Raw genomic sequence first — 141589 nt, forward strand, 5'->3', positions numbered from 1 at the left:
TTGACATTTTGACATTAACGATAATGATATATTTATTCCAGTTTGAATAAATGTTGAAAATGTTGCTTGTGTACCGTAGTAAATGAAGGTGAAGGTAAGCAAGGCGTGTATTGATTGATTAATTCCCTATTTGTCGAGTTAGGAATCTTGGTACGTTTAGCCAGTTCGATTGCTCCACAATCGATTACGTGGCTTTCTTTACTGCGTTCTGAAACGATTAGCGCTGCCTTTCCGTTACTCACATGTGTTTGTTTGGAAAAATGGCGGCGGCTGAAGTGGAGAGCCGAGTTACAGCGATGAAGAAAACGGCAGGTTGTGACTTTCTCTTTTTAAAGATACCGTTTTCGTAGAGGAACTCACGGGTGCCAGTAAGGATTATGTGGTTGGTTAATACGGTAGCGCTTCTGCGGAACAGCGTGCTGTGGGGCGAGATTAACCGCAGAGGAGTGACAGTTCTGATGTTTTTACATGGGCAATTAGAGAGCAAAACCCCTCATTGACTCGTGTCGACTTAAATCAACGTACCATCGTTTGTGGTAGCAGCGGCGGCAGCAGTGTTAATATTAGTACTGTTTTAACCATACACCAGAAACATTAGAGTTACGTAGTGCACGTGGTGTTGGGATGTATTTTGACTGCAGCTCTAGATATTAGAATATTTCTCTTGTCACAGTTAATGGTCTCAGACTATATTAACTCCCATGTCCCGGTTTTTGGAAGGACGCTGTGGCACGTAGTTGTATGTCACAGTCCTTGGCTGTATTCCTAATTTATCTTATTGAAATGAGCAGTACTGGGTCGTCTGGGATAAGTGATCACCAGAGTCCGAGAAATCATTGGTAACTGATTCATATGTATAACTAAAGAAATAATTCAGCGTCATTCTATGGAAATGAAAGTAAAGAATCCGAGGCTTGTTAAAGATAAGTGTATTCATATGTTCCTGTGGATTTGGGTATTAATTATATTTCCATATTGCTGTGGTTTCAGGTATTATTTGTTGGCCCTAATCAAATTCAAATCAAAGCAAATTACAATCTTCTGAATTTAATCAAGTTGTTGCTTGATTGCGTAATTGAAAGAATTTGACAGGTAGGTGAGCAGGAAAATTGGTGAGTTTAGTCTCCCTAATTATGCTTTCCTGTCATGAGATGGCCAGCATCACAGTAGGAGCTCTGGCTAGTCCACAGAACTGCAGGGCAGTCTGAGCTGGTCTGAGTGATACTGGGCACCTGGCTGCCCAGAGAGGACAGGCTCAGTGACCACAGTCTCGACATGAAAACTGGACACAGGCCTGGCTGCCCAGAGAGGACAGGCTCAGTGACCACAGTCTCGACATGAAAACTGGACACAGGCCTGGCTGCCCAGAGAGGACAGGCTCAGTGACCACAGTCTCGACATGAAAACTGGACACAGGCCTGGCTGCCCAGAGAGGACAGGCTCAGTGACCACAGTCTGGACATGAAAACTGGACACAGGCCTGGCTGCCCAGAGAGGACAGGCTCAGTGACCACAGTCTCGACATGAAAACTGGACACAGGCCTGGCTGCCCAGAGAGGACAGGCTCAGTGACCACAGTGTCGACATGAAAACTGGACACAGGCCTGGCTGCCCAGAGAGGACAGGCTCAGTGACCACAGTCTTGATATGAAAACTGAACACAGGCCTGGCTGCCCAGAGAGGACAGGCTCAGTGACCACAGTCTCGACATGAAAACTGGACACAGGCCTGGCTGCCCAGAGAGGACAGGCTCAGTGACCACAGTGTCGACATGAAAACTGGACACAGGCCTGGCTGCCCAGAGAGGACAGGCTCAGTGACCACAGTCTTGATATGAAAACTGAACACAGGCCTGGCTGCCCAGAGAGGACAGGCTCAGTGACCACAGTCTCGACATGAAAACTGGACACAGGCCTGGCTGCCCAGAGAGGACAGGCTCAGTGACCACAGTCTCGACATGAAAACTGGACACAGGCCTGGCTGTCCAGAGAGGACAGGCTTAGTGGCCACAGCCTTGACATAGAAGACAGATACAGACAGACCTGCACTTCCAGAATTCCCACAGGGGGAGGAACCTCAGTAGAGCTGCAGCCCAATAATAATAATAATATAGGTATTTTTATATAGTGCCTTTAAAAGTGGCTTCTCAAAGTGCTTTAAAAGATCTCAGCCAGAGGAACAGAGAATGATAGTTTTATTTTGTAAATTTTCTATTTAAATAATCAGTGTTCCCAATAAAGTTTTTTAAATGTGAAATTGTGTGGCAATTCTGTCCTGTCTGCCTTAGCTCGAGGACCCAGAAGGGTGGCTAACCAGATCCCCGATGAGATCCTGAAGGACCCCGAGCTGCAGGAGGCTGTCCGTGCTCTGCCAGAGAACTACAATTTTGAGATCCATAAAACTGTGTGGAGAGTGAGGCAGGTCCAAGCCAAAAGAGGTCAGTCACACCCTTCCTGATCATAGTCACCTACACTCTTTTATCATTAGCTCAGTGTGCGTTATGGAGATTATGGGTGATTAACACATGTATTTGCCATTTTCCTGCAGAGAAATTCAATAGAATGAAATGCTCTGGGTCGCCTGGCTCTCAATATTATAGACTATTGCTTTTCTTTATTGAATGGCGATCTTTGTGTTTTTGCTCATTATTCAGTTTTTTAGAGTGCAGATAGAAGATATTTTTCTGGAACTTATGTGTAATTAGCTCAAATGAAACGTCATCAGAAAACAATCACCTTATGCTCTTGGTAAAAGTCACTTTGAGACAGTGGAAGATTGCTTTGTGATATAAAAGATATGTCATATCAGTGTTGGATTACTGGGCTGCTGTGTGTTCAGTCACTCAAAGTGAGGATGCTGGTCTGCTGTGTGTTCACTGGTTTCTGGGCTGCTATTTATTCACCAGCTCAGGACAGGGGCTCAGGGCTAGAGTTTTGGGCTTGAGTATGTTCAGTGACTCAGGGTTGTTGTGTGCAGCAGTAGCTCAGATCTATGGCTCCGGGCTGCTGTATGTTCAGCAGCTCAGGGCTGGGGCTCCGGGCTGCTGTATGTTCAGCAGCTCAGGGCTGGGGCTGCTGGGACTGCTGTATGTTCAGTAGCTCAGGGCTGGGGCTCTGGGCCGCTGTGTGTTCAGCGGCTTGGAGCTGGGGCTCTGGGCTGCTGTGTGTTCAGCGGCTCTGGGCTGCTGTGTGTTCAGGGGCTCAGGGCTGCTGTGTGTTCAGTAGCTTGGGGCTTTGGCTCGGGGCTGCTGTGTGTTCAGTGGCTCTGGGCTGCTGTGTGTTCAGGGGCTCAGGGCTGCTGTGTGTTCAGTAGCTTGGGGCTTTGGCTCGGGGCTGCTGTGTGTTCAGTAGCTCGGGGCTGCTGTGTGTTCAGCGGCTCTGGGCTGTGGCTCGGGGCTGCTGTGTGTTCAGCGGCTCTGGGCTGCTGTGTGTTCAGCGGCTCTGGGTTGTGGCTCGGGGCTGCTGTGTGTTCAGCGGCTCTGAGCTGCTGTGCTGCACTCACACCCTCTGTTGTGTGTCACTCTGACGCAAGCTGTTATCATGGAATCGGAAGAGGGTGCTGCCGGAGGTGGCACCTGTCTCCTCACTTTACTCCGTGCTGCGAGGTGTGAATGAAGCCAGTGCGTGAGACGTCGAGACCCTTCTAATTGAATCTGCTAATAATAAAACAGAGAGTGGGGGGAGGCTGCAGAGAGAAAGGTGTACGAATGGCTTCTTTGGAGATCCCCCCTGAACTGCTCCTCATACGCTGATAACTCCCTGTGTCTGGGCGGAAGCTCTTGAGCTGGGGTCTGGCAGTGGGCGTGCTCCACTGGCTCAGTCTGCTGTCTCATTCGAGTTCGTGGAAATGTGGTGTCCCACGAGAACCACCGACATTGCTACCCCCCCCCAGCCAGGCGCATCCACGACCCATTAAATCTGGGAGGAATTCAAGTGGATCGGGGCCTGTCTTAGATCCAGACGTTGATCCTCCTGGCTGTTGCAGATTACAAACCCATTTCTCTTGGACAGAGGGCAGACAAAGAGCTGTGACCCAGCCTGGGACCTGAGACCGGTATTGTGCAGTCCTGGACTGAGGCCAGCCTGACCAACACCTCTGAGCGCTCCAGTAGTCTGCGCTGCAAGAATGGCTTCATTTCAGCTCCAGGCTGAGGCCGTCTGGAGCTCCCTCTCGGCTTTGTCTGCCTGCGACTGCAGAATTCAAGCAAGGCCCAAGCCAGCGTCCATGGCTGGCAGCCCGCCTGTCTGAAAGCCACGTGCAGCCCAAGAGGTCGGAGGGCGTCTTATCTTGCATCCTGCACCGTGTCCAGCGCTGGTGCCTGTTCCCCCTGCGCGGGGAGCAGCCGGAGCCAGACGCCGGGGCGCTGGTGGGTTTTAAGGAGCGTGGCCTGCTTCACGGGGAAGTCATTCGTTTCTAGGGGATCAGAGTCCTAGGAAATTCCTAGATTTCTTCTAGGGAATCAGAGTCGCTGCTCGGTGTTTAGGACCAGCAGTGATGCTCTCTCCTTTCTCCTAGTCTCTCTTGAGAAGGTGGCCTTCGCAGTCGGCTCCTTTCTTTGCTCCGCAGCCCCGAGGGGATTATATCCGGCTGTCTGTTTCTTCCCCCCTCCCCCCCAGTCGAGGCCGGGGCTCTCCTGGGCTCTCGTCTGTCCCCCACTCCTGCCGCCCAACCCAGCGGAATATCATACCTGTGGAAAAGCAGACAGCAGGGAAAACCGAAGAGGAGAATTTCTCTAGGAACCCATGGCATCCATCTCTGTGTTTCCCCAGGGGACGGTAAAGGCAGACGCGCTCGTCTCCAGAGAGACACACAAAGCCTGCCCGCCCATCCGCCCCTCATCACCAGTCCCCACATGCCAAAGGACAGAAATGAAGGATTTCCGGTTCCATTTTATGATCCATCCCCAGTTTAGACTTCTTGGAGGGATTTGGCGAGGATGCTGTAGAGGTAGAGTCACTGCACAGTGTGGCGCACTGAATCGAGAGTGCGTAGCGGCGTGTGGCCCAGCCAAGTAACGGGCATACAAAATTGTGCTCGAAAGAGAAATTTCGTGATTAAAAATGATTGGGCGGGAGAGTTTTGTACTTGATTGCAGTGGTGGGACTCTGAACGGGTAGAAGGGTTTCTCAGCAGGCATCTGGAATATATCAGCCCCCTCCCCCAGTTTTCAGTTCGCGTTAATGTGGCTCTCAGTCTGCGCTTGTGCTGTTAGTCACTACAGCCTGTCTAAGGTAGTGATGATAAGACTAGTTCCACTCCATTATGTGTTGCAGCAATGCCCTTTTAATGGCACTGATGAGCCATTGTAGCTGTTAATGGCGTTTGCAGAGCAGTAAAAGAAATGCACAGTCCTGTGCACCGGAATTATCTTGCAGCTGTGCTGCGCGGTGGGGCTCTGGATTGATCCAGGTCTCCGCGGGCTGCCCAGTCATTAAAGCCGGGCTCTCGTTCGACTGCTCCTCCTCCCTCCTCCAGACAATCGCATGAGCATCACCCAGCCCTGCTGGGGATCGGTGTTGGCTTTCGCCACCCGGGCGCCCTGGGTGCGCCGCCTGCCCGTCGCCCGAGCGGCGGACACCGCTTGTCGCTCTCGCCGGAGGAGAGGTGTGTGGATGTGCCCCGTCGTCTCGCGCTGCGGGCAGCGGTTCTGGAGGCTCGGGAGGAGAGATTCTGTTGCAAGCGCGCGTAGTCTGGCCCCCCCCCCCGGAGCGCACGTGGGCTCAGCAGAGCGGGGCGGACGGTTGCTGTGCCAGCCGGAGTGAGGGGAGCGAGCTCAGCGAGCACAGTAACCTTTCGCTCTTAATAAACTCGCCCTTTGAAGTTAATGAGCACTTTTGCCTGTCTGTGTCTGTCTCGGTGAGGTGAAGGCGAGTGTTTAACCTTTCATCAGAGATGCCTGGAACTGCAGGCTTTCCACCCCCACCTCTGCACCCTTATCCTGCTCCTTTTCTCTTTGCCCTCCCTGTCTCAACCCCCCCCCGCACCCCAATTCCCTCTTTTTTATGAGAACACCAGGAGAACATAGGAAAGGTCACAGAGGAGATGGGAACGCTCAGGCCATCCCGATTGTTTTTGTTTGAATGTTAGCAGGGTATCGATCTGATTGCTCTCGCCCTTTCCTTCAGAGTTCCAGTCAGCCACCACTCTCTGTGTAAACACGTGCTTCCTCCCGGTTTCCACGTCTGCCCTCAGCTCCCTGTTTCATTCCTGAGCGAAGGTTTCATCGCCCGAACCTCAGGCTGAAACCTCTCCGGGTTCGGAATACTCGTCCAGGTCCTTCCTTACCTCTCCTCCTCGGGAAATTCGGTTCCTTTCAACCGTCTGTGACACTCATGTTAGAGATGGCTTATGTCTGCCAGGAATGCTGCCAGAAGCCTCTCCGTTTGTTTGTTTTTTTATTCACAGGATTTCAAGTCCCTTTTGTTTGAGTCATCTTCTACAACAGGACATAAAATCAAGGATTTTTCATTTCCTGTTTTAATTGCAATGCTGTTGAAGGCCTCGGAATAGATCTTTTATTGGTGGGTTTATTTGCTGGGGCATTCTGTCAAGGATTTTCAGCATCGTTTGGGCATCCTCCGATTTCACTGCTGAAGCCTTGTGCGTGCGTGTGTGTGAGTTCGTGTAGCTCCACATGGAGAGGAAGAGGGGAGGCTGTTGTTGTCGATGGGAGTGGTCCTCCATGGCTTTGTTTGCTTGGGTTCAGGGTACTGCTCTGCTCGCAGCAAAGCCATTATTCACTATGAATTATTTTAAGGCTTTTAATTTGATTTTTTTTTATTTCACTGTAAAAAGAAGGGATGTTTTAACAAGTGGGGGGGGTTTAAAATGGATGTTTTAACAACAAATAGCATTTATAGGTTTGTACCTGGTAAAAAAACAAGCATACATTAAGACAAACAACATGTTGTCATTTCTGCTCTGTTAATGGAAAAAGATTGATTGATGTGTGGAGGTGTGGTGGACAGCTACCCGCCTCACTCGGGCTTTGTCTGGAGGGGGGTCAGAGGCCTGCTCGCCCCTCCAGAACAGAAACTGGCACTCAGCTTAAAGCACGAGCAGGGCGGGAGTATGAAGACCTCTGGCCTGATATTGCAGCTGTGGTGCTGATTTCGTTTCTGGGGTCTGTGTAAGCCCGGCTGTTCCAGGTTTTTTTACAGAAATAGAGGATGAAAAATTTCAGGAGAGAAGTTGAGCCCCTAATGTAGTGTCCTGCTCCAATATAAATACGGGGTATTTTAACCTGTGAACCCCCCGCAGTGCTGTGTTTACGGACGTACGCAGATGGGTCACACAAGTGCAGGGCGTTTTGACCCCCTGGCCTGTTAAGTAGGGAGCAGCTCATAGCTCTCATCCAGCCATTTCTTGAAAGAAGCCAGCCTGTCTGCCTTGCCAACATGGCTGTGCAGCTTGTTCAGCTCTCCTGCAACTCTTGGTGTAAAGTGCCTCCTGGTCTCAGTTTTAAATGCACTTCCTCTTTTCCAGTTGTGCCCCCCCGGCAGCCCCTCAGCCCTCTTACCGTGGGTGGCTCTGACTGCTGTGCTCTCAAGATCAGGTTGTTGCCCTAAGAGGGGATAAACTCACAGACACAGTGTTTTGGGGCTCTTGTCTCAGGCTCCTGGCTTGTGAGTAGATTTGAACAGACAGATGAGTTAAAACAGCATCGCAGGTATGTATGTCTGCATGCTGGCATTTCTGCCTTATGAGTGAAACCAGTATCAGAGTCTGCAAAACCTGGTCAAACCTGAAATGGATTCCTGCACTATGCAGGGTCATCAGTAAGAGGAAAGGACAAGACCCAGTGCGACTGCACTTCCGGCACGGGGAACTAAGTTGCAGAGCAGAGTCGAGGTGAGAGGTGTTGGCTCACAGGCATGTTTCCCCCATAACCGTTTGTCGAGCGTGCAGGTCTGTTGTGATCATCGCCCTCGACTGCCAATTTCCATGAAGTGTGCTGGAGCTGAGAACAGGGCCTGTGAGGATGCTCGGGTGGAGCAGAGCGAGATCGGGGAGGCGGGTGAGAGCTGGTGACTCAGTGTCACACAGGCACAGAGAGAGCTGCAGAGGCACAGGGACAGTGCTGAACTCCTCCTACAGCCGCAGCTGTGGTAGCACGTCCCCGTTGTGTAGTAGGGAACCCATCAAACTGCTGTGCGATAGGAGTCCAATCTGTTTCACCCTTTTATGAACTGAGGTTCTTGCATGAATTGCACCGATGAAGCCGAAGAGCAAATGTATTCAGTAATTATTTCTGCTTGATCCTTGTGCATATTCACTGACTGTGTTGTTACTATGTAATAAGCTTGACTAATACTTAGTGTTGGCTGATAGACCAGAACCAGTAGTTGGTAAAACCTGTGATAGACCTACAGTGCAGTCTGGACAGTGACACAATTTTTGATGTTTTGACTCTGTACTCCATCACCTTGGATTTAAAATGAAACAATTACTAAGAGGTTAAAGTGGAGAATTAAAGCTTTAATTCTAGGGTAATTACATCTATATTGGGTGAACCATATCGGAATCATAGCCCTTTTTATACACAGTCCCGAAAACAACAAAAATTGTGTCACTGTCCAGATAATACTGTTGTGCGGTGGAAGTCTCAGTCTCGTTCCCTGGTACCATCCTGCTAATCCAGTCGTGCGCTATCACATGGCCTTCAGGAGCGAACACATGGCCTTCGATAATGTTAAACAGAAACCATTAATCTTCAGTAGTGGGGAGCTTGTGCAGAGCAGTGCTTAGGGACTTATAACTGGAAGGTTGTGGATTGCCCCAGGTGAGTCTTTGCTGTTGTACCTTTGAGCAAGGCACTTCACTCAAAAGTGCTCCAGTTGACTACCTATCTGGATAGTTTTAAGTGCTAATCCTGTGGGCTGTTGCCAGTGTGAATGTGCTCTGATGTAGCACCACACTGTGATGTCAACAGACGCCGTTCTACACAGCGGATCCTTTGTCCTCTCCTGTGCTGTTGGCTTTGCTGTTATTGGTAAGCCTGCATGTTGCGAGTCTTCTGCCTTACCCAGCGGGTAGGCATTAGCCCATAATCAGTGCACACGCTATACTACAGTATAGCTATATAGTGGCTGATGAACTCTGCATTCGCTGGCGGGTCTTGTAATCTGCTGTACTCAGTAGCTCCTGCGCTGTATAATCGGCTCGTACAACGTGCAGTATCCATAGGGCGTTTTACTGCGCTGTAGTCAGATCTTCATTCTGGCAGATCGTTCTAGCTTGTCGTTGTGTTGTGCAAACGCCAATGTGTTCTTATTTAGCTGTATCTACCGGGCACAGTGTATCCCACCCGCTACCTGTCAGTACTGGCCTGCCCTATGAAAATGAGCATCCCTCTCCCCCCCACATCCCTGTGGCCCTATCCACATTCCCTCACACCCTTTCCTCTCGTTCCAGTTGCTCTCCAGATGCCAGAGGGCCTGCAGATGTTCGCCTGCACTATTGCTGACATCATCGAGAGGTAGGACCCGCTCGGAGTTAACCCTTTACTGGTTTGGGGGGGAGGGGGTGTGAGAGGCTGGGGGGGGGGGGCGGCTGGGACTGTTGGGAGTGGATTGGGGGTTCCTGGTTAGGAGCCAGACCGCTTCAGCAGGAGAGCAGGGCTTTGCCCTCACCTTCCCCAGTATGACCAGGACGGATCTCCCACGTGACATGGGCCACATCTGACTTCTGGGATGGTCGCCCTAGCTTGTGTTACACTGCAGGTGCCATGCACAAAGTCTGCACGTTCTGACAGCTGCCACCCCTCTTGGGTTTCAGCAGAATTTGCTGTTAGTACAATTCTCGAGTCCACGCGGCTCGTCTTTGCTGCATAATGATCTCGTACAAGGTTGCCCCCTTGGAAAACAAAAGAGAGGAAAAAAATCAATCGAAATGTTTTTTTTTTTTTGCACGTGTCCATTGCTATTTAAAACCTGTCATCTTCAACCGTGTGCTGCAGCTCATGCATGAAAGGGATCATTTCCACCGTCTAGCCTGTGCCGTCATTCCCCGCTTATTCCAATTAATGCCATGACGAGGCGGGAGCGGGGATGTCAGGTTTGGAAAGGGGGGGGACCTAGACTCGGGGTTCTGTATGAAGAAATCCTTTCTCCTGGCGACAGGTGGAAGAGGGGGGGTGGCTTTCATTTCAGTCAAAAAGCCTTGATGTACACGGAGGCTGCTCTTGGCTTTGGAGAGCCAAGCACTCCCCCCAGCCCCCAGCCCCAGCGGGGAGCCCTGACGCCCCAAATTCTCCCCGTCCGTGGTGCAGGAGCTGGGCACCCAGGGGCGAGTGAGCAGGGTGGTAAGGTAAGATCAGATCAGATCACTTTACTGGCCCTATACAATTTCTTGCATTAGGAATTTGTCTTCTCGCATACCCCAGCTTGCTCTCCATGAGACACACAGACAGGGAGAGAAGCTGGGGGTCAGAGCGCAGGGTAAGCCATTTATACGGCACCCCTGGACAGTTGGGGTGAAGGGCCTTGCTCGAGGGCCCAACGGAGTAGGATTCCTCTGCTGGCCGCGGGATTTGAACTGGCAACCTTCCAGCCACAGGCAGAGATCCTGAGCCACAGAGCCACCACTCCGCCCCCCTGGTGACAGGAGAAGGACGAGGCCGCGCGTCTCCAGGGACAGATCGACCCCTGGTGCCTGCGCAGGCCGCTGTAGTCAGCTGCTCTTAATTGTTAATGCGCGCTCACTGCGTTGGGGAGGTGCACACACACCGCCTGCTCACGTGGAAGAACACTCATCTGCCTGCTTCAGCTGCAAGGCCCAGTCAGTGCCTGACTCAATTTCAAGTGTTCGGGGAAAAAAAAACATCAACACTCTTTCATAATATCCCTGTTTCCAGTAAGAAACGCAGGAGGATTGTATAACACCATGAAGATCTCATAATTATTGCAATTACAACACGTCATGCCTTTACTCGAAGCACAGACGATCTCGCGCCTGTAAACAGTCATTTATGTTTCAAACACTTCGTGGTTAACAATACGTCCTTGTGATTCTGATGTAATGTGTAGACTGCAGATAGCTACAAATTCAGTTCTCGAGAACAGAAAGACGAGAGAGGAAAGTCATCTGGCTGCTGGAAGAGGTGGCTGTGGGGACCGAGAATTGTAACTTCTGTCCTCCGGCGGTAAAGAGAGCTCTGCCAGGGGAAACGGGCGAGAAAAAGGTTTTCTTCCTCTCATGCTGCTGTATGGTGCCTTAAAACTTCAGCTGAAATGTAGCCTGGACTCTGATTTTACCCTGGTCTCCTGCAGAGAGGTAACCCTCGCCCATCTGTCATTATTAATAATAATAATTATTATAATAATTCCTTACATTTATGTAGGTACACTTGTATCAATACATGGTTTTCTGGACACTCCACTCAAAGCGCTTTACAGGTAATGGGGATCCCCTCCACCACCACCAGTGTGCAGCCCCACCTGGATGATGCTCCAGTGCCCTCCCCACACACCAGCTCTCAGTGGGGAGGAGAGCAGAGTGATGAAGCCAGTTCAGAGATGGGGATTATTAGGAGGCCATGATTGGTAAGGGCCAATGGGAAATTTGGCCAGGACACCAGGGTAACACCCCTACTCTTTTTGAGAAACGCCCTGGGATTTTTAATGACCACAGAGTCAGGACCTTGGTTTTACGTCCAATCTGAAGGACGGCACCTTTTTACAGTCTAGTGTCCCCTGTCGCTATAGTGGGGCATCAGGACCCACACAGACTGCAGGGTGAGCGCCCCCTACTGCCCTCTCTAATAGCTCTTCCAGCAGCAACCTTGGTTTTTAGTGTTGGCAATGATCAGATTGGAATTGTGGGCACTGTGCTTTACTGTTACTTCAGCTGGCGCTGATGTACTTTGCCGTATCCCTCTGGTATTTTACTGTTCTGGAGCCGGCAGTGAGGCTCCGTATTTAGCGGTGTCTTGGAAAACGGGTCCTGCTCTGTGCTGTGCAGGTTTTATCCCTTCAGTCATTCTGATGCAATGTGGATGCTGGGGTTTGTCCATATAGTTATCGTAGTTGTCCTTCTCTAGGTTTGATAATGTTCATACATCACCCCTGTAGAATGGCCAGCCCCCAATAATTAAACAGGTTGGTTGAGTACATGGTCAGCATTTCCTCACTGATCAAGACAAAGCATCAGTAAAAATTACATTAAAAATCATAGTATAATTTACATATGCCTGCCAGTATTTGGCTTCTACCCACCCAGAGCCATAATGGAGACTGGTATCCAGCATGCCTGAATCATCTGTGATGGTCTAGTCGAGTTTCACCTGCAAGCCTCTGGACCCTGGAAAGACCATGTGTGGATCGTGGGCTTAAGGGTTCAATTCAATTCCATTTATTTTTATATAGCGCCTTTCACAACAAGGTCGCCCCAAGGCACTTAACAGTGCAAGTGACCCTACATGTTGTGAATACAGAACAGAAAAGACCAGAAGACAACGGAGGAGAGAAACCAAAAACTCCTTAGTCAGGAGAAAAAAACCCTCTAGGGGTCCAAGGTCAACTGGCTGCCCAACCCCTTTCAGCATGCTAACATTATATAATTTTAAGAAAAGGAAATAAATGAATGGGGGTATTAATCCATCCATCATGTCTTCTGTATGTCAGTAGTCCATGCAGATCTCTGTAGACCAGCAAAATCCTCCTAAACGACAGCTATATCCACGATGTCCCTCTTGGATCCATGGCAGTGATGCAGCATCCAACTCAGATGGTGCCCAGCCCGGGCTCCGTCCGGACAGGTGGGGAGGAGAATAGGATAGTCTGGTCAGAACAGATGTATCTACCAGGTGGGCCAGCACAGAGACACACAGTGGTAGGGACAGCAGCACCAGCAGCCATGGTTGCAGCAGGCTATGATGTGAGCTGTGAGTATGCTAGGCTGAAGTAATAGGTCTTCAGTCTGGGTTCCTTCATTCCCGTTAAAGCACCATCCTAATTCCTGGAGTTTATGTCGTGTTCCTGCAAAATTAAAAAGGATTGCTTACGCAAAGCCGAGAGCTATCACACTGCCTCGTTAGCGTGAACCAAAACCATTAGTCTTGTTAATTACATCTCTTACAGCGCGTTAGCTTGTAGACATCAGTGCACACCCTTTACGCGAAGCAATTAAGACTTTCGTTTCGTCCTTCAGATGCAAGAGCGGTTTAGACCATGCGGCCAAATACAACATTAATAAATAAGACAGCGAAACGTTTTTAAAAAAACATAGCAAGTCCTGGATGAGCAGCGCCATTACTGCGCATAGCAATCGAGGTGATCAGGGTAATAAAAATAATGCTAATAACAAAAAAATGACTTGCTCAGCTGTTTTCTTCTCTTCCTGATAAGACGGACAGGCTGCGGAATAATTAAAAGGCAAGCCGATCAGAATCGTGCGGGGTGGTTTTAATTAAAGTAGCACGAGCGTTAATTAATCCAGGTTTAAGAGACGCGTCTCTGGGTTTTAAACGAAGAAGGGCTCGTTTTCGCTTTGGGGCGATAGCATCGCTTTGGCGGGGGGCATTAATCACTGCGAGAAAGACAGAGCCCAGGGAGGAGGAAATACTGCCCGTCTTGTCCTCTCTGCTTCGCGTCTGGCAGCTCGAAAGTTTTTCTAGTGAGGAAGGCAGTAAAGTTCGGTTAAAGGACGGAGGCCAGGAGAGAATTGTGTCTTGTTGGCCTGTTGGGACGGCAGCAGCCTGATCTTGCTGGGCCTCAGAGGCTCAGCAGGCTGGGCCTGGTCACTGCTGGGGTGGGAGATCACTGATGCCGGCGTCACTACACTACACGACTTTTCCCAGCGCGAGCCCGTTACCCTCAGTTGTGTAGTGTGACACCCCCAGGGACTCAGTCACAGTGCCCTTAACAGCCCCTACGACTTTATCGTAGCGAGTCAGAGAGAATCAAACTGGTTTGATTTTTCTCGTAGCGAATCGCAGGGGTGGGCAGTGAGCCAGATGTGTACTTGTGAGATAATGTGCCCATTATATTACACGTTATAATGTGGTGCTAATTTGTTTACAGTATTTGTTTTAAAGGTGTCTTGTATTTTTAACTCGTTTATTTTTTGTAAATTTGTTCTGTATTTATAAAGAAGAATGATATTTTTGAAGATATTTGTGGAAAACGATGCCTGCGTTACATTTCTGCAGATGTTTACGTGCTTGTTCTCCATGTTGTTTGCTTACTTTCGTGTGCTGCTCCTCTTGTGCTCCACGGTGATTGGCCGCCCGAATGAGGTGACCTCGCGGGACTTTCGCGGCGTAAGACGAGATGCGGAACCGCGATGAAAAAAGTTTGTGAGGGAATGGTGTGATTAGTCACCCCCTGCGGTTCCTAGTCGTATCGTTTGACACCCTCTAGGACAGAAAAGGCGGCGAGTTTGGGCTACTGCAGTCGTTAAATTTGTCGTGCTCTCCGACTAGAAGTCGTGTCATGTAGTGTGACGCCGGCTTCAGAAAAGCTGCTGCTTGTACGTGGTGTTGCTGGACCTGCAGGGGGCGCTCTTCTCTCTGGACCAAAAGTGCCCCAGTACGGAGACCAGGAGACACTTCACTGTAGGAGGCGGTGTCCTTTGGATGAGACATTAAAACAGGGCTACAAGTGAGTGCCTGGTCATTAAATATCCCCAGGGCACTGTTTGTAACAGTAAGTGTGCTAATCCTGGTGCCCTGGCTGTAGTCCCCTCTGGGCTGTGCTCTGAGATCCCTACAGCAGTCGACTTCATCCACCTGGAGCAGCAAAGCTGTACGTAAATCCATGGAATTATTGCTCCTAACGAGTTGTCAGGTGTGTGGAGCAGAAGGAGTGCTGCGGTTAAGGCTGTAATAAAGCCCGACTGCGCCCCCGTTTCTGCTGTCTGGGGCGAGAGCGGCCGACCTCTGTGAGCGAGAGCTTTAAAGGTGGCCTGCAGTTTAAATTCTGGAATCCCTAATCCGCATCTCTGCTAATTCCTGTATTAGAAATTTGACTCCGGTTTTAAGAAGTGATAATTGCATGGAGCTCAGGAAATTAGTTGGCTTATGCAAAGAGACTGTGCATGGCAGAGGAGCCCAGTGGCACAGCGTGGGGAAGGCTCTCCCACAGCCGAGGCCAGTGGGCACACGTCCTGGTACGGGCAGAGAGGGGCAGGGGGACATCACTGGGCTCTTATGTGATGAACTGACCTGTTTAGCTTATAGTAGTTCAGGTGGGGAGCTGCGTCAGCATGTGTAGGCTGCAAAGGAACAAGTAATAGGTTTATTCCATGCTGAAAAAAAGAAGAAAGAAAACACAACGTTTCGGCCGTGGAGCCTTCTTCAGGTGTGAGGAAGACAGGGCAGTAGGCAAAGGTAATGTAGCGGGAGAACAAAAGCTGGGAGGAAGGAGGAGCAGGGGACAGAAAGAGAGGCCAATCAAAAGGTGTGAAGTCAGGATAGGTGTAGAGAGGTGTGAAATGAAACCTACAATGAATAGAGAGAATTGAGAAGAAAAGTAGTCTGTCGTTAAGAGAATGGGGAAGGTGTGATCCTAGCTGCAGGATAATTTTGGTTTCGGTGGTCTTTCTGATGTGTGAGTTCGGAAAACCGTCTTTGAGAACACAGACGGAGAGATTAGAGTGGTCATGGCCGTCGGAGGTGAAATGAGAAACAATGGGCTTGGAGAGATCTTTAATCTTCACAGCCCTAAACATATTCTCTGAAGCGGTCTCCGAGTCTCCTTCCTGTTTCTCCAGTGTAGATGGCTGGGCATTTACTGCAAGAGATACAGTAAATACTGTAAGGTTGCTGGAGGTACAAGATGCCGTCTGGGTGACGGCCTGTCCTGGAATTGTCCTGAGGGGCCTTGAATGAGTGTGGTGTTAGATGTGTACTTGCAGGTGATACAGCAAGCTCTGGAAAGTGCCTGGTGTGGATGGTTGCTGAGGGCGGTCAAGAGAGCTGTGAACAAGAAGGTTACACAGATTAGGTGGTCGGCGATATGAGATGATAGCTTGTTAGCTTATGTAGAGTCTTCCAGTGCACGGCGACGAGGGGGCCCTGTGAAGACTGGACTGCGACCCTTAGCCTGGGCGGAGGGAGAGTGCAGGTCCGCTGGCCAAAGGGTTGCTAGTTGAAATCCTTGTGGAAATGCTGTGGTTGTGTACTTGGCCTCTGCGTCTCTGGTCCACAAGGCTGTGCCAGCAGGTGCGTCAGCAGGGGTGGCGCGCCCACATGGCATAAGAGAGAAGAGAAGATCACTTTCTTGGCCGTATACAACTTCTTGCATTAGGAATTTGTCTTTTCGCAGACCCCAGCTTGCTCTCCATGAGACACACAGATAGGGAGAGAAGCTGGGGGTCAGAGCGCAGGGTCAGCCATTTATACGGCGCCCCTGGAGCAGTTGGGGTGAAGGGCCTTGCTCAGGGGCCCAACAGAGTAGGATTCCTCTGCCGGCTGCGGGATTTGAACCGGCAACCTTCCAGCCACAGGTGCAGATCCTGAGCCACAGAGCCACCGCTCCGCCCTGCAAGAGGAATGGCTTTTAAAGAGAAGTGGCTCTGCACGGCGTGGCTCGCTGGCCTCCCCCTGTGTCCGTTCCGCCATCTTGCAGCTGCCTAGCGCCGGCTGCTGTCGGCGTTGCTGTGAGCCGCAGTCGCTCCGTCACTCCAGCTCTCCTGGCAGAGTTTAAGCAGCCTCTCCAGGGACTTTTAAAAGGCCCCTTTTTAAAGAGAAATGCTTTTATCACTTCATAACAAAAGGAAGATGTGAGAGTTTGTTTTTTGTTGGTGGTGCGCCGTGAACAATACTAATGAGGCTGTCGCGGAGGGAGAGGGGGAGCGCAGCAGGGAGAGAAGGGGTGGGAGCATGGGGGTGAAGGAGTCCAGGCTGGACGGGCGGGCGTGTCTGTGATCTGCTGTCCCGAAGTAAGGACTGTGCATGGACGGGCACGCTGCAGGCTCACCGGGCAGTCAGGAGAGTGAGTGCCTGCAGGGACGTCCCAGGGGTCACCTCACAGACATCCCTCGGCCAGATGTCCACTGCACTTTTGGGGATCCGTGTGAGGGGTGTGATGGGAGTCCGACAGGAATCGAGGAGACAAAGACAACGTAAGGACCTATGTGGTACCTGCTGCACCCAAACTGCCCTGTGCTGCTCGGGAGCCTGCTCTAATGGGGTCCCCTGTCTGGTGAGGGGCCTGCTCTAATGGGGGTCCCCTGTCTGGTGAGGGGCCTGCTCTAATGGGGGTCCCCTATCTGGTGAGGGGCCTGCTCTAATGGGGGTCCCCTGCCTGGTGAGGGGCCTGCTCTAATGGGGTCCCCTGTCTGGTGAGTGGGCTGCTCTAATGGGGTCCCCTGTCTGGTGAGGGGCCTGCTCTAATGGGGTCCCCTGTCTGGTGAGTGGGCTGCTCTAATGGGGTCCCCTGTCTGGTGAGGGGCCTGCTCTAATGGGGGTCCCCTGTCTGGTGAGGGGTCTGCTCTAATGGGGGTCCCCTATCTGGTGAGGGGCCTGCTCTAATGGGGGTCCCCTATCTGGTGAGGGGCCTGCTCTGGTGGGGGTCCCTGTCTGGTGTGGCACCTGGCTGGATTTGGAGGGCACTGCGCCCCTTGTTTCCCTGTCCCGTGAGCCTCCTCTGTTGCTGCCCCACGACTAGAATCCGCGGAAGGCGGGGAGCTCGATCCGTGTGTGAGCTGCTGATCCCCCAGACCTCTCCTCCCCAGAACCAGCGGCGACAGCTCTGACTTGTGTGAGAACTTTTTACTGGCATTCCAGTTCCCCCTCTCCCGGTCTCACACAGCTCCCCGCTGGGCTGCTAATGGCGCGGGCTGCTAATGGGGGGCAGATAAGCTCTCAGTCATCAGGACAGATCTGTTATCTGCCTTTCAGTGCAGAGTGATCTAAGCCTCTTTCCTGTGCCCCTGCTTCAAAACAATATGCCAGCGCGTCGTTCTCATTCGGCTGGCTGATACTAGCTAATGAGAATAATTACGATTGCTAATTGCTTTCTGCATATTGCTGTCAGGATAGATGAGCTGCGTTTGGGCCCTGGCAATAGGCCGCTGATCTGAGGGAGGATAAGTCAGCAAGGAGGGTCAGCAGTGGGCAGCGCTTGTTTCCAGACTGTGAAAGAGTTTGCTCCCTGCTTCTCTCTGCCTCTGCGCTGTCCCTCTCCCCCATGTCTCTCTCCGTCTCAGGACCTGTTCTGCAGGAGGGTTCCCAGCCTGAAGCTCCCTGCCATTCATATCTGTGTCTTTGTGTCTGTCTCCCTGGCTCTCCCCTCTCTCTCTCTCTGGAGAGCATCCTATCGGAGAGCAGCCACCAGAGAGAGGAACGAGAGAATCCGATTACTCCTGGCGATTACAGACACCACTTAACGCAATCAGCTCAGGGCTTTGGTTTTGGAGAAAATGGGTGTGTTTGTATATAGAGATATAAATGAATCCATCTAGCAGATGCTTCTGTCTGAAACCCGGGTCACAGGGCAGGATTTTTTGTAAGCGATCTGGTCACATAGCAAACGCAAACACTTGCTTTTCTTTTTTTTTTAATGAAGAATTCCAATTTTGCTGAGCCCCGTACGGGTTTTTGTTTTGTATATAATGTCTGTAAAGTGATATATAAATAGAGACACACACACAATTTCAGAGCCGTTTCACTTAAAGAAACCGTTCTAATGAAAGGCAATAATACTGCGTCCAGACTCACAGTGACTCAGACCGGAGCAGGGCTGCATCTCGTGTGTCATGCAGGGCCTGACACAGATGCTCACGTAGGAGGCTGGCATTTGTACCAAAGATGGGAAAGTGTTAGGGGAGAAGTGGGCCGCCCACAGTGTTTATGGGGATCTGTTCTGATTAACCATGAAGGCAGCAGTGTGTGTGTGTATCTATCTATTGTGCGAGGGGGCTGGTCGGCTGTCTGTCCTCTGCAAACCCCTGCAGGAACCGCAGGGCGCAGAAGGGAGGCGCTGTGCTGGCCCATGGCCTGGGTGATGACTGTGGTGTCCCAGAGTGCCCTGCAGAGGGAGGGGTGGAAGGACTGGGGTCAATACCTGCAGCCGAGCCCAGGAGAAGTGGGCAGCAGGCCGGGTGAGGGATGAGGGCCCTGCTCCCAGAGCCGTCCTGCAGGGATCAGAGCGGCGCTTATCCTGGCCTTAAGCACTCATCCCTCGCAGTTGGGACTCTTCGCATGCTGGCTGGGTTATTTATTTACGATGAAGTTGTGTTACGATATTAAGACGTTAAACCGCTTGTGGGGACCAGGGTTTACAGCTGTAATGAGTGCAGTCTGCTGAAACCCTGATTAGATAATAGACCCCAGCTGCCAGCTCCTTCCCTTCCCTTTCCCTTACTTTCCCCTTCTCTCCCCCTCTCCCGTTCAATTTCAGTTTCTCCCCCACTCCCTTTCAGTTTCTCTCTCTCATGCTTTCCCTTTCTGTCTCCCTCCCTTCATCGCAAGAGCCTGAAGCCTCCTCTTTAGTCTCACTGCAGGTGTGGTGTGTGCCTGCCGTCTCCACTAGGGAGGCGATAGAGGGGGTGTGCACACAGGGACCGGCTCGTGCAGCTGTCGGTGATCCTGCCTGGCTGATGGTTGATGATGATGATGATGATGAAGACGAGGGTTCCATACTGGGGGAGACAGGTCTACAGAAGGGCAAGCTTGGCCTTCTCGTAGTTCCCCGCAGGGGGCTCTGAACCCAGAAGACCCTGTGTCCGGTTCTGTTGCACCTGGGCTGTGGAATGACCTCCTAGCTCGTATTGGATCTTGCACGTCTGTCAGAACTTGGAAATCCTTAATACCAAAAGAGTTCAAACTTAAACTTCATGACCCTATACTAGCTTTTAGTTCTATTTACTACAGCTGTGTACCTGTCTTTGTTGCCTTTGCTTTGTTTTATGGAGAAATGCCTTGAGATGTCACCCAAGGCACAACAGAAAATCAAGATTGTTCTTATTGTTATTAATAATAATGGTCTGGGGACAATGGGGTTAGTTCAGGTTACATACCCCTTTTTTCAGGCTGATGGAGGAAAGTTCAGGACCTCTTAAATGATCTGTGTTGGTGTCTTACAGAGCTCTCTGTGACCTGCAGGCTTGAGGCAGAGTTAGGCGCAGCGTGATTTATGTCTCTGGGTGCATACACTGGATTTTAACACCTGCACGAGCCTTTGCAACTGCTCCAGAGCAAACGATGGCGATTTATTTACATCTCCACCGACATGCAATTTTGTCACCTAATAAAAAGTCTCTCCTTTGTCTGGGAGCTGGCGAGGTGTGTGCAGATGCCTCATTCCTTTTCCCAAGACTCGTTTTGATCCGGCAGTTCCAGTTCCAATTCAATTAAACTTTTTTTTTATATAGCGCCTTTCACAACAAGGTTGCCCCAAGGCGCTTAACAAACCAAGTAACCATACATGTAGTGAATACAGAACAGAAAAGACCAGAAGACAACAGAGGAGAGGAACCCAAAACTCCTCAGTAAGGAGAAAAAAGAACCTCTAGGGGTCAAAGGTCAACTGGCAGCCCAACGTCTTTGGGCAAGCTAACATTATACAATTCAGAAAAGAAATTAATGAATGAGGGTAATAATCCATCCGTCGTGTCTTCTGTATGTCAGATGACGTTGCACATGCAGCTGGTCTTCCTGCAGGCCCACCCGGGGAGATCGGCTGACCGGGGGCATCTTCTGCTCCTCGGTGAGTCTCCAAGCTGCACCCTTTCCCTGATCGTGCGCCCGTGCCACCCGGTCTTCACTTCTCTGCCTTAAGCACCTTGTGTGGGTGTCGGAAGACAAATCGGTCTTCACTCAGGTTAGGAGATTTTCAAACGGAGATCTTTTATTCAATTAGCTGAAGGGGAGCATAGCACAAGAGTCAGGGTTTCCCCTGGAACTCAGTAAATATGCTCGCGTGTCGGAAGTTACACTTTCCTTTTTATACATTAAATGTAGGCGAGACTTCAACATATCACAGGAACACACAAGGCACAGGACACTGTCAGAGGTCTTTCAAGCACAAACAACACAGGGCTGAAACATGCCATTTGGCATCCTGCAATCTGTCTTATTTCTCTGTGGTTGAGCACATGGGTGTGAAAAAATCACAGGCTTCAGCTGCAGAAAGACAGTTGTCTTAGGTGCAAACAGAAAACCTTTCCCGCGCATAGTCACAGTCTTGACCCTGCTCGAGAGTTCATCTCGCCCGGTCTTCCACATGGGCCTGAGCTCTGCAGAGGGCATGATTCATGGTGTGCCCCCAGTCTGCGTCTCCACCGCCCCCCCCCCCCCCCCGCTCTCAGGCTGTCACAGCTAATAGACTCGGGGTCTCAGGTGCTGCACGGGCAGCCCTGCCGTTTACCTGAACTGTCAGGAAGCACTCCTGTCTGCACCTTGCTGGGCTGCCAGTGGCTCCGGCACTTCGTTAGCACTAACGATGCCGAAGCGGCAGACTCTCGGCTGCGGCGACGGGGTGGTGAGGAGGGTCACGCCTGGCGGATGCGCCGGCAGCGATCAGGCTTCTGTCCCCAGCACCTGGACTCCCTCCCCCACGGACTCCCACTACATGACTTTTCCTTGGATTTTCAGTCGTAACCTTCATTTACATAATCGTAGAAAAATCACAGCGAGTTGTAGAGAGTCGCGCCCGTAACTGTCAGTTGTGTAGTGCGACACCCCCCAGCGACTCAGTCATAGTGCTCTTAATAGCCCCCGGGACTCTCTGCGACTTGCTACGACAAAATCAAACAGGTTTGATTTTCTCGTAGCGAGTCACAAGTTGCAGGGCTGGGCTCGTCGAACTCTGGAGCCAGCACAGAAGTCTGTTCGATGTTTCGTGTTCGTGGTTTCGCGTTTGTCGTTTGTTTGCTGTCGTGCGGGGCACCTCCTCTCATTCCGGGGTGCTCCACGTTGATTGGCTGCGATTCCGAGTCGTGTCGCTTGACACCCTCTAGGACAGAAAAGGCAGCGAGATTCAGCCACTGCAGTCGTTCAATTTGACGTGCTCTCCGACTAGAAGTCGTGTCAAGTCATGTAGTGTGACGCTGGCTTAAGAAAAGCAAAGCTGCTGTTCTACGTGGTGTTGCTGGACCTGCAGGGGGCGGTCTTCTCTCTGGACCAAAAGTGCCCCAGTACAGTCGTGTCGAGTCCTTTAGGGTGACACTGGCATTACATCGACTCGAGCGTCTGCTGAACTACTTCCCATCCCTAGCTGGGCAAGTCTTTGATCTAAGATCTGCTGTTCCGATCCCTACTTAATGAAGTACTAATCAGCAGCCACTCAGTTAAACATTCAGAAACTGATTGCATAATGTCCTGGTTGCAGTCTTGCAGTAGAAGTGCCTGCTCTTTCGTAAGTGTGTATGGGCAGACAGTATTAAAACAAATGGTACCTCTCATTTTTTACCCTCCACTGTTGGATGTTTTACAAGAGCCTGCAGCCTGTAAAACCCGCAGTGGCTCGAACTGCTGCCCCATGGGATTCGTCCTGCCCGCCTCTGCCTGCCTCTGTGCCTGCCTCGTGCCCCTGTGTGTGCCAGCGTGGCTCCGGGTGGGACCGCTGGTGCCAGGAGGCGCCAGGACTGTTCACAGCCTGTGCGGCGTGTCTCGGCAGCACACTAACGCGGGGTGTGTGCGTGACTGCAACCCCTCCTGCAAAGGGCATCTCCTTGCCTGTGTGAGAAGAGAGCAGCCCGGGTCCTCCTACACCCTGGCACACTCATACCCACAGCGCCACCAGCTCTCAGCCACCGTTACACTCACCGACACCCGCAGCTCCGAGCCCTCAATGAAACCCACACACGCTGACCTGCTAACAAACAGCCGAGCTCTTTCCCTTCACTCTGCGTGCCTTGTCTGTGGTTGTATTTGTGTCCCAATCTGTTTCCATTGATGAATTTACCAGAGATGTCTAATATCAGTCCCTCGCTCCCTTTCAGCATGCAGCCAGTTCAGTGCCTCCCACAGCTGACATGAGTAACTGTTGCTCGCAGCAAAGAGGCAGCTTCTGTGCAACATCTGAGGTGTTGGTAGACCAAGTATGGGCCTTCTGTCAGCCCGGCTCTTATATAACACGGCTCTGGCCCCGCCATCCCCAGGGGCAGCCTGGTGCCAGGACAGCAGCGAGGTGGCGACACTTGTGTTGAGATCTTACTGCTAATAGCTAATAGACTTGGGGTCTCAGGTGCTGCACGGGCAGCCCTGCCGTTTACCTGAACTGTCAGGAAGCACTCCTGTCTGCACCTTGCTGGGCTGCCAGTGGCTCCGGCACTTCGTTAGCACTAACGATGCCGAAGCGGCAGACTCTCGGCTGCGGCGACGGGGTGGTGGGGAGGGTCACGCCTGGCGGATGCGCCGGCAGCGATCAGGCTTCTGTCCCCAGCACCTGGACTCCCTCCCCCACGGACTCCCACTACATGACTTTTCCTTGGATTTTCAGTCGTAGCCTTCATTTACATAATCGTAAATGTGTTGAGATCTTACAGCTCGTCAGCAAGACCCCAGCAGGTGCCCGCTCGAGGTCAAAGAGGCCCGTTTTGGCCCGGCTCATATTTCCACTCGCCCGCACATGGGCACAGCGAGGGCACCCGCAGTTTGGCGTCTCGACCATCCGGTGGTCCAGCGCTCTCCAGCGGTCCGGGCCTGTCCCCAGGGGGGAGCGGCTGAGGATAGAGGAAGAAAGCAAAGGAGAGGAGGCCGTCGATGCTGTTTAGATCTGCGGATCCCTCCCCCCCCCCCCCGCCACTGTTTCCTGAAGGAAGCATCGGGACGCACGTGTCAGCGGCGGTCAGTCGTACCCAGCGTGGGGGCAACACCCGCGCGCTGGGTATGACCGGACAGACACGTGTCAGGGCTCGGACAGTTCAGACGCGCATTTGTCGCTGTGGTTTTCCTCTGAGGCATGCCAGCCATGTCAATATTCGCAATTGCACATTTCCATGAAGTAACGGCAGCGTTTATGACGGAAAATTGCCCTTTCAATTACAGTCGCTCACGCGGTACTTAGCAGCGGTGTTTTATTGCTGCTAAACGGGCCTCGTGGGTCGGCCGGCCCCCTCCTGTCGCCGAGCGTTCGCAGGGGGAGCGGCACAGCCCCGCGCCGACGCTGCCTGATGAGAACCTGCCACCCTCTCGGCCCCATTGCCCTCCGGGACTTCAGCGGTGATTTTAATTTAACAGGTGACTAATCATAACGATGTTGACTTGCGCGCGGAGGAAGAAGCGAGGCGCGCGCTGATGCGCTCTCGCCTCTGTAATTAATCCAAATGTTTGTCCACCCCGGCAGAGCGCAGCAGAGCAGCCAGCGGCTTAGCGTGGAGCGAAGGAGCGAGACCCCACGCTCTGTGACCGGACTGGCGGGGGGGGATCAACAGGGACCTGCCAGGGTGTTTACTGGAGGGGGAGGGGGGGTTCGAGCGATTTTGATCTAGAGTGCAAGAGCGGTGCCACGCCAGGGATTCGAACCCGTGACCCCCCTCGGAGTCCCGGCCCCCTAAGCACTGCTCCACGCTGCGAACGGTGTGGTTCAGTAAGTGGGAGGTCTGTTTTTAGGCACGGGGGGCGTAGTCAGGGATGTGAGCTCGGCTGTAGGAGTGTCTTCCATGTGTCTTTGGTCCGGATGGGCACTTGGCCTGCCTGCTGCACCTATCCACCCAGTCCGACTCGGCCTTGACTCGGGCTCGAACCCGCAGCTCCAGAGCTGTGCCACCACTGCAGGTGGAATTGCACTGTCTTCTGCACGTGGTGTGTTTTCAGTTTTGCTAACTGGTTGAAGGGTTTTTCACCTAAGATATTGAGAGAGAGACTGGGGGTTCGAGTTCTTTCTGGTTTCCTTTGCCGGGATTCAGGCGTTTGTCTTGTTTTGCTGTGGGGACGGAGCTCGTCTGATGGATCTGAGACAGTCAAGGCTGTCTGCGAGCCTGCCGGGAGCGCCCTGTGGCAGCGACAGTTACAGCTCATGACACATGGCTCCCCAACACACACTCAGTATCCTCTGTGCTTTCTTTCCGCCTCGATTCTCAATTACTTAATTGAACCCTTAATTAAAATGTTGATTTGTTTAATCAGGCGTTTTTTTTAATCATTTTCAGCCCGTGAAAGGTTGCACATCTGAACTTGCTTATTAAATTTTGTAGTTGAAATTGGCAATTTTGTAGTAGGCAAAAATGATTAAAAGTATCTAATTAAACAAGTTCTTATCTCAATGAAGCGCTTGTTTGCGTGCTGCAGGACTAGGTCTGGTACCTGTCCTGGTCTTACCTGCTCCCTAATATCTGCTGCTTAATCCAAACCTCAGACTTGAAGACTTAGGAGTGTCTTCATTCACAGCTAGAGATGTGGTTCAGCCATCCAGACAGAATACCCTGGGCGGACAGAGGGGTCTGGGGCTGCCTGTACTGCCCATCCTCTTGGCCGGTTGGCTGCAGGACCGAGTGGCTAGGTGGAATTGTACCTGCTGATGTCGCACTTACTGGCGTGACCGCTGAGCTCGGCTTGGAGAGGCGATGGCAAAAGTGGGTGGTGGTGAGTCCGACTGCACTGCCTGTCCGCGTAGTGCACTGGCTTATGGGACTCTGCAGTCCTGCTGCATAGGGGAGCCAAGAGGAACAGAGAAGACTTTCTGAGTTTAGAGGAGAATTGGAATGGACGACTGTTCTGGAGAGTAGAGAATGTTATAGAGGAATACAGAGGGGTATAGAGAGGAGCAGAGGAGAAAAGTGTTTAATAGAGGTATGTGAAGGGGTGTGGAGCAGTACAGAGGGGTGTGGAGCAGTATAGAGGGGGGCAGTGGGGTACAGAGGGGTGTGGAGCAGTATAGAGGGGGGCAGTGGGGTACAGAGGGGTGTGGAGGAGTACAGAGGGGATCTGTGGGGTACAGAGGGGTGTGGAGGACTATAGAGGGGTGTGGAGCAGTATAGAGGAGAGCAGTGGGGTACAGAGGGGTGTGGAGGAGTATAGAGGGGTGTGGAGGAGTATAGAGGGGTGTGGAGGTGTATAGAGGGGAGCTGTGGGGTACAGAGGGGTGTGGAGGTGTATAGAGGGGAGCTGTGGGGTACAGAGGGGTGTGGAGGTGTATAGAGGGGAGCAGTGGGGTACAGAGGGGTGTGGAGCAGTATAGAGGGGAGCAGTGGGGTACAGAGGGGTGTGGAGGAGTATAGAGGGGAGCAGTGGGGTACAGAGGGGTGTGGAGCAGTATAGAGGGGAGCAGTGGGGTACAGAGGGGTGTGGAGGAGTATAGAGGGGAGCAGTGGGGTACAGAGGGGTGTGGAGGAGTACAGAGGGGATCTGTGGGGTACAGAGGTGTGTGGAGGACTATAGAGGGGTGTGGAGCAGTATAGAGGAGAGCAGTGGGATACAGAGGGGTGTGGAGGAGTATAGAGGGGAGCTGTGGGGTACAGAGGGGTGTGGAGGAGTATAGAGGGGAGCAGTGGGGTACAGAGCGGTGTGGAGGTGTATAGTATGGCGTAGAGGAGAGGTGTTGAGCAGTATAGAATAGTGGAGAGTGTGGACTGGGCTGCAGTGGTGTTCGGGGGGGAAGGGGTGACCTGCTCTCACTGACTCCCTGAGATGTGCATAAGGGAATCTGGGAGAGAATGTCGAAATTTGCATTTTAATTGAGATGTTTTTGGAGGAAGTGCAAGCCGCTTTTATTTATTCCCCAGTGGTGCTACAATAAGCCCTGTAAGGCTGGAGGAATTCATTCAGCTGTTATTCTATATAAAAATCCCCATTATGCCACCTGATTCTCTCAGATAAAGAGGCTATTTAGCAGCCGAGGTTCAATTTGTGCGTCTCAGACTCTAGTGTTTCCTGCCTTAGAGGCTTGCTCTCTCCTGCTGTCTCCCTCGCAAACATCCTGTCGGCCAGTGCGCTGCAGTGAGGGCGGTCCAGTCCCCCACCGCAGTCCAGATTCTGTCAGTACCTACCCATTCATTCCAAGATCTTCCTGTTATGCTGATAATGCTCACTCCATGGTTTGCTCCATTGTTACTCTGGGACTCTGGGATTTTTGGGGGAAGTCTTCATGTTCCCATGGCAGAGTAGACTGGTTTCAAGGAAAATTCCTCTGGGATGTTCCAGGCATGGGATTGAGAAACACGACAGCAGGCTGTCTCAGGGAACACAGCGCTGCTGGGGCTCAGCCTGGCGTCGCTCCTCAGATAGTGGTGAATCCCACTATGCTAAAAGGCCGGGCCTCCTGCTGCAGGAGAGGCCGGCTCTATCCGGGTTCCAGAGGCGGGTAACAGCCTCGGTACTGGATGAGTCTTTTGGCGCGTGTGGCTGTCCTGTCTCATTGCGCGTCTTTGTTTCAGGCGGTCCCTAATGAAGTAAGAGCCCAAAGTCCAGGTGGGGCTGAAGCCTGGCAGTGGAGATGCTCAGCCCCTGGTCACTGTAAGCCTGCGGTGGATACAGTGGGTGTAGCTCAGACTGTTACTGCTTGCACAGGGCTGCTGTAATAGCACTCAGAGGCCACTAGGGCCCAGCCCGTGCCATGTCTCTCTTCCATACTGGGGGCAGGGCAGTCACCTGTGCTGGGAGCCCCAGGTGTGCGATTATCAACCTGGCTGAGCAGGACAGTCTTGTAATCTCATTATCTGGCCGCCGACACGCCTGCCACATTCCCCCAGCAGAGCCCAGCTGTGCTTTAATTTGCAGTCGGGCCGTTTATTTTATTTTTACCTGTAATGGGTTTAATAAATCATCCTGACAGCCTAAAGACAAAATCCACCTCGACGCGCGAGCTCTCTTCCTCGGCTTGGTCACACACATTGGGTTGTTCTCTAATCGGTTTTATCAATTTGCTCCTGTCCCTTGCCACCGTTAATAAGAGGCGCGTGGAGCGCTCGTTCGTTCGTTCCGAGGGTAAGCTCGCCTTCGGAAAATCAGGCGCTCGCGTGCTGGGCCGCCCTTCGGAGACCTGGAGCTGTGGAAACGGTTCCCACAGGCAGTGCGTGCAGCGGGAGTCGCAGAAAAGTTGCCAGCGCAGGGAAACCTCTTTTCACGACGTTGAGAGCCAGGCAGGCGAGTAATGAGGAACACGGATCATGGTGGCTTGGGAAGGCTGTGACATTTGAGCTCTGGAGCACTTGCTGTGACAGCAGGATCTTCACGTGGGAAGTGGAACAGCCTGCATTCTGTGTGTGATGGAGAGGCAGAGGGGTGACTATAGCTTGTGATGGAGACCTGCATTCTGTGTGTGATGAGGCAGAGGGGTGACTATAGCTTGTGATGGAGGCCTGTGTTCTGTGTGTGATGGAGAGGCAGAGGGGTGACTATAGCTTGTGATGGAGGCCTGTGTTCTGTGTGTGATGGGGTGACTATAGCTTGTGATGGAGGCCTGTGTTCTGTGTGTGATGAGGAGGCAGAGGGGTGACTATAGCTTGTGATGGAGGCCTGTGTTCTGTGTGTGTTGAGGAGGCAGAGGGGTGACTATAGCTTGTGATGGAGGCCTGTGTTCTGTGTGTGATGGAGAGGCAGAGGGGTGACTATAGCTTGTGATGGAGGCCTGTGTTCTGTGTGTGTTGAGGAGGCAGAGGGGTGACTATAGCTTGTGATGGAGGCCTGTGTTCTGTGTGTGATGAGGCAGAGGGGTGACTATAGCTTGTGATGGAGGCCTGTGTTCTGTGTGTGATGGAGAGGCAGAGGGGTGACTATAGCTTGTGATGGAGGCCTGTGTTCTGTGTGTGATGGAGAGGCAGAGGGGTGACTATAGCTTGTGATGGAGGCCTGTGTTCTGTGTGTGATGAGGCAGAGGGGTGACTATAGCTTGTGATGGAGGCCTGTGTTCTGTGTGTGATGGAGAGGCAGAGGGGTGACTATAGCTTGTGATGGAGGCCTGTGTTCTGTGTGTGATGGAGAGGCAGAGGGGTGACTATAGCTTGTGATGGAGGCCTGTGTTCTGTGTGTGATGGAGAGGCAGAGGGGTGACTATAGCTTGTGATGGAGGCCTGTGTTCTGTGTGTGATGGAGAGGCAGAGGGGTGACTATAGCTTGTGATGGAGGCCTGTGTTCTGTGTGTGATGGAGAGGCAGAGGGGTGACTATAGCTTGTGATGGAGGCCTGTGTTCTTTGTGTGTTGAGGAGGCAGAGGGGTGACCATAGCTTGTGATGGAGGCCTGTGTTCTGTGTGTGTTGAGGAGGCAGAGGGGTGACCATAGCTTGTGATGGAGGCCTGTGTTCTGTGTGTGTTGAGGAGGCAGAGGGGTGACTATAGCTTGTGATGGAGGCCTGTGTTCTGTGTGTGATGAGGCAGAGGGGTGACTATAGCTTGTGATGGAGGCCTGTGTTCTTTGTGTGTTGAGGAGGCAGAGGGGTGACCATAGCTTGTGATGGAGGCCTGTGTTCTGTGTGTGTTGAGGAGGCAGAGGGGTGACTATAGCTTGTGATGGAGGCCTGTGTTCTGTGTGTGATGAGGCAGAGGGGTGACTATAGCTTGTGATGGAGGCCTGTGTTCTGTGTGTGATGGAGAGGCAGGATCTCCACAGAGACATTCTTCAGGGCGGTGCGGTGGCTCTGTGGCTAAGGATCTGCACCTGTGGCTGGAAGGTTGCCAGTTAATATCCTGTGGCCAGCACAGGAATCCTACTCCGTTGGGCCCCTGAGCAAGGCCCTTCACCCCAGCTGCTCCAGGAGCGCCGTATAAATGGCTGACCCTGCGCTCTGACCCCAAGCTTCTCTCCCTGTCTGTGTCTCTCATGGAGAGCAAGCTGGGGTATGCGAAAAGACACATTCCCAATACAAGAAATTGTATATTAAATTATATATTGTAAATTGTATATGGCTAAAGTGATCTGATTTGATCTCAGTTAGGAAATCAGGTGTCTGACACAATTCTCCAGGGTGGCACTTTCCCATTGAGCAGCAGCCTGCAGGCATGTTGTCCCAATGATTCGGCATTATTCAGTGTGGCAGGGATAATAACCAGGCCTCTTGTATGCCATAGCTTAACAGGAGTGACACCTGTACCTGCAATATGTACAGAAAGGGCCATAGGGAACAGCAGGACACATTAGGGGTGAGCACATCATTGTTGCCCACAGAGAGCTGGGGTATGAACTTGCCAAGCACAGCTACAGCAGAGGCTTGCCCTGCTTGTACAGAGTAATGTGGGTGCATGAGGCGTGTAACAGAGCAGCCTGAAGAAAGATCAGCCTATGTCTAGACTCCAGAAGGGAAGGAGACTGGATTGGGCTGGGGAACAGGCCCGTGGGACATGGGTGTGCTGTGACGCAGCTTGAGAAGACATAGTGGATTCTGCTCTGAGGAGCGTGGCGGGTTCTGGACTGGCAGGTTTTGTGGCAGCCCGTTTGCCAGACTCAGTGGTGAAGACGTGCGCTGTTTGGGAAGAGGAGTGGCACGATGGACCAGGGCTAACAGGAGGCATTGAGACCAGGAGCAGTGGGGGCACCTGGAGGAGCCTGGTGAGGTAGCAGTGCATCTTCTCCCCACGGACTAGATCAGCAGAGGCTTGATGCAACAGGAAGGCTCTGTGTCCTGATCACTGCATGGGCATGGACAGCGGGCCGTGAGAGTTTGTGGGAGCTAACGAGTTAAGGGAGTTATTGAGGGCTTGGACAAAGTTGTCTGTGTGTGAAGGAAGTTGGATTGAATCCTCCAAGACAAGGGAAGAGAACCAGAGCTGAATGAAGAGTGAAACCTGAAGCATCCGTTTGCCTAATCTGTGAGTCGATTTGAGAGAGGAGAGAAGGAAACGTGCCTGCTGGGTTCCTGGAGGGGGTCTGGGGTCCAAGCACAGTAACTAGGCAATGGCAGGTCATTGAAAAAGGGAAAGGTCATGTGACCCAGCGAATGTGAGGTTGCAGCCGGCTGAGGGCAAGCGTTGTCACGGCCTCCTCGAACCTCCTGCACAGGCAGACGTAAATAAGACCAGGCTGGTGTTCAAAGCGCTCTGCGCTTTCTTAATGAAAGAACAGTGGCTGTACTGCACGAGGCGTGTGTGTGTGTGTGTGTGTGTGTGTGTGTGTGTGTGTGTGGGGAGCAGGAGAAGCAGCATCACACTCCTGTGGAAAGAATTACTGGAGGAATCTACTGGGATGGTTCTGTAAAATGATTGATTGCTTTTGACTGCAGGCATTTTCAAAATAATCTAATATTAGCTTTATAAAAGGTCTGCCTGCAGGGTACCTGCAGACATCAATAGGAACAGAAACCAGCTGTTACCGTTGAATCACACAATTGGAGGGGAGGGTTGTGGAGACGTGGCCGGACCCCGAGCGTGCCCCTCTCTCTGTCGCCCCGAGTGCTTCCTGCAGCACCCAGCAGGGCGGCGGCGGCGTGCCTCCGGCCTGCACGCGGGATCGGGGCGACACGCACGACCGCATCACGTCTTTGAGACTCTCGCCCTGTCCCTGTCTCTTCCGCTCGCTCTTTCCCTTTCGCTGTCCGACTCGCTCTCTCCTCACGCGCGCTCAGGCACGGGTCCGGAATCGCTGGCCGTCAGACTCGACTCCTGTCCGCGCTCAGGAGAGACTCGAATGACACAACGCCGACGCCCGTTGAGTCCAGGTCCCATCGACGCGAGCCGGGCTCGAACCCGCACCCCAGCCACGTTCCTTCACGGGTGAAGCTATTCGGGAGGCACCTGGGCAGCCTCTCCTGTGTGCGGAGGCAACGACCTGGCCCTGTGCACAAGGCCTGAGCTGTGGGGTGGGGAGGGAGGCCCCATCTCCCGACTGCACTCATTCCACACTTCACCCTGGGGCGCCTGGCCTGTCTGTGCACAACAGGGGAACGCAGGGGAGGAGTCTGGCTTTTGGAGTCTTTTATTTGGAAAATTACACAGAAGTGGATGGAGGGAGTTTCTAGACTGAGTGAGAAACCTGCCTGAGTGGACAGCTACACTGGACAGAGTGGCAATGCTGGGACATTCTGCCTGTGGACAGCTACACTGGACAGGGTGGCAATGCTGGGACATTCTGCCTGTGGACAGCTACACTGGACAGAGTGGCAATGCTGGGACATTCTGCCTGTGGACAGCTACACTGGACAGGGTGGCAATGCTGGGACATTCTGCCTGTGGACAGCTACACTGGACAGGGTGGCAATGCTGGGACATTCTGCCTGTGGACAGCTACACTGGACAGGGTGGCAATGCTGGGACATTCTGCCTGAGTGGACAGCTACACTGGACAGGGTGGCAATGCTGGGACATTCTGCCTGTGGACAGCTACACTGGACAGGGTGGCAATGCTGGGACATTCTGCCTGAGTGGACAGCTAGACTGGACAGGGTGGCAATGCTGGGACATTCTGCCTGAGTGGACAGCTACACTGGACAGGGTGGCAATGCTGGGACATTCTGCCTGAGTGGACAGCTACACTGGACAGGGTGGCAATGCTGGGACATAGTGCCTGAGTGGACAGCTACACTGGACAGGGTGGCAATGCTGGGACATTCTGCCAGAGTGGACAGCTACACTGGACAGAGTGGCAACGCTGGGACATTCTGCCTGAGTGGACAGCTACACTGGACAGAGTGGCAACGCTGGGACATTCTGCCTGAGTGGACAGCTACACTGGACAGAGTGGCAACGCTGGGACATTCTGCCTGAGTGGACAGCTACACTGGACAGAGTGGCAACGCTGGGACATTCTGCCTGAGTGGACAGGTACTCTGAGCAGTGTGGCAATGCTGTGAATTGGGTGAATGTCGTAGTACCTTGTTTTATTGATATTACCAAGTAAACAGCTGTGTGCTGTGGCAGAGACAATGAAGCCATTATTGCCCAGTCTCTTAGTTAATGCTTTTGTTTCCTGATATCATATTGTCGTCTCTGGGGGTTGTGCAAGGGAAATGTGGAGCAGGTTTTGCAGAGCAGTGAAAAATCGCTGTGCTGTGAAGGATGCAGCCCTTTGGAAACGGGGCTCCCTGTGCAGATGCTGGCATTACAGAATGAGCTTGTTAATATTTTCCTCGTTGTCCTTTACTGTGTAAATCCATCATGTTTTAATCTGTGTTGCGCTGGGACGTGGCCCTGCGCCGGTGTGATTAATGTTAGGATATAGTGTTAGAAGTGGAGAATTTGACGGGATGTTATGTTCCAATTGTGCGAGTAAGACCTGATTTAGGGTGTTGGGTGCAATTGTGGACAATGTGTCGCCCAAATGACATTGCTGCTCTGGAGTCAGACCAGGCAATCCCTTGCTCATGTAGCGGATTCAGTAGGGAAACAGGTCAGAAGATGGGGATGGGAAACTCCAGAGGAATGCAGCATCCTTGTAGGATATACAGTAGAGGCCTAGTACATAGGATTCTACAGAGGATACGGAGAACATATAGGCATGCAGGATCCAAGTGAGTCAGGATCATATAGGGATACAAGACCCATGAGTGTTTGGGATCATAGAGGGGTACAGGGATACTGGATCCGTGAGCATTTGGGATCATAGAGGGATACAGGATTGTACAGGGATACAGGATCTGTGAGCATTTGGGATCATAGAGGGACACAGGATTGTACAGGGATACTGATCCCGTGAGCATTTGGGACCATTTGGGATCATAGAGGGATACAGGATTGTACAGGGATACAGGATCTGTGACCATTTGGGACCATTTGGGATCATAGAGGGATACAGGATTGTACAGGGATACAGGATCTGTGAGCATTTGGGATCATAGAGGGACACAGGATTTTACAGGACTCCGGTAACAATCTCGGAGTACTGCCTATCCCCGAGTGCCATGTTTACAGTTTGAATCCCAGCCTCAGAGCAGGAAGACTCACAGCAGCTCTCTCTGCTCCAGGCGTACGAAGGTCACTTTATTAGTCTGCATTAAAGAAAGGGCTGTTGTTTCAGCTTCACATCAGACAAACGAGCGTGCCTCCTGGGCACTTAAATCGAAAAACCATTGGCAGCCAGTGACAATTAAAATTCTACAAAAGCAAAATGCATTACAGTTCTAAGAGATTTCATGCATAAGCACCAATTAGTGCAAACATTCCCATCACCTGTTCGCGATAAATTACCCCTTAGTGCCCAGGATTGTATTAAACAGAATGCGCACAAGATTCTCATTAATTTGCTGATATCGCCAGGAAAGGATGGTGGGTTTAATTTCATTGTCCGTCTGTCCTCTTGCGCCTCTTTCAAACGGCTCTTGTGTGTGCTGGGGGGGGGTCTCCTGCCCAGCCTGTGCCCCCCTGTCGTCAGGCTACCGGCAGTTCTGATCTGAGCATGTGTGTGTGCGCCGGAGGGAAACAGGCTTGTGTGCTTTCTGGACTCTGGTTTCCCCCCCCCACACCCGTGCTGGCTCCGAGTGCACGCTGTGCTCTGAGCCCGGCTGCCTGCTCTGCTCCGCAGGTAAGCTCTGCTCTTCCGAGCCCGTGCCCAGCGCGTGCAAACTCCCAAAACAGATTTGAAGTGAGCAGCCCAGTTTAAAGAGTTCCTGGCCGGTTTTGCGTCTCGGTGACGTGGCAGTGGGGTGATTTTGTGGAGGAGCGAAGAGCAGTAACGCCCAGGTGTGGAGTAAGCTTTATAGGAGCATGAAGGCATGAACCTCCAGATTCTGCCCCTACCTCTGATTAAACTCCTCTACATTACTACTCACACTGCTGTGTTTTTTTTCCTCTTCTCACACTACTGGTCTGACTTGCCTGATCAAGTTGTATGATATTTATCTTGTTGCTGCTGCTGCTGTTCTGTTTGTTTTGGTGCTTCCTTGATGTCTTTGTCTCGGATCATGCGTGCACATACGCATTTCATTGCACTTGTGCACATGACACATAAACCCAGGCCTGTGTTGGTGGGAGAGAGGGGGACATGGTGCGGACACAGACACCAGCACTCCTCTCGTCCTCAGCTCACAGGTTCCTGCCCCGCACTCATCTGAGTCGAGCCCAAGAAGAAGCTCAATCCGTGAACAGGCGAAGGGGGCCCGGTGTTTTTGGCGCAGCCGTGCGAGCGCGGGGTGGGCCGCGACCGCCTGAGTCACCCGCTCTGCCAACTCAGCTGACAGCTCCTCCCCTCCTCCTCCTCCTCCTCCTCCTCCTCCTCCTCGTTCGCACCATCCACGCTGCCCTCTGCGGCACTCTGGGAGCCTGAGCTGACACGACTCTCTCTGGAAGGCCTGCCAGGATGATCACGGCATGCCAGGGAATTCTCCCAGAATGCTTGCTCGCCAGGAGAGGCAGGGGGCCCGGGGGGGGGGGTTGGGGATGCAGGAGTTGGCGGGATGCTCGGCGCCGCGGATGGCTGTGGTCAGCGGCGTGCGTGTGCCCTGTGAAGGAGTCTGCGCTGTCTCAGGGCTGTTAAGGAGGACTGAAGCGAGAGAACTGCAGCCTCAGTGAGATGAGCGGCGTCCCTGCCCCTGCGCAGTTCCCATCTCCCACTGATCCGCCCCTGGGGGGGGGAGAGGGTGTGAGGAGTGAGTCAGCGCCCGTGGGTGCCGCCATGTGCACGGGAGGGTGATGCGGCGGGAGGGTGCTGGAGCTGGTGCTTGTGCGAGAGGGCGTACGCGGAGCTCTGTGACCCCCAGTGCAGCATCACGACAGTCCTCCTGCTCCCCCCTCTGCACCCTTCCTTCCTCTTCTTTTCTTCTGCTTTCACACGGCTGGGGTTTATTTCTTGTAAGAGGGGTTCCTACCCCATCTCTTTTCTAACTGCTTCTTCCGATTCGGGGTCACGAGGAAGCCGGAGTCTGTCCCAGCAAGCAAGGGGTGCACGGCAGGGTACACCCTGGACGGGACGCCAGTCCATTGCAGGGGCACAACACACACAGCAGGGCCAATTTCCCTAGAAGCTAATTAACCTATGTGACAGTGGAGCACACCTCCCACTGCACTCCCTACTCCACGTGGGAATGCGCAGCTGCAGCACCTGAGGCTCATCCAGTTTGCCGTTTAAGATCCCCACAAGATCCCGGTCGGGGTTCAAGCTCTGAACTAGCGTTCTAACGAAACGGCTACTAAACTATTAGACACGCTCGCTGCCTGTCTAAGGGAAAGAAGCGCTCTGCCAGTGCTCAGGCAGTCCACGCCAACAATTATCACAGTATCACAGTCTTTGGAGTGTGGGAGGAAGAGAACATGCAGACTCCACACAGACAGCACCCCAGGTCCAGAATTGTACCGCAGGGCACCAGCTCTGCGAGGCAGCAATGCCGACCGCTGCGCCAGTGTGCCGCACGCGGACATCGTGATCTGTGGGTTCATTATTTTTTTTACTTTCGGGGGTTAACGTCGGCGGCCTTGTTGTGCTTTCCTGCCCCCTCGTCTTTCTGTTCTGCGTCTTCATTGTTTTGCGTCTTCACCTCCCGCTTGCTGCGGCACCGGGCCCTTTCCGGAGCCAGGGGGCGCTCTGTCAGGCCGCGGACCAGATTGGGGGCGGGAGGCGTTCCCAGATAACGAAGAGAGTGATTAATAAATTTAGAGCTCAGGCGGCAGCTGCAATTAGCATATTCTGTCTCTCGGTTGCTCTGGGCGGTCTCCTGCCCTGCGTGCGCCCGTGTTCGAGGGTGTGAAAACTTCACGGGCCCGTTAGTGAAAATAATCCCGAGGCAGCTGGCACTGCGGGCTGTACCGTCCGTTCCCTGCTTCGCCCCGAGAGCACGAGCGTTCAGCTCCGCCCGGCACAGTCTCGCTCCGCACGGATGTGTGCGCTTTCTGCAAATATTTCCCCACTCCTGCTGAATGTGCTCTTGCAGGGGCCTGTGATTCGCAATCCTAATTGTCGAGAGAAAAATATTTTGTCGGCTCCATGCTAGCAAACAGCATCCCACTGCAAACCTTTACTAATTTCTCTTAGTCACTTGTTATTCAGGGCAACAATGACTTCTTTATTGTAAAAACCAAAGCACAGAGCTTTTAATGTGCAGCCTGTTTGCAGCAGAGTGATCTGTAAATAGGACTGTTTTGTAAACATTTAAGAGTCACCAGTAATTTTCTACTTTCTGCCTGTCCAATGTGCGGTTGATAATTATCGACTTGACTGCCTGCTTACAATGCCGTTTCTTAGCAATGCGCATCAGAAAATGCTCCTTTCCTTCGAGAATTAGATGGAAATAATTGTTACTTAGCTGCTGTGTCAACGAAACTGAGGCATTGTAAAAACACAATGAGCGTGACCTAGATCCATTACACAGAGTGTTAACTTGCTGAAGATCCAGCCATTGCAGTAATGTAGTCAGTCTCGGAGTTTCAGGTGGAGCTGCTTGCTGTAAATCTGCTCTCCTCACCGCTGTGGCCCCTGTGCCTCTGGGAGAGTCAGGTCTCGTGTGCCCCTGCCAGGGCCGTTCGCTACTGGGCTAGCCTTGCATCCCATGATGCCTTGCAGGAGCGTGAGCACCAGCTGGAGAAGAGATGCGTCTCGCACTGATGGCACAAGGGGTTCCAGGGGGCGCTGTTGTCCGGCGTGCCGAGGGTGACACGACCACATCAGACCCCCCCGAATCCCCGGTGTGTTCATAGAGTCACATGACACGAGCTCCGCGATTTTGTTATCGCAAAGAATAATTCTGCTCAGCCAGTCGTTATGAACGTGCTTGTTGCTGATGTCAAATTTTGTCGTGGTTCCATTCCTCCATCGGGAAGAGTAGATTTTCTCTGCATCCGGACAGCAGAGGTCAGGCACCTTTCCAGACTGAGCCCAAAAGGGGGTAAGCAAGAGCCCTGCGTCATTTAAGTACACTGCAAGTGGAATTTGCACCTCAGAAGTACTGACTCAAGATGGGGTAGACTGTGCTTCTGGAGCTCACTCAGTCTGGGTGTTAATGTGTGTTTTAAATGTCTTTATATATACTCCTTTATACAGTGCCCGTATATGTCTACTTTCTGTACAGGCACTCCCTCTGTACACACTCAGGCTCCGGCAGACACACGCACTGACTCGCATAACCCTCTAGATTAAGGAATCAAATCTGTTAAAGCAAATATTTATTTGCTAGGCGAGCGCTTCCTCTCCTTTTCCTCTGCCTATTAAGCTCAGCCCGGCTGTAACGTCCTTCACATGAGTCTGAGCAATTAAGCGCGCGCGAGGCAGAAGCACCGCGGCTCCCATACCGATCAGCTCTGCGCCGGCGAGGGAGGAGGCGGCAGAGCTCCGGGCGTCCGGGGCCAATCAGGAGCCGAGGACCGGCTCTGCGGCAGCTTCACGTCCGTGTTCCTCACCGCCGGCCTCTGTGGTCCCCGGCTCCGGCGTTAATATTCATGCGCTGGAGCTTCTCAAGGGTCAAGGGCTCCTGCCAGCGGGGGTGTCTGCAGAGAGACCATGAACAAGTCACGGCACTAATCCTGGTCCAGCGGCAGGAGATCTGGAGCCCAACACGGGCAGCGCTGCTGTTTTAATTACTGATGAGCTTGTCCTCCATCTCCCTGTGCCTGTGATCCAGTCTGGGGCGGGGGGTGTGGCCGGCTGGCTGAGAGCCTGCTGGTTCACTCAGACGCCTGTGTCAGGGCTGTTGTCGCTCTCTCCCTCGGTGTGGCAGCTGCGTCTTGTACGACCAAGCCTGCCCCCCCCCATGGGACCCGCGGCGAAGCCCAGGTGGGGAACTGCGATCTCCAGCCCACCGGGCCTTTGTCTCTCCCTCGGGAGAGCGGGATTCAACGGATGAGGCCCTTCTCTAAAACAAGCGGCTTATCTCCCTTCTCACAGCGGACTACAACAGGCACCGGCCTCCGCTGTGCGCCCTGGGGGGAGGCGGGTTTCTGCACCTACAGCCGGAGCCGTGCTGGGGACAGTGTCCCCCCCCCGGGACGCTGCTGGGCCTCAGGAGGCTGGGGTGCCCTGTCACCCCGCATGGGGAACGAGCTCCTGAAGCCAGACTTGTGAATGTGTCACCGTAGCGCTTCGAACCCACGACTGTCTTGATTGCTTAATTTATAAGTCTTTTAAAAAAAGGCAATTCCTGACTTTTCATCTTGCGTCACCTCCCACAAGATCAATTGTAGGTGTCCTCAATGAATTGGGCGAGTTAGCAGTAATTGCAAGTGAGCAGGTCTCTCCATCAGGCGTCCGCTGGTGAGCCTGGTCTGTGTATTTCAGTCAATGTGAGACGCTTGCTTGAAGTCAGAGGTTTGGCTCCAGACCTCCCGGGCTCTGGTTCTCCAGGAAAGTGCTGTTCGAAGTCGTCGCAGCCAGGGAGAGCAGAAGAAAGACCGGAAGTGGTGGTAATATGCAAATTGCTGTTCCAGTGTTTTGACGTTCAGAGGAAACGTTGGGGGGGGGAGTGAAAGGGAGCTCCTCCAGACGAGGCCTGGAGTAGTTTATGCGGAGTGGCTGGTGTTAATTGGGCCGTTAAGCAAGCGGAGCGTTCGTCAGACATCGGGTCTGATCCGCGCACGTTGCCGTCGGAGCAGCGGAGCGCGGGATTCTGCCGCCAGGAAGGAACACGGGGGCTGCTAATGAAGAGCTGGAGCAGCGCCTGGCGGGTCTTGAGGAGGGAGAGAGCAGCCGGGCCGGAGCTGGGGGGGGGCTCTCCCAGGGTCCAGCAGAGGAGACGCTGGGGAGGGAATGGGTGGAGGGGCAGGGGCAGGGAGGGATGGAGAGAGGAAGGGAGCGAGTGGGGCAGACAGCAGCGCCTGTATCTCTTCGCTCTTCGTGCCAGACTGGGCTATTAATAACTCGCTCAGCCTGGCCTCAATATGTCTGCGCCTCCACTGGGCTGCTTTCAAGCAGCACTGGCAGAGTGCTGGGGGAGCAGGGAAAATAAATGACAGAGGCCTTCTGTTTCTTATTTATATTTTTACCTCCCTATTTATTTATCACGTTGCTTGAACGCGCGCTTCCTCCGGCTAGCAGCCCGGGCCGAGAGGAGACATTACCGGCGCGGTCCCACCTACCGACTCAGGATTTTGGGACGCCTGCTTTCTGCCTCCCCAGCTTTCTGCTCTCAAAGTGACTACCTCCCCCCTCGCCATGGTTGTCAGGACGACCAGCTCCCCCCACCCCACTCCCCGCCCTGTGTGGCTGTCAGGGCAGGGGTGGTGGCACTGAAAACGCTCTGCGCTTCAGGCACGGCTCCAGTGTCTCTCTAGAGGCATCGCTCTGGTCAGTGAAGTGTTTACATAGGTCTTCAAGCCAAATCGTAGAAAATATAAAGCAGAAACACAGATCCGCCGCGATATTTTTTCATCATGACTTATTGTCGAAAGAAAATATTGCAGCTGGCTTTTGTGAACTCCCCGATCTTGAACGCATCCCTGAGGAAGGTTGGTCTCCTGCTGAGGCCCTCGACATCTTTTCCTGCCACAGGCCGTGCCGCTGTTGTCCCAGCGTCGCATGGTCTTGCATTGCCCTGTCGGAAAAAACGCCTCTTCCCGAAGCTGGCATGGCAAAGCCACTGGCACGGTTAATCCTGTTCACGCCGGTTGATCTCTGCGCTAAACCCGCGTCACGTGGCTTGAGGAAAACACCGGGGCTTCGGAGCTCAACCGTTGAGTTGGAATCGACAAAATGGGTTAATCTGTCCTAGCAGCCCTTCAGAAAGCCACGGTTTTAAGTGCCGCGAGTACGGTGAGCTGCCTGAGTCGTGAGGATCACCTGGTTGCTCTCGGCGTGATTGAATTCCTGTGCCTCTTGCCCTCATCCTCTCTGTGGCGACTGTTGTCGTACGGCCAAGCCTGCCCCCCCCATGGGGCCTCCGGCGAAACCCAGGTGGGGACCTGCGATCTCCAGCCCACCGGACCTTCCTCTCTCCCTCGGGAGAGCGGGATTTCATGGATGAGGCCCTTCTCTAAAACAAGCGGCTTATCTCCCTTCTCACGGCGGACTACAACATGCGCTGGCCCCTGCACAGCTGGCACAACTCCCTTCATTACAGCGCTGAGCGCTGAGCCTGCCAGCGACCTAAAGGCACCGCGGGTAAGCTCACGGCCACTCTCCCTGCCATTTCATTTGATGTTTCGGTGTTTGTTAAGCCCTTCGCCGTTTTTCACCGCTCAGAATTACACGTTAATGCAGTTATGTCGCGTGTCGGTTTGCCGTTCCCAATCCACCTTCGCCTGATCCCACTTCACCACGCTGGAGCTGGGAGTTTTTGGGTCCAGGGAAACGCCTCCCACAACTCCCTGCTCCCAGAGCCTGTTTTGCAATGCTAATACGTCCATCAGCTGGGGAGAGGCTGCAACTCTACCCTTTGTTGTGCTGTCTGATGGTCTCTTTTGCCTCCCCGATAACGCACTCTGTTTTCCTTGAGCTCCTGGGTTCTGTTAAACCACTGTGGCATCTGTTTTCCTAATCCGGATTTGCTCACCTCTGGGATAAGCATAATGCTGTGCAACAAACAGAGCGAAAAAAATGATTTTTTTTTTCCTACAGACGTATATAATTCATCTCTGATAATCTGTTAATCCAAATAAGGGCTGTACAATACAAATATGCTTTAGATATCGACGCGCTCGGCGTTTCTTCCTAAAGGCTGCGGTGGTCGTTCAGACCTCGGGCAGATTACGGTTGCCCTGGAAGACAAAGAAATTAATTTTAATTAGAGCTGGTAATTAGGTGCTAGCGGGGATAAGGCTGAAAGCTTTAGAGTGGAGCTCGGCGTTTCCTCTCATCTCATCTCTAAAAGTCTCCCTTTTTCACGAGCGATGCTCTCTGGACACGGAGCCGCCCTGCGTGCGTCTCGCGCCTGAGTAGTGGCCCCCCACAGCGGGGCGATCTTTTAAACGGGGTTTGTGAAAGGTCACGTATGGGCAGGGGGGTACCGGGTGTCCTCTTCTCCTCTTAGGAAGTTTGATTTATGCGCAACAGGTAATGCATTCCCTCCATTACGAAGCTAGTGAACATAATATAGCTTGAGCCTTTCCTCCCTGCTAAATGAACCCAGTTTGTATGGGATGTAACACCTGTAACAGCAGCGTGAGTGGTTTCTGAGCAGAATTCAGCTCTTGCAAAACCTGTTCAAACAAACGCTGCACCTGTACCTTGCTTAGCTTTATCTGAAGTTGCTCATTTCTGAAGTGTAACATCATCTTGATTTTATCGCCAGTGCCAGCCTGGCCAGCCGGCAGGTCAGACGTAGTGAGCTCGCCCGCTGGCCGCTGGGTCCTGCCGGTCAAAGCCCTGCCCCTAAAGGGTTAACGCTGCCAGCCCAGCCAGGCACGGTGTGGAGGGCAGAGCTGCGCTGGCGGGGGAGACAGGGCAGGGGGGGGTGGGGGCTCCTCGCCGGCATCAGTGGTTTATCTCTGGCTGTGTCCCCAGGTTCACGGGCGCAGAGACGCTGGTGATGGGCGACGTGACGTACGGGGCGTGCTGCGTGGACGACTTCACCGCCCGCGCGCTGGGCGCGGACTTCATGGTGCACTACGGCCACAGCTGCCTGGGTGAGTCCCCCCCTTTCGCTCTTCTTGCTCCCCCCCACAGCCAGATGGGCTCAGCACAGGCCACAAGCCTGAAAGCAGAAAGAGGGGACTGCAAGCCCGAAACAGGAGGCACTTCTTTACCCAAAGGGTTGTGGGAGTATGGAGCAAGTTACCCAGATATGTTGTTGAATGCCACAGTTTGGCGTCTTTGGAGAAACGACTGGATGAGATCCGTGGATCGTTAATTATTAACTTCCAAACAGGCTTGATTGGCTGAATGTCTCCTCTTGCTTGTGACTTTTCTAAAGTTCATTATTGAACTTGTTGTCTGAACAACAGTCAGATTCCTCAGTGTAGCATCTGTGGCTTTTGATCTGCTTTCAGACTTTTGTCCTTGCTAAGGAAGGACTGTTTTTAAACTTTCACTGCTTCCCCCCCAGTAACTGCAGTTACTGTACTTTTACACCATTGAAATGACAAAGACGACTCGGTGTTCTGTCTCGTGAAAATGTTCTTCTTGCGGTGTAGTTCTGGACCAAAAAAAAAAAACCCTTGAGCAAACTTTGGTCAGCCTGAAGGTGCGCAAAGACAGTGGGAAGATCACATCTGAACAGGAGAAAAAAAAGATTATTGATATTTCTAAGTTTAGCTGAGGTCAAGAAAGCTTTGCAGAGGAGATCAAAGCCTAGCAAGGCTTGTTGTTCTGGTGTAAGGAGGGGGGTGCAGTGTGGTTCTGTTTGTGTTTGGGGTCTCTTGCTGAGCAGATTATTGGAGAATTGAGCCAGCAGCACGAAGGCGCTGGCCTGGGCTCCTAGTGGTTGGGTGCCCTTTCTCTGCCTCAGCAGGTGAGGAGTTACTGCTGTCCCTGCTTCCCGGGCTGTGATGATAGCCGGGAGACCTGCCAGAGCTCCGTTCCTTGTTTGATGAGTTCATGGCACCGTGTGGGACTCGTAGTTTGGACACCTCCAGGTGCAACACTGCAGCAGCCTGCATTCAGCTCCTTTTGTATACCTCCAGTCTCTTGTCTGGAAACTTTACATAGCAGTGTAATGATCGTCAAAATTGATCATTTTTAAATTCGGGAGGCCCAGAGACAACCCCACAACAAGTGTCTTGGCATTTATAGTGCATCATCTCATCTCCATCATGTATCCCTTGCTGTGCATCTGTGTCTCTCCCCCTCCATGTCCTCCTCTTCCTCAAATCCTATTCCCTGCCATCATCGCCCACGGTCTTCCAGCAGAAACAGTCACAACGACGTTCCTGAGCCTGGCGGTATTGTGTGAGGGAGAGTGATCTGGGCTCACCCGGCGCTGGGTCACGTGGTCTGTAGTCACCCCCAGTCTTGCAGAGCAGCGGAAGACACCCTGCTAGGAACTCCTCGCTTTCCTTTCTGTCTGGGTGACAGAAGCCACCAATACAAGACCCTCAAGATCAGGCAGGTCTGCAGGTAGAGAGCATGGAGCACCGTGCAGCTCGGCAAGGTTCTGAGATGAGTTAATTACAGAGGCGCCCAGGATGTGAACAGAACCTCATTCACGCAACTCTGCAGCACAGCCATTCCCGAGAGCTTTTTCTACATCGCATATAGCAACAAACACCCATCTGTGTCCCCAAGCAAAGACTGGAACGCGGTGTCGAGGAAGAGGGATGCAGGAATTAATGTATTCGAATGTACATTATTCTTAGCAGTAGGATGCAAACCCTTAATGTCCGCTTGCTTACACACATTGCACATTCTTCAAGGACCGTAGTCGGCTCAATAAAAATGCTGAGTTCCAGCTGCTGGCTGGAAGGAAAATAAAGTGTGACTACACTGCAGCTGCAGACTTCAGGAGGCTGCTTGCCCCCTCTTGCTCCTTTGCTTGCATGATGCCTAAAGTCCAAGGACCTTGTCCAGCCCTCTCCTGAAGGATCCCCGGATTGGCATGAGCAGCCTGGGGGGGGGGGGTCTGTTCCAGGCACTTGCCACTCTTTGTGTAAAGAAGCGCCTCCTGGTTTTCAGCCCCGAATGCTGTAACCCCCCGTCATCTGCACGTGGTGTTCCTTTAAGGCCAGGAATGCGCCTGGTGGCTCTTTGAGCGTGTTCCAGAGCTGAGAAATCCACGTGTGACGGGAAAGGTTCCGTTCCTCCGCTGTGTGAGGGAGGGAGCGGCTCTGTGCGCGCGGCTCGCAGTGGCCAGCTGCAGCCGTGGAATCGCCAATTACCTTTGAAGTGCTGCCAATCGAGTGGCAGCTCGGGTGTGCTGCACGCGGACGAGATCCCTTCCCCCCCCCCACCCCGCCCCTGCCCCCATCCCCATCGCGTTAGCCTCCTCTGGCGTGGCGCGGGATGAGACCCCCGATCCGCGGCCCTCGGAGCCAGACCTTTACAGAGGGGCGCTTTCCGCCTGCGCTGCACGTGAAATATTTAACTGGCTTGCCTGCGATGGAGGAGCCCCCGGGGGCCCAGGCAGACAGCGTGCCAAGCGCTACAGCTCTCTCTCTAATTGCTCCACTTGTGTTTGATGTTAGGTGGGTAGAGGGGCAGGGGGAGGCGGTTGAGATAAGGGGCACTTGCACCTTAATCTCTCTCTCGCAGCGCCCCCCCCGCCCCAATGCCTCACTGCCCCATTGACATGGTGCGCGGGGGGGGGGGTGTTAACCCTCTGCTGGCTGACGAGACAGCGGTTCGGAGTGGGTCCCCGTCCCGGGAGCACAGCCCCGGCCCAGCCTGTGCCTCTCAGCCAAGGGATAAACTCGGGTTCTTAATATTCGGTAAACAAGGTTTTTCCGCTGGCAGAAGCCGAGCGCCTCCCCGGGACCGCATTCCTCGGGTGAGAGGGGGGTCCCCACAGCCGCGCAGCCGCGTTTGAATGACGCTTGCGGGATAAACAGTGGCTGGCAAGCGATCAAACAGTCTGTCGGCCGGGGCCGGCTTCAGATCCTGCTGTTTGAGAGCAGCACGAGGCTGCAAACAGCTCGTCTCGGCAGTTTAATATCCAGGAGAGTCTAAATTTCCTTGAAGGAGCCCACAGTCCCGGGGGCCACGACCACCTGACTCGGGAGCCTGTTCCAGACACCCACCACTCTCTGTGTAAAGAAGTGTTTCCTGTTCTCCAACCTCAATGAATTCCCTCTTTGTCTCTAATTGTGATCCTGTGTCCTTGTTTCCCTGCTGATTATGAAAAACTCCCTTGAGTTAACCCTCTCAATACCCCTTAGCAGATTCTTGCAGGCTTGTGCTCTCAGCCTGCTTTGTTCTGGAAAATATTCAGCTCCTTTAACCTGGCCATTCACAACGGTCCCCTAGAAACCAGGAATAGCTCTTGTTGCTCTTATTTGAACTGTTTCTAAGGCATTAGTACCCTTTCAGTGGTCTCTTGACCAGACATGAACACACTGTTCTAATTAAGGTCTTGGTTTCAAGTGCACACTTTGTGCTTTATGGCCAAGCATTCTGCTTGCTTTCCCACACTGTCATGATGGAAATCCAGAAGAAACTGCACAAACACCCTGCGTGGGTCACTTCGCACTTTTCTACGTTCCAATGTCATTCACCGTCTGCCCTGCCCACGGGTTTCTCCCAGCCGCTCTGCAGATGCCCTGCTGCTGGGTCTGTTGGTATCGTCTGTGAACTTATCTGGTTGGGTAATGGTACTGGAGCCTAAATCGCTGCGGCAGGTCAGGAAGATCTATGGGCCTAAGGAGGATCCCTGAGGAACTCCCCTGCTGACATGTGCCAGAGTTCGAGATCACGGCCTTTCAGGTGATACAATGTTTCCTGGTTCCTGTGTCCTACAATACCGTGGAGCCCCCGGCTCTTTGTTTGAGCATTAACCCCCCATCAGGGACTGGTTTGCTTGCCCTCCATTACTATAGTTGATGCCCGGAGCCCTTTCCCATCTGCTCAGTCTCAGGACTGTGCAGATTTACAGGGCTGGGCACTGGAAGAAGATTTAGCAGTAGAATTCCAATCGAGAGTCGGGGGTGGGAACTGCATGGAAGCTGAAGATGGACGAAGCTGCAGACTGGCTTGCTTCCTTGCCCAGTGTGAGCTGACCCGTTCTGGTTTGCCCAGACTCAGTTTGTCCTCCTACGCAGGGGTGGGGTCGGGGGGGTGTGGGAGCATTCCTATTTCACTTTTCGACAGGCAGCTGTCGCTAAGAAGGTCTCGTGTCTGGGCCGTCCCGTGAGGAGGTGCCCTGGACACGGTGACACACGAGCGGTGTTTCCAGGACCTGGAATCGGACCTTCGCTGCCGGATCCAAGCGCCGCTCCAGAGAGCGGCTCGGTTCGGGGTGCTGTGGCCCCGTGCTGCCCGGTCGCGGGGAGACGCTGTGGTCCTGTGGGCACAGGACAGGGCAGACGATCTCTCTCGGGCTCTGAAACGCTGTCCTGTTCCCGGACCCTGCCCCCGCCCTGCTCTGAACACTTCCCGGCCGAAACGTCAATAGGGGTATTACGCCATATTGCTATATTGGGGACGTAACATATCTGGGGGCTCATCCGGGCTCTGAACCCGGGACCTCTCGCACCCCAAGCGAGAATCATACCCCTAGATCCGATAATCCGGGTCACGGCACCATATCTCTAAATTAAGTCTCTCTCTGGATTAGTTGATTGGTTGAAGAGAGCGGTTTTAAAGGCCGGTACGGGACGTCCTGTGGGGGTGGGGGGGTCGGAAGAGAGGTGTAAAACGTGCGAGGTGTCGGATTTGTTTCCTCAGCTGTGGTGCAGGTTGGGATTGTTGTGACACCAGTGTGTTTTTGTTAGTTTTCCGTTGCAGCTTAGTTTAGTAAAGCGTGGAAAGACAGCTTGCGGGAGACTTTTCTTTGGCTTTGCCAGCCTGTTCTCGGGAGGCAGGTTTAGCGGGTGATGCGGCTGTCGAAAAGTGTAGTTAGTTGGGGGGGGGGGTTTGATTCACTTACCCCTGTGTTTCGTTTTTTACTTCCTAGCGTTTTCCTTTATCCTACATGTAGTTGGGGGTGTATTTCCGTCCGTGAAACCCCGGCTCATATGTTTAGTCCCCATTCGCCCCTAGACTGAGCCATATTGGGGGCGTAACACCGGTCATTAAAAAAACACCTGCTGTGGCTCTTGGTTCTCTCCTGTCAGCAAGCTAGGCCTGCTTTGTCATTTTTGGAGTGTCTTTCTCTGGTTCCTTGCAGCGTTTCCTAAAAGTGTCTTGAAAGAGCGTCTCAGTGTGTTGTTACTCTGTGCCCCCCCGCCCCACACACCCCCCCACCCCTCCTTCCCCGGGCGTTTGCTTAGCGCCTGTCTCTTGTCTCTGCGTTGCCACGGTAACGGCAGGGCTGGCCCAGATACGACTACGAGGAACTTTGAAGCCCAAACTTGCGGTGCTGCTGCTGCTGCTGCTGGAGCCGTGTGACAGAGAGAGGGGAGGGGGGGGGGGGAGTAAAAATAGCTTGTCTTAACCCCCTCCTCGCCGGAGCCAGCCCAAGCCAGGCCGGCCGGCACGGCTAGGACCTCAGGCCCAGAACCGGCAGATCCTGGCCTCCAGCTTGCTTTCTGTATCGCGGCTCGATTGCCTGACCGACCCGATTATTAGGAGAAGAAATCAAACCTGTCAGGGTGCGACGCTTGTGAAGTTGCCCGTCCCTGCCCTGCAGCCTTGCCGCAGAGTGGGCTGCAGTGTGGCACAGTGTCACCTACGGCTCTACAGCTCAGAGCTGCGTGTGTTTCTGCAGTGGCCTGTCTGTGGACCGTCCTGCCTCTGAGCACAGGACAGCACTGCACATTTCAGGGGGAAGTAGGGTGGAGCGGTGGCTCTGTGGCTCAGGATCTGCGCCTGCAGCTGGAAGGTTGCTGGTTCGAATCCCGCGGCCAGCAGAGGAATCCTACTCCGTTGGGCCCCTGAGGAAGGCCCTTAACCCCAACTGCTCCAGGGGCGCTGCACAATGGCTGACCCTGTGCTCTGACCCCCAGCTTCTCTCCCTGTCTGTGTGTCTCATGGAGAGCAAGCTGGGGTCTGTGAAAAAACACATTCCTAATACAAGAAAATTGTATTATGCCAATAAAGTGATCTTATCTGTCTTCCACAGTGTAGGGCAATGCACGGTTGCACAGTGTAATATAGAGCAGCACTACACATTAAACTGTAAAACAGTATTGCACAGTATTTGCACAGTGAATTATAGAGTAGTGTTACCCAGTGAGTTGTAGAGCAGCGCTGAGCAGTCTCATGCTGGGTGAAGCAGGATTGCTCAGTGAAATGTAGACCAGCATTGCATCCAGTACAGGAGGAAGCAGTACAGTGCGTGTAGTAAAACCATTCGCCTCCCACTGTCTCCCGTGTGTCATGCCCAGCATCAAGAACAGTCAATACAGCGGACCGAGACGTCACAGTGCATCCGCCACTTCTCCCTGTCCCTCGTGGAGGTGTCCCCGAGCCAGAACTCATCAGGACAATAAATCACAGTACAGTGCAGCTGAATGCCTTGCAGTGCAATGAAAGCCATTCCCCTGCTCCCCAGCCAGCCTGCAGTATCCGGCCAGGAGAATTCCTGGAGGCTGTAGCTGCGGGCTGGTGGAATCTGGGCTGCTTCCTGACAGGCAGCTGTCAGACGGAAAGACGGGGCCTCCGAAGGACGGCCTCTCCGCCTGGAGCTTCGGAATGAGATCAAGGCTGCGCGCTCCGTCCCCACTGTGTTTCATTAGCAGCACCGTCTCCTCTCTGTTTCCTGTTCAGCACGTCTTCCATCCCCCTGCTGCTGCGCGTTTCCTCGTTGGCTTCTTTTGCTCGCCTTCCATTTCAACCCGGCGTTGGCGTGATCCGACCTCGCTGACGGAGAAGAAGAGGCCCTCGTACCTCACAAGCCTGCCTTTCACCCTCGGAGCCCTGCGCGGCCGAGACAGGATTGCGGCTGGGGCCGCCCTCGGCGATTCGTGGCTTTACGGGCCACTAGGTGTGGCTGAAAAATGGAAAATATTGATTCGGCCCCCGCGTTGACGCGCGCACCCGGCCCCGTGTCTGGAGTGGAGGTCACAGCGGCCCTAGGGAGAAGGGAGGGAGGAAGGTTCGAAAGGAGAGGAGGCCCTTTGGCCTCACTTATCCGCTCTGATGCAGCCGTGGCCTGAAGGATCCCAGGGATCCCGCGTCCGTAAGCTGCAGTGTGCCAGACACCTACAACTCTCTGTGTAGAGGCTTGGCTGTTACTGCTGGTTCTAAATACACGTCCTCTAATTTTACTCTTGCCTCTCAGGGTCCCTGTTACAGTTTTTAGTCCAAATGAAAAAAGGATTTTTTCGAGCCCTGAGCCCAGCATAGAGGGTGTGGGTTTAGGTCTGGAGAACTTTTTGCCAATGCTTTGTAGCGTTTTGAAAACTAAAAAGATACAGGTCCTTTAATCTGTCAGCATACAGCTCGGCATTATACTGTCTTGAGACATTGAGTCGATCATATAATCAGTTTTGTATGTATATAGCGCCTTTTCATGGTGAATGCCGTCTCCTCGTGTTGCTTCAAGTAACAAGTAAACAGTTCTAAGTGTCATTGAACCATTATCTGTGTTGCACGAAGCCATAGCAATAATCACCACCCTGGTGCACCCTCTGGGCACAGAACACACAGCTGTCTCTTGTGCCTGTCCAGTTCCGAGAAAGAGTGTATACCGACGCAACAGGTTCTCTCCCTTCAGACTACAAAACTCCTTCCTGACAGGAGCTCAGAGTGTCCTGATTGTGCGAGAGAGGAGATAATGTCACCGTGCGCCAAAGCACAGCACTCTCGGTAAATCTCCTGTTGGGTTCCGTAAGAGATATGGGGGTCGCAATCAATCAGAAGCCTGAGCTTGTTTTTTATGTGTCAGTGTGCAGATCTTTTTTTCCCCTCCTGGGTGAAATTTGCCAAGCTCTCGTCAGAATGAGAGAAATGGAGCTGTGTGTCCCGACACAGAGGGAAGGAGATGGGTCTGAAGGTTAAGGGAAGAACGCCTGTCCTCTGTCACAAGCCTCTCCTCCTCCACTCTGCTCCTGTTCCTGTTCTCCAGCACAGCTCTCCAGTGAGGGCTTTCCCCGGTCTGTAGGGGGCGCTATAACAGGTGACCCTCCCCCCCCCCCCCCCCCCCCCCACTCCCCCAGCTAGATTGCAACGTAGCATCTGTGAATCAGTCTGGCAGTTTAAATAAATCTCATTCAAGCGCAGCAGAATTGTCCTTTTCCTCTGCTTGAGCTTCTGTGTCAGAAAAATAGTCCCACAGAAAGGGGGCATTTATTCTCTAACACAAGCACAGTGCATCTGGCTCCAAAGCAGGGGGTTCCAGGTGCGAATCCTGGCCACAGAGACTGCAGAGATCGGTGAAGGGGGGAACCTTTGATTCTGTTGAAATGGGGGGCTTTTGGTGGTGAACCATCCTCTTATAAGGGGGTCTTTGTCCCAGGCAATGTCTGTGCTGGTTTCAGTCTGATGTTTTCCATGTGCAGCTGTGTATCATACTTGCACCTGTGAAACGTCTCTGGTGATGATCTTCACCGGGATTGATTTTAGGTTCCAAACACAGAACGTTAAGGTTAAAGGAGAGCATCTGATTTCTTCACAGCTAAAAATAATAGTGTGATTTTGCCGAGCGACTTGTACATTAGTTTGTGTTTTTATTTTTTGTTTTTGCCAGTGAGAGTTTTGTGAGTCAGTGTTATTTGTCTGTGCTGCAAGACTGCATCGTTTCTGACGTTCTTTCGTTAGCGCCTGGCTTTCGCACTCGGGAGAGCCGGCGACCCCGTGCGGGCTTGACGTTGCCAGAGCAGGGGAGGCTGGGATGGTAGTTTACTGGGGCAGGGTCTTGCCTATGTCGGAGGTATTAATATAGGTATTAACCTAAACATCAGGTGGGCAGCTGCATCAGCATGCGTAGGCTGCAAAGGAACAAGTAATCTTGTCTATTCCATGCTGAAAAAAAGAAGACAGAAAACACAACGTCAAGAGACACCTGAAGAAGGCTCCACGGCCGAAACGTTGTGTTTTCTTTCTTCTTTTTTTCAGCATGGAATAGACCTATTACTTGTTCCTTAAAATAAACATCTCCTGTTAAACACGGGAAAACTGCAACCTTTATGGCTTCTGCCGCTCGTGATATATGAATGACCACTGTGCACGCGCGTCTGCGTGAGGCCCTGCGCCAGACGCCGATGTGTTTGTGCCTGCTCCCCTCCGTGCTTGGTGTTGTGTCGCGGCTGTGCGGTCTCAGAGGCTGCTCGCCCCCAGTGTGGCGGGACCCCACTCCAGATGCGTAGAGAAGGATGACCAGCAGCCGCAGCTTCATGCGCACTGAGCACCACAGCGAGGGCACTGCATTTCGGTCAAGAGTGGGGGAAATTCGGAGCCACACGCACCCTCCTGCCCTCTGATTGATCTCGGGTGGACGTTCTCTTGTCCCATAGCGGATAGCCATGAGGCAGGGGGGACTAGGCTGAGCTTCTTGCCGAAACTCAAAATAGCGAAGGGGTTATAGCGAAATAGCGCTGTAGTAAGAAGAGGAGCCCACGTTCAGGAAGCACGGCGAAAGCCAGGCCTGTGTGAGAGTCAAACCGCGGCTCAGATGGGGAAGCTACCATATCATTTTGATTAAGGTAGTGCCATTCAATCCAGGATTCAGACAGAGAAAGTCAGATTAATATTCTGCAGGTTATTTATGGTATTTGGGAGCGACAGGCTGCTGCGTGGATGAGATATTGGAGATATTGATTTAGCATTTCTTGCAACTCCATCGGCACTGCAGGCAGGGAGTCTGGGGGGGGTCAGGCTTTGTGTTGAGAGCAGGGGTCCTACACTCCATCAGAGGCTGTCAGGAGTCGTACAGGCATGTGAGAGAACAGCCGTACCCCTGGGAAGTCACCTTGCAACCTCCAGCTAACTCACTGACTACTGAACACACGGCAGCCCAGCACACTGACACTGAGCTACTGAACACACGGCAGCCCAGCACACTGACTCTGAGCTACTGAACACACTGCAGCCCAGCACACTGACACTGAGCTACTGAACACACGGCAGCCCAGCACACTGACTCTGAGCTACTGAACACACGGCAACACAGCACATTGACACTGAGCTACTGAACACACGGCAGCCCAGCACACTGACACTGAGCTACTGAACACACGGCAGCCCAGCACACTGACTCTGAGCTACCGAACACACTGCAGCCCAGCACACTGACACTGAGCTACTGAACACACAGCAGCCCAGCACACTGACACTGAGTTACTGAACACACAGCAGCTCTGTACCCTAACACTGAGCTACTGAACACACTTCAGCCCAGCACTCTACTGAGCTGTTGTATACACTGCCTCCCAGCATTCCGAGTTACTGAGCACTCTGAGCAGTCCAGCACTCTGTGATTCTCTAATGTCCCTACCTGAACACACTGTAGCTAGATGTGTATGTCAGCCACAGTGAGTTACTGAACACACTGCAGCCCAGCACTCTTGACACTGAGTTGCTATATTTGTCTGAGCTGTCTGTGCCAAAATTCCAGATCTCTCGCCCTTTGATGGAAAGTCAGTCTGCAAATCTGAATCGTTTTCTTGAGTTTCCCTCCTTAAGTGTAGCTCTGCTAACAGCCCACACAAGGAGTCTGACACTCAGAAGAGTAGCTGTTGCATTGTGTGTGTGTGTTTCTTCCTTTGCTTTCCTTGCTAGGCTGGCACTGCTAAAGCTGTGGTTGTGCTTTAGCAGATCAGCCCAAACAGCAAACGTGTTGCATGTGTGTGCTGTACCACACTCACGTGCATCCATGATCATTGAGCAGCAGTGTCTGGAAGTGCGCAGTGGGGGAGTGTGGTCTGAGACCTGTGGAGCTCACTCCCACAGTCACAAGGAGAGACGGTACCCCAGTGGGCACCGAGGGTACAGATGGGCGCCAGCAGAGCCATTCACCATGACACCGCTCAGAACAGTACTTCAAGGTAGTGTCTTTTCAAACAGGTGAGCCTAACTTTTCAAAGTCCCCTCCACCCGGAAAAGCAGGGCCAGCCTTTCAGCTGCTAAACCCCCATAGCACCGTTCGGCACTACAGCTACAGCTCTCTGATGAAGGAGTGCTCAGTGAAACATGAGCTCTCGGTGACACACGAGTGTAGTTAATAGTAATAACACTGATTATGCTCGGTGACCTACAGTGTGCCGACCTTTTATGAGCTGCTCTATGGACTCGTGTGGCCGATGGCGTCTTCACACCATCACACAGATGCTTGTTAAGCCCAGGGATTGAAGCTCGAGTCCCAGACCTGCGGTCGATGCCTTCTGTTCTGCTGTTATTCAGATAATTGTAGTGACTAAGTGTTCTTCGCTATGCTGGCTAATTGGATCGGTGTGCCTATTGATTCCAGCGTAGTTTTCCTCTGCTTTGTTGTCGGAAGCAACTGACAGGTGTGTTGTTTTTTTAGAATATCATTTTTTTGCCCTCTCTCTCCGTCTCCCTCCCTCTCTCTCTCCCTCGCCAGCTCTGATGCATTTCAAATGGGCTGTGAAATGAGTGATATTAATAATAATTATATGTCTCCTCTCCTTACGAAATAATAGAGGTTTTGTGGCTCACCATTCACTGAGCCTGCTGTGAGAGCAGTTCTCCACAGCTCCGAGCTTTCAGATGTCTGTTCCTCCATTACCCCAAACACACAATAACAGTTTTATACAGTACATACTCAAAATAACACTAACAGCAGCTCTGACGCACAACGCACTCGGACAATAACACAAACACCAACAACTTCTCCCATACACACAATAGCAGAGACACACGATAACACGCACTCGCATGCTCCCTTTGCATTGAAACTGGTTGCAGTCACAAATCCAGGTTCCCTTCTGGGCTGGTGTGGATTACCCTGCGTGAGCGGCCTCAGAGCTCTGCTTTTCTAATGCCCGAGAGGGGTGGATGACAGGATATGAAATGAGAGGCCATTCGTCTGACCCATCAGTTGCTCTTAAGTAATTAATTGACCTGATGATGTTATTGTGAGAATGTTATTAAGATGTTATTCAGTCCCTTCTTGTCATATCCCATGGAATGTCAACAGCATGGCAGGGCAGCCTGTTCCAGACACCCACAACTCTTTGTGTACAGAAGCACCTCCTGTTTTCAGTCCTTTTCTGCATAGACCAGGGCCCTGAATTTCCTTAAATTGCCCTGTAACACCCAGGACTGGCCACCCAACAGTTAATGGGAGTGTCCTCTAAATCCTGATACTTGCAGACTAGTGCAGGCTGTATAGATGCATTTTATCTACTTGTATTTTCTTCAGAGGTGCTAGCAGGTTTGAAGTGTTTGGCACAGATCTGTCTGCTGGCTGGGTGTGTTTGTTTCCATGGGGCTCTCTGGCCTGTGCTGAACTGGAGCCGTCCCTCTCTCCACAGTCCCCATCGACTCCACGGCCGGCATTAAGATGCTCTACGTGTTTGTGGACATCCAGATCGACACGGCACACTTCCTGGACACTGTGCGCTTCAACTTCCCCCGGGGTTCCAGCCTGGCGCTCGTCAGCACCATCCAATTCGTGGCCGCTCTGCAGGTGACCTCCCACCTCTGACCTCTCACCTTTCTGTCTCCTCTTCATTGAAAGCCGCAAAATGATTTAATGCTTTGGAGCCTTTTCAGGTTTTGTTTTACAACCACATTGATCCGCTTCAAACACACAGCGAAGTCTTACTACGGTATTCCTGCAGTGGACATGTCTTTACACACCTGTGTGACGGCTCTCCTGGTATTCAGATGTCTGCTTACATTTCAGAAGCACAGGACTGTGTGGGATAAAGACTGCAACTAAAACTAAAGTTTAATCTTGAGTTGTTTTCCTTTGCTGGATGCTTTTTATGTAACTTCTTTTATTTTTATTAATACCATTATTTTCCTTTGTCTCCGCGCTCCCTGTGCTATTTTTTGCTGCCGCTCGGTGACTCACGCGTGTGAGGAGGCTGTGTGTGCGCGCGTCTTCTCTCCCCGAGGCAGGGCATTCTGGGAGTCAGTGTTCTCACATGGCGGGTGGGCGGAGATGGGAAGCCGGGGAGGGGGCGAGGGGGGTCAGAGGGTCGCCCCTCTGGAGATCTCCTCAATTGGCCGTCTTGTGCAACGAGCCCCCCCCTTCCGCCCATCTTTCTGGGCACAGCACCAGGTTCTGTTCTTCGCTGGTGCCAGCGCTGGTTAATTTCTCTGCGAGCAGCCAGGAACAGCTAGCGAGTGAGGGCTCTTTAACTCTGTGGGGTAACAGGCAGTCCGGCGATAGTAAACTGAAGCGGCTCTTTGATTTACAGCCGCCAGTCACCCACTCCAGAGCCTCCTTCGGCAGGGCCTTCACAGAGGGTCTCACTCCTGTTTCAGAGCAGTCTGAACCGCTGCGGGTCTCCCGGGCTTGTGGGCTTGTTGGTTTTGTACGGCTTCATGTCCAGGTGTCCAGGACCTGGTGCTGGCTTCTTTGCAAGCAGAGTAAAACCCAAAACGACTCAGGCTGCCGCTCAGTGGGAGTTGGGTCTGGAGCACAGCGGCACGTGTGCCTGAGTTCTGAGGAGGTGTTTTTCCTGAGCCCATCTGTTCGTATTCCACTCTTTGATTTGTGGGTGGAGCTGTGCTGAAAGGGCCTGAGTGCCTTCGGTGTGTTGGAGGAGCTCCAGGCTCAGAGAGAGGGGAGAGAGATCACTTTATTGGCCCTATACAATTTCTTGCATGAGGAATTTGTCTTTTCGCATACTCCAGCTTGCTCTCCATGAGACACACAGACAGGGAGAGAAGCTGGGGGTCAGAGCGCAGGGTCAGCCATTTAAACGGCGCCCCTGGAGCAGCTGGGGTTAAGGGCCTTGCTCAGGGGCCCAACGGAGTGGGATTCCCCTGCCGGCTGCAGGATTTGAACCGGCAACCTCCCAGCTACAGGCGCAGATCCTGAGCCACAGAGACACCGCTCCGCCCCAGAAGCAACCCGAGCCAGGTCGAACCTCCTGATCCGCAGTCAGACGCGTTATCCATTGCGCCACTGGAGCTGTGAGGGAGTGAGGGAGAGGTTGAAGAAGATGAGCGAGGGCGAAGGGGAGGGGATGAGGAAGAGGGGTACAAAAGTCCAAACTGCTAATTACCTTCACCCAGACTAAAACACAGGAAGTAAGCTAGATGGGATACGCTGACGCATTACCGGTGTGAAAGACGGTCCGCAGGCTGTCGGGACTGCTGCACCTGACCCAGTACAGCCCAGTGAGCGTAACCTGGCCATGAAGGAGGGCCGCACAACACGTCCGGACCGGACAGGCAGGCCACCAGCTGGCAGCTCAGGCAAATCAGGACAGTGATGTACTTCCTAACACAGTCTCCTCCACACCGAAAACCTCCTTCCTAAAAAGATCAGTACAGATCCTTCCCAGCCGCCCAGTGGCCTCTCCCAGTGAGACCAGTGAGGGTGAGAGGTGGGACAGGGGCTGGCATGTGTGGGAGACAGGCAGGGAGGCAGGATGTTGCAGGGGTCGTCCCCAGTGATCTGCAGGGAGGACATAGGGGTGGTTGGACATGACTGACAGCGGGGTTGTGGGTAGGGATGACGGGGGGGTAACCGAATTCCAGTCTGCCTGAGCCCATCGTTAGCATTTTTAATTAGTCTGCCCATGGCCGGTGTTTGAAGCTGGAGGAATGGGATTGTGCTCCCAGCTGTGTGTTGGAATAATGAGTTGCGCACTTCAAAACAACAAAGAATCTGCTTTCATTTTGCACGTCCTCGTTAAGGCTCGGAGGATAATTTGGCTAACAAGGGCAAGGTCTTCGGGAGAGGCCAGCCTCTGACGCGCTCTCTCCAGCTGAGGGGGTCTGCACTCGAGCTGCTGGAAGTGGGGGTGACATTTACACAGATCTCTCGGTCAACTCGTAATGGACTGTCCAGCGGACACCTGGACTGCACAGGTGAGTTTTGTCTTAACTGGGCACGGGAGTGATGAGGAGTCTTTCTCTCTTTGCCCAGTCTGCGAGCTCAGAGCTGCGCCCTGACTATGACGTGGTGGTGCCCCAGTGTCGCCCTCTGTCGCCGGGGGAGATCCTGGGCTGCACCTCCCCCCGGCTGGAGCGTCCCGTCAGCGCGATCCTGTGAGTGCCCCCGTCTCCTGATCTCTCTTTCTTCTGTGTCTCTGGCTCCCCGCGGTTTTTGGCTGTGCTCTGTCATCTTCCTTCCTGCCTTCCCCCGGCTCCTGCTCTTCCTCCCGACTTCACTATCCTCTGCCTCGCTCACTCATCTCTCGTGTTCGTGCCGTCTCTCTGTCATTCTCGGTCACACGCCATCTCGCTCCCATTTTATCATCGATTCACTTGCCTGGTATCTTTAACACCAATCCACCAGACCTGGTGCCACATGGGGGGGCGAAAGGAGGCGTCGCCCCCTCACCTGAACTGCCCCGCCCCCTCACCTGAACTGCCCCGCCCCCTCACCTGGTCTCCCCGCCCCCTCACCTGAACTGCCCCGCCCCCTCCGTTGTGGACAAAAGGCTTTTTGAACACTTGCGCTTACTTAACTTGCGCCCTAAAAACCAGTTGCACTTTGCCAATGGTCAGATAACTACACCCACCCGCATTCCCAGTTACTGTATCGGACTGTTTGATGTGCAGGAGGACCGGCACCTATTACACAGTGTCTACGTTACTGGGTGTCGACATTATTACTGTCTTGTTTGCTCAGGTGGACTGATTCCTTGCAGTAGTTTATCCTTATACTTACAGTCGTTATATAACTAGGACTGTGGTTATAGAAGTTCCTGCTTCCTGTTGGTTTTACACCTGTTTTTTCTTAACGATACCTTGTTACCGTCGATGTAGCTGCACAAATGAGCTTGTGTGGTATTTTGTGGCTCCAGGTAAGAATAATTGTAAGAGGGCTGATGAACGTGAAACTGTGCTTCATCGCTCAATACCAGATGCCTCGTCGTTGTCTTCTGTCATGAAGCACTGATCAGTGGCATGGTGGCGAGATTTCACTTGGGTAGTTACAACGGCTCCGTTTCAACCGAAATATCACCACCCTCCCTTAGAATTTCAGACACCCCCCTATAGAGTTTTCCCCTGGCGCCGGCCCTGCCATCCACTATCCCAGAATCCCAGGGCACAAGCGTAAGTACCCACCGGCTCACTGGGAGTACTTAAAGCCAGCCTACCTGGGACGGTGGGAGGAAACTGGAGGAACGTGCAGACTCCGCACAGAAAGTTACCTGGGCAGGAATCAGTCCAGTCCAGAGCCAGAGCTGTGGTGATTTGTGGAATCCAACACTCACATATTTCACAACTATCCTGTCATTTCTGGACGTCTCCCATCCTGGCAGAGCTGTCCTGAATTTCTCAGCCAGACGGAGTCTGGGGGGGTCTCGGCCAGGAGAAGGAAAGGAGACGGGGTGGTGGAGTGGGTGGCGGCTCCGTCTCTCCATCTGTCTGTCGGTCCCCGGGAGGCGTGGCTCTCCTGCAATTAACACCTCGCCCGTCCCCCCCCCCGCCCCCCGCCTGCCTCCCCTGTGAGAACAGTCACCCGTGATGGATGATTCAGAGGCCCTGCAGTTCAATTCCACCGGTTTACTGAGTCATTAAGGCAGGTGATTAATTAGGTGCTGTCGCTGGAACCAGAACCCAAGTCCCTCAGTACCTGTTGCGGGGGGGGCACAGTCTGGGGCGCACGCTCCTGGGTGTGGGGAGGCTGGCGCCGGGTCTTTCCTCGTCAGCGGAGCGGAGCTGGTGCTGGGGATCTCCCGCCGACAGAGTGCGAGTTCTAAATAACACCAGGCTTTAAAGCCGTCAGCCGAGTGTTTTAAATAAAAGCCTGTTTTAGTGAGATTTATTTAATGAAAGCGTGCTGCTGCGCTCTCCCTCAGGTGCTGTAGCGATTCGCTGTGTCATAACTCACCCAGGAACTGCACTTTACATGGAAACTACCGTGCACTCACACAGACTAACACACACACTTTCTCACAATCTCACACAGCATCTCACACACGCACACACCCTCTCATCTCATGCACACACTAACACACACACAAGCACAAACCCTCTCATCACATACACACACTAACACACACACACTTTCACACACTCTCTCATCACATACACGCACTAACACACACACAATTTCACACTGTTACACACCCTCTCATCTCATACACACACTAACGCACACACACTCTCACACTGTTACACAACTTCTCATCACATACACACACACACTCTCACACTGTTACACACCCTCTCATCACATACACACACTAACACACACACAGGCACAAACCCTCTCATCACATACACACACTAACGCACACACGCTCTCACCCTGTTACACACCCTCTCATCACATACACACACTAATGCACACATGCTGTCTCACGCTGTCTTACAAACCCTCTCACTCACACACAAACACTGTTTTATACTCTATAACAAACCCTCTCACTCACACACACACTAACACACAGTCTCACACTCACACACCAGTGACCAGTGCGTGCTCTGCTGTTGTTTCTAGTGTGTACTCCTTCTTTGGTCAAACTCTGCCCTGTCCCAGGACACCTGCCTTCACACTGTTGGTCAGTCAGAGGTCCTAGGCTTCCCCTGTGGTCACTACGGCGTGGTCAGTGGGCGGTGTGGCTGCTCGGCTTGTGCACTGCCCTGAGCTCGAGTGGGAAACCCAGTGATTGGCGAAGCCACGTTTTGAACTTGGGAAGAAAGCAGTGAGTGAACGCTGAGCCTGTATTTCCACAGCGCCTGGTCTGCAGGCCCTTCCACTGAGCCACTGAGCCACAGAGCCCCAGCAGAGCCCCGGCCTGATTCCGGGCTGGCACATCTCCAGCCTGCTCTGTAACCTCCACCCATGGCTGTTCTGATGAACTAATTGTCTTAATGAGCCCTACACTTTCCTGCAGGGTTCCTCTCCGTGATTCAGCTTTTTTGCGGTCCTGCGCCTCGAATCGAGCCGGTCCTTCGCTTCGGCAGCCGTAACAGAGCTTGAAAGAAATGCCGAGAGCGACCCGCGGAGATGATAACATAATCACAGCAGCGGGGTTCGACGGTGGCACCTGGGTGATTGGAGTCCAGTCCCCTGGGGCCCAGAGCAGCGCTCCAGCACAGTCAGGCAGACACGCTCGATGTGATACAGCCCTTTTAATCACATTTTAATAGAATCACTGGGACTGGGAAACCTAAATGGCCGGCTGTTATAGTAAACTGAGGGCAGGACGTTTAAGCAAGAGACAGTTGAACAGCACGAACCCAGGAGGAAGCAGGCAGGTTGCAGGGGAAGATGGGTACAGACTCGAGCACCCCGAGTCTCAGGAGGGGGCGTGAACAGCAGAGCCCCAAGAGGGGGTGGGGGAGAACCCAAAGTCACTCCCCAGTTTCAAAAACTTCATCTGGCCGCATGGAGGGTGAGGAAGGGAGCCATGTGCTCAAATTGCATTACAGATCAATTCTTACAGTCTTACCTTTCTCCTGCCGTTCATCCAGTGAATTGTGAGCTCTGGGGTGCTGTGTTCTCTAAAGTGAGTTTGCGTTGTGCATTGCTGCTAATTTCGATCTGGACTGCAAATAGCAAATATGGTTTTGATGAAACAGATTTTTGTCGATTTTTTGAAAATTTAACACGGGTGGCCTGATTTCTGTTAGTGCTGGTAAATACCAGGACTGGCATCTGGAAAATCCATCCATCACCCACGGGGTACCCGTTCATCACACACACACCCCCGCACACTGGTGCACCCATTGGCAACATGCAGACTCCACACAGAATGGTGTTCGAATTGAACCCACGACCGAACTGTGACGCCACCCATTTGGAAAATCCTTGGGCTTGTTTTTCTTGTTCATCAAAGCTGTTTTCCACATGTACGGGATGCCTTGTTTTGATCTGCAGGCATTATTTAAAAGCTTGTGATGGGATAAAGGGGACGGCATCAGACAGCCAGGCTCCCTGATGGGATTAGAAGGGTTGGGTAAGTGGGAGAGGGGATTATGCAGCATCCTGCACCTTGTGACCATCTCGAATGCCCTCATGCTGCAGGGCCGAGATAGACAACTGCTGGAATTAAGGGTGAAGAGGTGGCAACTCACAGGGGGGTGTTAGTCTGCTGCAGGAGAGCCCCCCCAGCCCCCCGCTCAGGGCCTTTGAGATGCAGGCAGCGCCGAAATCCCAGGGGAGGTTGCGGTGTGAGAGAAGGCGGACGGATTAACAAGGCAGACTTTGATGAGGACTGGCTGGGGAGGGAATCGATCCCACCTTCATCACAGCAAGGCGCCGGGCCCTGGGCTCCCCCCTCGGCGCCGTGGATACCAGCTCCCACAGGCGTGTCTGGGTGGAGTCAGGGTCACGGTCTTTGCTGTGCTTGTGCGCCCTCCTTTTTATGCTTGGCGTTTTGCGTGCTGCGAATTTTAATATGTGTTAGTTCTACGCACTCGCACAAGCCCACCCTTGGGCTTGTGTCTTCCTCAGGCCCGGCACACTCTTTCACAGAGCGCAAACGCAGGGAGAGTGACAGCGCTGTCGAGCTGTGTCTCTATTTATATCTCCGGCAGAAATCTGCAGCTCATTTGCAGGTCCTCAGATCGCCGCGCCTCGCTGTGGCACGGTGCGGCGAATTTGCCGGCTCTCAGGCCTGCAGGAAGGAGCGGAGCCGAGTTCCCTCTCCAGCAGGCTGCGGCGAAATCTGGATTGAATTTTCTGCCACTCGGACGCAGCCCAGCAGGTCTCTTAACTCTCTGCTCCAGGCTTATATTAAATTTCCTCGCACTCAAATCCCCAGTTGTCTCCTCTTCAATATAAAATCACTGCCTCTCCTGACTGACACTCCTGTTAGCTGTCCAAAACAAAAAAAAAAATCTCATCACCTTGCTCTGTGGCAGAGGGAATGCGCTTCTGTTTGGTCGGAAAGCCAGTGGAAGCAGTGTACCAGCATACCCTACTCAATTAGCTTTGGAATTGGAAACCTCCACAGTAGAGATTGCCTGGAGTGTGCGTGTTCCCTGGCTGTAGGTGGGCATGAATGAACTAGCACAGTGTGGCAGCATCTGTCTGTCCTAGTCATACAGCAGGCAGTGAGGGTTTAAGTCTAATATGGCCAGCCTTGCTCAAGGAGGGTGCCAGGGGGACACATCACTTACTCCAGCCCAAGCCCCTTAATAGCCTGGCAGTTGTGCAGATCCCTCTTCCTGTGATTTATAGTGTCAATATAATGCAGACAATATGGACGTTCAAAGATCTATAAATTTTAATTAAGCCCTGACAGCCCTGCCTGACGGGCTCCAAGCTCCCATCCATCGCCGGTCGCTCAGTGTTCGGTTGTCATGGTGAACCTCCGGAGCGTCAGGCTCAGCGTCTTGGGATCCCAGGAGAGGGGTGAAGTCTGGGGCACCTGTGCGGGGGTCTCGTCCCTGCCTGTCCCACGCAGATCAAAGCTCTGCAGGAAGCCGCTGGTCTGCTTGTCTGTTCCGAGGGCTGATATATTATGCATTCAGTGGGGCAGGCAAGCAGATTGTTCTGCAGCTCCTTGGAACTATAACAAGTCAGTCCCAGTGTGAAGGGAGGTAGACAATAGGTTCAGCATGTGGAGCTCTCCCAGCCCCGTCTGTTGCCCTGCTGGGGTAATTAAAGCCCAGCTTTACCCTTCTGGGGTCTCATCAGTGCGGCTGTGCCCTCAGACCCCAGCTGTACCCTTCTGGGGTCCCATCAGTGTGGCTGTGCCCTCAGGCCCCAGCTGTACCCTTCTGGGGTCCCATCAGTGTGGCTGCCCCCTCAGACCCCAGCTGTACCCTTCTGGGGTCTCATCAGTGTGGCTGCACCCTCAGACCCCAGCTGTACCCTTCTGGGGTCTCATCAGTGTGGCTGCGCCCTCAGACCCCAGCTGTACCCTTCTGGGGTCTCATCAGTGCGGCTGTGCCCTCAGACCCCAGCTGTACCCTTCTGGGGTCCCATCAGTGCGGCTGTGCCCTCAGACCCCAGCTGTACCCTTCTGGGGTCTCATCAGTGCGGCTGTGCCCTCAGGCCCCAGCTGTACCCTTCTGGGGTCTCATCAGTGCGGCTGCGCCCTCAGGCCCAAGGCCTTTGCCGTGGAGATACAGGGGTGTCGTTCTCCATTGCTGTGCGTTGCCTGACATTCCACTCCAAGTTCCCAATTAACTTAATTGGGGCTAATTAACAGGCCTAATTATTTGATATACATTTTCCTCTCTGGTGTTTTGAAACATTTCACAGCTAACTATACCCTGAATCAGTTGCATATTCTAAATCATCAAACCTTGGGAAAGAAAAAAAGTCACACAAGTCCAACTGAGCAAATAATTGGTTCAATTAAGTTAATTGAGCAGCTGAAGTTGGAATGAAGGCCCTGAGCCCCTCGGTAACTGCATTCTGCAGCGCTGTTATTCTTTCATTGGAGAAGTTAGAACAGGGCAACCTGGCAGAACAGTGGTGCAGACCACTGATTGATGCCTGGACATCTGTCCAGTTGGTTCCTTTAGGTTTCCCACAGTACTTTGTCCAGCTCGTGTGACCACATTGTGTCTTTATCTCTCTTGATCTCTCTTCAGGTACTTAGGAGATGGTCGCTTTCACCTGGAGTCCATTATGATCGCTAACCCAGATACACCTGCCTACAAGTAAGATCATCAGATCTCAGAAAATATTGCACCCCAGTGCCTCAGCTCTAACCACTAGCCCACACTGCCTCTCTCCCAGTGCCTCAGCTCTAACTACTAGCCCACACTGCCTCTCTCCCAGTGCCCCAGCTCTAACCACTAGCCCACACTGCCTCTCTCCCAGTGCCTCAGCTCTAACCACTCGCCCATACTGCCTCTCTTCCAGTCCCTCAGCTCTAACCCCTAGCCCACACTGCCTCTCTCCCAGTGCCTCAGCTCTAACCATTAACATACACTGCCTCTCTCCCAGTGCCTCAGCTCTAACCACTAGCCCACACTGCCTCTCTCCCAGTGCCTCAGCTCTAACTACTAGCCCACACTGCCTCTCTCCCAGTGCCTCAGCTCTAACCACTCGCCCATACTGCCTCTCTTCCAGTCCCTCAGCTCTAACCACGAGCCCACACTGCCTCTCTCCCAGTGCCTCAGCTCTAACCACTCACCCATACTGCCTCTCTCCCAGTGCCTCAGCTCTACCACTAGCCCACACTGCCTCTCTCCCAGTGCCAGCTCTAACCACTAGCCCACACTGCCTCTCTCCCAGTGGCTCAGCTCTAATTATCCCACACTGCCTCTCTCCTGTGTTATGTATTGGTTGAGTGTGTCAGTCCATTGACAGATCTGGGGGCGGCGCTGTCTCTCTCTGCATTGTCAGGTATGACCCCTACAGCAAGGTGTTTTCCCGAGAGCACTACGATCACGAGGCCATGCGGGCGGTGAGGAGGCAGGCTATTGAGGCGGCCCGCGGTGCCCGGCGCTGGGGGCTCATTCTGGGAACGCTGGGACGGCAGGGGAATCCCAAAATCCTGGAGGTGAGACACCAGGGGACCCAGTACAATCACCCTCGCCAGTGGGTGGTGCGGTGGCTCTGTGGCTCAGGATCTGCGCCTGTGGCTGGAAGGTTGCCGGTTCAAATCCCGCAGTTGGCAGAGGAATCCTACTCTGTTGGGCCCCTGAGCAAGGCCCTTAACCCCAACTGCTCCAGGGGCGCCTTATAAATGGCAGACCCTGCGCTCTGACCCCAAGCTTCTCTCCCTGTCTGTGTGTCTCATGGAGAGCAAGCTGGGGTCTGCGAAAAAAGACTAATTCATAATACAAGATAGTGATCTTATATATAACAGTGTCCCACAGCAGTGAGGGAGAAGGGAGGAGTAGGGTGACTTTAGCAGTAGTATTATTACTAGTCATAATTCATACTAGATTGATCAGTTCATCGATCTGTCATTATTTAGTCCAATTTAGTCTGTTGGACCTGTCGTACCTGTTGCACTAGCTGTAATAACAGCAGGTGCAGTAAGTATTAACGATACTGCAGGATTTAGCCTCAGTCCACTCTGCACAGGGCTCATCTCTCTGACACTGCGTACCGTCACCTCTGAGCCTGGGGGGTAGTAGTAGATTTATTATAACCATTAAAACTACACACATGAGGATTTCTGTCATAATCATCGTCGTCGTCACCAGTAACCCACAGGCCCCTCCTGCTTGACCTGGGTCGTGAGAAAGGTCAAGAGGTTGTCAAGAGGAAGAGGTGAACAAGAAGAGGTTATAAAAGGTGTCCATTACTGTCCATCAGCTCAGGGCTCTCAGACAGGTGTCCAGTACTGTCCATCAGCTCAGGGCTGTCAGCCTGGTGTCCAGTACTGTCCATCAGCTCAGGGCTCTCAGACAGGTGTCCAGTACCGTCCATCAGCTCAGAGCTCTCAGACAGGTGTTCAGTACCGTCCATCAGCTCAGGGCTCTCAGACAGGTGTCCAGTACTGTCCATCAGCTCAGGGCTCTCAGACAGGTGTCCAGTACTGTCCATCAGCTCAGGGCTCTCAGACAGGTGTCCAGTACTACCCATCAGCTCAGGGCTCGCAGACAGGTGTTCAGTACTGTCCATCAGCTCAGGGCTCTCAGACAGGTGTCCAGTACTGTCCATCAGCTCAGGGCTCTCAGCCTGGTGTCCAGTACTACCCATCAGCTCAGGGCTCGCAGACAGGTGTCCAGTACTGTCCATCAGCTCAGGGCTCTCAGACAGGTGTCCAGTACTGTCCATCAGCTCAGGGCTCTCAGCCTGGTGTCCAGTACTACCCATCAGCTCAGGGCTCGCAGACAGGTGTCCAGTACTGTCCATCAGCTCAGGGCTCTCAGCCTGGTGTCCAGTACTGTCCTGTAGCTCAGGGCTCTCAGACAGGTGTCCAGTACTGTCCTGCAGCTCAGAGTGCCACTTGGCTGCTGGAGTGCACAAGTGTGACCATACTGGCCTAGTGGAAGGTTGGGCTATGATGATCACACACCACTGTACCTTATTGCCATGCTACTGTACCTCAGCAGCTCAGTACAGTACAAGAGCCAGAGTCCTGCAGGTGATACAGGTGCTTTCCATTACTATCTACATAAGATCTAAAAAGATCAGACACTCAGTTGTGTGAAGTGACAAGCTTAGACATGGACTGAAATCCAGATAGTATATGCACGGTGCAGAATTTGATAGGTCCCCCCTTTGTTGCCCACTTTTGCCACTTCCTGCCCCATTCGTGTTATAAATACCGGCTTATCGCATCATGGCTAGCTGTGTTTGTGCCTGCTCCATCTCCTGCTACGTATTGTGTCCCTAGCCTGTGATCTCTGTTACCGAGCTGGTCGCTTTAACGCAGCAGTGCCCTGCAGGACTGCGGTCTCGGCTGTTGTTGGAGAAAGACCATGATGCTCCCTGGATCAATAACAGCTCGACATCACAAGCTCCAGGGACTTCAATTCAATCGCTTTCCACTCTGTCTGGTCTTGCTTGTAAAGGCCTGTCCTTGGTTTTCTATTACAAGAGGATACTCTAGTCTGTGCTTAGCGAATTTATTTTTTAATTAAATTATGTTTGTATTGTTTGGGATTGTCTGGCTGTCTGACAGCGCTGAGTGTTTGCTTTGTTCAGAAAGAGCCCAGCGAGCTGAGCATTGCTCTCTCTGGAAAAACCAACACCTACCCGTATTACAGCAACACAGTTGCCAGTACCTCAAAGGCATTTGTTTGAGAGCCTCTCAGTCTCCCTGTCCCGGATCCACAGGTGTAAAAGTGTTTCTCTGAGAGATGTAATGTGTCAGCATCGGCCCTGGATGTCCTGATGAGTAGTAGGTACAACCTCACAGACATAGTACTTGCAGTTCGACCCCTGTTGCATAGGCAGTCTGCTCGTTAGTGAGAGCTATCCATTGGGCAGTGATCGGGATACTGGGGGGGGATATGTCAGAGCAGATGCCATGCCCCACAGGCAGTGTGGCGCAGTGACCCCCAGGCGGGTGCCAGCGCACGCCCTCTCTGGCCTGCGGCAGGTTAACCCTTCGCCCACCAGCAGTTGGCACCCTTGGCACAAAAGGCGGGCAACGTTCGCCTCTGATCGCTGGCAGCTCGGCGCTCTGGGGAATCAGATCCAGCTCTGGACGGATCAGCTTCAGCAGCGAGTCGGGGAGGCGGATCCAGGCCCTCAGTGCTTCTGCGACTGAAGATGACTCAGTCTGAATACACTCCCTCTTAGTTTCCACTCCTCGTGCTGAAGCGGTCCTCGGGGGGTTGACATCATCAGGACCTTTCAGGTGTCCAGTACTGAAGAGAGCGGTCTCTGAAGATGCGGTTTAGTTCAGGTGTATTTTGGGATGGGGTCAACCCTAGGTCAAAGTATGCAGCTACTTCAAATCATGTTGGGTTCTTATATCTCTGCGCTCTTTCGCCCAACGGTCAGCCAATCGCAGTCCAGCTCGCGTGTGGGTGGGTGACAGAGCGTTGTGACCTGGGGGGGGGCGTCCTGTGGTCCTGGGAGGTTGAGGTGGGACGCCCAGTTTAGGCCTGCCTGAGCTGCACGTTCAAAAACCACAGAGCCTCGGATCCAGAACTTCCTTCCCCGTTGTTAAAGCTGAGGTGGAGCAGGGATCCCTCCTCAAGCTCCTGTTCTCTCGCCCGCTGAACGCATCCCATACGAGAAAGGAAAGTTAGGGAGGTTATGGCCGACAGTGAAACGCAGCTGGAATTGAAATGTCTTACCTTTCCCGTGAATCTGGAGTGATTGAAACACAGAAGTATTGCTCGGACGCCCCATTGAGGCTTTGAACCTGAAACTGCAAAAGGCAGCTCGTTTGGTCTTAAAAGAATCACTGGGGGGCTAAAATTTGAAAATGTAATCAACACTTTTTTGATCCAAACAAGCAGACAATTTGCCAAACCAGTGCGCTCCAAACCCCCCCCCCAACCGGTAAAATAAATCTTTTTTTCTTGACTCCCGTGATTTATAACCCCACTTCCTTCCCTCCGGCCTGCGCTGTAGCTCACAGCGTCGCTGGGCGGGAAGAGTGATTGACGCTGACAGCCCAGCGCCGCCTGGGCGCGCGTCCTGTCTGTCGAGCGAGAGGAAGGGTTTCCACACACCTGTGCGCGCTCTGCTCCAGATCCCCCTTGCGGTGTGCTGGTCCTGGCCGGAGCGCAGAACTGCTCCTCAATTAAGCCAGTAATCACTGCTCAGTGGTGTAATTGGGGCAGCCTGACAGCTGCCGTCTTGCCGAGGAGAAGCACTGAATGTCAGCCCTGTCAGTCAATCATTTTTACCTCCTGTTAGTAAACTGAACCTGAATAATTATTAATAATAAGGGTGCGCTGGTTGTGTTTACCGGCGATGTCTGTTCCCAGAGGCCCCTGGCTTGCAGTGAGGACTCTGAAGTGAGCCGGGCTCAGCTGGTGAAGGGATTTCTCACTCCTCCCGCTGATCAGCTCCATGGAGGGAAGGTGTGGGTCCCCTCTCCTGTCTGAAGCGCACTGGGGGTCATTTGGGTGCAAGGCGCTATAACAGTGCCAGGGAGCACTCTTGTGATTGGAGTGGCAGTGCCGTGATGTGCGCACTGGGCAGTGTCCTCTGTGTGGCCCCCATGTGGCCCCAGTTGGGCCCTAATGTGTCCTCTGTGTGGCCCTGGTGTGGCCCCCATGTGTCCTCTGTGTGGCCCCCAGGCCCCTGCCCTCGCCCTGGCTGTGCCGCGGCTCTGCTGTCTATGGGGGCTGGGCCCCTGCCAGCGCTTCCCTGTGATGTGCTCTCTGTCTTTCTCTCCCGTCGGCGGACGTGCTTGTGTTCCCAGATCAAGCGTTTTCTCTTCAAAACAGGTCATTTTCCTCACTTCCCATGTTTTTCAAACACAACACAAAAGAACGATAAGCAAACCCCCCCCCCAGCATTCATGTCTTTGAGTGAACGTGGCTTTGTAGCACCTGTCAGCAGCCAGAGACGTTCGTTAAGTTGGAATAAATTAATTGGTTGAGCGCTGGAAAGACCGACTGACAGTAGGCTGGTCGATGGATGGATGGGTGGGTGATTTAAAAATGCCTTGGATCTGATATTTCCTCTTCTCTTTTATCTGTCGTGTCGGTTCCTTTGTCTCGCGTGCCTTTGATTTCCCTCTGTTGTTTTGTCTTCCTTGTGTTTGGCTTCGTCCTCCTTGTCCTCTCTCCCAGTTTTCCCAGCTCTCCCCCGGTGGGTCGGATCAGTCCAGCCTGCCGGCCCTGCCCTCTGCCCTGTGTCCCCAGCGCTGCGCTGTCCTCGCTGTAGCAGGGACCCAAGTAGTGAGATGAGTTTGCTGGTACCGGTGGCGTGTTAAAAAGCAAGCTGTTACAAGAGCTTAACGAGGGGGTCTCCAGGCAGGGGCTGTACCCCTTTGTAACCGGCAAATCTATCTCGGCTCTCGCTTCGTCGCCCCTCCCTCTGCCCCCCGCCAAGTTACCACTACACCCCCCCCCCCCCCCGTAGGGCGCCACGATAGCCGGCATGTGCCTGTGTGGTGTTTGCTTTTCATTTCGAATGCGGTGAAATAATTCTGTCTGCTCCTCCCCGCGCGCACGCACACACACACACACACACACACACACACAGACACACACACAGACACAGACACAGACACACAGACACAGACACAGACACACCTCTGGGGTATAAATAAGGGCTTCTTGACCATTATTTCCCAGCTGTCCTCTCTCCAGCAGCTTTCCACAACTCAGAGGGGCAGGCCGCAAAGAGTGTGGACAGGGATGGTGGTGCTGTACGGTCTGCCTGTCTCCCCTCTTCTCCTAACCCCCCCTTTCTTTCTCTCTCTCTCAGCACCTGGAGTCTCGTCTGCAGACCCTGGGTCTGCCCTTCGTCAGGGTGCTGCTGTCGGAGATCTTCCCCAGCAAGCTGGACCTGCTCGCCGACATTGACGCGTGAGTCTCTGCTGTCCACACCACACATACACAGACACATGCACACACGCATACACACACACCACACGCACGCAGATACACACATGCGCACAAATCACACGCACACAGACAATACAGACACAGATGCACGCATGCACGCACACCACACACATAGACACATGCATGCACACACACCACATGCACACAGATACTAGACACACAGACACACGCATGCACACACACTCACCACTCACACGCAGACACACACACAGTCACCAAACGCACACAGACACACGCTTGTGCACACACCACATGCATGCACACACACAGACACGCACACAGACGCATGCAAACTCACCACACACACAGGCACACACGCCACACACACAGGCACACCATATGCACAGACACACACGCGTCCACGCTCTGCTTCTGCTTTCTGAAGTGCATCTGAGACCTGTTGGGGTGATACGGGTCAGTGTTTGTCTCTTGAAGCTGGGGGAGCTGGAGCAGAATAACGGGACACAGAGGAATTGCATTGTTCTAAACCGAATGTCCTGTAAATATATTATTTAGCAGCAGACGCAAAGGGTAGCCGTCTCAGTGCAAAGTTAAGCTAAGAGAGAGTTTATGAACCTCCCCCCCAAACCCCATCCACAGTTCGTGACAGCGCTGCGCACGCAGAGATGAGACAATTAAGGGATTCGGCGCTTCTTCATTATTTATGAGTCACAGAGTCTTGTCCTACTTTACAGCGGAGGAGAAAAATAACATTCTGTGAGGTGAAAGCCTGCATGACCGCACAAGAGCAGGGCGGACGCAGCAGTGAGTTAGCAGCCCTTCCCAGCATGCCAGCCCTGTCTGCTATGCTACAGCGGCCGGTAAATGGCTCTTTCCTGGCTCTTTCCTGTCTAACAATGCGGGTTCTGGGTAGGAGCCATGGTGCACACCGGTAAAAGTCAGCCTCCCATTTGAGGGGGGTGGATGCACCAGTGTGAGTTCGGCAAAAGAGGGAGTAGCAAAAAGGGAACAGAAAAATGCACTGCTTGGAACAGCGGCGTCCAGACTGGACTGTCCCTGTTCAGCGGTGTCCAGTCTGGGGAAAGAGAACCGCTTTGAACAGCAGGATCCAGCCCTGGATTGGCCCTGTTTAGCGGGGTTCGGGCTGGAAGAAAAGGAGCCTGAGGCCAGAACAGAAGAAGGCTCAGCCTGCCCCGGCGAATCCTAATTTTCTCTGGAAGGCCCTCCCCTTGCGGGGGTCTGCTCGTTCCTCTGGGGAGGGGCTCAGTGTGTCTAAATTAGCCAGGGCAGCTGTGGTTGCTAAGGCAACGCATCGCCCTCAATCCAGGGTCCTTCCTCCACACTGAACACGCCCTGCGTAATGCCACACCTGCAACGAAGTAATAGGAATACTGGGAATGGGCAGAGGCCTCCTGCGGGAGAGAGACTGTGGCTGCTGACGGATGCATGACATCACATCATCACTGTTGCCCGTTTGTAGTAAAAGCCGTGCACTGCGGCAAAGATCATTGTAAAACGAGATCAAGAAGGGTAAAAAAAAAAAGAACCAGATCCGTGAGGGTCCAGGCCAGAGGGCACCGCGCTCGTGTGCCACCCAGCTGCGACCCCACAAGGGCACGGCTGTCTCGTTATCTGCAGGCTCTCCCAGTGATTTCATCACTCCAGCGATCGAGGCGCCCACTAGCCCCCCCCTCCTCGCTTCCAGCTCACGAGCTCACACCGCTGCTGTCTGCCCGGCAGTCGGAGCCTTGGCGTGCCCGCCCTGGTGCAGAGACGGGCACAGAGGGCAGCTGGACACCCCGACCCCCAGCTCTGCCTGGAGCACGAGCGCGAGACTGAGGGGGGAAGAGAATGAAGCGCGAGAGAGGAACAGGGAGGCGGAGGGAAGAAAGAGCGATGGAGCAGGGAACGCAGAAGAAACAGGAAGCAGGGTGAAAGGAAGTGAGGTCATACTGAGCCCACTGTGCACCTGAGAATTCGGTCCCCCGGGTCCCCTCTGTGTCTGTGCCACACCACTCCCTGTTACGGTACCGGCTCCCTGCCAGCAGAGAGCATCTCGTGCGCAAGGTCCTACCTCAGCCCACGGGGGATAACCAAGATAACCAATCAGACCTCTCAATTACCACCACACCTCCACTCTCCTGAATACTTAAGCCCTTTCCACAGTGCCTAGCTTGCTCAGTATTGGGTGTTACCTAGTGAGCTCAACCTCCGCCTTTCGTGCTGGCGCTTTCCTTGTGTGTCTCCTGGCTTTGAACTGCGGCTTACCTTTTGACCACAGCTCTTGGATCACGTCTCACGGCTCTTGGATCACGTCTTTGGCTCTCCGTTGGATCTCTCATGAAAGTTCTTATTCGGGTTATAACATTATAACATCACTTTATTAACCCTTTACAATTTCTTGCATTAGGAATGTGTCTTTTCACATACCCCAGCTTGCTCTCCATGAGAGACATAGACAGGGAGAGAAGCTGGGGGTCAGAGCGCAGGGTCAGCCATTTATACGGCCCCCCTGGAGCAGTTGGGGTTAAGAACCTTGCTTAGGGGCCCAATGGAGTAGGATTCCTCTGCCGGCTGCGGGATTCAAACCGGCAACCTCCCAGCCACAGGCGCAGATCCTGAGCCACAGAGCCACCGCACCGCCCTAAAAGGATCTCTAGCTGTTCTTCTCAGCAACAACGCCGGGGTTGCGTCTCAGCTGCTTGGCTGGTGTTGTGCTCTTTGCGATCCATGGACTCTAGCTCACGTTTGATTAGGAATCCCGGATCGTGTCCCCGGCTCTGTCTACACCACACGGCCTGAGCAGATATTGCATCTCGCTCACCCAGCCTCTGCGTCGACTTCAATCCTATAAACCCACTCTCACTTGCGTAACACTCCTCACCTCACAGAGCAAGGCCTTCGCTTCTCACGATGCTGTGCCACTCTGGTGGAACAGGGCAGCTTCATAAGCACCTTGTATATACATGTCTAAGTTTTGACAGGCAGGGCTCTGCAGGTTAACGGCAAGTCTGTGCCAAGGAGATCCAACATACAGGCACTGGGTCTATTCACAGTCAATTAAGGCGACGCGTCCTATCGAATTCCTGCCACCTTAAAGATTTCCGGATCGATCGAACGCGCCTGGTGCTAATGTACACGAATACGGCCTGTCTGAGCTCCTCCAGGCACGATCAGTCACATGTGCACGGAAGCGAGCAGATCCGTCGGATCATTACAGCCGCGGGTCGGCGCACGCGGCTGTCGGCGCCTCCGCGGGCCCCGAAGGCTGGCTGAGCTCTCCGGCACTAATGACTGCCTCCCGAGGAGAAACTCCGAAGTTTCTGGAGCAGGAGCGCACAATCGGGAGACAACAGGGCAGGGAGGGGGTGTTGAGTGACAGGGCGGCAGCCGGCCCAGTCTCCCAGCTCGGTGAGCCTCAGAGAGCCCTGTCCCGGGTTCTGCAGCCTGGGTGACGGGTTAACAGTGACAGCGAGGTCCGGAAGGCTCATCGTCTCCCCTCATTTTACAGGCAGGGCGGCACCTGTCACCTGCGATCAGGAACAGCACAGGCAGGGCCAGTGGAGAGAGCTCGCATTAACTTGCACACAGATCAATGCCCGAACACAACCAGGCACTTGAAAAAAGCTGTAGTGAATATTTTTATCCTGACATGCAGAACAGTACAAGTGCTGCTGCATGTAACCTGTGCAGAGTTTCAGTCATTAAATCTTATTCGAGACCACAGAATTCATCAGAAGGAAAGATGATGTGCTGCACCCAGCCTTACAGTGACATAACTCCCCGCCTCATTAAAACCCACTGTCCCCCAATGTGGGGGCCTGAAATAAACTTCTCAAGGCTCCCCTCACATCTGCCACAGGTTGTAACAAGTGAAATGCGATTAAACGGCATAAAATATTAAAGCCCTGTATGTGAACAAGTGAACCTTTCAGTGTCCAAACGCTGGTGAATTCTGTCCGCTCTCACACTTCTCCCATAACAGCACTGGCCAAAGACCGACTGCTTTGAAAACCCCTGCAGATCCACAGGGCAATTCTGACCGGGACGTCGGCCTACTGCGCCCCCTGCTGGTACTGCGCTTTAGCAGGGGCAGTTATTTCAGGCGCCTGGCAGGGTGAGATCGCGTTAACGAAGGCACTTATTAATCAGAGAGAGAAGGGTCGGGGAGGGCGGGAAGGTTGCAGAGGAGGAGGAGAAAGAGGAGGATAGGGGTGTATCAACAGTTTAACCCACAGTCTGCCTGCTCTCTAAGCTGGAGACGCAGGGACAGTTTATACAGCCTGGGGTTGCGATCTCAGTGATAATGCTGTTTACCCTAAGGAAGTATAATCCTCTTTGATATTAGATATTGTCAAGTTCCCCTGACAAAGCCTTCCTGAGATCATCGTGGTCATCAAATCCTGCAGTGCTCTGTGAGCCCATAGCAGACGTTCGCTGAGGCACAGGCAGGTCATGGTAAACCAACTGGCTGATTGCAGTGCCGAAGTCTTAGACACCAAGTTTACTCGAAGCCTCCATTAGTGTTTTCGGTTACAACAGCCCATCTACCAAGCAAACCAAGCAAATCGAATTCCTCTCTTATCCAGCCCAATCCAGCAGTTCCCATTATTGCCTTATTGTGCATTGTGGAAGATCCTAACGAAACCTGAGACACGGCGTCAGTAGTATGTCGGGGGTTGAACTAGAGTATCGTGCTGGGGTCCTGTCCAGTGCAGTGTGGGTGCCCACTGCCGGTGTCCAGTACAGGTGTGATGGTAGGTACAGTGGACCCCACTGCAGTCACACTGTATCTGTTCCCCATCGGCTCTGTCCGCCAGCCAGCTTGTCTTCAAAGCTGATTGCAGCGATGAAGCAGAGCCGCCCGCAGTCCTGATATTAACTCGAATTACCGTCCGCAGACGGAGCGCGTATCAGTTAGAAAGCCCCCAGCAGGTTTTAAATTAAATTTTAGGGCCTATCAAAAGATCAGCTGTAGGAGATCTCAGAGAATGAAAGGGAATATACAGTAAGGCTTTGAAATGAAGCAGTGAAATCAGTCCTCCGCCACAGAGGGGGTCCAGAGTCACAGAAGACCATTGTGCTTCTGCAATGGGCTGTTATTTGTATTTATAACTTACAGTTCAAGCACAGCTCAGCACTTTTTCCCTGTGCCTTGTAATGTTTGCCGCTTATTTCTTTCACCTTTTTGAAATTTGGGATCTCCGGGGCCGCGTGCCCGCGGGCCAGAGGAGTCGATCGCCTTTCTGACCCCGCATAGCGCCCCTCGTCGCTCGGAGACAGGTACTGCAGGCGTCCCCCTGCCCTTACATCACCAGCTGTCTCTTCCCCGGCTGCACAGGGTTGGCTGGGAAGGTCTGCTTCTCTCTCACCCCCTTGATCGGGAAGAGGAGCCTTGCAAAAAGTTGTAGGTTAATGACAACAACACCATCAACCATCTAATCCAGTCTCGTGCCGCGCTTTAAAACTGTGTCCTTTTTTTTTTAATAAGAAGTGCGTGAATCCCTCCCCTGCCCTGTGCCTGATCCTGATCCTAATCCGTGGTTTTAAGGGGCGGCAGATGGGAGAGGCCTCTCTGGCGTGTGGTATGGCGTCTGCAGGGAGGAGCCTCCGGGCTGCAGGAGTGCCGGCGCGGGACGGAGGAGTGTGATTGGCTGCCGTCAGCCAGAAGCAGGCTGGGTAATGACAGGTGCCTCCGCCCGGCCAGCAAGGCACAGGCCGGGGGTGGTTCAGCGGCCCTCGACAGGACAGCTTGGCCAGCCGGCTGCGTGTTTGGAGCCACGGTCTGTTGCGCAGTGAAGAAGAGCTCCGCGCAGCCTGGCGTGTGTCAGCGGCTCTGCTCCGCTGGTTTCCTGTCTGCCCTGGTGCCGGTGAGGTGCATTGTGGGCAGGGTGTGTAAGAGGGAGGGTGAGGGGAGTGTCGCAGACCCAGCGCGCTGTTCCCATGACAAAGGTGACCTCAGCGTCTGCATGTGTCGCTGGCTGGCTGATTAGTCGCGGTGCTGCCTGGAGAGCCGCAGGCGTACAGACTGTGATGTGTTAGAACCCAGGTCTCCTTGTCCTGGAGGGGTGCGGTCCAGAGCCCCCAGGCGTCCTAAAGCACCACGAGCCTCAGACTGCTAGGGGCTGGTTAAACTGATGCTTAACATGCTTAAAAATCACTCCTGTAAATGTACCTCTGGAGCGAAGGGCTTTGAGAATCGCCCTGCTAGTTTTAGAGCAGGGTGTGTGCAGAGCTAGAGGAGAGCTGAGCCGTTCTCCTCAGGGGTGCCTTCTGGCTTCGGGGTGCCCATTTCCCGCCCAGCCTGGCCTCCTTTCCTCCGCATTCCTGCTCCGCGAGCCGCCAGCGCGGAATCGGGAGGGGGGCGCGATGGAGCAGGAGGTCTTGATGGGAGAGCGCGGGATTCTCCTTCCTCACTGCCTGTCGCGCAAGAGGAAAGCAAACTTCAGAGAAAGTGTTAAGAATGTTTTCAGAAAAGCATTAATGGGCAGAGAGCAGGAGCGGGGTGATGTGTAAGCCTGAGGAGGCGGAATATTTGTCGATCCGTGCCGGAGAAGAGGAGGTAGGGGAGGGGGGGGTTAGAGAGGTACGGGTCAGAGCTCGATCAATTCAGAACCGCCGGACCCGAAATAAAGCAGAGGGGAGCAGCTGCGTGGGAGACCTGGGCTTGCACGTGTTGGAGCTGGGTATATTACACGCAGGGCTTGTTTTTGCATTGAAGTGTTGGTGCTCCGACAGCGAACCACACTGGCTGCAGTCCTGGGGGCCGAGCCCATCAGCCAGCTTGTCGAGAGGCGAACCGGGGGTCTACATGTTCCTGGCGCGGTGGAGATCCTGCGAGTGTGACCCCTGAACTGCATAGCTAAGCTTCCCGAGACTCCCAGAAGCCTTATCTGTCAGACTTACAGGTATTTGGGATCCTTCCTGAAAGAGCATCACTCCCAGCCTGGCATCGTTAGCTGTGCTTGCCAGGCGACCCTCATGCCAGAGCAGTGCAGGGCATGACAGGCCTTCCTCCTGTACCACTGCCCTTGTGGGCACTGAGCCCCCCGCCCCGTGGCACCTCCGACATCCCAGGAAGCATGCAGCCGCTCTCTGTCAGGCACAGGGGGCGCCGCACACCGAGCAGATACCAGTCAGCTCCAGACCCCCCAGGCAAGACGGAGCTCAGTTGAAGGGCGCCCCCAGCTGGGGAACGCCACCCTGCAGGCCCAGCCGAAAGGAGAACACGTTTGTTCGTTGGCATTTCAGAGCCACTGTTTGACTGGGAGTATAAACGCGTTTAGCCCCACTGGGGTTATGAAGTCACCACACCCGTGGGAAATACGAGCTCCCTCCCAGGCTGTGTGGTGTTTGAACCCAGGCCACAGGCCACAGATAGCAGAGACCAGCTGTCGGGGTTGAATTTGAATTGCAGGGCGACAGATAGGAATGAGAGGCTGCATCGCGCTGGACAGGAGACACAGAGGCAGGGCAGGACAGGATGTTAACAGTGCCAAACCGATCGATACAGGGGCGCGGTCAGCGAGGCCGGGGCAGAGTGGGGCAGTTGGCGGCCGGAGTGTGAGGGGACTGGAGATGAGGAAGCCGAGGGACCGGCTGCCTGACCCCCAGGGTCACTGCGCTGGACGCATGTGCCTGGCGCCACATTTCCTGCTGCTTGAGAGCCGGGAGCTGTTGTGTGTCGAATGTTTGCTCAGGAGGCCTGTCGGGGGGACGCTGCCTGAGTCCGTGTTCTGTGAAACGAAGATTTGAGAGTGCTTGGCTCAGGGCACTGGGTACCTCCTGTCACACGAACCAAAGAGCCGCTGCTCTGGCAGGGAGGAGGCTGGCGATGGACCAGAGCTACTGTAGGACTCACGTTTTCCATCTGGGCGGAGCGGTGGCACTATGGCTCAGGATCTGCGCCTGTGGCTGGAAGGTTGCCAGTTCAAATCCCACAGTCGGCAGAGGAATCCTACTCCGTTGGGCCCCTGAGCAAGGCCCTTCACCCTAACTGCTCCAGGGAGGCCGTATAAATGGCTGACCCTGCGCTCTGACCCCCAGCTTCTCTCCCTGTCTGTGTGTCTCATGGAGAGCAAGCTGGGGTATGCGAAAAGACAAATTCTTAATACAAGAAATTGTATATGGCCAATAAAGTGATCTGATCTTATCTTATATCTCTGTCTAACATATAGGCAACACATAAAATGTAATTTGGTGCAGCCTTGAGCTCTGCTCATGTATCAGCTGTTTGCTGGTTCAGAACCTTGCAGGTACGCAGGGGGTTTTGAGCACGAGAGCTCGGTGCACCGTGCGGACGGGCGGGCGACAGCGCAGGCTGCCGCCGGCCGCGCTCGTTATTCTCCCGGCAGCGCGGAGGGGGCGGGACTCTGGGGAGCGGTCAGGCCAGCAGCACCGCGCCGTCAGGGACCAGCTCAGCGAGCAGGAAGCCAGAATCGGAGCAGCTCCCCGTGGAGAGCGCGAGGCTCAGCGGGGCTGGAGTCTCTCCCTGACCCTTCGCACACGCGCCCCGGTGGCGTCTGCGGGAGAGCATGGGGGCTCGGCTCAGGCGAGGCAGGTCTCGTCATGAAAGTCTTATCTCCTGCGTGGAGCAGAGGGGGTTATATCTACTAAAATAGCACTGTACCCTGGTCACATATGAGTGTATTTTAGCATTCCAGCCCTGTTCTTGTATCATATTCCTGCCACTAATCCAGGGATTCCAGATACTGGCCTTTCCTTCCATGTCAGATCTCAATTATTTCATTAATCTACATTGCTGTAACTTCCGATGTTTCTTTTAACCCCTTTTCTCCTGTGTTCAGCCTCCACAAAGCTTCGAATTTGACCTACAGCAAAGCAAATGTCCAGCAAATTCTTGCCCAGTGGAAAGAGCGCCACCAGCAGGTCCAGCAGCTGGTGGACTCTTTAACAGAAGCGCTTTGATTTTCCTCGAAGTTCTCTCCTAAAATCTCTTAAACTAGAAGCCCCACTTCTAGATGAAGTGATCTGTCAAGATCAGACGACAGAGGGGGTACCGCTTCTGTCTCTCCTTCTGTAGTAAAAATACTCAGATTACTGACGCAAAAAAAAACATTAATCATCCTCTGTTTTCAGTGCCTAAGGAGACGGATTCTGTGTCTGTGATATTAGCTGTAACCACTTTCATTCTAAACAAATTAAAGCTCCGCGCTCTGTTATTGCAGACGTCGCTTAGCATACCGAGCGATCTCGCCGTCCCTGTCTCGTCTCGCGGCCCTGGGGGCTGGGGTTCGAGCGCAGCGCTGAGGACGCATCCACGTCTCTGCTCACGTTTCCTCCCAGCTAATTGGCTGACCCAGGCCAACGCCGGGAGCCCTCGCCGGAGTCCCGGAATTCTGCACCGCAGGAAGAGACAAAAGCCAGTGGGAGCTTGAAATGCGAAAGCAATCCGTGGATTTTTTCTGGTTTCGTGTCCGTTGTCTGGAGAACGGGGCCGGAGTGAGACCCCAAGTCTCCCCCTTCCCTTCCTCGTCAGGGACGTGACACCAGCTGCGGTGCGTGGAAAATGAGGGGGAACATGATGAGCCCCCCCAGGGGAAGGAAAGGAGTTTGTTATTGGATCGGGGGGGAGCTTGTTGAGTGTCAGACCGTGCGGGCGTGTTGGGGGGGTCTCTCCTAGCTGGTTACAGCCAACAGCAGCGCATCTCTCCTCTCTGCTCCTGCCTGCCTGCCTGCAGATTCCTATCTTCCTATCTAGGGCAGCTCCAGGGGGACCCCACCCTGGAGAATCGGGGCGAGCTCTCACACAGACTGCAGGGGAGGGGGGTTTGGGGTGCAGGAGGGGCAACATGTCCCCCTTGCTCTTGGTGTCGGGGGGCAGGCCAGTCCAGTGTGAGCGAGCCGGCCGCAGTGTGGGGGGGTTCCAGTGGGGTACAGGCCTGTCCTGTGTGAGCGAGCCGGCCGCAGTGTGGGGGTACAGGCCTGTCCTCTGTGAGCGAGCCGGCCGCAGTGTGGGGGGGTTCCAGTGGGGTACAGGCCTGTCCTCTGTGAGCGAGCCGGCCGCAGTGTGCGGGGGTTCCAGTGGGGTACAGGCCTGTCCTCTGTGAGCGAGCCGGCCGCAGTGTGCGGGGGTCCCAGTGGGGTACAGGCCTGTCCTCTGTGAGCGAGCCGGCCGCAGTGTGGGGGTACAGGCCTGTCCTGTGTGAGCGAGCCGGCCGCAGTGTGGGGGGGTTCCAGTGGGGTACAGGCCTCCATGGCTCGAATGCAGCACCTCTGCCCTGTTCCTCACCCGTGGAAGCCCGGTGTGCAGCCCTTGATCTGTCTCTGTCTCCTGCTCCATCTCCCTCCGTCAGCCTCCCTGTCTTCCTCCTGTCTCTTCTTCCTCCTCCACCGCTCCCCCCTCCCCTGTCTCTCAGATCCAGATTCCTGGAGGCTTCTTTGCTGTATCAGGAAAGCCTTTAAAACAGCCCCAGCCAACAGTAACAGCCAGAGGGCTCCTTTATGGACAGTAGCACAAACCGCCCTGTCCTCTGTGTCTTCCCAGGTGGGTGCAGATTGCATGTCCTCGGCTGTCCATTGACTGGGGCTCTGCCTTCTCCCGACCGCTGCTCTCACCGTACGAGGTACAAATGCCCTCCGGCCCGCCGTCTGCTCGTCACGGCCGCGCGCTTCAGACGCCAGACAGCTGCCTGGTGTTGCTCACAGCGCCTCAGTCTCGTTGTGAGCGTTTGTGTAAGGCCCTGCATGCTGCAGGCGGCTGCCACACGTCTGAGCTGGCTGCATGCCTCGCGGCTGGCGCTCGCCCTCTGTGTGTACCCCATGGTGATTTTTAGCTGGCAGGACTCTTGTCCGCCCTGGTTGCGTTAATCAGGAAGGGACAGGGGAGGAAGGGGTTAAAGCAGGCTCTTCCCAGGCAGCGTCCAGAGGGGAATGTAATGGATGCTTGTGGTCCAGATGCAGAGAACCCACGGTTTTAAAAGCCCAGATAATGGAATTTGAGCCTGGAACTCATTCCGTCCCCCGCTGTCCGGTATGGATCGGCCTTCGTTATCTCAGGTGTAATTAAGTAGTGTAAACACTACCCGGCGATAGAGGAAGACGCAGGCAGAAAGCGGTTATCCATGAAAGTCTGGCAGGAGACGAGCACGGCGCGCACACGCTCCAGCACCACTGCTAATGCGCTGTCTTGGAAGAGGGAGGATGTGTGTTTACCGGACTTATTTTTGCCATTTGTTTTGGAGTGGCGGAAGGTAATTATCTGGAGCGCGGAGACAGAGGGAGGCAGCGGGAGTTTTAGCAGGGGGTGGGGGGGGGGTGAAAATTGCATAACCAGCAGCAAGAAGCACAGGAGCTGTGCCCATGAATAATACCCCCGAGGACTTGGCAGGAGAGGAGACTGGGATAACTCCATGGTAAACGGGCCTCGGATCAGGTTCTCTCCCTCGCCTCAAGCCTGTCCCATCCCCAGCTCTTTGCAACCTGCTGCTTCGTGAGCCAGGCGCCTCTAATTGGGTTGCAGGAGCTGTGAGTCTCCCCGGTGTGTGCTAGCCAGCAACGGGGCTCTGGACGCGAGTGTGTTGAGCAGCAGCAAAAAGATTCTGAGAATCAAAATAAAATATTTATAATGCGAGAGAGTTTGAATGGTTATCAACATCAGCTTAATGTAAACTGGGAGAGAGGCAGTGTGGGCTAGTGGTTAGAGCTGAGGCACTGGGAGAGAGGCAGTGTGGGCTAGTGGCTAGAGCTGAGGCACTGGGAGAGAGGCAGTGTGGGCTAGTGGTTAGAGCTGAGGCACTAGGAGAGAGGCAGTGTGGGCTAGTGGTTAGAGCTGAGGCACTGGGAGAGAGGCAGTGTGGGCTAGCGGTTAGAGCTGAGGCACCGGGAGAGAGGCAGTGTGGGCTAGCGGTTAGAGCTGAGGCACCGGGAGAGAGGCAGTGTGGGCTAGCAGTTAGAGCTGAGGCACCGGGAGAGAGGCAGTGTGGGCTAGCGGTTAGAGCTGAGGCACCGGGAGAGAGGCAGTGTGGGCTAGTGTTTAGAGCTGAGGCACTGAGAGAGAAGCAGTCTGGGCTAGTGGTGAGAGCTGAGGCACTAAGAGAGAAGCAGGGGAAAAGTGGAGCCTGAGAGGAGATACAGTCTATAGCCATTACCTCAGGGACAGCTTGCTATCAGTTATCCCTTCTTTGCAATTCTGCCAGCACTAGGCGTAAACAATGCTCTTCTTCAGAACACCTGTATAGCACCCGAAGAGCTTTTACAAAAGAAGTGTGAGACATTTTTATCGCAGCAATGCGCTGCACTACAGCATAACTCTCCTACTCCTCCAGTTTGACAGGGGAGATTGACTATAATGAGCCTGAGCAGGAACACACAGTGCATTTTCCGTAGCATGTAAAAGCTTGAAATAGTATAAAAATAGATATTAAATCATGTGCCCTTATTAATGTATAATGAGACAGCAGCTCTTCCCCGTCTCTCCTAGCAGCAGGTACATCGCTGCCGAGCTGAGCTCTAAAGGGGACCAGCTCCCCCTGCTGGTGATAGCTGGGCATTGCAACAGCAGCAGACCAGAGAACTTCTTACCTGTCTGAGGAGCCCAGATCAACCAAACCCAGAGCCACACTGCGTCACCCGTGTTTTGCAGTGTGATGGAAACAAGTAGTCTTCTTGTCAAACAGGCACTATGAGCTCTAGGGCACACACGCTCTCTGGCAAAGAGTGTTTTAATTTGATGGTCCTGGCATGCATCTGGTCTGATCTGACTTTCCAGATCACAGGATCAAAAACAAACTGTGGAACTGTGTTGGACACGTGAATAGCTTATTGTCAAAGGGGCTCTGTGAGAGAGGTGCGAGTGTGCACCTGTGTGACAGCTCTGCCCTGTAGAGAAAGAGTATTATTCTCAGGCGGAGCGACCTGACTCCTGGGCTCCTCTGGTGCTGGGACATGAGAACAGTTACAAACCAGACAAACCATTTGGCCCATCCAGTCAGCTTGGCCGCTGGTAGCTAATTGATCCCGAGATCTCTGCTTGTTGAAAGGAGCCAGAGTATCGGCGTTACCAATGTGGATGGGCAGCGTGCCCCTGACTCCCACAGCCGTCCTGATGAAGAAGAGCTCTTGGTTTTAAACGTACTTCCCGGTAGTTTCCGCCAGTGGGCCCTTTTTGTATTCAGATTTTGAATACTTGGATCAGGTCTCTTGTCCTCTCCTGTCTTCTCTGTTCAAGACTAGAGGGCTCGTCTCCTCCAGCCTGTCAGTGTGGGACATTCCCCTGAGCCCCAGAACGTATCTGGTGGCTCTTCTCTATAACATGGCTACCGAAATTGTATGCAGTAAGCTAAATGAGCTTTAATAATAATAATTGCTTACAATTATATAGCGCTTTTCTGGACACTCCACTCAAAGCGCTTTACAGGTAATGGGGATCCCCTCCACCCCCACCAGTGTGCAGCCCCACCTGGATGATGCGCCAGTCCTCTCCCCACACACCAGCTCTCAGTGGGGAGGAGAGCAGAGTGATGAAGCCAGTTCAGAGGTGGGGATTATTAGGAGGCCATGATTGGTAAGGGCCAATGGGAAATTTGGCCAGGATGCCGGGGTTACACCCCTACTCTTTTCGAGAAATGCCCTGGGATTTTTAATGACCACAGATAGTCAGGACCTCGGTTTTACGTCTCATCTGAAGGACGGCGCCTATTTACAGTCTAGTGTCCCCATCACTATACTGGGGCATTAGGACCCACATGGACCGCATTGTGAGCGCCCCCTGCTGGCCCCACTAACACCTCTTCCAGCAGCAACCTTAGTTTTTCCCAGGAGGTCTCCCATCCAGGTGCTGACCAGGCTCACACCTGCTGAGCTTCAGTGGGCTGCCAGTTGTGAGTTGCAGGGTGATATGGCTGCTGGCTTTGTTGCCCAATGTTAATGGAACATCTGTTGATTTAAAATATTCTGCACTTCTTACTACTGTATATATCCTAACATTCTGCCTCCTTTACTGCCTCCAGAGCTCGCTGCTCTGTCCACATCCAGCCCCGCTCCTGCTGCTCGGAGTGACTCTCTCCCCTCTCTGATAAGAACTAGCAGACAGCAGCCACGGAGTATTTAGATGTAAACTCAATATTCTGTGCAATACTGATAGGCTTCCTTCTGGGAATACTGCGTGTCAACAGACAATTTCCAGGGTGGAGATGAGCTCCTTCAATCTGCAGTGAGACAAGTGCAGTGTTTCAAGTAGGCGAAGGCGAATCGCAGGCAGGAGAGAGGATGGAGAGAGGGAGAGATGTGCACGCGCACACACACACACACGCCTGTGAGTACAGAGGCACTGACTGAGGACAGGGCTGTCCCCCCTGACAGGGATGGCGCCTGGCTGTGCTTTGACGTTGGCCCTGGACTGGCCAGCAGAGCGGCTCCCTGTGCGCTTGGGCCCTGAGAGATGGGCTGTCGTGTCGGAGCCCGCCGAGGAACAAGGAAGGGGTGGGATCGTACCCCTCTCTCTCCATCCCGGTTTCCCACCCCCCCCCAACCGCCTCTTCCCACTCGGACTGGGAAACAAACGAGTGCAAGTTAGCGGGGGGGCAAATCCAGCAAAACTGACCCCCACCCCCTCCTCTTCCACCATAGCCCTGGTACTTGTCATCCGGTTTCCATGGCAACGGCACCCTCATTTCTGCCTGCATTGCACCCTCCTTTGTTTATCGCCCCACCTCCCCCCAAATCTGTCCTTGGATCCCCCCACCCCCCCACCCCTGCCGTCAGAGAGAGAGAGAGAGAGAGAGAGAGAGAGAGAGAGAGAGAGAGAGAGAGCGCGCGCGCGTGTGAGAGGAAGGGGCTACCGGCTTATTTCCAGAGCGTCCCATGTGAAATTTCTGCTTCCCAAAACACGGCGCGTCCCTCTTGGAGCAGACTGGGGACGAGTCCGAGACGGCGTGAGGAGGGGGGGGAGGAGAGAGGAGTCCGAGTGAGACGCAGGCAGAGCGGAGCCCATGTGAGTTAGGAACCTGGGGGGATTTACAGATTAAACCCCCTGAACATTTAACGAAGATGAGCATTTCCATGTTTGCTGGATATTTTTGTAATGAGGGAATTTGGCTGCGCGTGTCCCTGGGTTAATCTCCGTTGGGCTTAGTGTTTCAGAGCTCCGACATGACTGGGGGGAGATTGAGCACAGGGACCCGGACTGCACCAAACGAGGATTAAATGCCATCGCCTGGCATTGACCGTCCGGGGGCTCTTTTTCGTTTTTAGTGTGGCGGTGGGCATCATGCTGCAGCGTGGGCACCTCGTGTCTCAGCAGTTCTGTTATAGTGCTGGGGACAAACTCCCCAGCTTCCCAGTAGGAAAGGAAAATGTTGTCCAGTTTTTCTGCGCTTCTCGGTATAGACGCCGGCCTTCTGCGCCAGCATCTGCAGCAGACCCTGCGTGACCCACGAGCGGCCCTCTGTGGCTGCCGCTGGGACCTCCGACCCAGCTTGAGGCCTGCGAGGAACTGCTCTGGCCAGACCAACGTCGCCGGCCGGCCGTCTCGCCCACAGAGGGACTTTGCTGACCCTTTGCTGACCGGTGACACTCGGTCAGTTTCACAAGCCAGGGCCGCCGGGCTGAACCTGCCCACCGGGCGACTCTCTGGCGCTGCACTGCGAGCCTGCAGTCCGCCAGTTACAGTACAGGCATTTCCAGCACTCTCCCACCCACGCAGGGAGACGCTCAACTCGTTCCGATCAGCCCTGACTCCCACCGACAGGAAGGATGGGAGCCTGGCAATGATCTTATTTGCTTCATTCCAGCTTTCCAGGAGTATTTCCGAGAATCAATACTCTCTGGCCCGGGTGAATAGATAAAACAGTCTAGATTCAGTACCCAGTGGTGCTGACCGAATGCATCACTACATCCATGTTCGATAGATTGATATATTTATTTGTGCAGCTGTATAGATTAATAGATAGTGCTCCCCTTGTGAACTGTAAAAGCCTTACATTCATTAAAGTGCTTCTTTACTGCTAGCAGTTAAGATAAGATCACTTTCCTGGGCACATACAATTTCTTGCATTAGGAATTTCTTTTCACAGACCCCAGCTTGCTCTCCATGAGACACACAGACAGGGAGAGAACCTGGGGGTCAGAGCGCAGGGTCAGCCGTTAATACGGCGCCCCTGGAGCAGTTGGAGTTAAGGGCCTTGCTCAGGTGCCCAACAGAGTAGGATTCCTTGGCCAGCCGCGGGATACGAACCGGCAACATCCCAGCCACAGGCGCGGAGCCACCGCATCACCCCTTTATGTCGTGAAATCTGATGGCTCAAGGAGAATAAGCAAAATCTCACAAACTGCAACTGCTGAATCTGGACACCGGGGGGTGCTATTTGCTATGCAAGAAAGCTGTTCTGAGGCGAAACCTACAGGCACAGAGTGGGAGCTTTGTTTACCACTTTCAGAGACCTGCACGAGATTTTTATTAGCACCGTCGAAAAAGAAATCAGAAGAAATCAGTGAAATAAAATGAAAAGGCTCAGGAAGAATAGTGAGATTTCTCCGGGGAGCTCTTTACAAGAATGATAGCTTTCGTCGTGTAATCGATTTTTTTTTTTTTTTTTTGCTGCCTCTCTTTTGTTAGAGGTTACAGCTTTGAAATTACTGTCATTAAAGCGTGGAGTGGCAGGAGTGTCTGTCCTCTCTGGGGACCTGCCACTCACTAACAGCATGCATGTCCCATTCAGCAGAGCCCCAGAGAGCTCAGCCAATCAGTCCCATCATCAGCCAATCAAGCGTGATAAATCTGCGTGCAGGATACAGCTCGTCCTGCGGTACGGAGATTCTGCTCTTGGAAAGACAGGACTGAACGCTGCTTGCTCAGATCCTTCCTCTGCCTCACATCACACAGAAAGCTGCTGTATTTAGTGCACACGCTGGCGTGCGTCTGTGTGCGTTGCATTATGTCATTAATGAGGTGTAATTTCTCCAGCAGCTGGCAAGGGCATTTTTGGAATCGGCTAAAGGATTAAAACTCATTTTTTAGTATTATGCGCCAATCGGTTTGTAACATTCCTCTTCTCTGGGATTAACTGATTTGGGAAAGTTCTTTCGTCGCTTTTACAGAAGAGATTAAGAGTTTAACATCTTGCGTTGCTTATTACACAGCCCCAGCGGAGAATTATCTGCCCCTGCGAAGCTGTCTGTAGTTTTAATGAAAACGGGGCTGTTTGCTTTTCCAAATCTCCGAGAATTAAGTGACAGGAATGTCTGCGCCGGCACTGAAACACGACTCCCGCCCTCATATCCCCACGGCTTTTCCCTGTTTCTTTTTTCCCCAATCTTTCCCTCTCTCTCTCCCCCCCCCCCAATCTCCCCTCTCTTCCTTTCCCCCCTCTCTCTGTCTCGCTCCCAGGCTGCAGTGGCTCTGCAGGAGCTGGAGTGGCAGCAGACCTATCCTATGGACTTCTACTCCAATCACAGCCTGGGACCCTGGGCCGTCAACCATCCGGCCAATCGGCCGCCACGCCCGGCCCTGAAACCCACCCAGGTCAGAGAGAGCTCCAGGGGCAAGCAGGTGGATTCCCGTAAGGATGCGTGGGCCTGATTAAAAGGAAGCAGGCCAGACCCCTGGATTGGATCCATCCGGGGCTGGTCCAGGGACTGTACAGTTCAGTCCTGTGTGAGTGCGCGTGAGCGTGGGCCTGCAGCGGCACCTAGTGTTGGAAGGGTGTTACTGCAGGCTGAAAAATCGCCAGCCCATCTTGGTCTGCTATGGCAGCACTTCTTAATAATAATAATAATTTCTTACACTTATATAGTGCTTTTCTGGACACTCCACTCAAAGCGCTTTACAGGTAATGGGGATCCCCTCCACCACCACCAGTGTGCAGCCCCACCTGGATGATGCACCAGTAGTCTCCCCACACACCAGCTCTCAGTGGGGAGGAGAGCAGAGTGATGAAGCCAGTTCAGAGATGGGGATTATTAGGAGGCCATGATTGGTTAGGGCCAATGGGAAATTTGGCCAGGACGCCGGGGTTACACCCCTACTCTTTTCGAGAAACACCCTGGGATTTTTAATGACCACAGAGAGTCAGGACCTTGGTTTTACATCTCAGCCGATGGACGGCGCCTGTTTACAGTACAGTGTCCCCGTCACTATACTGGGGTATCAGGACCCACACAGACCGCCGGGTGAGCGCCCCCTGCTGGCCCCACTAACACCACTTCCAGCAGCAACCTTAGTTTTTCCCAGGAGGTCTCCCATCCAGGTACTGACCGTGCTCACACCTGGAGAGCTTCAGTGGGCTGCCAGTTGTGAGTTGCAGGGTGACATGGCTGCTGGCACTTCTTGCAGTTTCAAACTGCCAAGCCAGAGAACTGAAGTCCACTATCTCAAAGAATCTCATTCATAAGTCAAAGACTTGTAGCAGCAAAAAGGGACACAGACTATTCTCTGCACTGCTGTTTTTGTTTGGCTGAGATGACTGAGGCCTTTACCTGGTTGCATCTTTGCTCTTCTGGCTAAGAACTTCCTCTATGGCTACAGGTGTCCTCTGACACTGTGCTCACTCTTTCATGCCTGGCTGCTACACAGTACTTCCCTGTTATCTCTTGTCTCTCCCCTTTTTCTGAAAAAAGGTGATTATTGAATGCCAGACTCCTGTTAGAGAATTAATTAATTATCGCTGGAGCCTTGACTGCAATGAGTCTCCTCCCACCAATCACTGTCTTTCTTTCCGCAGAAGAGCAGGCAGCCTGACGCTCCGCCGACAGAGGGGTGTGGAAAATCAGAGGGGTGCAGCACCTGTGGGCGCCAGGAGGAAACCACACAGCCGTCCACCACAGCCAGCCAATAAGAAGCCACCGCATATCCCAGCCCACTACAGTCTGGCCAATGAGGGCCTGGGCCACACCCACTTTATAAAAATGATTCCAACCAATGAGGAGTTAGGACAGGCCTGTTGAGTCGCCATCTCCAGCCAATGGAATGTTGGGAACTCCCACTCCATGTGCCTCACTGGCCAGTCAGGTGCTAAGAATGAGTTGGCTGCTAATTGTGAGCCATTCTGAAAAAACTGCCAAGGCTGGGCAGAACAGACAGAAAAGACCTTATAATTATAATGATAAATTCTTATAATTCCAAAGAATTGTGGACTTTTGGTTTCAGAACCGCTGAATAAGCCCATTTTTGTTATTCTGTGTAGACTGGGATGTTTTTTCGTAGCTGTCTTGATGAGGTCGTGAAACTCTACCCATCTTTTTACTTTACCTAAGCAGAGCACAGTGTGCGAAACATATTTATTGCAACACACAGACTGAGGCATTGTGCTTCAGTCTGTGCCTGGCCGCAGGGCTGCAGATTTAGACTTCTCTTTGTTTACTTCCTTTCAACTTTGAAGTGAGTAACGGCAGATACTTAAGGAGGAAAATGGATTCCAGAGCAGGGTTTTCAAACGAGATAAGAGCAGCAGTCTGCTCCCCCCCCCACCCTCCCCACAGAGTTCGGGGCCTTTCTGGGTGTTTGGTTTGTGGGAAGGATTTACATTTGACAGATTGCAATCTTTCAAACCTAATAACTCCGAACGAAAGCTGCTGCCTGGGCTAAAATATCTCTGTCAGTACAAAAGGGGTCCGTTCGCGTCGGCATTTTTTTTAAGTGCCCTTCTTTGGGATCTGAGAAAAAAGTCCCGCTTAGCCTCCTTTTTTGCTTTAAGCGATTAAAAGTGGCTGATGAAAAGGTTGCGTTGCTTTTGGGTCAGTGTATTTTCATCCCTGTGAGAAGGAAACCTGTAGCCCATGGCGGAGGGCAGCGGTCTCCCAGCAGGAGGGGCAGAGCGTGGCACCAGCTCAGCTCTGGGCGCGGTCTCCTCCGGGCTGCCAGGCACTGGTCACCGCGGCGACCAGGACCAAGACCAGCGCTCGTGGTCGAACGGCTCTGCCCTCCTCCAGTGCTCGTCTCGCAAACTCGAGTGCACGCGCGGGCCCAGAAGGGTCATCGGCGAGGGACGGGACATTGGGATGCTTCCCCGGAGCTGACAGATCCTGGGATATTGCACCCTCATTCCATCAGGGATCCCAGAGGCTGGACCGGGCAGCACCTGGCACTGTCCTGGTCAACGAGTTCTTCTTACATGGCGGATAAACCGCAGCACGCTCCTGGGCTTGAGGGGGCGCGTTCCTGGGGAGTCTGGGCCGTGCTTGCTGTCTGCAGGGTGGCTGAAGTGGCTCTGAAGAACTGGGGGTGTTTTGGGGGTGACAAGTCACTGGTGGGCTTTAGCTGTTCCCTAACAGAGAGGGGCATGCATAGTAGAGCCATACAGAGTGGCATTAAAAACCCAATTAACTACAAAAGCCTGCAGATCACAGTCTCATCTCTGTGAACACTAGCCTCTTGCGTGTGAAACGCCTCCAGAGTGACTCGTGTTGGCACACAGTTTCTGCCTCTGTCTCGGAAACAGGTATAGATAAGGTTATTTAGCGCATCGGGGGTATTATACTGTTGCCACATCTGCCTACAAGCTGAGACACTGCTCTACATAATGAGCCTCAATGGATATTTTGACACCGTCAATATATTTAATGACATTATAAGCCGCCAGCGCAGCCCAGCAGTTAGCATTGCTGCCTCAGTGTTAGGGCCCTGGGTTCGATTCCACCCCTGGGGTGCTTTCTGCATGGAGTTTGCATGTTGTCCCCGTGTTTGCGATTAAAACACGGGTCTCCTCCCACACTCCGAAGGGTAATTAGTTTCTGTAAAACTCGGCCCTGGTGGTGTGTGTTTGTGTCTTTCCGTCCTGTGATGGACAGTCGTCCCGTCCAGGGTGTGTCCTGTCTTGTACCCGTTGCTTGCCGGGATAGGCTCCGGCTCCCCCGCGAGCCTGAAGTGGGAGGCGTTTAGAAAACGGATGGTGGACAAGTCGCCTCCCGGCTGCCAGGACTGGAGCGCCCCCTTGTGGAATATCTCTGGTAAGTGACACCTATGCTCTGAGCCCGCGCTTGATCAGTATAGGAGCTTTTGTCAAGAAACTCCAATGCAAATTACCGTTCATTTTAAAATATTGTTAGCATTAGGTTTGCACCTCTGAGGCGAAGTTTACAAGTTCTTTAAGAATGAAGATATGAGGAGACAAATTGTTTCTATAAAAGCGTCAGCTTCTCCCGTCACAAAAGCTACTGCGCCGTCGAAAGGTTTAATAATAAAGATCAGGACGTTAGCAGGTTTTCATTTAAGATAATATATTACATTTTTTTCGAAGCCTTTTAAATGTGTGAATTTATCAAATGCACGCAATGCAAGCTGCCTGGACACGCGTGTTAAATACCCGACAAAGGGAACTCGCAGCGCAGTTTCACAGTCGCCGGTTCAACGAAAAATGTTTAAAACTAATCTCAGTCAAATACAATTGACGGTATTCAGAGACTGATCATTCTCCTTTTCTGAACAATGCTGCACAACTGTTTGAGGCGTACAGTTAAATAATAAAATATAACTTTAAAAAACTCGCTATGCAGTGGTAATACGGGTTTATAGCGTGCAGCAGGGACAGGGTACAGTACTCGCTTGTCAGTACTAGTTGTGGAGCTGGTACTGTGTAGTGTTAATTCTTAAAACTGTAGGCTGAAGAATAGAGAAGTGTGTCAGCGCTCTCGTTGGAGTGACGCACGGAACCAATAACACAGAGCTCGGTTTTCTAGCCGGGAGTGTGAGGGGGGAGGACAGCTGCAGGTACTTGAGGTCCTCATCTCGCTGTGCACGCTCTCTGTCCCGAAATAACAACAACGTGTTGGCGAGCCCGTGCCCGCTGCCATGGCCTCCTCGCCCCCGAGACCCCTCCGGATCCTGTGTATCCATGGCTACTGGCAGAATGCCGACACGTTCCGGGAGAAAACCGGCGCGCTCAGGAAGGCGCTGAAGAGGCACGCGGAGCTGGTGTATATAAACGCCCCGCACCAGATCGGGCACCGTGGCCCGCCCGGGTCAGGTAGGACACAGAACCGCGCCGGTACCGGACCTGCCGGCTCACACGGCCTTTTCATAGATCTGCTATAAGTGTTTCCAGACAGAACCATCACAGTGACGGACTGCTGAGGTTGTGTTATCATTGCCGATTGAACTATGAAGTTATTGTTGTTATTTGCATTGTATTGTATTTTCTGGACACTCCACTCAAAGCGCTTTACAGGTAATGGGGATCCCCTCCACCCCCACCAGTGTGCAGCCCCACCTGGATGATGCGCCAGTCCTCTCCCCACACACCAGCTCTCAGTGGGGAGGAGAGCAGAGTGATGAAGCCAGTTCAGAGATGGGGATTATTAGGAGGCCATGATTGGTAAAGGTCAGGGGGAAATTTGGCCAGGACACCGGGGTAACACCCCTACTCTTTTAAAGAAACACCCTGGGATTTTTAATGACCACAGAGAGTCAGGACCTCGGTTTTAAGTCTCATCTGAATGACGGCACCTGTTTACAATATAGTGTCCCCGTCACAACACTGGGGCATTAGGACCTGCAGACAGCAAGGTGAGCGCCCCCTACTGTCCCCCATAACGCCTCGTCCAGTTTTCCCAGGAGGTCTCCCATCCGGGTACTGACCAGGCTCACAGCTGCTGGGCTTCAGTGGGCTGCCAGTGCTGAGATGCTGGATGACATGGCTGCTGGCTGGAGTAGCCTGCTGGAAGCAGCTTTCCAACTGGAGGCTGCACTGGTATGCACCTCAGGTACAGGAGTGGAGGTTCCTGTGATACAGTACAGCATCAGAGCATGGGAAAGATTACGAGCTTGTCGGGTGGTCATAGCTCACTGATCTCAGGGTCTCGCCCGGCATTTCCTGAAAGAGCTTCAACAGCAGGGCTGGGCAGCTCGTTCCACACCCCCACCACCCTTTGGGTAAAGAAGTGCCCGCTGTTGGCTCTGGGGAGGTCCGCTGGGTCCACATGCCCTCCTCTGGGCTTGTTCCCATGCAGCGATGCTGGGCTTTGGACGCAGCGACCGCAGTCGAAACCCCAGTAACTCGATCTGCGGGCTGCCATGGGGTCGCAGCCCGAGCTCGCGGACACCCTCTCCCCTCTCGGGGGTGTCTGACAGCGGGCCGGGGTTCGGGCTCTGCTGGACCTGAGGGCTCGTGTTTGTCTCCGCAGCGCTGGCGGCCCCTCTGCCCGCCGACCCCCCCAGACCCGCCGCCCCAGGGGGCCCGGGTGAAGACGGCCGGGGCTGGTGGTTCTCGAACCCCCGGGACCGCAGCTTCAGCGCCGAGGAGAGCTGCGCCTCGGACCTGGGGCTGGACGAGAGCCTGGAGGCGGTGCGCCAGGCCGTGGGGGAGCGGGGCCCCTTCGACGGCGTGCTGGGCTTCAGCCAGGGCGCCGCCCTGGTGGCCATGCTGTGCGCGCGGCAGGAGCGCGGCCAGGAGCCTGGCCCCGGCTTCCGCTTCGCGGTGCTGGTGGCCGGCTTCCGCAGCCGCTGCGCCGGCCACGCCCCCTTCTACGCCGCCCCGCCCCTCGGCCTGCCCACGCTGCACGTGCTCGGGGACTCGGACCGGGTCATCCCCGCGCCCCTCAGCCGGGACCTGCTGCCCGTGTTCCGGGACCCCGTGGTCGTGACCCACCCTGGGGGGCACTACGTCCCCGCCGGGGCGGCTCAGAAGCAGGAGTACATCCAGTTCCTGGAGCAGTTCACGAGCAGCTGAGCGCTCGCCCGCGGAGGGGGGGGGTGCAGCCGTCGTCATGGTTACAGCCTTGGGTGGGGCAAGACCGCGGGGAAAGGGGGGAGAGAGTGTGTGCTCAGGGATCGGCCGCAGGAATATCCCTGGTGTCCGGGCTGCCCTCTGGGATTTTTTAAACAGCCGATTGAAGGAAACCTCTGACTCGGATCCCGGAAGTTAAGCGTCTCCTGGTTTTCCCTCTCGCCCGAGAGGCCAATTAAACAATTAACCGCATCGTCCTCCTTCGCTGGAGACGCGTGCGGTTTTCCCGAAGGTCCGCCAACAGGCACGGGTGCCCCCTAAACACCCGAGGCTGGAGAGAGGGGTGATTGTTCGGTTGGAGCTCTGGGGCAGCAGGACCCCGAAGACACCAGCCCCCCCACCCCCTCGGGGAGAATGCGGGGCGCTCAGCGAACAGGTGCAGCAGGTGCCAGTCGCCCACGGCAGCCTCTTAACACAGCTGGACTGATGGGCAGAAACATCGACCCCCAGCAGCTGGATTACGTGACCATCTGGTTTTTCAGAAAACACTTTTTATTAGTGTATCAAAAAAACAGTGGAGGTTTAATGACGGGGAAAATTCCATTGCCCTGCTGAAGGACACCAGTGGGACTGAGCGTCTATAATCTTCTAGCACAGAGGGCGGGCTCGTCTGGTCTGGACATGCTGGGCAGCTTGAGTGGAAAGCTAGTGGGAAGTCTGGATCAGGGTTTGGGATAATAACCCACTCAGCTCAGGGAGTTACTTTAATTGAATCGGTCTGTGTCCTGTCACTGCTAAGGCTTTTTGGCCAGTCTTTTGTATCCGTTTTATTTCAAAACCTCAAAGAACCAGTTACTAAGGTAGTAGACAAAGGGGCAGAGAGATCACTGAATAAACTGAAGTTTTCGCAACAGATTAGTAATTGAAGTAAATTAAGGCAGTCGAAATTTTCTGTGTGTATCACTCAATAAATCTAAAACAAGAATTCTAATCATGGGACTGTTCCACTTTGTTCGTTACTGTTTGGGAGACTCTGGGAGAATGAGGGCTCTTTGACAGGAGAGCCTGTCCCACCCTCCTCAATTTCCCTTCGGGATCAATAAAGTCTTATCTATCTCCTGCCAGCTGCAGAAACTGCTCCAGCCAGCACAGGTGACAGAGCTTAGAAGATCTGACCACTAGGTGGAGCTGTTTGACTAGCTTTCCAACCCTGAAGTCCCGCAGTGCACGCTGTGCCTGAGCCCACAGCAGGACAACGGTTTTGCAACGTTGAAGGCATGTAAGGGGTTTTCACGTTATATTAGCTCAGAAGCGACGAGCTAACTGAAACACGTCAGAGTCTGCGGAGTTATGTGTGCCGTAGGCGTGTCTGTCTGGAGGGAGGCAACGCGCCTGTGATCGCCTGTGGCTCTGTGTGTGCGTGCTTGGAGGGAGCAGAACCCTGTGTTCCTTTGCAGCGCAAGTGTGTGTGTGTGATCCACTGCTGATGGCTTCCAGATGTTGAGGGAAAGTGACGCCCTCCTTCACTCCTGCTGTCCCTTCTCAGCCTGTTTGTGTGCGAATGTTTTCAATCCTCTTCATTTCCGCTGGCTTTTCTGCACCGGCTGCCCACTTCCTGGCCAGGAATGATGGACTGAGGGGGAAGGAATGTCCAGAGGAATGGGGGTGCACCACCTCCCCCTTCTTCTGTCTCCTCCTCTTCCTCACTCTGCGCTTTAAATTACTGCCACCGTCCGTGGCTTCTCCTTGTCTTGCTCTCAAAAATCAACTCCAAAAATACCCTCTGGGCTCAGCTGCGACCAGTTAGCAGCTCACTGAGGGTGCAAACGAGAGGAGGGGGCTCGACCCAGGCGCTGTCTGCCTGCCCCCCCCCCATGTTATTCAGCAGGGGGACACTGATGACTTGTTTTTCTTGGCTTTCAGGCTTGCACCTGTTGTCCTGCAGCACATATGACAAACAGAATGTTAAGATGCAGTTAATTACGCTAAGTTTAGACTTCCTCAACAAGCTACAGAAAGTAGGAGTGAGTGACCCTTTTAATCTCCTGGGTTTCGGCTTTCCGATTCTCCTTTTCCTCTGGTGATGAAGAGTCTAGGGGCTGAGGGTCGGAGAGCCTGCTGCGTGTGCTCTGCTTAATTAATGGGGCTTAACTGATCCATGTCCTGCACTTGTGGCCAGATGTCTGTTTAGAATAAGCAGCTGCCCTCAGAGTTGCTGAGTGAATCAGCCAGAAGGACTTTTGTGATTTTTTTAAACAAGTTTGTGTGTTTTAAAGACTTTGCTCTGGGGCCCAGGGTGACCCCCAGCAGTTGACGGATCCCCGGTTCGAGTCGGGGCTCTACCGGTAGTGGACTGTGGGGCTGCTCTCCGGGCAGCAGGGGGCGCTGGAGCAGCACCAGCTCTCCTGCAGCCCAGTCCTGGCGTGGGTGCGAGCCCAGGTCTCCTCCAGTGGGACAGCGGCAGGCTCTGAAAAGTGGAGCAGGGTTCTCGTCGCCCTGAATTATGCGAGGAAAAAAATGGCATTTTTGGGGGGGATCCAGATGTTTTCGTTATAATCATTTGTAATGATTGCATTGCGCTGGAAACTGTGAAAACAGTGAGTCACTCTGCAACTTCTTTCAATTCTGGAACGAAAACGAGCGACTGACACTCGGCTCCAAACCCAGGGATGCCTCAGAGAAGCCGTTCTTCACAAAAGAAAGTGCCAAAAACGAAAAGGGCAAAAATTATTATTATTATTGTTATTTTGGACGTCAGCGTGTTCATTTGTCTGTGCCAGAGAGAATGCGTATCAGGCAGAGAAGACATTTATATAACTAGAATACTGCCTGTCAGGTCAGTCTGTCTGTCCCAGCGGAATCAGTCTCTCAGGTCAGTCTGTCTGTCCCAGCGGGATCAGTCTGTCAGGTCAGTCTGTCTGTCCCAGCGGGATCAGTCTGTCAGGTCAGTCTGTCTGTCTGTCCCAGCGGGATCAGTCTCTCAGGTCAGTCTGTCTGTCCCAGCGGGATCAGTCTCTCAGGTCAGTCTGTCTGTCTGTCCCAGCGGGATCAGTCTCTCAGGTCAGTCAGTCTGTCTGTCTGTCCCAGCGGGATCAGTCTGTCAGGTCAGTCTGTCTGTCTGTCCCAGCGGGATCAGTCTGTCAGGTCAGTCTGTCTGTCTGTCCCAGCGGGATCAGTCTCTCAGGTCAGTCTGTCTGTCTGTCCCAGCGGGATCAGTCTCTCAGGTCAGTCTGTCTGTCTGTCCCAGCGGGATCAGTCTGTCAGGTCAGTCTGTCTGTCTGTCCCAGCAGGATCAGTCTGCTGGCGAGTGGGACTGCAGGAGGGGTGGTGGCAGCGATGTGGTCTACAACAGATTTGTTTTTTTGACAGCGGAAGCGCTGAGTCACACAATCGACATTCCTGCTCTCCATCTTGCTGCCTCGTTCCCTCTCTCCCTGCCTCCCACAGTCGCCACCATGTTCCCTGCCTCCCTCGCTCCCCCTCGCTCTCTCTCCGCAGTGACTCTGACTCCGCAGGCTGTTCTCTCGCCGGGAGAATGAGCTGCGAGCTGTAAATGTGTAAAAACCAGTGTGAGCATGTTAGCATGGCGGCCAAGCACCAGGAAACAGTTTCCCAGTGCGCGCTGTCGGCAGCCGAGACAGCTGAGACCCGTCCCTGGACTCCCTGGACGCTGGTCCATGCTGTCCCCTGGGCTGGGCGGGAGGTGAACGCAGGCCCTGTCCTGTCCAGCGCCGTGCGGCGACTCAGACACAGGTCAGGAGGTCAGGGCTGACCGGCCGCCCGTGCGGTTTGGAGAGCCGTGTCTGTACAGCAGCCTGCTGCTCCTACTCCTCCACAGCACTGCGACTGGAACCATGCAGGAGCCCCATCTCGGGCATCGCATGTCCCTGGTGCCAGATTGGACATGATCCCACTCATCCCAACGGGCTCCTTGTCAGAGTCCATTGGAACGGACTGTCTGTGGAGAGGACATCTGCTTGAACTAGTGCTGGCTCTGCTGGGAAGCCAGCAGGGACACTGACCAGTGAAGATGGATGATCAGTCTTCACATGCAACTGAAGTTTAGGCGAACCATTTATTATTATTAATAATAATTATAATTGCTTACACTTATCTAGTGCTTTTCTGGACACTCCACTCAAAGTGCTTTACAGGTAATGGGGATCCCCTCCACCCTCACCAGTGTGCAGCCCCACCTGGATGATGCACCAGTACTCTCCCCATACACCAGCTCTCAGTGGGGAGGAGAGCAGAGTGATGAAGCCAGTTCAGAGATGGGGATTATTAGGAGGCCATGATTGGTAAAGGCCAGGGGGAAATTTGGCCAGGACACCAGGGTAACACCCCTACTCTTTTTGAGAAACGCCCTGGGATTTTTAATGACCACAGAGAGTCAGGACCTCGGTTTTACATCTCATCTGAAGGAGGACGCCTTTTTTACAGTATAGTGTCCCCGTCACTATACTGGGGCATTAGGACCCACACAGACCGCAGGGTGAGCGCCCCCTGCTGGCCCCACTAACACCTCTTCCAGCAGAAACCTTAGTTTTTCCCAGGAGGTCTCCCATCCAGGTACTGGCCAGGATCACTCTTGCTGAGCTCCAGTTGGGGTTGCCAGCTGTGAGCGGCAGGGTGACATGGCTGCTGGCATTTGGCTCTCGCCAAGCAGGGGCCTTCCCCTCCGAACAAAAGCAGAATGCAGGGCCTTCAGCCACTCTCTCACTGCTCATCTCCAGCCAGCCTGCTGGGATAGCGGACAGGAGCCTGTCAGTGTTGACCGTGCCTCAGGCTGCCCTGAGAGATCCCACCACCGGACCCCAGCGAGAGATCGAACAGTATCGCCGGAACTGTCCTGGAACGCTGACGTAGAATCGGTCCACATCCACGGTCCTGGCTGGACACAAGTGGAGTGTCTTCCACTCATGTAGGGAGCCAGTTGGACAGGCGTACAGAAGAGAAATTGGGGTGCACATGTTTCCCGTGCAAAGAGGTCTGACTGTCAGTGAGAAAATGCAGTACCGAGAGGAAATGGAGTTGAACTTCGCTGCTCTTGAGTCAGACCTGCTGGGAACAGTAAGGGAACCCAGCCCAGCCCTGCCTGGCAGGCACATCTCAGAGCAAAGCTGCTTTTTCTGGACCGGCGTTCAATCCGGAATCTGACTTCACACACCAACGATTCACCCGCGGTATGGAACTCCAGCTGCGAGGAGCGTTCGTGTGGCAGTGTTAGTGAGCCTCACCCTGCTTGTGGCCAGACGAGATCCCCCCTCTGGGACTGAGCCTCTTTCCTGGAAGTCCAGTCAGGAAAGATCAGCAGGACATGCAGATAAACTGCTGAACAAGTGTTTGTTTACTGTAATGCTCTTAGTGCAAGAAAAACATTTCCAAAAGAAGGAGGAAACAGCAACAGCAGAAGAATAACTGGACTAGCTGTCCAGGAGACTCACCACTAACAGTTGTGCAGTATGAGTAAAAGGTCTAAGTCAAATCCACCTGAGTCTCACTGTCTAGACCTTAACAAGGACTCGCTGGCTGAACTGCAAGGGACAGGACATACAGTATGCCCTAAGCCTGACCTCAAGCGCCCCCTGGTGGACAGGTAAGACATCACTTGAACCACAGGTGAGTCAGGGTGTGTAACCTGATACAAAATAGTGGAACAGACAGGAGATAATAATAATAATAATTGCTTACACTTATATAGTGCTTTTCTGGACACTCCACTCAAAGCGCTTTACAGGTAATGGGGATCCCCTCCACCACCACCACCAGTGTGCAGCCCCACCTGGATGATGCGCCAGAACGCTCCCCACACACCAGCTCTCAGTGGGGAGGAGAGCAGAGTGATGAAGCCAGTACAGAGATGGGGATTATTAGGAGGCCATGATGGGTAAGGGAGTGAGATAGTGAGAACTTACACACATACGATAAGAGACAGCAGCCAACTTACCACTAGGGGATAACAACAATGAGGAAGATGAGCCTGGCCAATACGATCTCCTTTTTGTCACGTGCGTTGCGGGAAGTTGGGTGCCGTTGAGCAGAGACCATGAAAGACCTCCCGAGGGTTCGAGTGAGAGACCAAGAGCTAGTGCCAAGAGTTTGAGCAGAAGACGGGGAGATGTGATCCAGTGGATCTGAGTAGTAAAAAAAACATCCCAGATTCCCTCTGATAGAGAGGAGGAGCGATCAGGCTGCTGGCAGAGCAGGAGTTTGGAGTGGTTTGGCCAGAATTGGAGTGCGTTTTGTGAAATACAAATCGTCAGCCTGTATTCGGTTGTCAATCGCAACCGACTAGGGGCTGAATAGAGACCTCAGTGTCTCATTGCTCATTTTTTTTTCTGGTTTTCAGGAAGTTAAATCAAAGGAGCTGTAAAAATTCAAGCAGGCAGACCTATGGTCTAACTCTGGCTGTAGCTAATCTGCTGAGCTGACTTTAGGATTTTCTCAGCCAGCTGGACATTAGGAGGTGTGTCCTGTGACCTGTGCTGTACCATGTATATATATGCAATCTTTTACAATCTGTGGCTAAATGACCAGGGAGTTTGGCCTGGTTTATAAAAAGGCCCTGGAGAACGATGTGTTGGTTATAGCAGGAGAAGATAAGATCAGATCCCTTTCCTGGCCATATACAATTTCTTGCATGAGGAATTTGTCTTTTCGCATACCCCAGCTTGCTCTCCATGAGACACGCAGACAGGGAGAGAAGCTGGGGGTCAGAGCGCAGGGTCAGCCATTTATACGGCACCCCTGGAGCAGCTGGGGTTAAGGGCCTTGCTCAGGGGCCCAATTGAGTGGGATTTCTCTGCCAGTCACGGGATTTGAACCAGCAACCTCCCAGCCACAGGCACAGATCCTGAGCCACAGAGCCACTGCCCCACCCCAGGTGAGATTTGTTTCCCTGTTTTGCTCTCCAGAAGGGCCTGTGTGTTGATCAAACTCATTTCAGAGCTTCACTGGACTGCCCTGTGACTTCTTCAATCCCTACAGGTCCAGCTTGGTTTCACCCCCGAGTCATCCTCTGTGTTCAACAGCACACCTCCCCTGTGACATCTAAAACCAGGAGCAACTGAACCCGCTTCATGCTCTCAATTCTAACATTTTAACATTTACAATGAGGTAATCATGTCAATATAATCCAACAGATCAATGTGGTCTTACAATAATTTACTCTTTAACAATGTGCTCAGTAACTCAGAGTCGGTGTACTGGGCTGCAGTGTGTTCAGTAGCTCAGTGTTAGGATACAGAGCTGCAGTGTGTTCATTAGCTCAGTATTAGGATACAGAGCTGCAGTGTTTTCAGTAGCTCAGTGTCAGAGTGCAGGGCTGCAGTGTGTTCAGTAGCCCAGTGTTAAGGTACAGAGCTACAGTGTGTTCAGTAGCTCAGTGTTAGGGGGCAGAGCTGCAGTGTGTTCAGTAGCTCAGTGATAGGATACAGAGCTGCAGTGTGTTCAGTAGCTCAGTGTCAGAGTGCAGGGCTGCAGTGTGTTCAGTAGCTCAGTGTTAGGATACAGAGCTGCAGTGTTTTCAGTAGCTCAGTGTTAGGATACAGAGCTGCAGTGTTTTCAGTAGCTCAGTGTCAGAGTGCAGGGCTGCAGTGTGTTCAATAGCTCAGTGTCAGAGTGCAGGGCTGCAGTGTGTTCAGTAGCCCAGTGTTAAGGTACAGAGCTACAGTGTGTTCAGTAGCTCAGGTTTAGGGGGCAGAGCTGCAGTGTGTTCAGTAGCTCAGTGATAGGATACAGAGCTGCAGTGTGTTCAGTAGCTCAGTGTCAGAGTGCAGGGCTGCAGTGTGTTCAGTAGCTCAGTGTTAGGATACAGAGCTGCAGTGTGTTCAGTAGCTCAGTGTCAGAGTGCAGGGCTGCAGTGTGTTCAGTAGCTCAGTGTCAGAGTGCAGGGCTGCAGTGTGTTCAGTAGCCCAGTGTTAAGGTACAGTGCTACAGTGTGTTCAGTAGCTCAGTGTTAGGGGGCAGAGCTGCAGTGTGTTCAGTAGCTCAGTGATAGGATACAGAGCTGCAGTGTGTTCAGTAGCTCAGTGTCAGAGTGCAGGGCTGCAGTGTGTTCAGTAGCCCAGTGTTAAGGTACAGAGCTACAGTGTGTTCAGTAGCTCAGGTTTAGGGGGCAGAGCTGCAGTGTGTTCAGTAGCTCAGTGATAGGATACAGAGCTGCAGTGTGTTCAGTAGCTCAGTGTCAGAGTGCAGGGCTGGAGTGTGTTCAGTAGCTCAGTGTTAGGATACAGAGCTGCAGTGTGTTCAGTAGCTCAGTGTCAGAGTGCAGGGCTGCAGTGTGTTCAGTAGCTCAGTGTCAGAGTGCAGGGCTGCAGTGTGTTCAGTAGCCCAGTGTTAAGGTACAGTGCTACAGTGTGTTCAGTAGCTCAGTGTTAGGGGGCAGAGCTGCAGTGTGTTCAGTAGCTCAGTGATAGGATACAGAGCTGCAGTGTGTTCAGTAGCTCAGTGTTAGGGGGCAGAGCTGCAGTGTGTTCAGTAGCTCAGTGTCAGAGTGCAGGGCTGCAGTGTGTTCAGTAGCTCAGTGATAGGATACAGAGCTGCAGTGTGTTCAGTAGCTCAGTGTCAGAGTGCAGGGCTGCAGTGTGTTCAGTAGCTCAGTGTTAGGATACAGAGCTGCAGTGTGTTCAGTAGCTCAGTGTTAGGGGGCAGAGCTGCAGTGTGTTCAGTAGCTCAGTGTCAGAGTGCAGGGCTGCAGTGTGTTCAGTAGCTCAGTGATAGGATACAGAGCTGCAGTGTGTTCAGTAGCTCAGTGTCAGAGTGCAGGGCTGCAGTGTTTTCAGTAGCTCAGTGTCAGAGTGCAGGGCTGCAGTGTGTTCAGTAGCTCAGTGTCAGAGTGCAGGGCTGCAGTGTTTTCAGTAGCTCAGTGTCAGAGTGCAGGGCTGCAGTGTGTTCAGTAGCTCAGTGTCAGAGTGCAGGGCTGCAGTGTGTTCAGTAGCTCAGTGTCAGAGTGCAGGGCTGCAGTATGTTCAGTAGCTCAGTGTTAGGGTACAGAGCTGCAGTAGGTGCCATGCGTGTGCAGCCCTGCGGTATGTCAGTGAGGGAGTGATGATGACTGGCTCCGGGTGTGCAGTAAACTCTGGACTCTGTCCTCTCTCCCAGTCTCGCTGCGTTCTGGCACAGAGACGGCCACACATGGTTTTGATAAGGGGAAAAAATGAGATCCAGAAGTTTCCTGCGCAGTTTAAAAGCGGAGCTCTGACTCCCGGACTCTGGAATTCTCCTTTTTCTCCCTCTCTTTTTCAGAAAAACGTGTTGCACAACAGCAGACGGGGGTTGTGCAACCTGCTGGGGCAGGAAGGAGAGTGTCTCACCGCCCGCTTGCCTCATCCGATTGGAGGGCCGGCCGGCGCGGGGGGTGTGTTCACCCTGCATGGGAGTCTCCTGTCTGCGGGTATAAATGTGCAGGCAGGGCCATGCCGAGCTGTCATCCCGGGCTCAGCGTTTATCTAGACATTCTTCCAAAGCCACTTTTTATGGCATCTCCTGAGTCCGAGGCCGCAGTCTGCTTTGGAGACGTTCATCCCGAGAGCGAGGGGGACCTGTCGGGGGGGGGTGCTGGAATTCCGGAGACATGTGCCGTGCAAGTTTTTTATCCCAGCACGAATCTCCTGATTTTCCGTGTTTCGGTGGCAGCTGTCGGCTCGGACTGGGCGGAAGGGAAGAGGGCAGCTGGGCAAGAGGTGGGCGTGAGGATGTGGCCGACTGTCTCCCCCCCAGCCCTGCCCCTGTCCGGCCTGGCCTGGCCTGGCCTGGCCTGGCCTGGCCTGGCCCTGCTGCCTGGGCCGCAGGAACCTCTGACGTCCACTCCTACTGCTGCTGCACCCTCTAGAGACAGGGCGCTGGACAGGGGGCAGGGAAGAAGAGAATGGACGAGCCAGGAGGCCGGGGAATCTACTCGGAAGCTCCCTGTCTGGAGAGAAGCCTGAAGACGGAGTCACAGGGAGCAATCGGAGACCCAGCAGAAGAGATGGGCTGAAAGTCAACAGCAATCCTGCGGTACGCCTGTCAGATCACTGCTGTGATTGATGTGATTACAGCTGCTGCATTCAGTGCTTAGTGGCAGCGATCTTTCACCTATAAAATTGCTGGTAGACTCCCAGCATTTCAAGAGATGAGCCTGCTGACAGTGAGTGAGCCAGTCCACTTGCTGAAGGCCAGGGTCCTGCATTTTTCCACTCAGCAACAGTTCAAAGCCTAAACCCACGTTCCTGGACTCATCCAGCTCATCGGTGTGGTTCGATAATCAGGACCAGCGGCCCAGCAGCTCAGGGGTCACACCTCTGTGGTGCATGCTGGCGAGGGAGTTTACAGTAGCCTGGTGCCAACAAGCTGCTGGTGTGAAGGGGCAGGTCCCCTGCCCAAAAACTAGTTTCATGCAAATCAGCACTAACAGGAGGCACTACTTTACACAAAGGGTTGTGGGAGCATGGAACAGATCAATGAGGATCAAAACCTGAGCAAATGGGCGGATGTCCTCCTCTCATCTGTAGACATTCTTATACTCTTAATGTTTTGAGGCTGAGTGATCAGCTGTCTCTTTTCTGTTTTTGTTCTGTTCTGTCGATTCCCAGGGGGAGACCGGGTGAGTCGAGCCCTGTGCTGCTGTGGGAGCTGTCGGTAACCGCCGGAGGAATTGGGGCAGGACACCCACAGACCCTCAGCACTCATCTTCACTCACCTGTGGCACAGAGGGGTGAGGCTGGGTTTAATTTGCCCATTCAAGAGGAAACCAAAAACCAGACCACTGTTCCGTCGGACTGTTTTGCTTCAGGAACACCTCTAGCTTCATTCTTACAACAGAACAAAGTAGCACTCTTGTGTTGATATTAGTAGCGTGATTTTCAGAACAGTGCTTTTAACCGACAAACACCCTTCCACCTCAATCAAGTGAGTTTTCTTTTATAGTAAAAAGAAAAACACTATTAATCAAGTGCTCACCTGATTTAATAGCATTAGGAGCTGAGTTTTCGACAGTTGTTTGGGGACACCCTTGACACTATCAGAACCTTGTTTAGAGACGGGTTTTTAGTGTACCATGTTGCACCTGCAGTTGTTAAGTGTTGTTAAGGGTCTATGCTGTACCGTGTTTTGGCAGTAACAGAGTATGTCTGCTGGTCTGCAGTGTGATAAATGGTAGCTGTAGCTGAATGATAATGATTGTTTATTCTGTGCTGTATTGTGGGTGTAATTCAGTAATGGGATTGGCTTGAAGTGTATGGTGTTGCTCTAAAAGGACTTTGTGATTCCTTAGGGAATCCAGTGTTTAACCTGGAGCTCGGTAAAGCTCACAGCTTGGGCTCCTGCAGACATCCTTCCCAGAATCCACCAGGAGACTCCCCCAGCCTGGCCGAAGGGCTGCGTCTCCCTGTGTGCGGATCTGCAGGCTGTCGGAGAGAGCGGTTTTCCTTGGAATATCTTGGAGCCTGCGGGCGGGACTGGCCACCTTCTTCTTTTCGCAATCTTTAGAATTTTGGGAAAGATTTGAAGTGGTTACGGAATGGGGCGACATTATCAGGAAAAACGCATAGATCCGTGCATATTTATAGAGGAAGAGAGAGTTCCTCGGGGACGGCGGTTAAGAATAAGGGCAGCGCTGACATCAGGAGGCAGGCGCGCAGCCCGTGTTTGTACACAGAGGGAGAAGACTGTCAGAGTTTCCTTTGGCGAGAGACGAGGAGAGAGAGAGACGAGGAGTAAGAAGCCCTCTCTCTGCTGTTTCTCTTGGCGTGGACTGCAGATCTGTACATGCCAGATAGAAAGCGGATGAGGTCATAGTCCTTTCCTACACCAAATGAAAGGGAGACGCTCTGGAGAAGGCAGACAGGGGAGAGGAAGGGAGTGTCACAGAGGCCGGAGAGGAGGAAGGAAGAAGAGGGAGAGTGAGAGAGAGCGAAGGGATGAAGGGCAGGGCTCTCCCCCCCAGTCTGTTTTCCCAAGAGAGGCCCATCCTTCACTCGGCCCCTTCCTGGCTTTTAAGAGAGAAATACGTTCAGCTTGTCTAAATTAGCGTGACGCCACTGTTGCTTGTTTACATCCACTTTACAAGTTGTGTATCATCATTGTGGTTATCCAGGCATTTTCCTTAAACGCGGAAGTGGACTGCCGGCGCTCAGGGCGGTCAGGGGGAGCAGCCTCCCGCGCGGCGGGTTCAGGAGGCTGCCCACTCCGGCCTCGGTCAGGAAGGGACGGTCAGGGGCTGCCTGACCTCGTGAGAGGTGATTTCGGAGCTCACGGTGGACCAGAGCAGCACGGCACCTTTCACCAGTGACGGGTTTCCCACACACTGGCACTGAGTTTTGTTGCCTTTCAGCGGGACAGTGTGTTGGAGTGTGGTGTGGCTCTGTGGTCAGTTGTGGGTCACTGAGAGCTGGAGTACAGTGTGATCTGAGCTCAGTTGTGGGTCACTGTGAGCTAGAACACAGTGTGATCTGAGCTCAGTTGTGGGTCACTGTGAGCTGGAAAGCAGTGTAATCTGAGCTCTGTTGTGGGTCACTGTGAACGATCTGAGCTCAGTTGTGGTCACTGTGAGCTGGAGTACAGTGTGATCTGAGCTCAGTTGTGGGTCACTGTGAGCTGGAGTACAGTGTGATCTGAGCTCAGTTGTGGGTCACTGTGAGCTGGAAAGCAGTGTGATCTGAGCTCAGTTGTGGGTCACTGTGAGCTGGAAAGCAGTGTGATCTGAGCTCAGTTGTGGGTCACTGTGAGCTGGAAAGCAGTGTGATCTGAGCTCAGTTGTGGGTCACTGTGAGCTGGAAAGCAGTGTAATCTGAGCTCAGTTGTGGGTCACTGTGCTGTGCTCTGAGAACCAGTGTGTTCTGTGGTCAATTGTGGGTTACAGCGCTCTGCAGCGCAATGTGATTCTGCGAGTAGTTCTGATTCACGGTTCTGATGCTCCAGAGCTCAGTGTGGTTCTGATTCACAGTTCCGATGCTCCAGAGCTCAGTGTGGTTCTGATTCACAGTGCGGTGCTCCAGAGCTCAGTGTGGTTCTGATTCACAGTTCTGATGCTCCAGAGCTCAGTGTGGTTCTGATTCACAGTGCGGTGCTCCAGAGCTCAGTGTGGTTCTGATTCACAGTTCTGATGCTCCAGAGCTCAGTGTGGTTCTGATTCACAGTGCGGTGCTCCAGAGCTCAGTGTGTCAGGTTTCTCCTGCCTGTCTCCCCAGCGCAGCCTCCTGCCAGCTCTTCCTGTTTGTGTGCACATTGTGTTCTCAGCTCCGAGCCAGAGCAGCCCTCCTGCCCCCCACCTCCTTCCCTCTTCCTTCGTTTCCTCCCTCCCTCTCTCCTTTCCTTCCTCTCAATCTCCTTTCTCCTTTACTGTTTCTTTTCTTGCCCCTGGCGTTCTCCTTCCTCTCTCTCTGCCCATCATCTCCCACTCACTTCTCTCTTGCAATCCCAACTTTTACTGGGCTGTGGTCTCTCAGCCCCTGAACCAGAATCAAGCATCTTACTGGGATCCAGCCCACAGAGAGGGGGGATTTCTCCTTGAGATCTGGGGTCAGGCTCACTGTAATCTGGGATCAGGCCCACTGACATATGGAATCATGCTCACTGAGATCTGAGATCTTTCCCACTGAGACCTGGGATCAGGCCCACTGAGATCTGGGATCCTTCCTAATGAGATCTGGGATCATACTCACTGAGATCTGAGATCTTTCCTAATGAGATCAGGGATCAGGCCTACTGAGGAAGGATTTCTCCTACGGGTCTGCTGTGACACTGATGGGCTCTTTGTGATGTGTGGGAAGCTGGAGATATTGTAGGACGATGCAGTTTCGGTGGTCAAAGAGAAGGAAAAATGCAGAGAGTTGCGTACTGAAGTCCCAGTCAGAGCACGGTAATCCACCGGGTGTGTTGTCATGGCAAAGAGCCCGGGCCGGTCCTGGCTGCCGGTTCTGTGGTTTGGCGCGTGGCGATCTGCCTAGCGCGCCAGGGCAGGCAGATATTAATCACGCCGGTCAGTCACGTCACTTCTCGAAAGAACTGCCTGGGGCTGGATGGGGACTACAGCTCCCTCTCGTTACCCAGGCGGGGGAACTAGAAACGCGTTGTGTCGCCGCCATCTGCTGGACACGCTCAGTACTGCAGTTCCGCTCCTTCTCGACAGTCACTACTCCGACCACCGCGCCAAATGGATGCCCGTTTTCTTCCGCATTATGAAAAGAAAGAAACTGTAAAGTCGCGTGTAGCTATTGCTGTTTATCTAGTCTTATGAATCATTTTGAATCATTGCTAAGTGCCTGTTTTTTGGCGTCCATGAGTAACTGCTCTGCGGAGTAACAGCGGGACGTCCAAGCCTTTGAGCTGCCGGCGCTCTCATACCTAAGAGTCGGACACCGGGGGCCGCGGATGACCAAGACCTCGGTTCCTCAAGCCGAGGCCTGTGTGCTCTATGGCAGGAGAGGGGAGTTCGTGATGCGACCGTGAGCACAGCCTGATCACAGATCGTCCAATGCGCCCCAGGGCAGCAGGGCAGAGGAGGGCTGGGTCTAACTCTCTTTTCATTTGTGTTTTGTGTGCTTCTGTCTCCACTGCTACAGGGCAAGAGCTCTCCTGCAGCCAGGCTGGCACGGTCAAGCTGGGAGAGACGCTGTGATAGTGGAAGTGGAATGCCAAGTGCGTGGTATTCCCGGGAAAAGAGAAGGAATCGGACTGTCCGCCCTGCAGGTGTGAGTTAGCCGGTAGCTCACTGGCAGACAGTTCAAGCAGACCGTTAAACCACCTGCGCAGCTCTCTGTACCAAAGGCAGACATCTAGACACACCTGTTGGGTGTCTTTGCTTGACTCTGATACAACTGTTGTTTAAAGTGCTTATTGTTTCACTTTAATTCACCCCTAATTGCTTCATTGATCCCAGGGGCCATTATCACTGTCAAGATTAGGGATGGGGTGCCGGAGACACCCCCAAGCTGACAGCAGTGAGACCCTGACCTCCCCCCGAACAGTAAGAGTTTATGTGCTGTGGGCACCTCAGGATCCAGCGCATAGCCTCTTACAGTGCAGGGAGACGTGTCACTGGGACACGCCGGGACTGGGGACACAGGCAGGCACTGAGACACACAGGAACTGGGGACACGGGCAGGCACTGGGACACACAGGGACTGGGGACACAGGCAGGCACTGGGACACGCCGGGACTGGGGACACAGGCAGACACTGGGACACACAGGGACTGGGGACACGGGCAGGCACTGGGACACCCAGGGACTGGGGACACAGCCAGGCACTGGGACATGCCGGGACTGGGGACACGGGCAGGCACTGGGACACGCCGGGACTGGGGACACAGCCAGGCACTGGGACACGCCGGGACTGGGGACACAGCCAGGCACTGGGACACCCAGGGACTGGGGACACTGGCAGGCACTGGGACACCCAGGGACTGGGGACACGGGCAGGCACTGGGACACCCAGGGACTGGGGACACGGGCAGGCACTGGGACATGCCGGGACTGGGGACACGGGCAGGCACTGGGACACCCAGGGACTGGGGACACATTAGATTCACTTTTCAGGTTTTGCAAGATCCCACTTCTAAATTTTTTAAAGGAATATAAAAACAAAATGATAATTATTGTTCTCAGCTGAATATTTATTTACTTCTCAGTCCCTGATTCAAATCGAATAAAGATTTGGATCCTCATTGTCTTTCCACTTCTGAGTTAGTATAACCTTTATTTTTGAGCTTTGTATCATTTTACATTAAAAAAGTATTCAACTGGTGTTTTAGAGCTTAAGGAATAAGGTAAGTGCAGGGAGTATTCTGCAGTCTGAGTCCCCGAAAAAGAAAATAAAAAAATATTATTGCTGTTGTTGTAATTGACAGGCGTGTTTGTGGTTTTATATTACAGACTGGTGTGTCGCTTATTGCCGTGTATATATAGATACAAACTTGATTTTCATCTTTGTTGCAAGCACTATTAAGAAAGGAGAATTTTTGTAGCGCCAATAGCGCCAAACCGTCGCAAGAGGGCGCCACAATACAGGTTTGGCATCAGATGTGGGCTGTAATCACTGCAGCAGGAACCGGTCTGTAAGTAGCCTTGTTAGAATGAACATAGACCTTATGTATCAGATGTGTTTAATCTTACGGGTATTGTCTATGTCAGTGGTCCCCACCCTGGTCCTGGAGGAACATTGTCTGCTGGTTTTCAGTCCAGCTAAGCTCTATATCTCAAGTGGCTAATTAATAATAATAATAATATTAATAATAATTGGTTACACTTATATAGCGCTTTTCTGGTCACTCCACTCAAAGCACTTTACAGGTAATGGGGATCCCCTCCACCACCACCAGTGTGCAGCCCCACCTGGATGATGCTCCAGTACTCTCCCCACACACCAGCTCTCAGTGGGGAGGAGAGCAGAGTGATGAAGCCAGTTCAGAGAGGGGGATTATTAGGAGGCCATGACTGGTAAAGACCAATGGGAAATTTGGCCAGGACGCAGGGGTTACACCCCTACTCTTTTCAAGAGACGCCCTGGGATTTTTAATGACCACAGAGAGTCAGGACCTCGGTTTTAAGTCTCATCCAAAGGACGGCGCCTGTTTACAGTCAAGTGTCCCCGTCACTATACTGGGGCATTAGGACCCACATAGACTGCAGGGTGAGCGCCCCCTGCTGGCCCCAATAACACCTCTTCCAGCAGCAACCTTAGTTTTTCCCAGGAGGTCTCCCATCCAGGTGCTGACCAGGCTCACACCTGCTGAGCTCCAGTGGGCTGCCAGTTGGGAGTTGCAGAGTGATGTGGCTGCTGACTTAATGACTTCAAGGGTACTGTTCCAAACAGCTCTTTTACTAAGTGATGATGAACAAGTGGGAATTACACTGCATTTGGACACGCCCATCATAGGAGGAGCAACATGACAGACACACCCACATTGGGGGTGGTCTTGTATCAGACACGCCCACATATAAACGTGACACCCCTGAATCAGGGCAGTTCTGAAACTCAGAAGCTCATTCAGGGTTTGATCCTAATTGCAAATCACATCTGACTCTTTAAAAATCTGGAAGCAAACTGAAAAATATGCCCCATACAGAAAACTAAAATCAATCATCCTGTGATTAAGATCTCAACTGGAGTAAAAAAACAGCTGATGAGGGATGGGCCACGCTAATACAGGGTAACACAGTGAGAAAGACACACTGCAGTGTTCACAGCAGGGCTGGGGAAGTCTGATAGTGCTATTATGGCTGTACTGCAGCAATGCTTTTGTCTCTCTTTCCCAGGCGTGCAAACACTCAGATGAGTGGTGAGCACCTGTCTCACTGAGTTAACCAACTTGGAACTGCAATAAAGATAAACCGGGGTTGTTTTCCTGGAATACTGACATTGCCAGAAGGAAACTGCATGCAAATTGGATTTTGATTGAAATGTTCTGAGTGATATGTGTAAGTTTTCGGTATGATATGGTGCCTGGCAAATTGAAATAGCATGTTTATTAGACCCAGTCCCTTAAAGGACAGGACAAGCAGGGAGTGCACACACCTTCACTGAGCCCTACTTCACTGGTGCTCACCCTGCAGTCTGTGTGGGTCCTAATGCCCCAATATAATGATGGGGACACTATACTGTAAACGGGCGCCGTCCTTCGGATGAGACGTAAAACCAAGGTCCTGACTCTCTGTGGTCATTAACAATCCCAGGGCGTTTCTCGAAAAGAGTAGGGGTGTAACCCCGGTGTCCTGGCCAAATTTCCCATTGGTCCTTACCAATCATGGCCCCCTAATAACCCCCATCTCTGAACTGGCTTCATCACTCTGCTCTCCTCCCCACTGAGAGCTGGTGTGTGGGTTCTGGTGCACTATGGCTGCCGTCGCATCATCGAGGTGGGGCTGCACACTGGTGGTGGTGGAGGGGATCCCCATTACCTGTAAAGCACTTTGAGTGGAGTGTCCAGAAAAGCGCTATATAAGTGTAACCAATTATTATTATTATTATTATTATTATTATTATTATTATTATTATTATTATTACTCGGACCTGTGCCCCAGGACACAGGCAGCCCTGATTCTTCACAAGCTGGGCTGCCAGCGCCTCCCCCCTCTCTCTTCTTACTCTCACTGATCAGTGCAAGTGAAAGATGGCCGTCTTGGCTTGAGTTTGCCAAAGGCACTGTACGCTAGATCACTGTGCTGCAGGGCACAGACAGCACTTGTGGTTGTGCAGAGAATTGGTCTCCTTCCTGAGCCCTCTACATGCACGTCGGAAAAGAGTGGAACAATACAAAAATTCCACATGACACGTCTGGGAACGGATTGAAGCTCCACACTGATGGAGCTCTCGTCAGGCGCTGGGCTGCACCTCTTGAGACTGAAGCTCCACACTGATGAAGCTCTCGTCAGGCGCTGGGCTGCACCTCTTGAGACTGAAGCTCCACACTGATGGAGCTCTCGTCAGGCGCTGGGCTGCACCTCTTAAGACGGGCAATGGAGTGGTTCTGGCTGAGCTGGGGAGAAGCCGGGTTCACCGCCGGGTGAGCCCGTGCCTGGGCTGGGCGTGCGGAGCCGAGGACACGGCTCCGGTGGGACCCAGCGGGATGGCGTAGGTCCATCTGGGAGCCCTGGAGAGAAAGGCAGAGGGGCGGGAAGCAGATCCCTCTGGAAATCGGTCAGCTGCCCTGTTCGCCAGTGGTGGGTTTTCCTGGGAAGTCCCATGACACGGCAGGGGCCTGAAGCAGAGACCACCTGCAGCTGCCCTGAGACCTGAGCACTGCGGTTCAGCGTGCAGGAGGCTGAATACCTCAGCAAAGCCCACTGCAGGCACAGTAAGGGCGCGGTACAACACAGAGAACTGAGGGACAGCCCGAGCCTGGGCAAACCTCATGTTAAACCTGCACCACAGATCTGCCGTAGTTACCTCTGACAAGGAGAGAAAGCACGGTTCATTTGTCAGTAAGATTTAGAAAATAAAGTACAAGAGCACAGCAAATCAGAAGAGTTTCAGACAGCACAAAACAGGATTTCCTTTCTTTTTACAAGCTTTTATTGTTTTGAGAACCCCCTTCACCGGATGAATCAGTTCTGTGTGTAGGCCCGAGAGCTGGGCAGTTGAGCCCCTGTTCCACTGTTGCCGTGGTGTCTGCCCCTAGCGACCATGGCTGTAGACTGTTACCTCCCTGCAGCTGCTACAGTAACAATCTAAAGCCACGGTCACCCTGGAGACAGCAGATCAGAAGGTGTGGGCTGTCACCTTGGAGACGGGGCAGAGGGGCCAGCTGATTGGTTCCGCTCCCACGCCCACGTTCAGTGCAGTTGTGTTAGGGTGGCACCTTGGACCTCCACCCTGGGGAATTCCTCCTCTGCACACTGCAGAGTTAACCCTTTCCAGCCTGCTGCTCTCTCTCTCTCTCTCACTGACCAAGCAGTCTCTTCCACTGGGCTAGAATAGAGCATGAGGGTTTGGATTAGATTAAAGTGAATGTTTTGCAGAGCACAGCTGGTGTCTAGATGCAAGCGGATGTGACGTTTAGGCATGATATCATGCCTGAGCACTGTGACTTGAGGTCCAAAACTGGTTTCTGGGGGGATCCCTCTTCCTCCCAACCAAGGTCTTAATAAGTGAGGCTGGTTGATCCCTGTTATAGAAAGTCTTGCCTGATCAGACATTTCCCACCCATCTCTCGCTCCAAACCTGCTGCTGCAGCTGACCGCTCGCTCATCTCTCTCCTCCTCTTGTGTGTCTAAGTGGGGGTTGCTTTGCCTACACAGACCCTCTGCTGGTGACCACCTGATGGCGCTCACACACAGATGGGAAGACCCCGGACCAACTTGTCATCTGTTCCTGCCGCGCCTACAGAAAAAAGCCACTGGTGGCTTGCAGGCCCTACATAAGAGGAGCCAGCAGGGCCGTTTGGCCAGGGCCTGACCTCATGGGGGGGGGGGCTCAACTCAGCTCAGGGTGCGTGGTCCTCCACGTGAACCCCTTGGCTGTTTCTCCCCTTGAGTCGAATTTGGAACTGTGACCATGTGCCCTGAATCTCGACTAAGGCCCATAGCTGTGAAAAACCGCCCCCTTTCAGTGCAGAATCGACCGTTCTTGAGTTTCAAAATGCCCGCCTTAATCTTCCCATCATGCCATTCTTTACATTAAAATATTTTCATGGCATATATAAGCGGAAATCCAGAGCGAGGCTCTGGGTGACATCTTGTAGCCCTCCTCCAGGTGCTGCAGAGCAGAGAAGGGGTTTTCGGGCAGCTCGAGGTCAGGTTGCCCTGCCTGGGTCCGAGACGCAGGTGCCCCTTCTGTTGCGGGGCAGGAAATCGGGGGACCAGGACGAGGAGGTGCCCAGGGCTGTCTCCCCTCGACCAGCCGGGGGTCTGCTGCGGGGAGGCTGGGGCGCTCCTCCACCGCTGGGGTGAGGGGAGGAGGACAGCCAGGGGCCAGGGGGCCAGGGGCCAGGCCCTCTGTCCTGCAGGTGCTGGGATTGTCAGACTTCAGTAGCCATGACTGTAGACTGTTACTGTACTTTCCAAAACATTAGCAGTAAGCAGTCTAGAGCCAAGGTGGTGATGTGCTGACCAGACCGCCATAGACCGCGCTGCCTTCTCCCCCTGCACTCGGCGGGCTGCTGTCGCCTGTGTTTACGCAGCCAGAGAGCGTTCGGAGAGCAGCGCAGATTCCTGTGATCCGGACCCTAGCGTGGGAACGGCTGTCCTCAGCAGGCTGGTGTAGGAGTTCCATCAGCCTCTCTGCGGCCCCTGTGGGCGTCACTGTGTGTGTGACCAGTGCTCGGTATTGTTAATAAAGTCGTCCACGTCTGCCCTGTCACATCAGTGACATCAGCCCTGGACTGCGTCTGTTTCTCTCTTTCCGCTTAATTTAACCCAGCAACAGAACGGGAGGCGAGCACAGGCGTCGCGGCGACGGCGGTCGCTTGCGGGTGAGGTTCGGAAAGCAGGAAGTGAGAAGGTGACGTTTTCGAGCGGAGGCAAGGCACGTGGGTGGCCGGCCGGCCAATGAGCGCGGGCCCCTCTCCCGCGAGAGCAGTAACCCCCCCGGGGGGAGGGGCGCCAGGACGGATCTCCGGACACCAGCTCTACAGCGTCACAGCAGCTATTGATGAAACTGCGGCTTATCTCCGGAGCAGGGGAGCGCGGAGAAGCGGTGCTCGGTACTGTTCCCGAACTCCCTCTGCACCGATTGACGTCAGAACCTGTAATACTTACGAGGCTGAAATGAAATCCCTCCCTCCCCATCTCCCCAACGCGCTGTGCCTGCCTCTGGAGTGTCTTGCAAAAAGTAAGTTATAGGAAATGGTTTCCAGCTTTGCACCCAGCTCGTCACCAGTTTTTACATGCATCTCCACCTGATTGCATTCTCACATTAAGCCCATAAACTGCCTTTAAAACTCCACGTCAACAGTGCGGCCGGAACTGATCACACTCTGTCCTGTTCATCTTCGATGGCTGGGTTCCCACGGGAGGCCGATGCCGTGAGATGGACCCGGTAAAGACAAACGCCTTCGGTCGCCTGAGCGATCGGTCTGGGGGCTGCTGTCTAATGCCTAGTGTGCAGACGCGGGATCTGCGCGAGAGCGCCGCGGCCGGAAGCTGTGAACTCGCTCCGTGGTTCACGAGCCCCGTGCCGACCGCTTTCCGGTCCCTCCGACTCTCCTCCCGCCAGCTGCTGCTGAAAGATAAATTAACGGAGACGTTCAGCTTCTTGGGCTGAAACTCTTTGTGATGCTGAATCTGAGAAGTCAACCTGAGCCCAGATCGTCTTTACAATTACAACCCTTAATTATCCAAGTGATTGACCTGAGCACCTAAGTTAATTAAGCAATTAAGGATCAATTCAGGAGGGAACTTCTTCTCCTGGACGACAGAACGTTATAAGAGTGATTTTATTTCCCCGATACATCTGCTTATACATTCCCATATGTTAAAGACAGAGTTAGGCCGTGACTAGAACAACACAGTACTGTACATACCGTCTGGGCTGATTCAAGAGCTGTCATTGAGAAGCACAGGGAAAAGACATTTAATGCAACTAGAAAAGTCAATAATACAGCTCGTGGAATTGAACAGTGTTTTAAAATTAGCCGCCTGCTCAGAGGAAAAAGAAAAGACTTGCTGTAATTTAGAGGGTCGCTCTGGCGGAGCTGATTCTATCAGAAACTCATGAACAGGTCAACTGTGAAAGAGCGCGCTTCAGAGACGCGGGGGCGCGCCTCTGCGTCAGAGTTGCCCCGACTTCTCCGAGCCCCGCTTCCGGACAGCCTTCGGGTTTGTTCGGGCAGCTCCGCGAGTTCAGGGTGTGAGCTGTGACGTGTGCCGGAAGCGGTGCGTTTTCGTCTATGCCGAACCCCCCCACTGCAGGGCACCTGCTGTCGATCGGCATCTGTCCGCGCCAGGGGAAAGCTCTGTAGGGGGGCGTCTGAAATTCCGAGGGGGGGGTGGTGATATTTCGGTTGAAACGGAGCCGTTGTAACTACCCAAGTGAAATCTCGCCACCATGCCACTGATCAGTGCTTCATGACAGAAGACAACGACGAGGCATCTGGTATTGAGCGATGAAGCACAGTTTCACGTTCATCAGCCCTCTTACAATTATTCTTACCTGGAGCCACAAAATACCACACGAGCTCATTTGTGCAGCTACATCGACGGTAACAAGGTATCGTTAAGAAAAAACAGGTGTAAAACCAACAGGAAGCAGGAACTTCTATAACTACAGTCCTAGTTATATAACGACTGTAAGTATAAGGATAAACTACTGCAAGGAATCAGTCCACCTGAGCAAACAAGACAGTAATAATGTCGACACCCAGTAACGTAGACACTGTGTAACAGGTGCCGGTCCTCCTGCACATCAAACAGTCCGATACAGTAACTGGGAATGCGGGTGGGTGTAGTTATCTGACCATTGGCAAAGTGCAACTGGTTTTTAGGGCGCAAGTTAAGTAAGCGCAAGTGTTCAAAAAGCCTTTTGTCCACAACGGAGGGGGCGGGGCAGTTCAGGTGAGGGGGCGGGGAGACCAGGTGAGGGGCGGGGCAGTTCAGGTGAGGGGGCGGGGCAGTTCAGGTGATGGGGCGACGCCCCCTCCCCCCCCCGTGGCGCCGGGTCTGGTCCGCGCTTGGATCCCACGGGGTCAGATAGCCACTGGGCAACACTGAGCCACATCGCCCGGCAGCCTGCCGATGAGTTTGCGGTATGAGTGTGTTACACCGCACGGCTGAGTCCGTGCCTCGGTGCAGGGAATATGTACAGTATGAAGGTTTAGTATTGTAATGGTTTTAAGGCTGCTTTCCTTGCGCTGGCTTTATATGGAAAAAATTGATGAACGTACCATCAAGCGGACTTACCATTTAACACTTTCTCACCGGGCCGGATCAGTCTTTTAAATAAAGTTGGAGTTTACACGAGTTGTACTGGACCAAGCCTGGACAGAGACGGTAAGAGCCTTTCACGTGTGTGGCCCAGCTTTCATCCGCGGGAGCCGGGGACGCACGCGGTGCGCGCGCGGGGCCCGGGGTGCTGTCCTTGGTGCTGATGCCGACCCGTCCTGCGCGCGCGCCTCGCCCTCCTCGCGCCAGCCCGAGCCGACCTCGCGCGGGCGGCCGAGAACTGCTGCTCTCGCGTCTGCGCGTCGCTAGAAACCGCTTTCCTTAAAGGCTACTTATCAGAGACCAGGGAGGAGCTGCTCAGAGCTACCCGGCTCCTTGAAGGCGAGGAGCGGAGGTGTGTACGCTATATCGTTTATTATACAATGGAGTTACGTTAAGACCTTTTTTTCGTGCGCCAAGCATTAATTTCTCCTTCACTGTCCTGGCTGACACCGCAGCCGGCACACAGGATAAGGGCTTTTTTTACGTTCTCTAAAGTTTCTATCCTTTGGCGACGTGTGTTCTGCTCCGAGATTAACTAGAAGGACTCGTGCTGCTCTCCAGAGTTACAGAGTTGACTGGTTTACTGTCACTCACACGCAGTGGAGGGGGGGGGGGCGCATGAAGGACCAGCCGAGCCAATCGCTGCTCGCTGGAGACGGGCTCAGCCAATGGGCGGCCGGGGCCCGGCACCACGTGGCCCGGTCTCCATCAGCGGAGAGCGATCTCCGGGTTGGGTTCATTCAGCCCGCGATGAATGGCGTTCTCGGGAGAGAGCGCTTCTCCTCCCGGTGCCCCTCCCGCCGCACCGCTTTCCGGAGCACAGCCACCGCCTCCGCCCCGCTGTCCGCCGGCAAATTGCTGTAGCACCTCTGTGATTACCGCGCTAGTTGATCAGCATCGGCCAAAATGTCATTCTCGTCAAAGCGTATAGCTCTGAATATCACAGTCGTGACATACGCAAAACCCCGCAATGAAAGTCTTTGGAATTATATTCAGTTGTGCCCATATGAAGCTGCTCTGCGGAGCTTCCCAAGCGACAATATTTTAACCCCATCTGGAACAGGAGAGTTGGTAAGAGTGGAAACGTTTTTTTTTAATTGCAAAGGGTTGTATTCTAAAAAACAGTCTCATTAGAATATTTTGACCATATGAATCCCCGGTCTTCCTCGGTCGGTAGATGGGCATGCTGAAGACACGGTGCGCTGTTATATCGCGGATCAGTCGCCTGGGAAGGGTTTTCGTTCGGCAGCGAATCGGTCTTGCCGACTGCGGCTCCAGTCGGAGGCGCGAGCCCGCGAGGGAACGGCTCGGCTCCCGGCGCGAGGGTCGCACTGCGGTGATGGATGGCCGCGCGCTGCCTCGCTGTCTCTTTAAGGGGTTACAGTAGGTGAATCTGATCGCCTGCAAAGTGCGCAGGAATGACGCATAACCGACTTTCGCATCAGAAAATACGTCACAGAATTGGGAAAAAAAATAAGAAGAAAGAAGGGGGGGAAAAAACACGACGGGGGGGGGGGGGGGAGGAGAGAGCCGGAAAGGCAGAAAGAAAATCACCAGGGCATCACGCTGATAGTCAAAGGAAGAGAGAAACTGCCACGCTGCGAGAGTCCCAGCCGCCGCACTCCGCCGGGAGCGGGACCGTGGGTACACCCACGGGACCCGCCGTGACCCGGACCCTGGCGCGACCGCTCGGCACTGCCCCACAGCCGCCTCCGAGACCCCGCGCCAGAAACGTCTCCGAATGAACATCACGCGTCTTTCCCCCTCCAAAGCCCTGCACTTCAGACACCCGCGGCACACTGCCCGTCACGGGGCAGACACTGACGCAGACGAGGGCTCTCTGGATGAAGCGCCCTGAACACGTTCAGGGGCTGCCGCCGCAGACAACGCTGCCGTGCACTTACACGGGAAACACGCGCGGTCTCTACCCCGCGTGCATTCCTAGAGATGCGGGGTGATCTGGGCGTTATGAAGTCTGCTCGGGCTGCCAGGCGGCGGCGTCACGGCACCCCGCTCCGCGACCCGTCCGCTTCCCACGTGCGCGCGGTGAGTCGCACTGCAGCAGCTCTCCTGCCTTCCGCAATCTACCGTAGTGCCGCGAGCACGCACGCACCCCAAAACTCAGCCGGATCGCCAAGTCTCGGGAGCGCACAACACAGCCGCCCCCCCCCCCCCCCTTCTAACCCCGTATTCCGACACCCCGGGATTCTCAGACCTCCCCAAAAAACGAGACGTCCCCCCCGACTCCCTTAAAAACCCGGAACCATGCTACACGAACCCCCTCTAGGGCTTTGAGGGGAAAAAAGAGACACCAATTTCGGTACCGACCGCAACTTCAGCCCGGCGGCAGGTGAAATGGACTTACCCCTTTCCCCCCGTCCGATCTCCGCGCTGTTGACTCGGGAGCTCAGTCGCTTTATCTTTGTCAACGCCGGGCGTGCAGCAGAATGAATACACGTATGTAAAACGCTCACGCCGGAGAGACAGAGTGTTGTCATCGTCGTGTTATTTTCTTGCGACAGTGCCCGACGCGTCCCTGCCTCGGCTCCAGCCTCTTTCCCTGCAATGGAACGGGCATTTTCAGCCAGTCCGGCGCCGCGCACGCTTTTATAGAGATCCTGTAGTACTAGTAACTGGGGGATCTCATTCATTCAAAAAGGCATCACCTACACATTTACGTGGTCTCCCTACGTCATTGAGAAAAATTAGTAAACGGGAAGATGATGCTATTTATAAAGACAGGGTTCCTAGCAGAGCGCGAGAGGGAGAGGGAGAGGGAGGGAGGCAGGAGCGACCTGCACGCGCAGCGATCGCTGTTTTTCAGTCCTTTTCAGATGAAATGGGAGACAAGCCCCCCTTTTTTTTTCCTAAATCGTTTGTTTTCCCTCGTTCTTGCCTAAAAAAAAACCCCAAACGTGTTTGTTCTCAATTAAACGGGACTCCTCATAGAGGACACGCTGCGGTTTTCTGCGGGGACCGCGACCGATCAGGGTCTCCGGTCCTCCGCTGTCACCGGCTGTGGTCTGTTGCGCTTCTTCAGCGACGGGTGGGGGATTCTGGCGTGAGCAGAAACCGTTCTGGTCGTGATTCAGCCTGTGTCGGTCTTTGCCCACCGACATAAGAGCGAAAACGCGTGCTTTCCCGACTTGCCGAGTGGGTCGGGACCCGTGTTTTTATAGGACACGCAGGTTCCTGTAGGGACTCGGCGGGGAAGCGGAGAGTCCCGAGCCAGCGGGCACGGGTCTCCGCCTCAGAGCTCACACACCTGTGGCGCTAGGGGCAGACTGGGGCTTCTCTGTGTCAGACTGCCGGGTGTCGCTTCCTCATAACACTTCAGGGCGGATTAGCAAAAAGCGTTGAGATACACAAGTCGCCAAGTCTTTGTGTTTTCTGCAGAAACCTCCATTTCCACGAATTGAATACACTGGGAAGCCATCAATGGTACCCGGGCGCATTCTGTATGGGAAGGAACTCGGTATAATTGACGAAAACCGAGCTGGGTCATTTTAACCACAAGTAGGCGATTAACAGTCATGCGAACTCGCAGCTTGTGGCGAAGTGGATATTTTCCACCTCTTCACCGCGTTATCAATGAGAACCCGGAGTGTAAAGAATAATCACATCCGAGAGAAAAAGTGCCGCATTAGTTTTGCCGTGAATTAATTACTCGTTTGTGTGGACTTTTGAAAGCAATCATGATTAATGACTTCATTAGAGTAAGTTTTGGGGGGGAAAATGAAATATTCCTTCCAATTACAGTGAAACCCCTTTTCCGTTTCCAGCGGAGCCAAGGACAGAGAGATTGTAGCGCGTGGGTGGGTTTCAGAGGGGGCGTGTGGGGGAGGGGGCTTCGACTCTCGCCTTCAGGCGGTGTGACGGGGCCGGCGCGCTGAATCAGACCCGGGTGCCTGGCTTCAGCAGATGAACGGCAGTTTAAGCACGACAGCCCCCTCCGTGACCGTCAGAACGAACCGGTCCGCGGCTCGAGCGGGCGCGAGCGCGGCTGAGTCAGCCCCGGTCCCCGCGGAACACGCGCGCACCCACACCCCACGCGCCCCGCGCGTGCGCCCCAACACCGGCCTCGGGGGGGGGTCGCCCGAATCCGGCCACTGCACACCTGAGCGAGGGGCGACTACCTCGCCCAAATATAGCGGAAAATTCCAAATACTACCAATAGTGTTGAATAAAAACAGACTCCATGATTTCTTTTAAACTACAACAATCCCTTCTAAAGACGGATTGCTGCTGAAGTCTCTTTCTAAGCCCGCAATTTGCGGTTCCTGATTCAGCGTTGCTTTATGCTGTATTCAGCGTTGCTTTATGGCCGCTAAGGACCGAATGACACGGCGTGTCCGCTGGCCGGGAGGGGCGGTGGGCAAACTGAGGCACCGCATCGATACCTTCTGGCAGGCAAGACGCCAAAAGAGCGAGAATACCACCGTACTCATCTATCGAGTTATATTTGTACAGCCGCGCTGTTTAGCTGCGAGGTACTTGTATTTTTAAACCGGCGCAGGGGCCAGCGGTCCCACGCACTGAGTAATTGTTTACTACCGCGACAGGAGCGCAGGAGCCGCGGCGCGTGGCGCTTCCTGACGACAGGCGAACACGCGCACCCGGGCTCCCGCTCGCTCTCCCCGCGCGCCGGATGCGGCTCCCGGGTCTTTACTCCCGACACTGCTCGAGTGATGCGCACGAAGAGGGACAAAAACTTTTCAAATGAGTTCATTTACTGGGTTGGTTTTTCCCCCCCCCCCCACCACGGTTTGTGAAACGCAGGTGCTAAAGATCTCTGAAAATCGCTTATTAAAACTCGTCTTCAACTCGGTACTACAGTGTTGACTGCTTACTAACGTACGAAACGCAGATAATTCATGCTCATATATCACGTTTATGGATACATTGGAGTACACCTGCTTAAATACTAGCTCTAGCTGCAGTCCTATCCCTCATCCTGACAGCCATTCACAATTACATGGATCTCAATTCTTGAACAGTACCTATTCTAACACGACAGCATCGGGGGTATTTTCTGCTCAGTTGGCTGATAGCCGGCAGAGGTATCGAGCTACCTGGAGTGTGCTCTGGGCCGGTCTGGGAGGCTTCTGGGAGCATTAGGACAAGAATTGAAGACAGGCTGCAAGTCACTGGAGGTCTATTTGCTCTTCTTGCGGGTCTGGTTACAGGAGGTTGATCGGAGTGTCTCGTCCAGCTGTGTCTTGAAGGAAGTCAGGGTATCAGTTTTAACAGCATGACTGGGCAGCTTGTTCCAATCTACCACAACCCTTTGTGGAAAGAAAGTGTGAGCCCCAGTCACACCCCCAACTCCAGCCACACCCCCAACTCCAGCCCCAATCACACCCCCAACTCCAGCCTCACCCCCTCCTCCAGCCCCAATCACACCCCCAACTCCAGCCACACCCCCTCCTCCAGCCCCAATCACACTCACACTCCCCAACTCCAGCCACACCCCCAGTCCCAGCCCCAATCACACTCCCCAACTCCAGCCACACCCCCTTCTCCAACCCCAATCACACCCCCAACCCCAGCCCCAATCACAATCCCCAACTCCAGCCACACCCCCAGTCCCAGCCCCAATCACACTCCCCAACTCCAGCCACACCCCCTTCTCCAACCCCAATCACACCCCCGACTCCAGCCATGCCCCAATCACACTCACACTCCCCAACTCCAGCCGCACCCCCTTCTCCAACCCCAATCACACCCCCGACTCCAGCCATGCCCCAATCACACTCACACTCCCCAACTCCAGCCGCACCCCAATAACACTCCGAATGCCAACAAGAGCCCCACTTCCTCACCGAACCCAAGGGGTACTAAGTGACTCATTAAAGATTACCCCTCTGTCTCCAGTGCCAGACAGGCAGTCTATTCAGGCGATAATCAGCAAAGTTTTGCTGTCTGCTGGTAACCTTCAGAACTCGAGAACAAGAACAGGTAAAAGGCTCAGTCTGCAGACACCTTTTCCCTGTGTTCTGAATCGTGACTCATGGTTAGCAGAGCCTCTTTCTTTATTAATCACAAACACGGATAAACATCATCTATATTTGTCCCTTCTGTCTTGTGTGCGTGGCCACCCATGTTGTTCTCTGGAGTGATTAATCCGCATGGCCTGGGAGCTGCTGAAGCTCGAGAACGTTTCGTGTGTCTGCTCCAGGATCTCACTCGCTGCTTTCTGCTGGCCTGTATGGCTCTCAGCTGGACCTGCTGTGACAGCACTGTGACTATAAGCAATAGTGAAGCCAACGTGTAGCTGGTTTACCATGACTATTTACCCTTGAATTCATAAGGCAGTTCATGCAGAAGCTGGACTGTTTCCCAAACCAGTAAAACTCACTTTGAAGGTCATTCCTTTGTAAGATACATAGAGTATCTTACAAAGATAAGATACTTATCTTTGTATCTTATCTAGGCGGTGCGGTGTCTCTGTGGCTGAGGATCTGCGCTTGCAGCTGGAAGGTTGCCGGTTCAAATCCTGCAGCTGGCAGAGGAATCCTCCTCCGTTGGGCCCCTGAGCAAGGCCCTTAACCCCAACTGCTCCAGGGGCGCTGTATAAATGGCTGACCCTGCGCTCTGACCCCCAGCTTCTCTCCCCATCTGCATGTCTCATGGAGAGCAAGTTGGGGTATGTGAAAAGACAAATTCCTAATGCAAGAAATTGTATATGGCCAGTAAAGTGATCTTATCTTATCTAGAGCATATACTCCTGTCTCCCCGGTCAGTATGCTGTGCTGATGAGTGCAGGTGAACACAGCTGCTACCTCTGACTTCATGCGCATGAAGCGGAATTAGAAGTCTGCTCATATAGTTCTGCCTCCTAGCCTGGTGAAACAGCCAGAGCTAATTACTATTCACATCCCCACAGTTCATCCTTGTTCCTCAGGGCTGCATGAGCCTGAATCACCTTCCGGGCGTCCTTAAGACAGCTGTGATTGCTCAGGCCATCCCAGCGTTCTGCTGTAGCCTGTAGTGTTTATTATTTAATTCTATTGCTTTCTGAACTGGTTGCTCGTACTACTCTACATTGCATTGTTTTCTGCATAATGGAGTTTAGGACAAAAGTTCGGGAGGGATGGCAACAACCCAGCTCAATCGGACTCAGCTGTCCGTAATGAGCGATCATCCATTCCCCTCCTGAGCGCTATGAATACCTACGAGATCCCTATCTCTGTCTCTCGCATGTCTCTGGCATCCCCACCTCCACCCCATCTCCCCCTCTGCAGCTGCCCCTGGGTCACCCTGCAGGGGGGTCCTGGCCTCCTTGTCCTCTGGCAGGGAGGTCAGCCCTCAGCCTAGCGGGTTAAGCTACAATTTCGCTCCATGATGCTTTCATCTTGGGTGTCATTCCTCGTGAAGCGTTGATTCGTTCAGTGAGTGGTAGGGACTGGCTAAATGAATTAGTGCCCCTGTTAAAGTTAGATAGATACTTTATTGATCCCGTGAGGGTAATTGCAGTGCAACAGCAGCTTAACACAGACAACACAGCCACAGTGTAACGAATGATACAATAATAATTATAATAATACAATACAATCAGTACAGTGAGGGGTGCACTGAAAGAGTTACTCACAGTCCAGAACACACAAGAACAAACTAGAACAGAACAGTACGCAGAGAAATCGTATTGCACATATGAATATAAATATAGATGTAAATATAAATGTATTGCACGGGTCCCTGGCATATATTGCACAAAAAATGGTTGTAACGGGAAAAGAAAAAATAACAGTTTATTGATCAGTTTACTGTTCAGTCCAGAAACGGGTCCCTGTCAGTGTTGCCTCTGCCCAGACGCAAGGTGGATGTGTTGCACAGTCTTATGGCAGAAGGCAAGAATGACCTCCTGCAGCGCTCCCTGTCGCACCGGGGATGAATCATTTTATTGCTGAACATGCTCTTCATTTCTACATTTCTAAATTGTTTCTAAATTCATTTCTAAAGTTGCTGAAATGATGGTTTTAGCGGTTGGCCGTGTCCATGAACTTTCCAGCGTGCAAGCCTCCAGCTCCACAGCCTCCTCGACAGCTTTGCAGGTCAGCTAAGAGGGTGCAGTGGGGGGGCTCAGCCCTACGCAGGCCGCTCCCCAGCGGCTGTGGCTGAGCCGGCGTGCTGACTCAGCAGCCAGTGGCAGCCGTCACCGACGCGGTCCTCGGTCTTGTCCGTGCGGCCTTCCTGATCGTCCCCCCCCGGGGTGGAAGATAAGGAGCTGATGTCAGAGATGGCCGTGACGGAGGGGTTTCTAGTCTGGCAGCAGCATTAGTGATGTCAGTGCGGCGGCTGTTCCCTCGCTGACACTCGCCAGCCTGATTAATGCATTATGCGCTCTTAGCAGGTCAAAGGTCAAGGCTGCAAGCTAGCAGGCCTCAGTCGCAGCTCCTGCCTGCCGCGCTCTCTCTCCTCGAGGAGGGGCAGGGGCAGAGGGCGTCAGAGCGAGACCCACGCACCGCCGGGGATAAAGCACAGGGGGAGCCCAGAGACGATCAGAGTGGAGATCTGGGGGAGAAGGGGAGTCAAGCTCAGGGAAGCAGGCCCGAGTACAGGGAGGCCCATTGGAGAAAGAAGGGCCTCCATACTGGTGAGCATGCACGTGTGTGTGTGTGTGTGTGTGTGTGTGTGTGTAATAACTTCATCTGCAATCTAGGATTAAGGGGCAATGTGACGTTAATGGACTCGGTTGTTAACAATTCCCAGAGAGTTGTACAGTATGTACAGTAGGTTAGTAGGATATAGCAGAATGTCTTAACACGATACAGATCGAAGACATTGTGGTTTATGGTTAAATTAGTCTTATATCACACATGTCACTCAGCCAGCGGTATACCTAATGAACACTTGGGGCCCCAAAGTTGAGGGACCCCCTCCTCATCACCTCCTTGCAGTAGCTAAACCCTCGATCTTCTGCGTCTTGCAGAGGCTCCAGGGCCAGTATTTAGACAGGCATGATGTGTGGCAGCGCAGTTCCTGTCATTAGATCACTATTACGATGCACAATCAGTGAAAGAAGTGCTGGTTGCTCTTGCCCCTCTGTAACTGAACTGAGCGCCCCAGCACAGCTGTCCCGTTGTCCATGGCAACGCTGGCGTGAGCCCAGAGAGGATGACATTGGAGCGGAGAATTACAGGGCAGTACCCGCACACTGGAGCGGGGGCCTTTGGAACAGCACTGGTGGGGTACCCTTGCTACAGAACAGCTCTGGTGGGGTACAGTTGTTGCTGAACAGTGCTAGTGGGGTACCATCAGTCTGGAACAGAAGTGGTGGGGTACAGTCAGTGTGGAAACACTGGTGGGGTACAGTCAGTGTGAAACAGCGCTGGTGGGGTACCATCAGTCTGGAACAGCTCTTGCGGGGTCCTGTTACTCTGTAAATGCACTGGTGGGGTACCCTTGCTGTGGAACAGTGCTGATGGGGTACCGCCAGCGCGGAAGAGCTGGTGGGGTACAGTCAGTGTGGAACAGTGCTGGTGGGGTACCGTCAGTGTGGAACAGCTCTGGTGGGGTACAGTCAGTGTGGAACAGAGCTGATGGGGTACTGTCAGTGTGGAACAGCGCTGGTGGGGTACAGTTAGTGTGGAACAGCGCTGGTGGGGTACCGTCAGTGTGGAACAGAGCTGATGGGGTACTGTCAGTGTGGAACAGCGCTGGTGGGGTACTGTCAGTGTGGAACAGAGCTGGTGGGGTACCGTCAGTGTGGAACAGCGCTGGTGGGGTACTGTCAGTGTGGAACAGCGCTGGTGGGGTACAGTTAGTGTGGAACAGCGCTGGTGGGGTACTGTCAGTGTGGAACAGCGCTGGTGGGGTACAGTTAGTGTGGAACAGAGCTGGTGGGGTACTGTCAGTGTGGAACAGCGCTGGTGGGGTACCGTCAGTGTGGAACAGCGCTGGTGGGGTACAGTTAGTGTGGAACAGCGCCGGTGGGGTACCGTCAGTCTGGAACAGCTCTTGTGGGGTACTGTCACTCTGTAAATGCACTGGTGGGGTACCCTTGCTTTGGAACAGCGCTGGTGGGGTACCGTCGGTATGGAACAGAGCTGATGGGGTACCGTCAATGTGGAAACGCTGGTGGGGTACAGTCAGTGTGGAACAGTGCTGGTGGGGTACCATCAGTCTGGAACAGCTCTTGAGGGGTATTGTCACTCTGTAAATGCACTGGTGGGGTACCCTTGCTGTGGAACAGTGCTGGTGGGATACCGTCAGCGCGGAAGAGCTGGTGGGGTACCGTCAGTGTGGAACAGAGCTGATGGGGTACCGTCAGTGTGGAACAGCGCTGGTGGGGTACCGTCAGTGTGGAACAGAGCTGATGGGGTACCGTCAGTGTGGAACAGCGCCGGTGGGGTACAGTCAGTGTGGAACAGCGCTGGTGGGGTACAGTTAGTGTGGAACAGAGCTGATGGGGTACCGTCAGTGTGGAACAGCTCTGGTGGGGTACAGTTAGTGTGGAACAGCGCTGGTGGGGTACAGTTAGTGTGGAACAGCGCTGGTGGGGTACAGTTAGTGTAGAACAGCGCTGGTGGGGTACAGTCAGTTTGGAAACGCTGGTGGGGTACCGTCAGTGTGGAACAGTGCTGGTGGGGTACCGTCAGTGTGGAACAGAGCTGATGGGGTACAGTTAGTGTGGAACAGAGCTGGTGGGGTACCGTCAGTGTGGAACAGAGCTGATGGGGTACCGTCAGTGTGGAACAGCGCCGGTGGGGTACCGTCAGTGTGGAACAGAGCTGGTGGGGTACAGTTAGTGTGGAACAGAGCTGATGGGGTACTGTCAGTGTGGAACAGCGCTGGTGGGGTACCGTCGCTCAGAAACGCCCCAGCTGCAGGCTGCGCACCTCACAGCCGCGACTGGCTGCTGGAGTAAGGAGGGAGGAAAAATGAGTCACTGCAGTGAAAAAAAGGTTCTGTTTATTTCAGGAAATCTGAATGAGGAAATAAAGAGTGAATCACTTCTGTAACGATCGCTGCTGCTCGTGGCCTGGGCGGAGGGCCTCATGCACTGCAGATCAGGGCCGTCTCAGGCACGGTGCTCCTCGGGGAGCGGAGCTGTGAGCCCTGACCGGGACAGCTGGCCAGGACTTTGAGAGCAAGCGGTCCGCTGTCACAGCTCACAGCTCGGGCACCTCTGGGGTTTGGGAAGGGGCCAGCGAGTGTCTTACCTAGTCAATTCACGAATGAGCCTCTCGTGGAGGGAGTTGGACCAGGCCAGTGTGTCATCCTCTCCGGGGGACAGCTGTGGAGTGTAAAAGCCAGGCTGTGACCCAGAGGCCCTGCTCCCACACCAGCTCCAGTCTGACCTTGACAGACTTGTGAACCTGCAGGACGTGTGAACTAGTCTTCTGAAGAGAAACACAGCCTCTCCTTAACTGACAGGCGCTGTCAGCGTGATCCCCTCATTAAGGGGATTTAATCGCTTAAATGCCAATAGAGGCTTGCGTTCCATCTTGAGATCATTGTAACAGAACTGATTAAAACCCTACTGGATATAGAAGTGGTTTATCGGGATAAGAGAGCAGATACACACATTTGCGTACTCGCATAATGGTTCGATTTTCTTTCTCTTCTGTGTGTGTGAGGGAGAGTAGGTCAGTTACACTGCACCTGCTTCAGCATTGCAGCCTGAAGTCCACACACTCACACACACACTCACACTCACTCGCACACACTCAAACACACACTCACTCGCACACAATCAAACACACACTCATTCGCACTCACTCATAGACACACTCATTCACACACTCACATTCACTCACTCATATACACACTCACTCACTCATACACACACTCACTCACAAACGCACATACTCACACTCTCACACACTCAAATACTCACTAATACCCATTCACAAACACACACTCACATTCACACTGACACACACTCACACTCACTCGCACATACTCACATTTACACTCACACTCGCATACTCACACACTTACACTCACACACACTCACGCCTCTGAATCTCTTTCCAGTGAATTTCTCCTGGGCCTGACACATTCAGAGACTTTGCACTGTAAGAGGACAGGTTGTATAAGGAAACGAAAACACGGTAGATAACACCAGTGGAAACTGCAGACAGAAACCAAAATGTTGGGCCAGTTCCGAACTGCTCTGCATGGGCAAAGCTCTCTTCTGGAGTTTGGACTTTCAAATCAGGAGCCATGTTTTAAACCAGAATTGCTCCAAGCAGTCCAAGCAGTAACTGTTCTCGTGGGCTCTGGGGATCTGGAAAGTGTGTTTCTACTGGTGCCCTAAATCAGTGTCTTTCCAGATCCATGCAGGCATCATATTAGCACCTGTACATATTAGCACCTGTACATATTAGCACCTGTACATATTAGCACCTGCACTGTAAGGTACTGCACTGTTTGCACTGTATCCTGTTGGCTGTATTCTATTGTCTAAATTAGTTGTCCATGTCTGTTTGTCATTTGTGCCTATTTTCTCTCTCTAATGTTACTGGGTACAGCTGAACAAGTAAGCACTCCAATGCACTTGTTGTATATGGCAAATAAAGAAACCTTGAGTCTTGAATCTTGAATCCCTTCTCTTTGAGTTTAGGGTCCTCAGTGCTATGGGGTGTTTCACAAACCCTCACTGTGTTACATAAACCAAGTAGCTCAGGGGGTTTGAGCACGGCGTGGGTGCTGCCAGAGGCTCCCTCCCTCCGTCCTGTCCCGGGAGGACAGCGCAGAGCGGCACTGATCTTCAGTGGTCCCAGGGCAGCGCTCGCTGCCGACAGAGGCTCGGGCACGGCGCACGGCTCCCCCCTGCAGGACGGGGAGAGAGAACTGACACAGGCAGGCTGACATTGCCTGGGCCCTGGTGGAGCGCAGTGTACCTGCTCGTGAACCGTTCTCCCCAGCTCGCAGCGTACACACACACACTCCACATGAGTCACTCCTCCAGCGCGCCTTAGAAACAGGAATCTTTCCCTTCCTCTGTCACTTCTGCCCACTCTCCCTCTCTCCATCGCAGGCGCCCACTCCTCCACCTTCTCCTGCTTCCTCCTCCTCTTCCTCTCACCTCCCTCCCTCTCTTCCTCTCGTCCTCCTGGGACGCCCCCCCTGTTCCTCCCAGGTCCTCTCCTCCCCCCGTGCCCTTCAGAGAGCTGCGGTCGGTGGTCCCTTCCTGTGGCACCACAGCGGGCAGGGCTGGGGCCCGGCCTTGGAGTTCAGCAGTGGATTAATTTGCTTCCTAATTAGAATTCCTGAAGTGTTGTAGTTTGTGACAGAATCAAGGTGTGCTGTCTCATCCCCTCCTCTCACATTCTCTCATATACTCCTACTCTCTCTCTCACACTCACACACACACACACTCTCTGACACACAGATCCCCACTCACACACACACACTCTCTCACACTCTCTCACACTCTCTCACACACTCTCACACACACACAGATCCCCACACACACTCTCTCACACACTCTCACACACTCTCACACACACACAGATCCCCACACACACTCTCTCACACACAGACCCACACTCTTACACACACAGATCCACACACTCTTACACACAAAGTCCCACACACTCTCACACACACAGACACACACACTCTCTCACACAGACCCACACACAGTCCCACACACTCTCACACACACAGACACACACACTCTCTCACACAGACCCACACACTCTCTCACACACACAGACCCACACACTCTCACACACACAGACCCACACACTCTCACACACTCTCTCACACATACATGCTCACAGACAGAAGCACACACACACTCTCTCACACAGATCCACACACTCTCTCACACAGATCCACACACTCGCTCACACAGACACACGCACACACAGATGCTCACAGACCCAGACCCACACACACATATAGTCTCACATGCACACTTCACGCACTGGCAGTGACACTCACACACTCTCACACTCTCTCTCACACACACACACACACACACACACTGGCGGTGACCTCTTCCTCTCCGCTGTCTCTGCCTCTGAATTCCCCGCCCTGCAACTGCGATCTGGCCCTTGATGGGCGGTGTCTACGATACGGGCACCGACGGGATGCGTCTGCTTCTCTTTCTCTCCTGATTTCCTGGGTTGCTCTCGCCCTCCCCCTGCCGGTGTGACTCACTCTGCGATGCCTGTGCGGCCCCGAGCGGAGCTGGCACACTGCAGTGAGCCTGTCCGACAGCGCAGACTCCGAGCGGCCACACACCTGACGACAGAACATCACGTCTGACGGGGGTGGGGGGCACCCTGGAGTCTTCGCACCTGCCGGCGGTTAATCAGCTGGGAGTCGGGGCCCCGGGCTGAAGGGGCCAGGAGGGCCGCGCCCGCCGGGCGGTGGCTGAGTCTGAGGTTGCGCACAGGCGCTCTGCAACCTCTGGGGGGGGCTCTTGCTCAGGGAGCTGGGGGCACGGCCTTGCCCTGCGGAGCCGGGAATCCGTCAGCAGCAGGGAGTCCTCAAGAGTGACAGGCTGGGCGCCAGGATAAGGGAAGCAGGTGGGGGGAGGGGGGGAGCTCACACGGAGGAGGATTTGGGGAAGGAGGGGGGAACGGGAGAGAGAGGACACGCACGCAGTCAGAGAGTTGGGGGGGAGAGGAGGGGCTGTGCTGCCTAGTACAATCTGGAGCTGCGCGTAGGTGTGATGGGTGAATCCCTTCTCCCCCTCCCCCAGCTCCCTGCAGCCTGCAGAGCACAGCACACAGCACGGGGATCTCTGGTGAGAGCCACACTGCCCCCCTGTGGACAAGGCTGCTCCCAGTCTCTCTCCGTTCAGCCTCACTGTGGCTGACCTCCTGCTGACCTTTCTGCTGACCTCCCTTTCCCACACCTTGACCCCTCAGTCCTTCAGCATCGGCTTCAGCTCAGACGGTTTCTGCTCCGACAGCACTCCTCTTCGACCTCCTGGGCCAGGCTCAGTCCTCCTGGTCTGTCAGCGGCTGATCCAGAACCCCACCCTAACCTTCCAGTTACCAGTCCAGAGCCCTGGCCAGTGGCCACTGCCCCACAATAACCCCACACTGCCCCACTACAGCTCCACACTGCCTCCAAACTAACCCCCACACTGCCCCCACACTGCCCCACCTCAGCTCCACACTGCCTCCAAACTAATCCCCACACGGCCCCACACTGGCCTCACAGTGCCCCACACTGCCTCACACTGCCTCACACTGGCCTCACAGTGCCCCACACTGTCCCCACACGGCCCCCACACGGCCCCCACACGGCCCCACACAGCCCCACACTGCCCCCACACTACCTCACACTGCCTCACACTGCCCCACACTGCCTCACAGTGCCCCACACTGCCCTTAAACTGCCCCACACTGCTCCCACACTGCCCTTAAACTGCCCTACAGAGCCCCACACTGCCCCACACTGCCCTCAAACTGCCCCGCACTGCCCCACAGAGCCCCACACTGCCCCACAGTGTCCCCACACTGCCTCACAGTGCCCCCACACTGCCTCACACAGCCCCACACTGCCCCCACACTGCCCTTAAACTGCCCCACACTGCCCCCACACTTCCCCACACTGCCTCACAGTGCCCCCACAGAGCCCCACACTGCCCTTAAACTGCCCCCACACTGCCCCCACACTGCCCTTAAACTGCCCCACAGAGCCCCACACTGCCCTTAAACTGCCCCCACACTGTCTCACACTGCCCCCACACTACCTCACACTGCCCCCACACTGCCCCACACTGCCCCCACACTACCTCACACTGCCCCCACACTGCCCCCACACTGCCCCCACACTACCTCACACTGCCCCACACTGCCTCACACTGCCCCCACACAGCCCCACACTGCCCCCACACTGCCCCCACACAGCCCCACACTGCCCCCACACTACCTCACACTGCCCTTAAACTGCCCCACAGAGCCCCACACTGCCCTTAAACTGCCCCCACTCTGGCCTCACAGTGCCCCACACTGCCTCACAGTGCCCCCACACTGCCCCACACAGCCCCACACTGCCCTTAAACTGCCCCACAGAGCCCCACACTGCCCTTAAACTGACCCACACTGACCCACACTGCCCCCACACTGCCCCGCACTGCCCTCAAACTGCCCCACACTGCCCCCACACTCCCCCACACTGCCTCACAGTGCCCCACACAGCCCCACACAGCCCCACACTGCCTCACACTGCCCCCACACTGCCCTCACACTGCCCCACACTGCCCCACACTGCCCTCAAACTGCCCCACACTGCCCCACACTGCCCTCAAACTGCCCCCACACTGTCCCCACACTGCCCTCAAACTGCCCCACACTGCCCCCACACTCCCCCACACTGCCTCACAGTGCCCCACACAGCCCCACACAGCCCCACACTGCCTCACACTGCCCCCACACTGCCCTCAAACTGCCCCACACTGCCCCACACTGCCTCACACTGCCCTCACACTGCCCTCACACTGCCCCACACTGCCCTCAAACTGCCCCACACTGCCCCACACTGCCCTCAAACTGCCCCACATTGCCCCCACACAGCCCCACACTGCCTCACAGTGCTCCGTCCCTAAAACTCCCATTCCTGCGGTCCAGACTCTGAGCCAGTCTTGGTCGGGGTGGAGGTAGCTGGACTGTCCTGGGACGTCCTGAAGCTTGACGGCAGGCAGAGCCGGCCCTTTATCGGCTGAGGTTCTCTTCACTGCGCTCCACGTATCGCGATCTGATCTTTTTCGGGGTAAACAGGTGCAAGAACGACCAGCGTGCCGAATCGTACTGCTGCCCGTGTGCGGCTGGTGAAGGGGAGATGGCCCCCCCAGCGCGCGCCGTACCACACCAGGGCCAGGCAGGGCGGCCGGTCACAGAGAGGGCCGTCACGTCTGGCTCCTGGGTAAGCTGGCACAGCGCGCCTGTCCAGTAGCCTCAGGGCAGCCCGAGGCCGGACCTCCGCCGCGGTCACCATCCGGCTGCCGACGGGGAGCAGGGAGGCAGAACGACCTGGCCGATCAGCTCTCTGTCATTTCTGTGGCTCCGTGCTGACCTGCGTCAAGGCGTACTTCTGAAGCTGACGTGCTGGGAAAGCCCCGGCCAGCAGGTGTGACATCATCACTTCGGAAAGCTGGGATTCAGCCCCGAGCGCTCAGGGCGCTGCAGAGTCCTCAGCTGGGTTTCCCGCGTCTCGTGGTCTCTAACGGCTCCTAATGAGATCGGAGTTACGTCAATGGAACTGGGGGGCGCGGCGCAGGGCAGGCTGGGAGCAGGGCAGCACTGGGCTGGGTGCGCAGGAAAGCCAGAAGAAAAGGACAAAGAGCAAAGACCCACACTTAGACACAATGGCCAGCGCTGGGTTAGACCAGGAGCACGGCTGGCGGATGAACGGCGCTGGCCCGCTCAGGTGGGTTCTGAGGTTCGGATCGCTGTGCCAATGAGCCCCCTACCCCCCCCCACCAGCCCACCTCCCAGACACGGCCCTGACACACAAAGGAGTGCGTCAGCACCACACTCCTGAGACCAACGTTTCCACACCTGTCTTCCTCCTGTCCCAGGACTGCAGGGCTGCAGAGCCCACTCTTCTCCGGGAGGAGCGGAAGCCTGCAGCCTGGGATCCTCTCCTCTCCCTCTGCCTCTGACAGGCAGCCGGTGACATTAGCGCTGATGCCAGCTCTGACGCGATGGCAGGCACGTTCCTGCCTCCCTTCTCCTTTTCGGTTTCAAGTCTTGTGAATTAAACATGCAAACGCCGGAGGAATCGTGACGTGGGCCGCAGTCCGCGCGTCACGGGGGCTGCAGCCCCACAATCCTCCCCCCCCCACGCACCCCCTCCCCACCGCCCACTTCAGGCAACAACACACAATCCGATCTCTCCTGATCAGAATTCTGGACCGCGCTCCAGAACACGCAAGCCGAGCTGCAGAGCAGCTCCATCTGGTTAAAAATTCATGACCAGGCAATTAATCTGCAGTTGCCTCACCCTTCCACTCTCCCCCACCCTCATCTGTATTCCACACGCCTCTCCCTCCCCCCCCAGCTCTCCCTCCTGCTCGGCTCGCTGTGTGTTCTGTGTGTGCTGCTGCCTCCAATTCCCTCTGCACCCTGCTCCAGGACTAGCAATCTGTGGGCTCTGTTTCTTTCCTTTCCCCTCTGCCTCTCTCTCTCTCGCACTACAACAAATCTCTCCTCTCCCTCTATCGCCTCTCCCCCTCTCTGGATCGCAGTAGCTACCTCCTCTCCCTCCCTCTCTCTCTCTCCAGGACCACAGCCCTGCAATCTCTCCCCTCGCTTTCCTGAGTCCCTAAACTCTCCCTTCCCTCTCCCTTTCAAACAGCAGGCCCGTGGCTTGCCTGCTGCAGCAAGAGTGAATCAGACTGTCCCATTCCCAGTGTGCAAATCTGTGAATAGTGTCTGCCTTGTCCCCGTGCGCGGTGGCAATTAGTCAGAGAGCTCCGGAGTCCCAGCGCCGAGGAGAGAGAGTGTGAACGCGTGTGAGAGCGCCAGCTGTTCCAGAGCACCTGTGCATCAGCAGTGCTTGTGTCACAGCCGTGAGAAGAGGTGAGAGCCTCAGTCTGGCAGAATCAGGAGTGCTGGGCGTCCGTCCCCGAGAGTCACACGAGCTGAGAGTGAACCTGACAGTCCCATAGGCCGGTGGCGTCTCGGCGCAGGGGTGCCCTGGCGTTAGTGGACCGTGGTCAGGACTGTGCACCGCAGGGCAGTGGAGACCGGCCTGTTTGTCCAGCTGGTGCTCGTCTTCAGTGTCTCGGGAGCCCCACTGACTGCTGGAGTTTCGAGGCACCGGGGAGGAAGAGAGCTTTATCTGGACGGGGCTGAGGGGGTTCAGCTCATGCTGCTGTACGGTTCGTGGTTCTGCAATGCGTTAAGCAGGTGTTCTAGAGAACAAGAGCGTGCATCTCTCCTGTCTGATTTTTTTAACACGTTAACGGTCTGGTCGCCACTTACTGAACACAGGGAGAGTGACTTGTTGCTTAGAAATCCGCCCCCCCAGCTACAGTCGCCTGGCACAGGTCACAGGAAAGTGGCCAGCGAAGCCTGGAGCCAGTGCTCGGGGGATAAAGGAGCTGTATGGATCAAAACCCGACTGACTTTGGTTTAAAGATCCTTGTTGTCACGATCGCAAACCCCTGCTCTTAAGGGTGCTCCAGCCCTTCCTCGTTTTCCCCCATTACCTGCACCTGTTCCCTGTTTCCGTTCCCCCTTAAAAGCCAGACGCAGACTTCACTCCTGGCTCCTCACTGAATTCCGCTTCGTGAGAGCCCGGGGGTCCTGCTGCGTCTGGCTCCGTTATGCTTTTCCTGATTCCCCGCCCCGCCAGTTCCGACCCGGTTCCTGGTTTTATTTCCTGGATGGATCCCCTGGCCTTGGACACTTCCTTCTGTCTTGGATTACCCATTTGGATTTTCCCCGGACTCACTCCCCCTGGACACCTGCACCCCTTGGACACGCCCCCTGTCTCCATACCCTCTCCTGCATGACTTTTTCCTAGCGTTTCCTCACTCCCTTCCGGAGCGTGTCGTCTGCATAGGGCCCGGAAAGAACTGTTTCCTGACACTTGTAAAAAGTCTTGGCACAAAGACCCATGTTGCCTGTAGACCTGTGCGTGAGTGTGACCCCCGCATGAGTGTGACCCTCACAGGCCCACCCTCTCTCTCTGAGCTGCGCACGCGCCAGAGCGGGAGGCGTCTGTCTCCCTAATACCCAGGCTCGGGGATCTGATTGCTGTTGTCAAGCCGGGATAATTACATGCTCTGTGTGCGTCTGAGGATGAGCTAGCCGGCTGGCATTTTCTCTGGTGTCTGATTTGCGGCGTGATGGGCACGGAGGTGTGGCGGCAGGCTGAAAGGAACGGCTCGGCTTGGCAGCGCCTGTTTCTGTCCTCGCGCGCGTGTTGTGCAAGCAGTGACACACCGCGCCGATGAAAATAATAATTATGCCGAGCGCGTGGAATTCAGAACCAGCTCCAGGCCTCGCAGCCTCCAGGTTGACGTGAGGGTGATCAGGAAGCTCTAGATCTCCAGTTTCTTGGGAATCTGCAACTGTGACACCTGGGTCTCTGTGACAGCTGACGACTACGATTGACAATAAAGATCTGCCCCCCCCACCGGCACCCCTAACAGCCAGCACTGAAATGTCAGTCATTTAAATTTAAATTCCCCATGTGTTCCTTTGTTCTGTCTTCTAATTGTGCAGGCCTGACCCCCAGAGCCAGACAGACTCTGATTTGCTCTTCTACTGTGCAGGGCTCAGCGGTGCTCTCTAGGCTGATCCTTCATCTGAAACACAGGGGAGGCTCCATTAACCAGCCCTGCCCCCTCCCTCCTCCCCGACACTCAGTGTTCCACGTGGCCTGATGTCATGTTGCCCGGCAACAAAGCTGTTTACCCCCCACGACAAGCTGACCTCCTTCTGTTGGTATTACCGTGCGGCGCTACAGCGGCGCAGGCTCAGCTACCACTGCAATAACCCCAGGAAACGCAACGGATCCGGCCCGGAGGCATGGCGGAGTCAGGAGCTAGAGGTCAGTGTGGAGCCACTGGTCTCCAGGCGCCCGATCCGGTCATCCGCGGAGGGGCCTGGCTCTGTCCTGCTGTCCGGCCGCGGGTCACTCTGCGCGGACTGAGTTGTGTTCTCTGTGAACAATCTCAGTATTCAAATCCGGACTGAAGACCTATTACTTCAGCCTAGCCTACTCACAGCTCACATCATAGCCTGCTGCAACCATGGCTGCTGGTGCTGCTGTCCCTGCCACTGTGTGTCTCTGTGCTGGCCCACCTGGTAGATACATCTGTTCTGACCAGACTATCCTATTCTCCTCCCCACCTGTCCGGATGGAGCCCGGGCTGGGCACCATCTGAGTTGGATGCTGGATCACTGCCGTGGATCCAAGAGGGACATCGTGGATATAGCTGTCGTTTAGGAGGATTTTGCTGGTCTACAGAGATCTGCATGGAGTACTGACATACAGAAGACATGATGGATGGATTAATACCCCCATTCATTTATTTCCTTTTCTTAAAATTATATAATGTTAGCATGCTGAAAGGGGTTGGGCAGCCAGTTGACCTTGGACCCCTAGAGGGTTTTTTTCTCCTGACTAAGGAGTTTTTGGTTTCTCTCCTCCGTTGTCTTCTGGTCTTTTCTGTTCTGTATTCACAACATGTAGGGTCACTTGCACTGTTAAGCGCCTTGGGGCGACCTTGTTGTGAAAGGCGCTATATAAAAATCAATTGAATTGAATTGATCCTCCGCAGGTCTGGGGGCCTGGGCAGGCAGGGAGCCCCCATCGAGCCCCTTTACTCTCCCCTCTGTCACTGTCTGTCCCTCCCCAGCCTCAGCCTCCTCCCCCCGCTCCCCGCCCAGGTGTTGTGCCAGAGAGTCTGGCTTCAGGCCCGCTGCACTGGTGCAGAAGGGGGAAAGGGATTAATTACTTTAATTAAGACCTTAATTACCTGCTGGCCGTGGTTAATGCTGCTGATACTGCTGGGGTCGGTGCCCAAGGTCACAGTGGCAATCCCAGCGGATAACAAGCTCGTTTTAATTAATCCGAGTAACGGCGTCGCAGGAGAAATTGAGACTGCCAAGGTGCTCCTCCCTGTGTCGGGTCAGCTGGCCTGGCATTGCCATTGGCGGTGGCAGGGGGGCTGATCCAGTGGGCACCACACCCAACTGCCAATCGTGCTGCAGTGGGATTAACTACCAGCTTCTCCAAACACAAGAGAGGGAGGCAGACACTTAAAGAAAGACTCTTTGGCCTAGCTGAGTCAGCGGTTGAAAAGCGAGGGTACAGGGTGCAGGCTGGGTACACTCATTCATTCATCAGTTAATCAGAAGGGTGGCACTGTGGTGTGGGCACAATAGCTGCTGCCTCCTACTCCCCTGGACCTGGGTTCAGTTCTGACCCTCTCTGATGTAGTGGCAGACTCACTGGGCAGCTGTGTGTGTCTGTATGTCTGTGTTGTATGCATCGAATTGTGAGTTTGTGCATGGGTGTGTCTGTGTGTTGTGTGTGTGAGTGAGTGTGAGCATCTGTGTGTATAAAGTGTGTAAGCTCTATGTGTTATGAGCCTGTGCGTTTAGTGTGTATGTCTGTTGTTTGTACGTGGTGTGTCTGTGTATGGTGTGTTGTGTGTATCTGTATGTGTGTTGTGGGTTTGTATGTGAGTGTATCTTTATGTGTCTGTGAATGCATGTGTTGTGTGTTGTGTGTGGTGTGAGTCTGTGTGGTGAGTGTGTCTGTATGTGTATGTGTGTATGGTGTGTTGTGTGTGGTGTATCTGTGAATGCATGTGTTGTGTGTGGATGTGTGTGTGCATTGTGTCTGTATGTGTATGTTTGTGTTGTTGTGTGTTGTGTGTGCATGTGCCAGTGTGTGTGTATGTCTATGTGTATTGTGTGTAAGCGTGTGGGTGAGTGTGCGTGTGTGTGTGTGCCAGTCCGCGTGTGTGTATTGTGTGTGTGTGCGCCAGTGGGTGAGTGCGCATGTGTGTGTGTGCCAGTGCACCTGTGTGTATTGTGTGTGTATGTGCCAGTGCGCGTGTGTGTTGTGTGTTTGCGCCAGTGGGTGAGTGTGCGTGTGTGTGTGTGCCAGTGCACCTGTGTGTATTGTGTGTGTATGTGCCAGTACGTGTGTGTGTTGTGTGTGTGCACCAGTGGGTGAGTGCGCGTGTGTGTGTGTGCCAGTGCGCGTGTGTGTTATGTGTGTGTGCGCCAGTGGGTGAGTGCGTGTATGTGTGTGTGTGTGCCAGTGCGCGTGTGTGTATTGTGTGTGTGCCCCAGTGGGTGAGTGCGTGTGTGTGTGTGCCAGTGCGCATGTGTGTTATGTGTGTGTGCGCCAGTGGGTGAGTGCGTGTGTGTGTGTGCCAGTGCGCGTGTGTGTATTGTGTGTGTGTGTGTGTGCCAGTGCGCGTGTGTGTTATGTGTGTGTGCGCCAGTGGGTGAGTGCGTGTGTGTGTGCCAGTGCGCGTGTGTGTATTGTGTGTGCGTGTCTGCGGACTGGAGTGGGAGGGGCTGTGGCTGCACCTGCTGTGCTGATGTGTGCAGTGGAAAGAAGAGAGAGAGGAGCAGGAAGCATCAGCCATCTGCGTCAGTCTTTTATCCCAGCCGTCCCAGCCAATCCTCGAAGGACACAGCCGCTGTCTGCTCTAGCGGGACAGAGGAGAGAGAGGCCCTGCTGAGCCAAAGAAGAGCCCCCGGAGCCTGCTGGCCACACCGACACCAGCCAGCCTCAGAACAGCACTGCTAGAATCAGCCACATCACAGCACAGATCACGCAGCAATATCTCACACACAAACACAACACAAACTGGAATGCTACAGAACTCTACACAGACAATACACACTAGCTGAATATCTAACCTAGATAAATAACAGCAAACAGAAACAGACCCTGATGAAGTACAGGCTCAGTGACCACAGCCTGGCCATAGAAACTGGACACAGGCAGACCTGGCTGCTCTGAGAGGACAGGCTCAGTGACCACAGCCTGGCCATAGAAACTGGACACAGGCGGACCTGGCTGCCCCGAGAGGACAAGCTCAGTGACCACAGCCTGGCCATAGAAACTGGACACAGGCAGACCTGGCTGCCCAGAGAGGACAGGGTCAGTGACCACAGCCTGGCCATAGAAACTGGACACAGGCGGACCTGGACACCCAGAGCCGACAGGCTCAGTGACTACAGCCTGGCCATAGAAACTGGACACAGGCAGACCTGGCTGCCCAGAGAGGACAGGCTGTGCTCCCACTGCCAGCGGGGAGAAACAGAGACAGAGGTGCACTTCCTACTGCACTGTGACAGATATTCTGGGATTAGAGAAACATTCTTCCCTAAATTCAGAAATCTAATCCCAGAGTTCCCACACCTGCCAGAATCACAACAGCTCCCAATCCTACTGGGAGAGGGAGGAGGAAACTCAGCTGAACTGGCAGCCCAGTATGTGATCTCCTGTCACAGCCTGAGGAACAGTCAGCCTGTCTCCCAATAATGCTCCATAAATTGTATGTAAATGTCCTGTGATGTGTTTGTATTGTAAATGTCTGTAGATGTTGTGTTGATTGTACTGTATATGCTTTGGCAACACTATAATTCATCTGTCAGGCCAATAAAGCTTCTTGAATTGAACCTAGAGAGAGGAGAGGGGAGAGTGAGGAAGAGAGGGAAAGGAGCTACACAGAGAGACAGAGGAGAGAGAAAATGGCAAAGTGGATGACAACTGGAAAGAAACAGAGAGCACTCTCCTCACCTTTCAGAATCCATGAAAAGGTGACACCTGAAGAAGGCTCCACGGCCGAAACGTTGTGTTCTCTTTCTTCTTTTTTTCAGCATGGAATAAACCTATTACTTGTTCCTTTTCAGAATCCATGCTTTTCTGCATCTATACTGCCCCCTGCTGGCCTAAGATAGAAAACACTGTCGTTGTCAAGATGGAAAAGTGCTGTACTTGGTACGATATCTCACTTTTATACAAGATTTTCTCACTTTCTGGAAGGGTTGTGTTGCCCTGCTCTGTACGTCTCCCACTCTCCCGTCGGGAGACACAGAACTCTTCTCTCTGTTGTGCGGAGGAGAGCAGTGGCGTGATGAGCTCGCGTCTGCAAGCTCCTCTTCCCGTTTCCTGCTGGACTCCAGGAAGA

General features: G+C 53.7%; 2 protein-coding genes across 5 annotated transcripts; both read left to right on the forward strand.

Annotated features, from left to right (window-relative positions):
* The first annotated feature begins 231 nt into the window (after nt 1-231).
* dph1 (diphthamide biosynthesis 1) lies at nt 232-89713 on the forward strand. Of its 4 annotated transcripts, none has more exons than XM_088906718.1 (12): nt 232-312; nt 2288-2437; nt 9415-9478; nt 42109-42230; nt 54567-54721; nt 57143-57264; nt 63724-63792; nt 64484-64640; nt 69938-70038; nt 80546-80624; nt 87386-87520; nt 88719-89713. In XM_088906718.1, exons 1-12 carry the CDS (start codon nt 243-245, stop codon nt 88830-88832), a joined length of 1338 nt encoding a protein of 445 aa, XP_088762844.1. In that variant the 5' UTR covers nt 232-242; the 3' UTR covers nt 88833-89713. The 4 variants fall into 4 exon arrangements, with proteins under 4 accessions (XP_088762844.1, XP_088762845.1, XP_088762846.1 ...); XM_088906719.1 differs by having other exon boundaries at nt 88722-89168; XM_088906720.1 differs by lacking the exon at nt 80546-80624.
* Nucleotides 89714-91673: 1960 nt separating this feature from the next.
* Nucleotides 91674-94647, forward strand: ovca2 (OVCA2 serine hydrolase domain containing). The gene is made up of 2 exons (XM_088906884.1): nt 91674-91958; nt 93115-94647. The coding sequence occupies exons 1-2, from the start codon at nt 91784-91786 to the stop codon at nt 93657-93659; spliced, it is 720 nt and encodes a 239-aa protein (XP_088763010.1). The 5' UTR covers nt 91674-91783; the 3' UTR covers nt 93660-94647.
* Nucleotides 94648-141589: the final 46942 nt, after the last annotated feature.

The sequence above is a fragment of the Atractosteus spatula genome, chromosome 27 (assembly GCF_055471065.1).
Source record: "Atractosteus spatula isolate fAtrSpa1 chromosome 27, fAtrSpa1.hap1, whole genome shotgun sequence".
Lineage (NCBI taxonomy): Eukaryota > Metazoa > Chordata > Actinopteri > Semionotiformes > Lepisosteidae > Atractosteus > Atractosteus spatula.

Bases quoted from the DNA above. Each gene is read 5' to 3' on its own strand.
- ovca2 (XM_088906884.1), top strand. From the start codon at position 91,784: ATGGCCTCCTCGCCCCCGAGACCCCTCCGGATCCTGTGTATCCATGGC. The intron at 91,959-93,114 runs GTAGGACACAGA...TTGTCTCCGCAG, and splicing joins CCGTGGCCCGCCCGGGTCAG to CGCTGGCGGCCCCTCTGCCC.
- dph1 (XM_088906718.1), top strand. From the start codon at position 243: ATGTGTTTGTTTGGAAAAATGGCGGCGGCTGAAGTGGAGAGCCGAGTT. The intron at 2,438-9,414 runs GTCAGTCACACC...CTCTCGTTCCAG, and splicing joins GCAGGTCCAAGCCAAAAGAG to TTGCTCTCCAGATGCCAGAG. The intron at 9,479-42,108 runs GTAGGACCCGCT...CTGTGTCCCCAG, and splicing joins ATTGCTGACATCATCGAGAG to GTTCACGGGCGCAGAGACGC.